Genomic DNA, 116,576 nt, shown 5'->3' with positions numbered 1-116,576 from the left:
TACCTTCTAACCTGTAGGAAATAGTATAACTAATTACAATCTAGATAAGAAATTGTCATCGAATACCAATAAATTAGAACCATGTGCATTTTAGTATTTTTCATTTTAAGAAAAGCATATATGAAAATAAGGTCCATCTGGTGCATAGCAGGCACTACTTCACTGCATTTGTAACACCGAGTTAAAATATTCCCTTGCCTCCGCTGCCATTGTGACATTGCATTGCCCCATAGTGCATCTCAATGTTTTCTCCCACCCGACCTCCCTCCACCTCCCTCTGTTCCTCTACTGTGTTCATTCGCACTTACTCTTGTATTGTCGACACTTCAAAATTTTAGCAAATATATGAAATGCTAGTGCACCTTTTCAAACAGTTAGCAGCATCGCCATGTGTAAGTTTGTTGTCCCGAGGCAACGCCCTTCACACCCACTTACAATTGCTTGTGCACCTTTTCCAAAATTAGCAAATATATGAAATGGTCATCACATACCATGAGAGAAGATGATGTATTGTACATCTGATTTACAAATGAAAAACTCTTTCCAACCACAAGAGGTAACTGCATGTTAAGTCCTTATTTACACACAATGGAAGTTGCATGTAGGGCAATGTTGGTGTTTGTCTCTCCTTATTATTCGACCGCAACAAGATTCTTTTGTGTGTCTCCAATAAATGAAAATAACAAAAACCCGGTTTATAGCTAAGACATACTAACTAAAAATAACAGCCCAATAACTGAAATGCTCCCTTTGATAAACTTTACCCATCTAATTGCGAAATGCATTTCGTTAAAGTTGTTTCAAAGGGAAGATACACCCTCCTTTGTCCTAAAGTGTGTAACATGAATCAATAGAAGATCAAAATTCTGACCAATTGCTTAGGGGGGTGTACTTGTGCGTGAAATATTATATCTGGATTAAGCATCAAGTAAGTTTGCAACATACCACCATGAAAATAAAAATTACTCCCTCCATTCCAAATTACTCGTCGTGGTTTTAGTTCAAATTTGAACTAAAACCACGACGAGTAATTTGGAACGGAGGGAGTAGGTTACAACAAGGGTTATGGTCAGAATACCTACCATTAAAAGATACCTTGACATTAAATTCGCTTTGGTATAATCTCCAACGTCATAATTACCGAAGTCCACAAATGTGCGACTTATTCTACATTTTAACGAAAAAACAAGAACGTACTTTAAATCACAAAGATTTGTCGCATTCCTGCTACAACATCATGGGTTAGAATTTGAACATTCTTATCTCATCAAGTCCTGCATAAAATTCCGAAGAGGTTGTGTGCGACTGCTTAGGAGGCAATGAAACCTCCCAGCCTGCTCAAGTTCGGGTGCCCGTTGTCCAGTGCTCGGGCTAAAAAAGTCTTGCATAAAACTGTAAATATTATTTGTTTTGCAAGATAAAGAGAAATGAACAAAAATCTTCATTGTGAAGGAGTGAGCCTAGCTCATCTTGGTTCTTATTCTTTCAAAAAATAAAACATCGATGTAGGGGGTTCCATTCCTTTCAAAAAGAACATAAGAGCAGATGTTACATGTCACATAAACAAATGCATTAAAGGTGGACAAACTGAATATAGCAAAGGTTGCACTAAATAGCATGAAGCTAAAAAAATATAGATTCTGGAAAAATATGCTAAGACATAGTTGCTCTGTTCATTCATTCAAAAAGACTTGCCATTGGGTTCCAATTCGGAGTTACAAAGAACATAAGAGCAGATGTTACATCAATTTCTTCTCAAATTTAGATTAAGGGTCAGGTGGTGGATGCATACCAGCAGCAAGATTTTTAAGCTGGTGGATTTCTTCGAGAAATGTGGCGAGCGCTCACCTATAGTATTGCACTTCATGGTTGAAAGAGAAAAACTTAGCAAGAATAATTGGTTCGTACATTCAAGCATGTGCCAACCAGGTAATGGCAGATTGAGTATGTGTCTTCACCTGTATGAAGCCGCTGTAGGTGGATGGGAACACTCGAGGTAGGGGTCTTGCGATCGCCACCAAGCTCGCGCACATGCAATTCACGTCTGGCTCGCTTCCAAGCTCCCATTTTCGTGGCTGCAGTGCAACTCCAAATTAGAACATACCAAGCCTTACCTATACCTTTTAATTAATGATAAAAATCAAAGTCCAATCCTTTCCATGCCTCACAATGTCTAAGAATTTTCAGTCATCGTTTAAATGCCGCACACATTGTCAATACAAAAGGAGGTGGAAACAAAATTAAAATCTGAATTGAACTTGACAGAATCCAAAATCAGAACCTTTGGACAGCTGGCAAAAAATCATCATATGCAGTAAAATATACTTAGTAAGTAATGTAGGCATACGTGTACAGTAGAGTCAACAAGCCTGATTGTACTTCACTTTACCATCAAATGGCCCAGTTTTTCCAACCGGGCTCTCACCCCTTTCCATTAATTTCTCAATCAACGGAAATATATCAGTCTGAATCCAAGTTTTGTCAACTAGCCACTATCCAACCAAAGGAAACTATAGACCGAACTGAGAAATGCAAAAGGAGACTGAAAGGGGAAGAGCGAGCTGGTGCACCACCAGGAAACCCACTGCATGATAATCCTAGAGCGGACCACCCGCTGTGAGGCGAAAACCTGATGGCACTCACAAGCAACTGCCCAACTACTAAGAGATTCTACGATAAGACTACTGGATAACAGGATTTGCCGCAGCAAAATACTACCCAAAGACACCATAACCAGCGGGCATCAGACCCCAGTGGTAGGCCAACTCAGAGAAACACCACCGGAGTTCAACTAGCCAATCTGGATCCCATCATTGTCGCCGAGGAGGAGTCTGCCACGGGGAAAGGATCTATCCGCCAAAGCAGCAGCCGCGTGAGCCAATCTCTTCACACCAGCTTGGAACTTCACCTTGTCATCTTCTTTAAGTAGACCTGCCCAATATAGCATAAAAGAACATGCAGTGAAAACAGCCTCCAGTGGAGTGCGAGCAATATGTTTATCAAAAGTGATATTTCGAAGGTTCCATATCCCCCAACAAACAGCAGCAATAATCATCATATAAAAGTGTTCCCCTCCTGGAAAAAACCTATACAGCCACGCCCAACTTTGCCAAAGCGAACGGGGGCAGCAAGATGCTCCACCCGTCATTCCCAGCACGCCCCAAACCGTGCGGGCAGGTGGGCAATTAAAGAATAGATGGTTCGCTGTTTCAATATTTGTACAAAAGGAACAAGTAGGATCCCCAGGCCACTTCCTAGCCCGCATACTGTCTCTTGTAAGCACATCATTTTGAAAAAGTTGCCACAAAAAAACTTAATTTTTAGAGGGGTAGGGGCCTTCCACACCCATTTATAATTGGGGCCAGATAGGTTCCTTTCCAGCCACTCATAAACTGACTTAGTAGTAAATTTTCCATTACTATTATGTTTCCAAGAGATAGTGTCTGACGAGCTGTTCAGGGGCAGTTGCCTGGCTTTCTCAACCATCCAAGCCCATTGGTCATTCAGCTCTCCAAACAATCTGCGTCTAAAGCCCAGATTACACTCGTTTGCAACCCAGGAGGCAACAGTGCTCTCTTGATCATGGCAAATATTAAAAAGATCTGGGAAGCGCTCACATAGAGCTGTATCATCCACCCAAGGATCGTGCCAGACTCTTGCCAAGTTACCACTATTGATATTAACTTTTCTTCCAGCCATGTAAGTGTCTTTAACTTTCATGATAGCTTTCCAGCACGGAGAATCCGAGAAACGGGTCCGTATATCAGCTACTGTTTTGTTTCTGAAATATCTGGCCCTCACAATACGCTGCCACAGGCCATCACCTGTTTCAAGCTTCCACCACCATTTAACAAGCAGACTAATGTTCTGCTTATGAAGATCCTTGATCCCCAAACCCCCAATTTTCTTAGAGCGACATACTCTATCCCACCTCACCATATGGTATCCATGTTTCTTATTCTTTTTTCTCCAGAAAAATCGTCTGCGATGTTTATTCATTTTTTCAATAAAGGTTTTATTGAAAAGAAACATCGACATCAGATAAGATGGAATCCCATCCAGGCTGGATCCCAACAAAGTAAGTCTGGCTCCTGATGATGCTGCATACGCAATCCAGGCATCCAATTTTTTAATCATTTTCCCTTCCAGAAAATCCAAATCTATGTTCTTAAGAGTAGAATATGTAACAGGAACACCCAAATATCTCATGGGCAGGGTGCCCACTTGACAATTAAACATGTCCGCATAAACTGAGTCAGTCTCGTTATCCCCTCCAATAGTAAAAATCTCACTTTTGTCAAAATTGATTTTTAATCCTGACATGAGCTCAAATAGATACAGCAAAAGTTTGACATTGATAGCTTTATCAATATCATGTTCAAAACAAACCACCGTATCATCCGCATATTGGAGGATACCAACACCTCCCTCAATAAGGTCAGCCGCTAAACCCTTAATGAGGCCGTTTTTTTGTGCTGAGAGCACCATTTTGGTCAGGCATTCAGCTGCCATGTTGAATAGAAAGGGGGAATGAGGGTCACCCTGCCGTACCCCCTTAGCACTTTGTATATATGGGCCGATCTCATCGTTAATCTTGACACTCACCGTGCCGTTCTTAAGGATTTGAGAAACCCACCCGCACCACTTAGAATTAAACCCACGCTTCTTATGACAGTCAAGCAAAAAATCCCAATTTACTTTGTCGTAGGCCTTTTCAAAGTCAAGTTTAAGGACCACACCCACTTGCTTTTTGATATGAGTATAATGCAATACTTCTTGTAAGGAGAGAATACCATCAACAATGTGTCTCCCTTTAATAAACGCATTTTGCTGGACACTAAACAGCTTATAGGCATATTTGCTTACTCTAATATCCATAGCTTTAGTGATAAGTTTATAGGGGCAACGAAGTAAGCAAATTGGCCTATATTGCTGGATTCTTGTAGCATCTGCCGATTTGGGTAAAAGAGTTATAATGCCATAGTTTAGGCGTTGTACGTCCAACTTGCCTTCATAGAACCATTCGAAAAGACAGAAAAGGTCGTGGGCAACCACCTCCAAGCAATGTTGATAGAACTCAACAGGGATATCATCTGGACCAGGGGCACGATTGGACCTCATATCAAAAAGGGATTTTTTAATCTCCTCAAGAGAAAAAGGTCGAGTTAAGTCTTCATTATCAGCATACGTCATCTTTTCTTCCTGAGACCATAAGTCTGCATCAATTTGGCAAAGGTTACCCGGAGCCGGCCCAAAAAGTGTTTTGTAATACTCTGTGGCATGGGACAGCAGGTTTTTGGTCCCTTCTATAGTCATAGATCCGTACTCAAGGGATTTCATGGAATTTTTCCTGCGACGTCCATTAGCTACTTTATGAAAGAAGTCAGTGTTATTATCTCCTTTCAACAACCATCTCTCATTAGAAAGTTGATGCCAATGAAGCTCTTCTTCTACATACATCTCATTGAGATCTACTAGGATATCGAGCTTCCTAGTGTAAGCCTCCCCGCACAGCCCAGTGGACTCCTCAATCGCTTCCAACTCTTGCAATTCAAGTTTGATAAGTCTCTTCTTAATCTTATTGTGCCCAAACACATTGGACCCCCAACCTTTGAAGAATTTCTTACACCTCTTCAGTTTAATGTTTAGTACATCAATGGGATTAATAGTATACATTGGCCTAGCCCAAATATCAGCCACTAATGGAAGGAACTCTGAATTGTTAATCCAAGCATTATCAAATTTAAAGCACCTATTCCCTAGTGCTCTAGATGAGGCGACCCCACCATCCAATAGTAGAGGATTGTGGTCAGATAATTCCTTAACTTGCTTGCTCACCAAAGCGAGAGGAAATAAATCTTCCCACTCTGGAGACATTAGTACTCTATCCAATTTTTCAAGGGTTGGGTTTTCCTGCTTATTGGACCACGTATAGCATCCCCCAGCCATGTGAATTTCTCTTAACCCCAGCAGGTGGATAACAGAGTTAAAAACATCTGAAAAATGAGATAGGGGTGTTTTTTTGTTTTTCTCACCACTGTGGCGAATAATATTGAAGTCCCCCCCCCACCACCAAATATGGCCTATTGATATTGTGACACAAGGAGGATAATTCTGCGATGAATTCAGGTTTATGCTCATCGTGAGCAGCACCATATACTACTAAGAGAGACCAACTACATTTCTTGTTTTTATCAAACAAGTCCATTTGCAGGATGTATTGTCCTTGTTTAGAACCAAGAACATCAAATTTATCTTTACTGAGGCCACACAGAATACCTCCCGACTTCCCCCTCGAGGGAACCCATTCCCAATGAAATTTCTGATATGGGTCTATTTTCCTAAAAAAGGAAAGTTTATAGGATTCCTTCATGGTCTCTTGTAATCCAATAAAATCTGCCTCATTGGCACATATCATATCTGAGAGGAAAGTAGACATGCCCTTCTTACTTGTCCCCCTGCAATTCCAAAAGATGCCTTTCATTTATATCGCTCAGGCTTATTCTTCACTCTGGGGGGTCTGCCAGGATCCACGGCAGTCGTACCCTCCTCTTTTTTCTTTTGACTTCTTGTCATAGGCCTAGCAGATCCAATGGGGGATACAATCACACCCGATCGTCTGCGTTTCTCTCTCCTTTTCTTTTGTTTTGATTGAACAAGAATAAATGGTTCCTCTACATTACTGTTATCATCATCCCAGGTTAAGGATAAAGGGATATCATTACCCAAACCATCATTAATAGTGATACTAGTATTTTTTTCATCATTGTTTTTATCATTTAAAAGATTTCTAGAATGCTCTAGTTCTCGAAGAACATCTATAGTAGAGAAATCATCATCAGAGATTTTAACCCCCATAAGAGTAGCGCGTAGAATAATGGCATTGTCAGATAGAGCAGAAAATTGGTTTCTAGAGTTGGGTATTTTCATACCTTCAGCGTCTCGTTTCTCCCTGTTGATGGCCACTTCCTCCACTCTCCCCAATTTCTGCATTTGCCTGCGTGGAGCTTTTTTCTCACGAAACATAGAATCAAATGGCCCAGTTAGTAAGGTCTAGCAAGCAATCTAGGCAGACACATACAAAGTTAACATCAAGTGGTTGAGTTAGCAAGATCTAGCAACCAATCTAGATACGTGACCTACATGGGAAAGATGAAGACACTGTAGGAAAAGAAAGGCAGTGAGAAAACCTTTACCTAGACAAACCAGTTCGTTTAGCAGGCCGTCGTTGGCTGGACCAACCCTCGTCTTTCTCCTCCGGGCCAGCTCCAAATTGCGCATCTCGTCCTGGTCGAGGAACCGCGACCCCGGCAGTTCGCCACTGCCACCAAAACAGCATCTATCCATCCTGCCAGCGCATGTCCCGACCATGTACGATGCAAGGAGCCTGGCAAATATTTTTTTCCACAAATTCTTGTGTAAACGAACACTGAACAAGGATCCCTACAATAGTGTTCCTAGATACCAAAAATGTTATGCTAAACATGCTACTGATTGTGCAAAACTCAAATACAATGCTTAACAACCAATCAATGTGCCGAAGTAGTATTTTTTGCATTCCTTCAGGCCAACACAAATTCAGCCCATGTTTGAAGCCATATGTGTAGTGTCCGAGTAAACCTTGTTGTAATATAAAAAGTGACTGCATAAATGTGTTTTGCACAGGATGTTGGTGCATCTGTTGCATCGTTGAAGTTGTGGGTGTACTAAGTAGTGCCCAGGTTCTGTAGCTAGCTTTACGATCCTCATGTACATCAGATAACTTTATCAACGGACATATCTAGTCATCATTTAAGGACAGAATGAAGAAAAAAGAGGCAAATGCAAGGAGAGAACAAAACCATTACATCATATTACTGCTCGAATATAAGCAAAGTGTAAATCTATTGTCAGGGATAGCTAGCTCCCAGTAAGCAAACATGATTTCAGTTGAAACAATAACTGCTGCTGAAATAACATGTTTTCGTGACCAATCTAATTTGCTTGTAACAATTTTTTTATAAAGAATGGAAGTTTCGTAGGAGAAATTGTATTTGTCCTTATACTGGCAGGAACAAGCAGAACTATCTCAAACTACGACAAGCAGGGTAGCACATCGAAAACAAAGGGACCACAATAAACATAAAAACAATGAAGACAGAGAAAAATATACCCGCATTCTCCTTTCGAGAGTAAGTCTTACAAAGTAAGATCATCCAACTTCTTCTCAAGTTTATTCTTCGCCTCCCGGAGTGCACCAGCTACATTTGCAGTCTGAAGAAGCAATCATGCATAAGAATACTCCCAATGGACAGCAATAAAACAAAGACGTTACACAAGCTCGGGAATTACGAACAGTAACATTTGTAAAAGAAATCAAAGATAACATTAGATTAGGATGCTTTTCTTTTAGGTGAGATAACATTAGATTAGGATGTTTTTCTTTTGGGTGTAAGGGGATTAGTGTTAGGACCATCTCTAAACCTAAACAACATTAATCAGAAAAGGTGGTGGGCTCTCCCTCTCAACCTCGGCGACATAGTCAGTCTACCTACATTCCTCAGAGTCACCTATCTTCAGCAACAAGGAAACAACATTCAGAAGACCCTAATTTCAAACACTAATCCCCTGCTCATGCTGCTGCCGGTGAGAGGAAGAACCCGGGCTCCAATTTCTGCAAATTGCACTTGTTCGTTAATTTCGAACGCAATTGATCATGTATTCTGCATAAATGTTGCAAAAAAGTTCACTGAATGTGTTCACCTCCAATGTCAAAGAAGTTAACTGAATGTTCTTGGTCTGGATAAACATGTTCTTCAGTTAACTGAATGTTAACAGAAGTTAACTGAATCTTTGTTGAATATTGCAATATGCCATTTAATTTTCTGAATTGAGTTCAGTTGAGTTGTCATGCTGAAATGTTGCAATGTTGATACAAAAAATTCAGTTATCTTTTCAACAGAAGTTTGGAAAATTTCAAACATTGTTTGCTCCAAATTTTGGATGTTCTTGTTGCATTCAGATTATGAGAATGATTAAGAGTTCAGCAATCAGATTAACTGAATGACCAGAATAGAGGAACAAATATCATGGTTAATGTGTAAAAAAATTCAGAAAATGGAGTTACCCACTTGAAGTTATTGTAGTTACTCACTTGAAGTAACCAAAGAATAAATTTACAGAATAAGAATAAGAACAGGGGCCTGAGGATGTTCCCATCTGAATTCAATTATCACCAATACTGTTCATACTAAATTTATATTGTATGTTTATCTACTGTATGTTCACCAATACTGAAAGCATACAAAGTGCAAGGCTAACTGAATCTATATTGTACGTTCACCAATATTGAAAGCATACAAAGTGCAAGTCTAACTGAATTTATACTGTATGTTCATCTCAAATACTCCATGGTTAACTGAATTTTCTCAGTATTGTACTCGTACAAGCAATACTCCATGGCTCACCTGCACCAACAGAAGCAGCATCCAATCCTCTGCAATACTCCATTTCTCCTCCAATCGCTGCACAAAATCAGCTCACCTGCTTGCTTCAACAGACAGACATCACCTGTAAATTCAGAAGACAGACCTGCGCCGTGGGCGAGCGGGGAGCAGAAGCAGAAGCAGCAGCGGCGGCTCCAGTGGAGCGAAGAGTGCAGATCCTCCATCATCAGCCCGCCAATTCAAGGAGCAAGACAAGCACGGGGCAGTGACATGTGTGTGGAGCAAGTCTTCGTCTTCCCCATGCCCTGGTCGTCTTTCCCACGCCGCCGTCGCCGGAGCTCGAGGTCTGGAGGAGGTGCTCGAGGACGAGGAGCGGGTCATCGAGCGCCGCCGCCGAAGTCGGCAAGGCACGGGCTTTGCAGAAAAGGGGATCCCTTCCCTCTTTATCTCCTAGTGCAGACGGAGAGAAGCGAGGAGACGAGGGGGAGAAGGCGGCCGACGCGTGGCAAGGCGACGGAGCAGGCAGCGAGGCGACGGAGCAGACGGCACGCGTGACGAGGCGACAGAGCAGGCGCGATGGGCTGTTGGTCAACCACGGCGGAGATCGGGAGCCCTCTTTCTCGGCGGAGAGGCGGCGGCTTGGCTTGCAGACAAGCGATGGATTGCCTGAGGCTAGCGAGGAGTCCGAAGGCGAGCGACGAGAGGGAAGCGAGGCACGGAGCAGCAGGACGTTGGGCTGGTCGACGAGCTCGCGGCGGCGCAGGAACCCTAGCACGTGCGAGGGTACCGGAAAGAGGATCCGCTCGCGCGAGGAGAGGGAAGGGAGCGGTTCGTGCGTGGGGTGGGGTGGGGTGCGAGAAGGGAACCAAAAAAACCCGGACGAAAGTGGTGGGACGAAAAAAAACCTGAAAGCGAGACTACCAACTGCTCCATTAGGAGTAGAGATTATCTCTGACGATAGCCAGTTGCATGTTCACAATCAAGACACAATTATCTTTTCACAACGGTTAATTGTATGTCTACGCTTGATACACAACTGTCCCAACCGTTAATGAGTGTCATATGTGGCGTTAAGGAAAGAGCCAAACGGCAACGTTTTCTATTTCTCTTACCTATATTCCCACTTTACAAGACAATCCCTCCTAGGCAAAGACCCGACCCAGTTGTATGTTCATCCTTAACATGTGATTCACCCGACCCAGTTGCATGTCCATATTCAACACACAACTTACACCCTGACACCTAGCACCAGTTGCATGTCTGTCCTCGACATGCAGCTTGGCCCTACCCTTCTCGCAAAAAAAAAAAAACTTGGCCCTATCCGACGTAATTGTATGTCCATCTTTCGACATACAACTCATCCTGCCTAGTTTCATGTCTACCCTCGACATGTAACTTGCGAGACCCTGACCCAGTTGCATGTCCGCCTTGCTCGACCAGTTATCGCCCGTCACCAACGCACGAGGGGACTCGATCAAAATCTAAAGTCCTACTGTGTCTGACATAAATTGTTTTTAACAACTTAATTTTTTTTGTTGCAACACACGGTCTCTTTTGCTAGTTCTCTATGAAGGAAGTCATAACTTAAAGGCTCAAACTTTGTTGACCCTCATTTAGAGGCCATGTAGTATACCGAATAAATACTAGCGCTGGCGGCGGCAGCATGCAGCAATGCAGGTGATCAGAACAAAACCAGTTAGTCCTTTAGTGAACATAACATTAACATTAACATTATTATGGGCTGGAGAGGGGGCATTAGCCCCCTCCCCCACACCCCTCCCGCGATCACAATGACTATGAGTGTGAGGAAGACGAAGATGAAACAAAGGGCAACACTGGACTGGAGCTTCAGCCCGTGACGGGGGTGGCGCCACCGCCGTCACTCGACACGTACCACGTCCCCTACTGCTCGACAAGACCTCCTTGGACCATTATATTATTGGTGACCCCATGTGCAGCGTCCCGACCCTCGACACTTATCTTGAGTAGCTGCTCTCAGCGGAGCAGCCAGACGATGACTTACTGTGTACGCCTCGTCTAGGACGTATGACCTGCTGGGTGGTAATACGTCTTCAATGTATCTGCTTGTCCCGACAAGTCCTAGCCTTGACGAGGTTGTAGTAGAGCTTCGAAGAAGGTTGAATTTGGATGTACGAAAGTGATGGAGCTGACTTGATCGGAAGGTATAATGTTTGGTTTGGACAACACATTCATTGGAAGAGAATGCATCTTGTCTCCTAGTTTCATTGGGAAGCCTATAAGGAGAGTGTCTTGGCCTCACAAGATAAATCATTCGAGTTATTTGCCGCAAAGAAGGTTGGTGTTCTGTTGCACATTGACTTGAATCGGCGTGCATCTTCATGTGACGTTAGTAGCCTCATTCGGGATGATCCACATGTCAAACCGGAGGCCGATGTGTACGACACAACAATGATCCAACCTCCATTGAACAAACCTTTGAGCCACGTCTGAATGACCAACATGATAAGGAAGACTTGGACATGAAGGGTGATGAGTTCGATAATGATGAATCAGAGGCTTATCCTCATGACTATTATGTTGGCGATGTGGAGGCAAATTGCATGGAAGAGGACATGGACCATGCCATTCAATATAATATATTCTATGTGGGGGACTCTGAGGACGAAAGCTCGAATGAAGAAACAAATGAGGATGGTTTGACAACCAAATAAGCCAAAGCTTTCAAGAAGGTAATAGGTCGGGATCACGAGACGTCATTTTTCCGTGATCTAAGCCTAGCCGATAAGGCTATTATTTATGGTGGCACAAGTAAAATTCTTGCATCAAGGTGATCTTCAAAGCAAGATAACGGGCCAAGTGTGTATGGTGTTACTGAAGGAACAACCTTTGAAATCTTTGGTAGAACTTCAAATATGGCTCAAGGATTATGCGGTTAACTATCATCGACCATCCATATGGTGAAATAAATAGCGGAACAAGGACTCGAACCATAGTCACGTTGAAGGAGCCCGCATGCACTAGAGAAATAAAGGAAGGTGCCCTTTTATTTGTTAAGCGGGTTTTCTATAAAAAAACTTAGAAACCTACCATCGATCCTGCAAATCCGATACTCGCTATGAGACTCCCATATGAGCCGCACACGTGCTCCTTGGAATATTTAAAGAAGAGAGCGTGCATAGTTGATTGGCTCTAACTTATGCGTGATGTTGAAAAATAATAATTCCAAGAGTAGTGAAGGCAAAGGTGATCTTTAAAGAAGCTAACGTTACCAGTGACGATTTGTGGGGTATTTAATTAAATAATACTTTGATTCGCATGGCAACGCCTACCCATTTAGTATTGGATCGTCGTCCCATGGAGGACGTGTATGAGGTGTGTGTGGGGCGCAACATGGCTTCACATGTTCAATAACAATCATGCCTAGCAGTTGGCACCCGCCACCAACGCGCTCCAATCCTATGTGCCACCTAGCAAATGCCCACCTTGCTCGACCTGTTGCCGCTCATCACCAATGCACGAGGGGACTCGATCGGAATCAAAATCGAAGCCTAAAAGTCCCTATTGTGTCTGACATAAATTATTTTTAAGGACTTATTTTTTTTCGTTGCAACGCACGGACTCTTTTGTTAGTAATATCAATCGCATTAATTCTAATTTAGAAACAACATTAATTGCATTAATGCCAATCAATTAATTTGTTTGGAATCAACATTGATTGCTGTTAACCACAATCTCGCGGGACATACTTTGGACGCATAGGTCTCAAAGTACTATCAAATTGAACATGTGTCCCACATGCACGATTAGCGGTGCACGTCAAGCAAAAGCACAGGTTCGAAGAATCCAAATGATCACAACCATTTAACTACCTGTATGCAATGTCTCAGGCTATTCTGATGATGTATCCATCACAATATTAACTGTATTAATCATAATTTGGAAACAACACTAGTTGCATTAATGGCAATTAATCTTGAAATCAACAATGATTGCAACTTATATTTTAGAAACAACACCCACTATCCAGCTGGATCAAATTGGTGACATCTCTCGCGGAAGCTCAGCCAATCCATGTCTCCTTTCTCCGTTCCTTCCACTTTCCTTTTCATACCTCTACTACTATTATTTCCCAGCCTTCTATCTATCTATCTATGAACAAATATGAGCTGCCAAACGTGAAGTCAAAGTCGTCCTCCACGCACCGCCGATGTGCTTGCCTTTGGCTGTATCCTCTCCACAAGCTCCACTTTTTGTCCTACTAGTGCTGTTCCCAGCTCGCTCACCGCTGACCACCACCCACCGGCACCAGCGCAGCGGCCAACCACCATGCATCACCCCTCGCCCTTCCTCTTCCTCCTCCTCCTCCTCCTCCTCCTCGCCGCCTCGCCTCTGGTCGCCACTGCGGCGACGTTCAACTGCGTCAGCGGGGTATACAAGGCCAACAGCACCTACGAGGCCAACCTCCGCCGCCTGGCCGCCGTGCTCCCGGCCGAGACCGCCGCCTCCCAAGACCTCCAGGCGTCCCGCGGCGTGGGGTACTGGCCCAACCGGCCGCGGGCCTCCTCGCGGTGCTACTGGGGCGTCAGCCCTTCGTCCTGCGCCGCCTGCGTTGCCGGCGCCTTCCGGGAGGCGGAGCGGGCGTGCCCGTACGGCAAGAAGGCGGTCGTCTTCGCCCGCAACTGCACGCTCAGTCTCGCCGATTTTCCTCGAGCTCTCGGCTTCCGTGAGTTCTCTTCCTTCATCTTTTTTCCAGAAGATAATTAGGTTGGATCCACAGATTATTATTTTTCTGCCCACATTAGTCTCTCATCTCATCTCATTAGGCCGTGCTAAATGATCTCATGCATCTTGTGGCGGTCCAACTTTTTTACTTGGTTTGGGATCGATTGCCGCACTGACCTTGTGGCTGTGGCAGACCAACATTACTAGGATTAGAGCCTCTTAGGATTAGGAATTTAGGATTATTGTGAGCTTGTTTAGTTAACAGACCACACTTGCATGCGCTTGTGATTACTCGTGGAAGAAATTAGAAGTTCAAAAACTATTTGCCCATAAAATTGTTGTACACGAGAATGTGTGTCTAGAGTCTAGACGGTGGTAAGACCGTAAGAGCATCTCTCTAGCAATTCCCTACAAACTTGACTCCTCAAAGAATCCCTCAAGACCAATAATCCTAGACCTACGAAGGGTTACGAAAAGGCTACGTAACTTCCCTTAACTAATTCTCTGCCCCCCTGATTTTTAGTGGGGTGGGCCCCGCCTCTCCCCAAATCCCAGTCATACTCTGCCAACTGGCTAATTACGTAAACGTTTGGTAACACCCTACGTAGATGTAGCATTGCTCCCTCGAGACATAGCTCGTCAGATTTGAGGAGCTGGAAATTATGCGCACCATGCCCTTTTCCTAAAAGTCAACTCCTTATAGATCTAGACCCTATGTGGAAGTCTCTCTTTTTTTCTTCTTCCTTCTCCCCCCAAATCCACACTTTTTTTTCTCACATCAAGTTCGCGGCCAACAACAACTTCTGCTCAATAAATGATGTTTAGGAAGTAGTTAGGGCCTAGAGTAGATGCTCTGCAAAAGTAATTTGATAGATGCTCACCGAGTGTGGCGCACGTGTGCGAGAAAGGAGATACGGATCCCTAAAACTCAACTCTTTATAGATCTAGACCACATATGGAAGTCTTTTTTTCCTTCTTCCTTCTCCCCCGAATCCCCACTTTTTTCCTCACATCAAGTTTGCGGCCAGCGACAACTTTTGGTCAATAAATGATGTCTAGGAAGTAGCTAGGGCCTAGAGTAGATGCTCCGCAAAAGTAATTTCATAGATGCTCGCCGAGTGTGACGTACGTGTGCGCGAAAAGAGATGAGAATCACTAAACTCAACTCCTTATAGATCTAGACCACATATGGAAGTTTCTCTTTTTCCTTCTCCCTTCCCCAAATCCCCACTTTTTTCCTCACACCAAGTTTGTGGCCAACGACAACTTCTGGTCTATAAATGATGTCTAGGAAGTAGCTAGGGCCTAGAGTAGATGCTCTGGAAAAGTAATTTGATAGATGCTCACCGAGTGTGACGTATGTGTGCAAGAAAGCAGACGAGGATCCCTAAAGCTCAACTCCTTATAGATCTAGACCCCATATGGAAGTCTTTTTTTCTTCCTTCTCCCCCAAATCCCCACTATTTTCCTCACATCAAGTTCGCAGCCAGCGACAACTTCTGGTCAATAAATGATGTCTAGGAAGTAGCTAGGGCCTAGAGTAGATGCTCTGCAAAAGTAATTTGATAGATGCTCGTCGAGTGTGATGTACGTGTGCGTGAAAGGAGATAAGAATCACTAAAACTCAACTCCTTATAGATCTAGACCCCATATGGAAGTTTCTCTTTTTTCTTCTTCCTTCTCCCCCAAATCCCCACTTTTTTCCTCACACCAAGTTTGTGGCCAACGACAACTTTTGGTCAATAAATGATGTCTAGGAAGTAGTTAGGGCCCAGAGTAGATGCTCTGCAAAAGTAATTTGATCGATGCTCATCGAGTGTGACGTATGTGTGCAAGAAGGGAGATGAGGAAGTTGGCGTAACCTGTCCTCCATGGGCCATGGTTTGGGCACTTCTTCGACTGAATATATTCTCCTCTTCATTGTCCTAGTAGCATGATTGTATGGCCTAGAACACAATGATTTGTCGAAATCGGCGACATCAACCGACAACCGTGTTTTCACCGGAGCCACCATCACAGGGACCAATAGAAGAGAACGAAGAAAAATATTGGCGCATTTTTGCAGGCGGCGTGTAGGGAGTCAATGGGATGTTGGCGGGATCACTGTTGTTGGGGCGATATCGGACTGAGTCACCAGCGAGGTGTTGTGCGTTGTTGGGCATCAGGGAGGAGAGAGAGAGGGTTTAGGGAAACTTGCCCACAGGTACTCAAATTTGAGCAGGTTCGAATGGTTTAAAGAGTTTCTTCGCAAATTGTTGAGGTCTAAAGGGGTTAACTCTTCAAAAGAGGATCGTATGAGAAATTTTTAGAAATTTAGGGGAAGGGCTCGGAAACATCGTTCCAAGGGAGTCAAACAGAACAGAAGTGGAGAGCTTTACCTTGGCATTGAAGGTCATCCCGAGCACTCCGTAGGTCTTCGGCTTGCACATGTCGATCTAGCGGAAGAGGTGCTTGGCGCTCGGGGTCTTGTCTTACATTCCACAGGAAGTCCCTTCGGATTTGTTTTTCCCACACACTTGACCAGCCAAGCAGGAGGGGCAAGCATAATTAGTTATAACTACCATGGCGGAGAGGGAGGAGCAGACAAGCTCAACACAACCAGGAGTGCGATGTGATCTACAATCTTATTCCACAACCTTACATGGTTGTTATTGACATCCATATATATAGCATTCCAAGGTTCTGCTTCTTTTCTTCCCCATATGCTCGAATTATGGGTATGCACATTCTTCCTCAAACATGAACCGAGGAAAGCTAGGTAATGCATTAACGATCAACTATGCTCACATGGAAGCTTTATGCATTTGCATTCCGCAGGCACCATCAGTTGGCTTGACCTCTTGGGTCCGGGACTCATATTTCAAGCAATTGGATTTGCATGGCTTTTCTTCCTGCTTCTGCAAGAATGGCGTGATAAAAGAAGAGCCTCTATGATGTAAGTTTCAAGAGGCACCACATTTGATGTTAAGTTGAGATAGGAAAATAATAGATGAAACGATCTACTTTGTGAATAGGAGCATATGAAAATTAATTTCCTTACCACTTACATGATGCAGGCGTTGTAGCTCTCTTCCATCCGGAGATCAGTAGTTGATCAACTTGGTCAGACTATTGGATATCAGCCTATTCCCAACAAGAGGAAACACTAATCGGGCTCTACAAGAACGCTCACATGATTACCTGAATCGTGATTTGATGTTTTTTTTGGCAAAGAATGGTTTGATATTGTCCTCCAATTTGAATGTTCGCATTGGTTATGAATAATTTCCAAGGTCCACTTCGTTTGTTCCTTTTGTTTTCATCCTATCCTTCGATGCTCCAAATATGTATGTATTTCCAACTTGCCAGAAACAGAGTTCCAGCTTGCGGCAGATATTAACTGAACACTCCTCACTTTCATCATTAAACTCTTAAACCTTGGTTGGATCACTGCTTTGTGTCATGGGCTCATTTCTCAGAAATATGTTGGATATGCAAATCGCAGGAGATAGCACTATGCAAAGTTCAGAGAAAAAGCGGAGGGGGCCGTAAAATAAAGTTCTGAAGAAAAGAAGCAGTAAAGTTGCCATTGACAATTTGACTGGAACTAGTAGGGTTTTGGGGTTTTGAGGATAGTCTCTCCACTAGGTGGAATCGCGCCTCAGCTTGGCGCATATATTATGGCACCGATGAAAGTGCTTCACTGAGCAGGCATATTAAACATAAAAGAACTGAGATCGAAGCAATTACGCCTCAAGCTCCTTCATTCAATAAATGTTCGATTTGCTAAGTGATATTTTCCACGGGCTACAGCAGAAATTTGCATAAGTGGTTAAGCAAAAAACATGTCTGAGCAAAGTGGAAAATTAATTCTGCAATGGAAAATAAATTTGAACATAAATCTCACTGTGACTCATCAAATCTCAACCTCGATCTGGGCTTACATGTTGATCGCATTTATATTTTCCCTGCATATCTCTGCACACAATACACATGAGCCAAAATAAGAAAGGTGAACTTCAAGTGATAGAAAAGGGAAAAACTGGTGTAAAGATTCGGAAGAGGGCACTACCTCCTAGGGGAAGCTATAAAAATTGTTTAACTTGCTTTTCCAACTGAGCTCTCATACAGATTTGTTCAGATAAATTAAAATGATTTGCTCATAATATCATGTTTTTACAGGCCTCTTCACACGTTGTTGCTCGCTTCCATCTTGTTCTTCTCCGTCGAAGTGCAGTTGTGTGGGTGCATAGATAAGAGGATAAGGAGAAGTGTTGCTCCGGCAAAGGATTGGGGTACGTATTTGTAGTAGAACGGTTATAGTAGGAGCGCTCTCGAAATTTGAACGTGTTCAATGCACACACGTAAGAGCAGCTCCACGCCATCGCCGGCGAAGAACATGAGCATACCGAGCAGTCCCACCTGGAAGCTGGCGAGCACGTACAACACGGAGCCGCCAAGGACCAGCCCCATTGCTAGCTTGAGCTCGCCCGGCGCCACCACGCACACATTGCTGTGATTGTGCTGCCCTGCCACGGTGCCGCATGCGTGCGGTGCAGTCAACATTCTGCCCTAATAAGGATTCATGGTTCCCCCACCCGGTTCAAAAAAACTAGGCCTAGAGTCCTAGTCACTGCCCATAGCACATACTTTTCATACGAGTAATGCTACATCTATGAAATATTACTTTTTTGTTACAAATAAGTTGATGTGGAGAATTGTGATTGGTAATAGGGGGATGAAGGGGCCCACCCCAGTTGAATTCAGGGGGGAGAGACATTTGTAAATTTCTGTAGGTCTAGCATTATTGTACTTCATACATGTATTCGACATATACAACTGGTGTGCGAGATGAACTCCACACTTCCACCTTAAGGAAAGCCCACCATGAACTATGGTACTACTACGCTACCAGTTGTGCTTCAATGCCGGTGTCACCATGATGGAAAAAGGGTTCATACTCTGGTGTTGTCTAGGATACAACATATGTAGATACCAAATGGCCAAATCTTAGGCAACATCAATAATGCCAGGGGAGAGTTATTGGAATAGGAGACGACGAACTAAATCTTTTTGTGACAAGGCAAAAAATTTGCCATTTTTATTGATCAAGAAGAGGGGTTTGTAGACACACCTTCAAAGCGTCACAACGATAAAAAATTACTCTCGTGACATTACATTACTCAAGCGCTTGACACCCGCAAAAGCCCAAAGCAAAGCTTCCTTCTTAATAATGCTAACTATCACTGCCACCAGCACTGCTTTGTTTATAAAGATGCGTGTGTTCCTTTCTTTCTAAATCTCCAATCCAACAAGGTGGACCAAGGATGAGAGAGCCTTTCTTTAATGTGCATTGTTGATGACTCCTTCCCACTAAGCCTTGCCCGTGTGGAAGTTATGTCGGTTCATCGCGTCAACTTGAAGATCCGTCCAGGAGAACAACTCCTTCCAAATTTGAGTTGCGAACCGACACTTGAATAGGAGGCGGGCCTCTGGTTCCTGCAATTGGGCGAGTGGCTTACATTTGGGGGGGGGGGGGGACCAAACCTTCTAGACCATTGCGTGTAAGTGTGATCGGGCAAATTGGGCCTTGTAGGCCAAGGAAGTGGTGTAGCTCCCCCATTTGTGAGCTTCCAAATGATAGAATTTTGAACACGAGGTTGTATGTTGACATTGGCCAGCTTTTCCAAAAGAGTAGTGAATTGCTAAATGTGAATGAGCGCCATCCCTGTTGGGTATCGATGTGATTACCCCAAGCATTATCCCTCAAAGCCTTGTCGACCCAGGTCCTTTTTTTGCCGGAAATCTTGATTTTTTTGGTGCAATGTCTCTAGGCCTCAACTCCTACAGCCAAGATGACCCCCAAATTCTCGTAGTTGTACCATCACCAATTGTAAGCTTAGTGTCCGCCGCAAAGAGGTCCCGATCCTTATTGTTGTACAGTGTCCCCAAGCCAAGCCAAGCTCTCGGAGGGTCATCCCATTCAAGCCATAACCATCTCAAGAGCAATGCAGTAGCAAACTTCCCAACTTTATGAATGCCCAAGCCCCCAAACTCCTTACGCTTGCAGACTGGCTCACAACCGATTTTATACTTGCCACCGGACACCTTGACTGAGCCATCCCAAAGATAGGCGTGCTTCAAGGAGTCAATCTTCCTAAACACCTCCGCCGAAAGGTCAAGCGGTGTAAGATGATAAATGGTCACCGACGTGGGCACTACTTTGACAAAAGTCACTTGACTCGCAATAGCCACATGCATCCCCGTCCAAGGTGCAAGCTTCCCAACAGCTTTATCTTCCAAGTGTTGCAAATGGACCTTCCTTAATATTTTGATCGCAAGCAGTAAAACGAGATAACAAATGGGGTAGGAAGAACGGAAGGTCGGGAAGGACTGCATGGTGTCATCAAAATCATTGCCTTCACACGGATAGGCGCGATCAACTCTTAGCGCAATTAGTGACCAAGCATGTGTAGCGGCGAGGAATTGGAAGGGGCACAGAAAATAGCCGCATCGTCGGCGTACAATGAAGCTCGAATGCCAGTGTGTTGACTACCAAGAGGGTGGAGGTGCCCTTGTGCAGTGGCCTTGCTCAAAATATGGTGCAGCGGGTCGATGGTGAGCATGAAGAGCAAAGGAGACAACGGGTCGCCTTGTCAAAGGCCTCGTCCATTCTTAATCAGGTCCCCGACGATCCCGTTGAGGAGAACCTGGGAAAAGGCCAATGAGAGCAAGGCTGAGATCCATCCCCGAAAGCGAAAGGAGAAGCCATGATGAGTGAGCATGTCCATGAGGCAGTCCCAAGTAGGACCGGACACGAGCCGAGCCGAGCCGAGCCGAGCTTTGATCCGATCCTAGCTTTGGCTCGCTCTGGAGCGGCTCGGCTCGGCTCGGCTTGCTCAGCCAACGAGCCGACTTCAGGCGGCTCGGCTCGCTTCAGCTATGGCTCGGCTCAGACCGAGCCAGCTCGAAAGCCATTTGCCCCCAGAAGTACAGAACCTCTGTATATAGTCCAGTCTTGATTTTTTTTGCAGCAATTAAACCCATATTTTGAAAAACAAACAGTTTATATTGCTAAAAGTGGAACATTCAGCAGTCTATTATTTTAACAAAAGGTCATAATAATGAAAAATAAGCTTTCGTCTATGAATTCTTCTACCAAAATTGTAATAATGGAATAGATATGAGAGAAAGAATTCACCAGCATTTCTATTTTTGGACAACACTTGCTTTGAACTTTACACAGCAAAGCATCAAATATTGACAGCCACACGAAGAAATTTTGCATAGCACAAAACTTACCACTTTGACATAAAAACTGAGAAAATGTTGACAGCGAAACAATGACTAGCGAAAACTACATAATACCAAGTTCATAGTTCATCACTAGTTCACAACAACATCGTTAAAAGTGCATGGTTCAACGCAACATCATTCAAGGACCGTAGTTCATCACAACAAACACATAATCCAAACTTCATCACAAGAAACACATAATTCGAAGTTCATGACAACAAAAGAAATGGCTCGAGACGATCACGTTGCCCTCAACAATCCACATGACAAGATCATGTAGACATCCATCTTCAAAGTAGCAAGAGCAACACCAACATGACGATTATCTACATGTAACACAGATTTGGAAACATATTGGGATCATGTAAAGATATGAAAACTGAAACATGTCAAAAGAATAGTTACCAATTGTTGTTATCCCCCACATCAACAATCTTGGGCAACTTGATATTCTCAACATCGTCCTCCTCATCTTCATCTCTCTCCTAATTATTTGGAAGTTAGCCACATACAAGAAATAGACAGAAACCATAGAAGAAAACATAGGAGTCATACCACCACATTGAAGTCCTTGTGAGAACCTTTGATATAACTAGCACCGCACACCAAGGCTTCCACCATTTCTGGTTTCAGAGAACTCCTGTAGTCATCTAAAACCACACAAGTAGACATATCTAAGTTCAAGGATGATGACAAGTTAACATCCAATGTAACAAGTAGACATACCTAAAACTCTTCCACCCGTGCTAAAAGTTGATTCCGAAGACACGGAGGTAGCCGGGACAGTCAAGAACCTCTTTGCCATCATTGCCAATACGGGGTATCTAGGTGCATTTACCCTCCACCAATCAAGAAGATTGAACATAGGATCCATTGCCTCATTCAAGTCATCTAGATAGTTTCTAAGCTCACTTTTTGATGGTGTTGATGAAGTTGCTGATAAGAAGGACTGAAACTCACAATCCATAAGTGGCATCGAGGTACTTGTGTTGCAATTGTTCTTGGCTGATGATCCACTAGCTCTTTCTTCAGCTTTCTTATTTTTCGCAACAAACTTCTCATACAATGTGTCCAACTCTCCGCGCACAATATTCTTCTCAGTATTTGCTTTCCCCACATCATACATTTGGTGATAGCACCACTCAACATACCTCATTTTGTACCTTGGGTCCAAGATGGTAGCAAGCACCATGACATTGTTCGGCTCATCCCAATACTTGTCAAATTTATCCATCATTGCATCACCCATTTTCTTGTAGCATTCATCATCATGAGCCATGGCTTTTCTCAAAGCAATCTTGATGCTGACAATGTGAGGGTAGAATATGTTGGAGGTGGGATATAATTGCCCTGAAAACGCAGTTGTCACACGAGATAAAGAGAGGAGCAATGGCTTAATAACTTCAAACTTGTCCCATTCTTCTTTTTCCGGCTCCCATTGATAGTTGGCATTTGAAGCTGCATAAGAGGACAAGGCTTCCCTATATGGGCAGGCTGTATCAAGCATCTGGTACGTTGAACTCCACCGCGTGACACAATCAAGATGCAAATGGTTGCCAACCTCAACACCCAATATTTTGCAAGTCTCAACAAACTTGTGGAGGCGACTCGGTGACTTCTTGAAATACTTAACCGTCTCTCTCAAATTCTCTATCAAAGGGGCCATGATGGTTGTCCCATCTTGCACCACCAAGTTGATAATGTGTGCACAACAACGAACATGGAAATATTTGGCTTCAAAGTCCGTACCTACAAAAAAACAGCAAGCATATGACAATATATTCAACCAAAACAGCACACATATGAGCATGTGTTAAACCAAAATATCATTATTTGGACAAACAAAGCATATGTACTACAAAAACAACAAGAATATGACCATATATTCAACCAAAACAGCAAGTATATGAACATATGTACAACAAAAACAGCAAGCATATAACCATATATTTGAAGCATTGTCTAGTGTGATGGACAAACAAAGCATATGTACTACAAAAACAGCAAGAATATGACCATATATTCAACCAAAACAGCAAGTATATGAACATATGTACAACAAAAACAGCAAGTATATACTTCTCCGAACAGCAAACTTTGCCTTCAAACCTCTGACCGCAACATCATTGTTTGAAGCATTGTCTAGTGTGATGGATATCATTTTCTTCTCTATCTTCCATTCAGTCACACACTCATAGATAGCATCTGAAATCACATGCCCGGAGTGAGGAGGATCCAAATCTATGAAAGAAAGAACACGTGTTTGCATCTTCCAATCCTTATCTATAAAGTGTGCAACCACACACATATATGATATGGTCTGGTTGCTAGTCCACAAGTCGGTTGTCAGACTAATGAAGTCCACATCCTTTAGTGAAACTTGAAGCAACTCCCTTTCTTTCTTGAAAACCCTCATGCATTCAACTTTTATTGCCTTCCTTCCAATGGGTTGATAGTTTGGATTCAAGCACTTCATGAGAATGTTGAACCATTTATGTTCAACCATTCTAAATGAGTACTCATGGACGCAAATCATCTTTGCCATGACCTCCTTTATGAGGTCCTTATCATACTCAATGAATTGGACAGCTGGACCACTTGTTGTTCCATTGGTTTTTCTAAAAAATAGAGTAGCTTGGATGAGATCCCTATTAACCTTGTCCTTGTAATTCTTACATGTGTCCATATGTCTTCCCATGGATGAGGTGCTTCCACCTTGGACATATGCATATTGATTGTCACAATAATTACATTGTGCCTTCAACTCCATCAAACCTTCTTTCGATGGCACCTCTACCTTATGAAAGAAGGTCCAAACCGCCGACCTCAACCTCGAAGGAGCTTGACCTTTTCGCTTCTTGGCACTCTTTCGTTGCACTTTTCTTGCTTCATCCTCACTCGAACTAAGAAGTACGGTTTCTTGCTCTTGAGGCGTAGGACCAAGGCCTAGACCATCCTCGGACATGTCATCACCTTCGAAGGCTTCTTCTTCACTATCCACAAACCCATCCGAATCTGATTTGTCACCAGCCCCGGGCGGCACCTCAAACAAAGTATCTTGCTCTTCCTTGTCCTCCTCCTCATCCTCTTCCACCTCTTCATGATCCTCCTCCGCTTGCTTATCATGCTCCATTGCCTAGCACACAAAAACAACACACACATGAGCTTGGACACACATATATTTGACTTTTGTATAGCAAAAACAGCACACCCATGAGCTTGCACAAACATATATTTGACTTTTGGATAGCAAAAACAGCACACACATGAGCTTGCACAAACATATATTTGACATTTGGATACCAAAAAGAGCACACACATGAGCTTGCACAAACATATATTTGACATTTGGGTACCAAAAATAGCACATATGAGCATGGGCACACATAAATTTGACTTTCAAAAAGCAAAAACAGCACATACATGAGCTTGCACAAATATATATTTGGCATATACATACCTGGGAAGATGTAGCCTCCCTCTCGTAGTAGTTTGCGGAGCCGCAGGCAGCGGTGATTGCGGCACGCACACCAGCGCCGGTGGGGTCAGGGAGACGTCGAGGCGGAGGTTTCTTTTTTACCCTATACAACAACTCAGCGATTGGGGTATTGCTGCAATCATTTGCGAGCTTCCTCGGCAGCCGCGTAGTAGCTGTTGCATTGCCCTTCCCATTCCCCTTCTGCATCCCCGAGACCGGCACCTTGCTCTTCATAATGGAGTCCAAGGTCCTCTCTATCTCCTTCTCTTTCCCATTCGCCTTCCCCTTTTCCTTGTCCATTGTTGCGACGATAGACATCTGCACACATGAGCAAACAACAAACAGTCAATCATCAACAACAGTAAACTAATTACATATGGAGTCAATGTAATTTTTCAAGCAAGTAGATTTTTTTCAAGCTGCTATGCTACATCAAGTAGATCATCAACAGCAGAAAACTAATTACACATGGAATCAATGAAAATTTTGATCTACCCATCCATTCTACCCTACAACTCCATCCATCCATGATCCATCCATCCGGATCTGCTACATCTAGCTCTACAGGCTATAATACATCCATCCATGATCCAGCCATCTAGCCCTACATCTACATGACTACATCCATCGATCCATCCATGCATCCATCAATAAATCAGATGTGTCATGCATGCTAGTTTAGACACCTATGGCTAGGGTTTGGGAAGGAACAACCACATGAGCACATCCATCGATCCATTCATCCATTGATCCATCACACACGTACTAGTTCAGAGAGCTGCGGCTAGAGATAGGAAAGGAAGGAGGTACCTGCTCGTGCTCGTCACGTTCGGCGAGAAACCAGGGGAGGCGCGTCCGTCTGCGTCTGCTGTGGTGAGGAGAGGTGGCGCCGCCCGTTGCCGTCGAGCCTGTTGCTGTCGGAGTGGTGAGGAAACAGGGCATCCCTCGTCGCCGCCGATCCAGCTTTGCGGCGCAGGGGAGAGAAAGGGGCAAGGGGGAGGCAGAGCAGAGAAAGCGGCGAGGCGGCGCTGTCTCTGCGTCTCTCGTGCCCTAATGCGTGCGAGGCTGCGAGCGATGGAGATTGAGGATGGATTGGGCTGGGCTGCAAGCGAGTCACCGAGCTGGACCGGCCGAAACTCGGCTCGGCTCGCTCGCGAATCGGGCCTGTTTTCAGAACTGGGCCCGCTCATTTAACCTGTCGAGCCGAGCTGTAATGGGCCGAGCTGTAGCGAGTTTCGGGCCGAGCCGGAAAGCTCGCTCGTACGTCCAGTCCTAGTCCCAAGTAATAGAGTCAAGGACATTCTTAATGTCGAGCTTAAAAAGAAGCATTGGGTCTTGGTGGGCTGGAATCGCCGGGCCATACTTTTGGACGCAGAGGTCTCAAAGTACTATCAAATTGAATATGTGTTCCACTTCCACATGCATGATTACTAGTGTACGTCGAGCAAAAGCCCGAGTTCGAAGAATCCAAATGATCACAACCATTTAACTACGTGTATTCAATGTCTCAGGCTATTCTAATGATGTATCCATCACACCACACCCACAATCTGGAAACAATATTAACTGCATTAATTGTAATTAATCTTGAAATCAACAATGATTGCAACTTATATTTTAGAAACAACACCCACTATCCAGCTGGATCAAATTGGTGACATCTCTCGCGAAGCTCAGCCAATCCATGTCTCCTTTCTCCGTCCCTTCCTCTTTCTTTCTCACCCCTCTATTTTTTCTAGAGAAAATCTCCATCCCTCTCCGGCCGCCAAACGCGACCCTCCATGGAGTCAAAGTCGTCGTCCACGCACCGCCACCGCTGACGTGCTCGTATCCTCTCCACATGCTCCACTTTTTGTACAGCAAGTCCTTTTGCCGGCTCACCCACCGCCGGTCACCAGCCAGTCGGCCACCATGCAGCACTCGTCGCCCTTCCTCTTGCTCCTCCTCCTCCTTGCCGCCTCGCCTCTCCTCACCGCCGCAGAAACGTTCTACTGCTTCGGTGGAGTACACGAGACCAACAGCACCTACGGGGCCAACCTCCGCCGCCTGGCCGCCGTCCTGCCGGCCGAGACCGCCTCCTCCCAAGGCCTCCGGGCGTCCGGTGACGTGGGGTACTGGCCTAACCGGGTGCGAGCCTCCGCGCGCTGCGAGCCTCCTAGCGTCAGCTCCTCGTCCTGCGCCGCCTGCGTCGCCGGCGCCTTCCGGGAGGCGGAGAGCGCGTGCCCGTACGGCAGGAAGGTGCTCGTCGTGGCCGGCAACTGCACTCTCCGACTCGGTGGCAAATTTTCTAGATCTCTTGGCTTGGGCGAGGGTGGGTTCTCTGCCATCTCTTCTCAAGAAGGTAAGTTTTGCTTTACAGGACCCACAGATTATTATTTTTCAGCGTACATCAGTCTCATGTGCTAAATGATCTCATGCATCATGTGGCAGCCCAAATTTTTTACTTGGTTTGCGACTGGTTACCACACTGACCTTGTGGTTGTGGCAGCCGAATATTATTAGGATTAGCTGGAGCCTCTTAGGATTATTGGGCGTTTGTGATTACTCATGCAAGAAATTAGAAGCTCAAAAACTAAGTGCTGTACACGAGAACGTGTGTAGGTAAGAGCATCTCTAGCAAGACTATACCTGGCCAAACGGGCCAGCCCGGCCTGTGCTAATCGTGCCTGGCCCGGCACGGCCCGCCATGGCACGTTTAATAGTCGGACCGTGTCGTGCCAGCCCACGGGCGCTGCTCCTTGGCCCAGGCACGGCTTGATTAGTAAACGGGCCGGCCCGATGACCCGTTTAGCATGCTGGGCTGCACATATTCAGCCTGTTGGGCTGTTTTTTTAGGCGTATTCACTACTAGGGAAAACTCTACTAGTAGCGCGGGGTAATTGCTAGCAGTAGCGTGGGGGCTGCGCTACTGCTAGGGTGCTACAGCTAACTTTTAGCAGTAGCGCGGTTGCCATCCGCGCTACTACTACTTAGGGCATCTCCAGCCGTTCGGCCCCCCAGGGCGCCTAAATAGAGCGGCCTGGGGGCGTGCCGGCGCTAGTTCGGCCCCTGGGGGCGACCTAGCTCCCAGTCACGCCCCCAAGCGCCGGCCTCAGGATGCGGGAAATTTGAACTAGGTCGTTCCCGCTCACAAAAGACGCCACAAATCCGGCGATCGGACGTAGTCTGGCGTTACAAAAAATAGAGCGCCGCACGCCGCAAGTTTGCGTGCGCAACGAATCACTCGGCGGGGTCGGCTCCAGGCGTTGGCGGAGTCGGCGTGCGCGGGCTCGACGGTGTCGGAGCTGCTTCGGTGCTGGGCTGTGTCGGCGCGGCTTCGGTACTGCTGGGCGGCGATGTAGAGGCGTCATTCGGGCTTGGCGTCCGTGCGGCCGTGGCGCGGGAGCTGGCGTCGTCGGCGTCGTCGGCGTTGCCGTCTGCATCTGGTTCAGGATGAGGCCGCGCTCCGCCATGTACCACGCCCTGAGCTGCTCGTCGTTGCTCTGGAGCATGTCCGCCCCGCCCATCAGAAAAGCCATGTCGGTGTTTCTCTTCTTCGCGGCGACGTTCGTCCGGAGCAGGTCGACGTTGGTCCGGAGCAGGTCGAGCTTGATGGCGCTGTTCGTCATCAGCGACGACCACCGCGCCTCGGTCTTCTCTTCACGTAGGACGGCCCGGGCCTGGGCGTCGGCGAGGCAATGCTCGATGGACTCCTGCACTCGCGCGGTTGCCGCGTCAGCGTTTTCCCCTTCTTTGCCAACTTGTGGCCATCCGGCCGCCCCTCTGACGCGCCCGGAGTCGTCGCGTCCGGCTTGTATGTCTTCTTGGCCTTGTCGAGGGTACGTCGGACTTCCGCCCACTTCTCGCACTTGTCAATGCGCTTGTAGATGTGGAGGAACTTGAAGTCGGCGTCGAGGTTGTCGCGCCGATACATGGTGAACATGCGTAGCAACTGCGCGGAGGAACAAACAGTTGGCGGGCGGCGGGCGTAGACGACGAAGAGATGCGGGTGAACGGCGTGCGTACCTGATCCTCAACGTTGGCGCTACTCTCCGGGCGAGCCGCGACCTCCTCGACGATTCCATGCCATTTGTTGCACGCCCCCTGGATACGCCCCCAGTGGTTCGCCATCGCCTTGGAGCCGTGCTGCATGTAGACGCCTTTGAAGTAGGGGTCGACGAGCTTCCGCTCGTCGAACTCGGCCTTGATGCGGTCCCAGTACGTCTCGAAGCTCTGGTTCGTGCCGGTGGTCGGATCGAGGCAGACGACTTTCCATGCTTCGGCGAGGCATTCCTCCTCCTTGGACGTCCACTTGATGCGCGCTTCGCCTGTCCTAGCCGCCCGCTTCTTCTTCTGGCGCCCCTTCGTCGGATCAGGAGCTGGCTCCTCCTCCTCCTCGTCCTCGGGTTCCTGCGCTTCGTGCGCGTCCTCACCGTAGACGTAGCCGAGCTCGGCCACCATGTCGCCGCTGAGATCCACTACCTCGTCCTGGGTGGCGAACCCGGGAGACGCGGCGGCCGCGGTCGATCCTGTCGCGATGATGTCGTCCATATTGGCTCCTGTGTCGTCGGTGTCGCCGAGGTGCGAGAAGGGCAGCGGTCCACGGCGGAGATGGGGCGTCAGTGTGGACGCGTAGGCGGGCGGCGAGTAGTTGTATGGAGGGTACTGCACGCCGACGAAGGCGGGCGAGGGTGTGCGCGTCGCGGGGTGGCCGTGGGGGAAGGTCACGTTTGGGTTGAACCCACCGTGCGCGTCGCCGTCGGCGTAGCCGGGCGACGACGATCCCCATGGAGATCCGACGCCTTGCTGTCCCCAGGGCGCGTACTGGGCGTGGCTGACGACGGGTGGATTCATTTGTTGGGGAACGTAGTAATTTCAAAAAATTTCCTACGCACACGCAAGATCATGGTGATGCATAGCAATGAGAGGGGAGAGTGTGATCTACGTACCCTTGTAGATCGACAACGGAAGCGTTTGGTTGATGTAGTCGTACGTCTTCACGGCCCGACCGATCAAGCACCGAAACTACGGCACCTCCGAGTTCTAGCACACATTCAGCTCGATGACGATCCCCGGATTCCGATCCAGCAAAGTGTCGGGGAAGAGTTCCGTCAGCACGACGGCGTGGTGACGATCTTGATATACTACTGTCGCAGGGCTTCGCCTAAGCACCGCTACAATATTATCGAGGACTATGGTGGAAGGGGGCACCGCACACGGCTAAGAATATGATCACGTGGATCAACTTGTGTCTCTAGGGGTGCCCCTGCCTCCGTATATAAAGGTTCAAGAGGGGGAGGCCGGCCGGCCATCATAGGGCGCGCCAGGAGGAGTCCTACCCAATCCTAGTTGGAATAGGATTCGCGAGGTGGGAACAGAGAGAGAGAAGGAGGGGGGCGCCGACCCCCTCTCTCCTTGTCCTATTCGGACTAGGGGGGAGGGGCGCGTGGCCCAGCCCTGGCCGCCTCTCCTCTTCTTTCACTAAGGCCCATATAGCTCCCGGGGGGTTCCGGTAACCTCCTGGTACTCCGGTAAAATCCCGATTTCACCCGGAACACTTCCGATATCCAAACATAGGCTTCCAATATATCAATCTTTATGTCTCGACCATTTCGAGACTCCTCATCATGTCCGTGATCTCATCCGGGACTCCGAACAACCTTCGATACATCAAAACGTATAAACTCATAATATAACTGTCATCGAAACCTTAAGCGTGCGGACCCTACGGGTTCGAGAACAATGTAGACATGACCGAGATACGTCTCCGGTCAATAACCAATAGCGGGACCTGGATGCCCATATTGGTTTCTACATATTCTACGAAGATCTTTTATCGGTCAGACCGCATAACAACAACATACGTTGTTCCCTTTGTCATCGGTATGTTACTAGCCCGAGATTCGATCGTCGGTATCCAATACCTAGTTCAATCTCGTTACCGGCAAGTCTCTTTACTCGTTCCGTAATACATCATCCCGCAACTAACTCATTAGTTGCAATGCTTGCAAGGCTTAAGTGATGTGTATTACCGAGAGGGCCCAGAGATACCTCTCCGACGATCGGAGTGACAAATCCTAATCTCGAAATACGTCAACCCAACATATACCTTTGGAGACACCTGTAGAGCACCTTTATAATCACCCAGTTACGTTGTGACGTTTGGTAGCACACAAAGTGTTCCTCCGGTACATGGGAGTTACATAATCTCGTAGTCATAGGAACATGTATAAGTCATGAAGAAAGTAATAGCAACATACTAAACGATCGGGTGCTAAGCTAATGGAATGGGTCATGTCAATCAGATCATTCAACTAATGATGTGATCCCGTTAATCAAATAACAACTCTTTGTCTATGGTTAGGAAACATAACCATCTTTGATTAACGAGCTCGTCAAGTAGAGGCATACTAGTGACACTCTGTTTGTCTATGTATTCACACATGTATTATGTTTCTGGTTAATACAATTCTAGCATGAATAATAAACTTTTATCATGATATAGGGAAATAAATAATAATTTTATTATTGCCTTTAGGGCATATTTCCTTCAGTGTCCTCATAGAATCCCTTAAAACTTAGCTCGTCAAGTTTGAGGAGTTAAAAATTACGCGCGCATGTAGCGTTTTCCCTAAAACTTACGACGCGTTTGTTTCGGCTCCGGTAACGTATTGATTTTATTGTATCGGGAAGCTCCGTTTCCGATTACTTTTACGGAAAGCGCGCTTCGTTTGGTTGAAGGAGATGCGTTTCGTTTTCCCAATCACCTCCGATAGGGGTGTTTTCAGTTTCGTGAAGTCCTGTATTGGAAACCGCGGCTACGGAAGACAGTGTGGGCATACCAAACACGATGGTATGGTTTCAGGAAGCACTGAAATCGGAAACCGCTGTTTTTCTGTGAACCAAACGCGTCATTAACTTCTGATAGAGCTAGACCCCAGATGTAAGTCTCTTTTTTTTCTTCCTTCTGCCCTCAAATTCCCTCCTTTTTTTTTCTCACATCAAGTTCACGGCCAACAACCACTTCTGGCCAATAGATGATGTCCATGAGATAGCTTGGGCCTAGAGTAGATGATGTGCAAAAATAATTTGATAGATGCTCGTCAAGGAAGGAGACACGTAGCTTTCCTAGTAGTACAATGACATGCTCTGGGATGCAACACTTCATCGTAATTGGCAACAAGGGCCATGCTCTGGGATGCAACACTTCATCGTAATTGGCAACAAGGGCCGACACTCATGTTTTCACCAGAGCCAGCACCACGGGGACCAATAGAAGATGACCAGAAGACGAAGAAAAATATTGCCGGATTTTTGCAGGCGATGTGTGGAGAGTCAATGGGAGGTCGACGGGGGTGCATGGTCGGTGTCACGGTTGTCAGCAGGGCGGTCAGATGGGTCGTGGGGAGGTGTTGCGGGCTGCTGGGCGTGTGGGGGGAGAGAGAGGATGTAGGGAAACTTCCCCACGGGTACTCAAATTTGAGCAGGTTAGAATGTTTTTGGGAGTTTCTCCTTAAATTAAGGATGTGTTCGGCAATCCACCGCTCCATCACCAGGGAGCGGAGCGCGCGCAGCGCCCTGTTTGCCACTCTCCGTATTTTAACTGTATGCCGCTCCGCTCCGCGGTGGAGTTAGGGAGCGGAGTGATTCCGAACGAAGCCTAAAGGGGTTAACTCTTCAAAAGAGGATTGTAGAAATTTAGGGGAGGGCTCGGAAACATCTTTCCAAGGGAGTCAGATTGAACCGAGATCGAGAGCTTTACCTTGGCATTGAAGGCCAGTGATCCCACCCTCTGTAGGTCTTCAATTTACACATGTCGATCCAACGGACAAGGTACTTGGCACCCGGGGCCTTTTCCTAGACATTCCACAGGAAGTCTCTTTGGATTTTTTTTTTCCCCACACACTTGACCAGCTAGGCAGGAGAGGCAAACAGAATTAGTTGAAAAAAAACCATATGGCGGAGAGGATGGAGCGGATAAGCTCAATACAGCTAGACGGTGCGATGTGATCTACATTCTTATTCCACAACATTGCATGATTATTATTGCCATCCATATATTGATATATATAGCATTGCAAGATTCTGTTTTTTCTTCCTCCCCACATGCTCGAATTATTGGTATGCACCTTCTCCTAATGGCAATGTATTAATAATCTAATATGTCCAGATGGAAGCACTATCTATTTATATGCCACAGGCGACAACAGATGGTTTCGCCTCTTGGGTCCGACGACACTGATATTTCAAGCAATTGGATTTGCATGGCTTTTCTTCATGCTTCTGCAAGAATGGCGTGATAAAAGAAGAGCCTCCATGATGTAAGTTTCGAGAAGCACCACATTTGATGTTAAAAGTTGAGATAAAGGAGGGGGAAAATATACGTATGAAACAATGTACTTTGTGAATATGAGCATATGTAAAATTAATTTCCTCACCTCTTTACATGATGCAGGCATTGTAGCTCTCTTCCATCTGGAGATCAGTAGCTGATAGACTTGGTCAGACTATTGGACATCAGCCTATTCCCAACAAGAGGAAACACTAAAATCAGGCTCTACAACAACGCTCACATGATTACCTGAATCATGATTTGATGTTTTTTTGGCGAAGAATGGTTTAATATTGTCCTCCATTTGAATGTTCGCATTGGTTACGAATAAAGGGCCAGTTCGTTCGTTTTGTTGTTTTCAAATTCTTGGACCCACTCCTTCGATGCTCCAAATATGGTCTAACTTAGTTTTCCGATTGAGCTCACATACAGATGTGTTCAGATAAATTGAAAAAGATTTATTCAGAACCTCATGTTTTTACATCTGAATATTAATTTGGAGTCAAGCCATGACAGAGTATATTTCAAAAACAAGGAAGTGATTTAGATGTTGGGTATAAGGTCAGTTTGTGTATAAGCATTTTACATCAAACCACTATTCATTGATGGTTTGGGTTTTACTTAAGTACATAATTTGTGGACAACAGTTGGTCAAACTTAAAAAGCAATTTGTCAAAAACTTGGAGTGCAGAATTGGGTGAAAGAAATCGAAGGACTCAGTTACCTTTAGCCCACCTTGTGGTTTCCGGAGTATTTTGGATTTTTGGTAAATATATTACCTTGTCATTTCCGGGCGCCAGGAATGGTCTGCATGATATAGAAAAAAATACAATGAAGCCAAGTGTACCATCCAAGAAAAGGACTATGTCATATTTAATCCTCTGAATTTAGGTTTACTACATTAACTAATTAACACAAAGCCTCCTGGCTCATTTGTTTTGTTAAGATTCATGGTAAATGAAGCTATCTATTTTTGTAGAAACAAATTGGCATAAGAGCGATGATAGGCTTAAAACTAAGGTTGTTAGTAGTGATAGTATTATAGCTAGTACCATACATGCCAGTTAGGCAATTTTGATGATGTGATATAGAATAAAATGAACAAAATAGAGGATTGGGTATGATACAGTGCGTGATACTAACTTATGATACTATGCAGCCTAAGAGCTCTCACATGTTGGTCCGCATCTTGTCCCGCATACATCTGATGATGCCCTTCCCTTCTGCAAAGTCTAAACTCCGCCTCCACCACTCGATGCACGGTGGTGAGCTCCATTAGCACTACCCAATAGTTGTAGATCCTGTAAGTGGGGTGTCGTCCATGAGGAAGAAGGGAAGAAGGCAGGAGGCTCTGGCGCGGTGGCGGGGAACCGGGGTTAGCACTTCGCTTGAGGGTAGGTGTTTGACGGGAAGTGGGTCTTCGGAAAGGGAGTGGGTTGCTAGAAAGGGAGCCGGCGATGGGTGGTTTCGAGTTGGCAGGCGAATTCGGCACAAAACAGAGGGGACATGCTTTGAATCGGCCGAGGGTGTGCAGTCCATAGACCCCGCACCAACACACATATGTATCCCAACAATCAAACTGATAACAATTAAAAGGAATAAAAAAACCTCTGGGTGAAGAGAAGAAGAGCGAGGCAGACGACGCAAACCCATAGAGCCGAGGCTGATCGTAGCCTCCCTTTGAAGTGAGCAAATCGAAACCACGCCACCACCCCTCTCACCCAAATTCAAAAATTCAAATCGAAGAAGAAAACATATGGCCGCGGCCCCAACGAGAAAAGGCAGAGAGGCACCGACACATACACAACAATGCATAACCAGCCGCCCTGACTACATGTGAGCAGACCGAGGTGTCAAAACAACCACTTTTGACACATACAAACGGGGCTAACCATGTAAGATCCGCTAAAACCTATATTTGAGGAGGTAAAGTGTGTTTTCAAAGAAAAAAAAGGCTAACTAGCATATCCTCTAAAACTAACTTTCCTCAAAATTGTAAGTTTTGGCCCCTGAAACCATCCCCACTTGACTATATTTGGTACAATCAACAACACTGGGGTAAAAGTAGGAAGGCGATCGCGCAGGCCCCATGCACGCCGTCGTCGTCCATCTTATCGTCGGTTGCCCCTAGGCCACCCCACCGCCGATGGAAACTTCCCTAAGCCACCCTACAGCCTTGACAACCTCTCCCCCATCTTCTTCTCCGTCGTCGGTGCCAGATTTGCTGGGATTTGCCGGCATCATCGTCACTGTCAAAAAAGGCAATCAGCCACCGACGAGCTCCAATGTGGCCGAAAATGGAGGCACATGACGATGGGAAAGTAGATATTGCCTACACGCGAGCTTGCGCTGGTCGATGGCGCCTAAACGGTCGTTCCTGACTGCTGCCGTTGCCGTCCTCCTCTACGCTCCCATTTGGCTCGGCTTTGAGCTCGCTGCCTTGTCGAATGCACGCGGTCGAGTCATCGCGATGGAGTAGCGGCCCCGTTGGATCCGTCTGCAAAGTAAACATCACCGACGCTGCCCCAATTCCAGCGCCGATGGTACTTTACCGCTACAAGTATCCGGTTGTTCAAAAAACTTGGAACATACGGAGAAATCCCAAGCAAGACTACTTTGTTTGTGGTGGCCAAGAAAACAATGTATGTATGATATTAATGTCTAGAAGTTGTCGAATTATGCCATCATTAGTTAAAATATCCGTTTGAAATGAATTTGTGTTAAAATGTGTTTTAAATCTTTTTAGGGACTAAAAATTATAAGGGATCCGCTAGTTGTAAAATAGTGATTTCTTTGATTTTTTTAAAGAGTGGGATAAGAAGCTATTTTGCCGCTACATGTGCTCTTAGTCTTAGGAGATGCTAGCAAATATGCCCGTGCGTTGCAACGAGAGAAAAACAATATGATTATGCAGATTATGTCAGGATGAGATAAGGACTTTTCAAATGTCATCTCATAAACTACACCTGAATCATGTAGAGATAAGGGGCTTTTAAAAAGTCATTTTAAAAAGTAAAAAATGTGATGATCTCATCACTGACTTGATTTTCTAAGGCGCCACAACAAAATATTTTATGGCTGAGCAAACTACATTAATGGACCCTACCTGTGCTAGACTGATATGTGTCTCGCCTTGACCTAGCGTCGCGGTGTATTTTATATCAGAAGAAGCATAGCTACATATGAAGGAAAATTAAACATTTAGTCATTTTCATATAGCTTACAAAAACTAACCCATAGGAAGTTGTGTCAATGTTTAGGGGGTTCGGCGTTGTATAGAACACGGGAATGTTTTTTTACCCGACGCATAATGGACTAAATAAAATAAAATAAAAACGACCTCTACATATCCTCTAAAGGAACCTCTATGTAAGCGATAGTTCATTTTGTTTGTTATTTACGGATATGTTTCAATGGATCTGTTTAAATTTTTGTGAACATTTTCTAAAATTTCATGGACATCTTTTTCAAATTCACTAACATGATTTGAATAAAAGATCATTTTCTAAAAGTCATGAACATTTATATTTTGCAAGCATTGTTTTTGAAATCATGATTTTTTTTAATAATATTCAAATAGTTTTCTAAAATCACGAACATTTTATGGTTCCCCGATCATATCTTGAATTGACAAACATTTTATGATTTTATTTATTTAAAAACTCATAAATTTTTAAAATTTCGAATTTTTGGAAACCCCGAATTAATTTAAAGAAGGAGAAATAAAAAAGAAATGAGAAAAGAAAAAGCAGAAAGCAAAATGAAAAAACAGGGCGTCACGCGCACATGGGCCGGCCCATGAACGCGTGCTGTGAGGAGGAGTGCTTGCTACGAGAGAAGTTACTCAAAAAAAATGCTACTAATAAGAGAGAAAAGGAGAGAGAAACAGTAGACCCCTGGGATCGGACCGGGTCTTGCGGATGGAAGGTTGAGTCCTTAACCATTGCGGCAAACACGAGGACATCACCGTATAACGGCGATTTTTTTAAAAATGAATCGTTTTTTTTTCATTTACAAGTGATGTAGTGGGTAATTTATGGCAACTTCCGGGGCAATCTTTAGACGGACGGCAAAAAGCACTAATGACTTTATTATTAGGTATAAATATTGAAAATGTAAGTGAATACTTAAAACCACTAGTAAATATATTATTTGCACATGGATATTCGGTAGGATACTACTTACGTGTTAATTACGTGGTTATCACTGATATATGCTATTAATTGCACGCTAAACATGTTGAGTACTCGCCCGTTGAAGCAATACAAGGCCATTGGATTGACTAGTTTGATGATCAAAATTAGTTGAATCTAACGCTTTGAATTCTTCTTTATATCGGTATATATATAGAGGTATAGATGACATACAAAAATTGCCTGAAAAACAAGTTAAAACAGTGACCATTTAAAGCTAAGAGGTGCAACATACCAAAATTGCATGAAAATCATCGACTAAAATCTTAAGATGATATGCCGGCTCAGTCTTTCGGAGGTGCTCATAAAGGTAGGGTATGCATGCGTGCGTTCATAGGAATGAATGTATGCACGTTTATATGAGCGTTTGCGTCTGTACTGTGTTAAAAAAAATGGACCACATGAGGCACGTGGAACAAGCAAGGCGATAACGATCGGGACCCACACGGCACGCAGCCCAAGGGCACAAGCCATCGCACGCCACCAGTTCTCCTTCCTCACTCGCCACTCGGATAGGACCTCCGAGAAACCCCAAATCACAAACGCGCCCCTCTCCGCCGCAACAAGAGCGCGTCCAGGGTGCGATCTGCAAGAAACCGCAGGCAGACCTCACCATCCCCTCCCCTCCCCAGCAGCCAGCCTCCCCCGCGAACGAACCCTAGCCAGGCACGGCGGCGGATCCCTCGGGCGGCCCGGAGCCACGGCCGCCGCGATGATGGACGGCGGCGGCGACCCCGTCGACGAGTTCCTCATCGGGGGCGCCGGCGACGGCGGGGAGGGCCTCGCCGCCTTCTGCGACGGAGGGTACGGACGCCGGCCCGCCCGCCGCGGCAGAGAGCCAAATCTCCTCTTTTTATTCTGCTGCTTGTTGCGTTAGCTTTCGCGCGCGGAGGATTTTGTAGCACCCTCGAGGTCGCTGTCGCCGTGGGTTTCTTTATTGGCCGCGGGCGGCGCGGTTCTTGCCGCATCTCATCCGCGCGGCCACGCGGCTTGCACCAGAGAAAGCAGGCGCTTGTGCGAGCTTGGAGGAATTCTCTCCTCTGTAATTCTCTGCGGGAAATATGTGGCTCCATGGCTTTAAGAACTGCTGCGATGCAATTTCGGTCATAGGTGATGTTGTGATAATACCTGTAAGAAACTGGTTAACCCGTGGCACAGATCTGTAGATCTCAGGGCATATGAGCGCCGCTTAGTGACTAGTGGTTCTGCCGTGCCCTTCTTCTTTTAGCAATGGACAATTGTGCACTGAATGCTATGCAGCCTTCCAGGGCTCTTCTTGCCCATTATTTACCATGTAGACTGGAGTGATGTGACCTTCCTGGACTCCTTGCCCAGTGTGTACATGGGAGCGATGTGCACAATGCTTTAAGATATGATGATCTCAGCTGTTGGTTTGTTTTGAAGCACGCACCATTTAAAATACGAGTGGCATTTTCTTTTGCTGCATACTTGAGCGGTTGAGACGATACACTGCCCTTGATATTTTTTTTTCTGATTGTATTGTACATGACTGATGTTTATTTGACAGACTTGGGATTGAGGATGTCAGCGGAGGTGACTCTGGTCTTGGGCACTCTAATTTGGGGAAAAGGTGCCAGTCTTGCACTTCTCATATTTCTTTACAAAAAGTAGTAGCATCTTTATTGCTTAACCATGGAAAGATTCCTCTGAATTTTGTTTCTTGGTGGTATTCCATTTCCTTGCTGTTTACTCAGTACTGATAGACGATAGTGCTTTCCATGTTCAGTCATTACTGGCATAACAGAGGATATAGTGGACTTAAGAGCATGTGAATTGTTAATCATTACTGATCATTCTGAGTAGTACCTGGTTGCATAATCCTTCTCTTTTTTTTCTATTATATTCTAAGCATGGTGTGACACATTATGCATGCCACTGGTGCCATTAACACTATTGAAATGATTTTGTAACACACTATGCATTTTCTTTGCTGATTTATTTCCTTAGTTAACACCATATTGGATCTGCAATACTAACATAATAATAATTTGATTTCGTGCAGGGCCAGAGATGAACCATCTTCATCTGGTCCAAAGTCAAAGGCTTGCCGCGAAAAAATGCGGAGGGATAAACTGAATGACAGGTATGGGCATCTGGCAGTAGATACTCCTAAAGCACCTCTTCCATGTAGGGAAAGGAAAAGATGCATATACGTGCAAACATATATTCTTTCATTCCATGTCTGTATCAACTGTGATTTTTTATCCGATTGCAGGTTTCTTGAATTATGTTCCGTTATGAATTCTGGCAAGCACAGTGGTCTTGAAGAATGTTCGGCTAGCAATCCTGGGAAGAACGCTAAGTTGGATAAAGCAAGTATCTTGAGCGATGCAACGCGTATGTTGACACAGCTCAGAGGTGAGACCGAAAAGCTGAAGGAATCAAATTCGAATCTTCGAGAGACAATCAAGGACCTTAAGGTACCTTTGTTCCCGCATCACTTTGCATCTTATTGTTGGACTTTGAAATGCTTGACGCCATCCACACACTTGTTTGTGGCTGTCATGAAAATCCATGAGCCTTTTCTCCCCTCAGTTCTCAGTACCGGAATTAAAATGGCAAACTTGTTCTCATGCATTCTTCGCTGTGCCCAGTTTGAATTATGTGCAACAATTGGCTGACCACCAATTAAGTTACTAGATGTGCCATCTTTCACCAATTCACTGACATTGCCTCCTGCCATCTGAGAATGTTAGATCAGATAAACTTTGTGGGTTTTCTTTACAAGTGGCTTTATTATTTTCCAGGTGGAGAAGAATGAGCTCCGAGATGAGAAGTTGAGCCTGAAGGCAGAAAAGGAAAGGCTGGAACAACAACTCAAAGCAGCAAGTGCTGCTCCTACAGGATTTGCTCCTCATATGCCTTATCCAGCTGCATTCCACCCTGCCGTCTACCCTCCATTTGCACCACCCTATCAAGTCCCAGCCAACAAAGGAGCTCCGATACCCGCTGCATTCCCTGGAATGGCGATGTGGCACTGGTTGCCCCCAACCGCCATGGACACAACTCAAGATCCAAAGCTTTGGCCGCCGAATGCTTAGGCGCGCCGACCCTGGGATGCTCGACTTGCGCTGCCATTCGCCCATTGGCAAGTCAGAACGTTTGTCAGGTCCCTGAGATGAAAGGAAGCTCGCGATTGCAGTTATTGTGTTTAGCCTGTTGTTTTGGGGTCACTTGTCCCATAGAGAGGTGATACCTGTAATTAATCTGGATCTTAACCCTCTTGCTTGGAAAATATATTCAGTGCTACCATACCTCTTGTATGAGTGTTATGTATGGAATTGCACTGGTCTGTTTCTTGAGTTTCTACCTACAAGTACTTGTGTGATGCATTTGGCAGTACCTGTTTTGTTTATATAAAGTTGAACATGTGAGCACTTGCATAGCTGATCTTTGAAGAAAATAAAATATGTCATGTAGAACATTTGTGTTCTTTCATTGAGAAGATTTGTGTTTATCTTGTTACATCATTTCAAGAAGATAAATAAGTTACTGATATAATAAGTGGAAAAGGTTCACTTATAATGCCCAAGCAGTACAGCAATGACAAAAAAAGTGTTTTTTAACTCAAAACTCTACAGCTCTTCTGCCATAAAAGGTACTTCTATTACTCTGAACAAGCACACTTCCAAGTTTGTTGTCCTCCACTTTTTTGGTAAGAACTTAACCAAATGTGCTAAAATACAAAGGTACCCTGACTATGTAAGTACCACCTCCAAACTAGCAAATTAACAGCAAATTGGATCAGCCTGAATGGCTGATCATGATCATGTGTTTTGAGATAGCCTGCCTATTCTCCTTCCTATTCAGCCTTCTGTTGACCATACCGGCACTGAACGGGTTCCCCTTCGATGAGCTTCTCCAGGGCATCTGATGGGAGGCCGATCATCTTGAGGGTCTTCTCCCAAACAAGCTGCGATGTTTCGAGGTTGTGTGCTTCTTCAGAGGCATTCATCGGATTACAGTCGTAGTTGATGCAAGCACAAACAGGCCAGTCTTCAGACTTCAACGTCTCGCAGTATTCCGGAACTTGGGGGTCAGATGCTGCAAACAATGTACTTCTTGAACCTGCATTGGATTGGAAATGAAGTATGTCAGAGGATGTGGAGGTTGTTTAGCTGCGAGCAGGCGATGAGCAAAGATTGAGGAACCTGCCTTCTTGAGGATCAAATATGAAGTATGGAATGAGACGATACCCAGCTACAAGAATCTTAGGGAGGTCCCGTGCCTGTGTCATGCCATGGGTGATTAAGTCAATATCCATGGATAAAGAGACATAACGAGAATGATCAATAACTGTATCGTGAAGGGATCATGATTGATAAGAATTAGCAATAGCAACTGTCCGTTAGGGCAGGGGACATGATACTCGGAATAGATGTGAACCAATCTTCTCACGACATACATTCTGTGATGCACCGTCGGTGTGTTTCTTTTAATCGGTCATTGTATGCAATTGCTAAGCTGGGAATATTATCTAATCATTTCTATGTTTCAACAATGCAGATGTTTTCCCATGTCGGTAAACATCTCATCTTCTTCATATGCAGAGTAAAATACACAACATTAAATAGGTAAACATACTTCTCGGTTTCACCTTCTGAAACAAAATAGATCACATGACAAACTGATATGAATGAAATTGGCGACAAGAGTGGGGGGTGGCACTCACAACATTTGTGTGGACAATCCCAGGAGAGGCACAGACAGTATGGACACCAGCCTCTGCAGGAATTCTCTTATGAAATATGCTGCTAAATTTTACCTGAGTGTGAAATGAGAACAGCTCAGACCAAAGTAACATGAAACAACATGCATAAAAGGCTTAAACAGTGATGTTCCACTTGCAATGAAGCAGGACTAGCATACCTGTGCTAACTTGCTATTTGAGTATCCCAACCAACTTCTGTACTTGTGCTTTCCAGATGTAAGGTTCATATCTTCAGCATCGACGAAACCTATTGTGTGCATCTGAAATCAAACACAGGCCTGTTAGATGCTGGAAGTGTACACACAATGTTGCAAAATAGCTTACTCACAATTGACATTAGGACAGTGACTCGAAAATTGAAATAAGTAGACTTTTTCCTTAATGTTTATATTAGCGTAAATAACAGATTATCTACATTGTAGAAGGTGGTCCTAATAATAGAAAACTGCACTTGGTGACAATCCACCATTAGTTCTTAACAATACGCCTACTAGTAGAAGGGACTGGTAATTATTAAAAACTCACAACTGAATTGACGTTTATAATTCTGCTTGGAGAGCCTCTAATAAGGGAAGGTAGAAGCAACATTGCCAGTAAAGCTGGCGCAAGATGGTTCACTTGCATGTGTTCTTCATATCCATCCTTCGTAAAACGCTGAGGCTCTACAGGGGAGGGAAAGGTGATGAAATACTTCACTGTGCAACACATGGGTCGGATCATTTTAAAAGGCTAAAATCAACAGAATCAGGTTACATACACACCTCCTATGGTGAAAATGCCAGCATTGTTGATCAATACATGTAAGGGCGCCATACGAGCATTCCAAGTATCAGCAAATCTTGCGACCGAGTCAAGGGAGATCAGGTCAAGCTCCATGACCTTCAGAGTAATATTCAAAACAGTGTCAAATAGTCTGCAGTAAAATCATGCAATGTCTTTAATAATTAAGATATGCACTTGCAACATACTCTATTTCCTTTCCAACTGATTAAGGATGCTAAATGCGAAAATATACATAGGTAGTGTACTGCTTGTGGAACTCAACTAGAGCCAACAGAAATCAGAAACTCTAAATTTATGTCCATGTGTCAAATGAGGAATAACAAAGTGGTAAAATGTCATGAAACACAATCAGTGATACAGTATAATAAACTCAACACATTCAGAACTATTAATTCACCAACCAGTAATCCACACCTTCATAATTACCTCAATGTTAAGTGGCATGGAAACTTCTGTTTGTTCATTCTGCCATTTTTGTATCAGCTCACGCGCCACCTTGGGTCTCCTAACTGCCATCACAAGATGGGCCCCTGCTTGTGCGAGTTGCCTGGTTTGATGATGAAGCCAAATATATGCTTAATATTAGTTTCATCAGAAGGCCTCTTATTTGGACCCAGATAATTATTAGACAGGTTCACTAGAGCCAGCTTATGAAGTAATTTGCTCGCATCTCATGTCATGTACACGATGAACTATGAGTCAACCACTTTATTCACTAGCATGTGCATAAAAGAGAAGAACCGTGCCACACTATACTAGCTAAATATTGACGATGTTCACCAAATCAAGCCATGATTGTCCAGTTATCCTCCACATGGCCAAACAATTGGTGAATTTACCAAGTCTACCTTTTTCTTCAGAATTGGCCTAGGATTTCCCCCTTTTTTTTTTAATAAAACCTGCCAGTCTTAGTACCAAGCGAACACCAAGTCATACTCAAGTCAACTTAGTACTGTACTACCAATTATCTAGTTTCTGAAACTAGACGATCCAAAACCAAGTCACCACCTGAGTAGGATGAACAGTTAAAAAAGATCCCATCTAGAGTAGTTGAAAAGCCAAGAATTCCGATCCCTGGACGCCAAATTCAGCCCCATCCATGATTTATTTGTTCGTTTCTGCGAGGGTGGGCGAGAAGAGTGGCAAGTGAGGATGGAAACGAAGGGGTGAAGGAAGGACCTTGCGATCTCGAGGCCGATGCCGCTGGTGGCGCCGGTGACGATTATGGAGACGCCGTCGAGCGGGGGCAGCTCGAGCGGGTTGGCGAGGTGGCTGGCGGCGATCCGCTGGAAGAAGAACTCCCCCACGACGCCCATCCACCCGCGGCTCCACTCCAGCCACCCCAGCGCCTCCTTCCTCCCCGGCCCCGCCCCCTCGCCGCCGGACGGCGGGCCCGCCTTGGCCGCCGCCTCCGCTCCTCCGTCCCCCTCCTCCTCCCCGCCGGCGTCAGCAGCCCCCGCGGGGCGACGGTGGCGCAGGTCGCCGGCCATCTTGGGGCGGGGAATCTTCCTTCGTGGAGGAGAGGAGGAGAGGAAAGCTGCCTGCTTTGCCGCCGCTGGCGATGGAGATCTCAATCTGTATTCTAGTGGACTGGACAGAGTTTACAAACAAGTGTGCTGCTGGCCGCTGTGCCCTCTGTTTCTTTCTCTCGGAGATTCCTTGGTTTTGATAAATGTTTAGAAAAACTTTGCATTTCCTATTTCTCATTTTCCTGATTTCTTAAAAAGATGCCAGTCGAGTCAAAACGGGAAGCAAAACATGGAGGTTGGGATAGGGAACCAGCGAGTTCGAGGGTCGACAATGCGGGTGCGGGAGGTGTCCATCGGCGACGCACAATTGCGAGAGGGGGAGGGGGTTCGGCGGAGAAAACAGCTCAGGGGCCAAGCGGGCTGTAAGGCGAGGTGACGATGGGTTGTGGGGCTGGCAATTCGGCCGGTGGGACTGGGTCGGCCAGGGGGAGGAGAAGAACCCTACGAGAGAGGGACCGAGTGAAACCGAAAACAATCCGGTTAACTGAAGATTAGGTGGTTCCCAAAAACGTTATATTTGAAAAGAAGCGACATACGATAAATAAACTCTGTCAGTGCTAAACTGCCCAGAAATTCTTGTTTGATTGAGGTAGATGGTTTATGTATTTTGTCGAGGGATGTTAGGAAACTCAAGGATGATGGCCCAAACCTTATTTTGATTTTCGGAACTAAACCACTTCGTCTCCCTCGTTTGCCCCCTTGCAATTGACTCCAGGGTGCCCAAACCCTAGCAGTCAATCCCCTACTTTCCACATCTCTTCCTTCGTGCCACCACCCGAGAGAGCCAGTGGTGCATCACTTGGCTTCTAGCGAAGGGGGTGGAAATGCCTCATTGTCTTGCTCCAACGCACGAAGCATCGAAGCCGTGGCAGTGGCCCTGGGTGCAATGACCCGTCGACCTCCTTAGCTTCAGGTATTGGCCTTGCATACTGATCGTGCGGGCGAGCTAGTCGTGTCATGAGTGGCTCTGACTGTCCCGCTAGATTTGGATTTCGGTGCCCCTTCGTAGTTGCCCATGGGATATGAATCCAGTATTTTTCTAGCCAAGGAATCTGGAACGCTTCGATAACGCGGATGTGGGAGCCCTGGGTCCCTGGTCGACTTCACCATGACCTCGACTACGCCACTCCTCCTTCCTTTGGGTATGTTGAGATCCTCCCCTTTTCCCGGGTGAAAAGCTAGACAGCGTTGGCGGGGCAACAACGACACTCTGGTGTCATGGTCCTCCTCGAGGTGTCATTTTGGGTAGGGTGTGGGCTATGGACATGCTTGAGTTGGTTGGTAGCAAAGGTGGTGTGTTGCACTCGGAGGCCACTATCTGTAGTGGAAGGGAGGTGGTGCGTTTCCTCACATTTCTTTTGCAACCTTATGTCATGTCTCTCCATCTCCATGGGTTGTTGGCTGGCGGATGTGTCCTCATACGGTGGTCATCGTGTCGCTCGTGTGTTGAAAGATTGGCCGGAGGTGCTTTTTTGATAACTATATGTGAGAATTAATAAGAATGATCCACAATGAGATAGCTATTAGCTGAATTTGGCTCTCTCATATAGCCGATGGAATAATTGATGTTTGAAATATGGCAGTTAAAATTATAACCATCGACTCCCACAAAGGAAGGAGAAGAATTATAACCATTGAACCCTATAGTTGCTAAAACTATAGCCCCTGCAAATGATAGTTGAAATAGTGTTATATGATACTTTAAATATATGTGAGAGAATATAGAGGGTGGAGTTATGGGAAATGGAAGAATATAGATGGTAAAATCATTTTAATTGATACTGTATATTGATATGTAGATACATGAATTTGTATCACTGATGGAGTTGCTATACGGTGAAAGCAAGTGAGAAGAGATTTTTTTTTTGACTCAACAAGAGAGAAGAGTTTGAAGGTTATGAAATAGAATAATGGATGTAGATTCAACAGATAAAACACAGCATCATGTATAAGTAGTACTACATATTCCTGCCTGCTGAAAAATAACCAGTGAGGAGCCAAAATAATAATAATAATAATTCAAAACTAGGAGTAATAGCTTTGCATGGGCTCACTGCTATCCGTTTGGTCTGTGCATTGGAATCGTTCTTATGTGAGCTTGAAATCGTCAAAGTCTTGCAAAGCTCACACAGTGATCCGGTCCTCGTTGCAAAGTCTTGCGAAATCGTCAAAGTCTTGTGCTCGTCCGCAGCTCACACAGTGATCCGGTCCTCGATCCACTCTGATGTGAGCTTGAAAAGCAACTTCCTAAATTTTTCAAGCTGTTCAGCACTGGAGTATCTCAAGATAAAAAATTGCAACTTAGAGACTAGTAGCATCCTTTCCCAGTCTTTAAAGCATCTGAGCATCAAGCATTGCTATTTCAGAAATGATGGCCGGATTCGTATTTCTGTCCCAAATCTTGTTTCGCTGCAACTCAAATCATGCATAGGTAGAACCCCTTGGCTCGAAAGCATGCTGTCATTAGAAACCGCAGTTGTCAGGCCTCAAATCTGCTTGAAGGATTGCTGTCTTGATGGTATTGTTGCTGGGGAGTGTTGTGGTACTTGTCCAGATTGCTGTGGTAATGATGGCCACAAGGGTGGCTGCATACTTCTTGGAGTTTTGTCTCATGCTAAAAACTTGGAGTTGGTAGCTCATCCAATAATGGTAAACTTACACATACTTCCATCTTGATTTTAAATGCATAACTGTTCTGATCTCTACGGTAGTTTCTATCGGGATATCTATCCATCTTTACGTACCAGTTAATGACGAAAATAGTGTAGCCACACGTATTGCCACCATATGAGCTCTTATGTTTTATTATTGTGCACATGCCAGAAGTTCTATATATGTTTATGTGATTGCACTTTGAGATCTTACCCAATTCTAGTTGAGAAAGTCTTGTGATATTGAAAATATCTATTCGGGCCGTATGTTCATGATGTGAATGTCTAAATGATATATCTATCAACAATTCTTTGTAAATTTAGAGAGAGTTGCTAATTATGACATGCTGACATTGGTTCATCCAAAGGTCCAATGCACTTCAGTACTATTGCATTGCGGACTTTAAAATTAGATCCTTGACTGTAACTGTTTTGCACTTTGTTTAGTTTATTTTCAGAAGGGATTTGAGATGGTGCCCTACATTTAATAAGTTAAAAACATTGTTGCTGAACGAGTGGTGCGTGCAACCTGACCTCCATGCACTAGTTTGTATGCTTGAACATTCACCGGTTCCTGAGAATCTGACATTTCAGTTGAGTAAGGTAAATGTTTTATAAATGGACAGTAGCCGAGTTGATGCAGTGTTAAGTTTTATGGAGAAACCAGCTATTTCAGGATACTTGAAGACTATCAAAGTCACATGTGAAGAGGTTGATGACAGAGTTTGCAAAGTTCTGAAGTTCTTGAGTACATTTGGCATTGCAATTACTATCCAAAGGACTAACGGATAGTCGGAGAAAATGTAAGTTAACTTGTGGCTCTCTTCCTGGTTTCAGTACAATTTAGTTGTATATAAAGTACTAGAACACAGTTTAGTTGTATAGAAGCTAGAACGCCTTCATATAATGGGGTTACAAAACACAATCAAATCTATTTTGTTGGATAGTATTATCTAGTGAGGCATCCAACTAATTAACTCCCATGCGAATCAAATCGTCAAATCCTGAGTGCTTCTTTTCAAGAATCAAACTCGGATGAAGTGAGCAAACATGGGTGGCCTTTCGCGCTGCTATGAAACGTGGGTGGACTTCAGGTTAGCATATATAATAAGTGAAATAGTCATACTAGGTGCATGATGGTGAACTATACCTCCCATTCGCTAAAATTCGGGTCCATGTGCAAGCCTCCTTGTCAAGTAACTGTGCAAAAACTTCTTTCCTCACACGATTCCACTTCTAAAGTATCTTTTTTCTTGCATATACTTACACATGATTCAGTTTCAAGAGTTGACGAGGAGCTTTTGGGCCGCTGATGGATGTACCAGCCAACCATTCAGTTTCTAGAGGCGGCGAGGCAAGGAATTTTGGGCTGTCGATAGATGTACCATCCGGTGAGCCGCATTCAGGAATGCAAGGCTTGAAAAACTCGTAGCTGTTTTTCTTCGGTGTGAACTCTTGTAATTTGCAACTCGAATCCATTTGATGAGATGTCTAAACTGATTACTCTGCTTACTGTAATGTACTCCTACTAATATTGTCGACCGTAGAATCGGGGAAAAAGAAAGTGGAACAGACTGTAACACAAACAGGAGTTATTGGGTTTGCGCCTCTTCAACTGTCCAGCGGCATGTGGAGCATTTGATTGGATAAATTTGGTATTTGTGGCTATGCATATTTAACTGTCTCTCGCCTGAATACCACCGTAAAGTACGAGCCCAGTTAAGGAAAAAAATTCAAAAAAAGGGACTATTTTATTTGGCTTCGCCCGGGTTCGAACCGGAGACCTTCAGTGTGTTAGACTGACGTGATAACCAACTACACCACGAAACCACCATGCTATTTTTTCTATTTAGAACGTATTTGATACGGAGTTCCACTTATTGTTGACACGAGAGCTTTTCTACACATTTGCTTCTTCCTTTCTCGTGAGCATGTATATTTGCTTGTTTAAGTGGTCAACATTTAGAGTGGCTCGTATATTCATATGACATGCTTCTTACGGTTTATAAATTTTCCATGCTTAGGGTCGGCTGAAACATTCAACCGGGATAAACTGCAAAAGCAAAAGAGGTGCAATTCGTAATTGACCTGCAAATAGTAAATTTTGAAGCAAGAGAGAACATTATAATTAACACATACACTATATAAACACAATCTAAAATTCTAGAATCATAATTCCCCTGAACCGAAGCAAAAATGTACTCCCTCCGTTCCTAAATATTTGTCTTTAGAGATTTCAAATGGACTGCCACATACAAATGCATATAGACATATTTTAGAGTGTAGATCCACTCATTTTGCTTCATATGTAGTCACTTGTTGAAATCTCTAGAAAGAAAAATATTTAGAAACGGAGGGAGTAGGAGCCAGCAGCCTTCAGCTACACTCCAAGTGCCGTCTTTACTACTAGTAGCTAGGACCATATTCTTTGAGCGGCTAGCTAATTACTTGTACCAATACTAATTTTTCTTTTATCTTGGATCAAAAGACCAAAAGGCATGCTCTTATAGGTACCTAAAAAAGGGGAATACTTTGCAGCCAGCGGACCAACTGATCAGGGTAAAATGCGCATCACTTGTTACCATTTGGTCACACCAGTATAGATCTGTAGTGTTTTAGAGCAGGTCTTGCAACAGAGCCCTCAGGCAGTTCTGGCTTCCGATTCTACTCAACTTGAGCATACACCCATATTCTCCTACAATGTTTCATGTAAAGAAATAAATGTCGCTGAAGGGTTCGCGTGCCTGACAGTGTGGGAGAATCGTTGTTGGGCTCTGCACCGGGATTTTCTGCGCCATCTGCTCTACGAGCCCTGCTGAATTTCTTCTCTGTGTACACTAGGTAACCCGAATTGTGACCAGAAAAAGACACAAGATCATTTTGCAAGTCACCCCCATGATGAAAAGTAGGAGGAATAATAAGTGCAGGAGGAAACTAATTAGTTTTTGCACAAAGTGGGGCACCCGAATTTTCATGGAGTTCAGAAAACAGAAATATAGACTCATCAAACACAATATCACCAGAGATGTAATCACGTCGAATTGATATGTCAGCGATGTAATATATATACCAATGAACAAACACTGGGTAGAACAGAGCTAAAGTTTGTGTTTGTTGAAAGGACGAAGGTCTGGCCATACCGCGCACCCAAATATACGAAGGAAATAGTAGTCTGCTCTAAGGTTGAAAAGAAGTTCTAATGGCGTTTAGGGTTGAATAACTTTGCTAGGTAGGAAATTGAGTGGTAGACCGACGGGCGCGACGCCGGCAGAGGGGAGGCGAATGGGAGGCGGCGGGTTTCATCTAGGGGGAGGGGAGGAGCCTCGGCAGGGCGGAGCGAGCGGAGGGAGAGGAAGGATATAGGGAAGAGAGCTACCGCGGCGAGGAGGAGGAGCGCGCGCGCGTGGGGGGGGGGGGTTGTGTTAAAAACAATGGTGATAAATGTGGTAAAATTCCAAGATGTTAGTGGAATAGATGCGTTAGCAAGTAAAGCAAGACTAATCTCGACAACGTGTCTATGGCAGTTGGCTCTCTGGAGGGGTGCCTGGAGGCGACCATCACGGTGATGACTACATCCGAGGGGGGGGGGGGAGGATCATGGGCAGGTGGCCCCACGTTTTCCCGCCTCCTTTGTTGTTTCGCCGCAGGTGAGGACTCCGGTGGATGTGACTTTCACTACTAGGGAAAAGCCTAGCAGCAGCGCGTGTTTTAGGCCCATCAGTAGCACGGGATGGTGCGCTACTGGTACGGCGCTACAATTAAAGGTTAGCAGTAGCGTGGGTTAACCCACGCTACTGCTATATTGACTTAGTAGTAGTGTTTTCTCCAAACAGCGCTACTGCTAATTACTAGCAGCGCTTCTCCCTGCACGCGCTACTACTATTATTTCGTATTTTATTTCTTTTTTATTTCATGTTTTATTCATACACCTTTATACAAGTTTTCATACAGCAGCAATTTAGAGATTGTTTTTACATCATAATGAGTTATTACATCACTGGGTGAAAGAACCGTGGACTAGTTTCAACTTTCAAGTGGAGGGACATCCACTTGAAACTAATCCGCGGTTCTTTCACCCAATGATATAATAAATATCATCGTCATCATATCATTAACAACTTATCATCATAATACATCATTGTCATATAACACCTCCTCATGATCATCGTTTTCATCAATGAGACATCACATAGCAAGTTGGTCACTAGTCATAATCACAACTACTCCTCATCATCAACTCTAACACATTGTACCACATAATAAATATTGTACCTCATAGGACCTACTACATTCTCTTAGGACCTACTATATTCTCTTACGTAAAATAGCATAAAACAAGATAGCCCGTGACTCTCTATTATGGAGAATGGAGATTATCCTGTCTCCAATTCTTGCCTTTCGCACAATGTTGCTTCCAAGTAGCTCCTTACGACTGTCCATACATTTTTTTTTCCATTTTGTGATTTTCATGTCTCCATCTCTTTTAGAAATCCGATATGGACATGTGAGATTCGTAGGACGACCTGGCTGTATGTTCAAAACATTAAGGCGACCTTTCTGATACATCGAATGAGGCACACAATCATCCGGGATTTTCTGTTGAAAAACATAGTAATAACTTCGTAGTTAGCAATGCAGTTAAGTTTTAAAAGAATTTATGCAAAAGATGCACGGATGTCGTAGTAGTAAAAAATCTTAGACATAGCGTCTTGCATGGCATGGGATAAGCGCGCTAGTCGAATTGTAAAAGACAAAAATTACACGTTGAAGTAGTACAAGTCAAGCTTAATTACGAAAAGAACACTTTGCGTCGTAGCTTACCGTATCACAATCGTAGGCCTCCTCGAGCTTAACGCTGAAGCGCCGATCTTCGTCCAGGTGAGGTCTGTCGCAGAAACCCCGGTCGTCGTGGCATCAGGAGCACTCCCCCGGGAGACTTACGTCGCCCGAGTACGACATTTCCTATGTTCATAATTCAAATATTAAACTTGTACAATTAAATATATGTACTATAAAAATTAAACTAGATCATTATTATTCATCACGAGTTGACTATCGGTCTGCCGAGTCTATATGGTAGAGACTTTCCCTCACTGATTCCTTCTCTCTGAAATTTGCGATAGTCGGTGATGGTCGTTACTCCTTCTTTTCCCTAGTGCATAACAAAGGTCTAGCACAAGGAAAAGAAGGAGAAACGACCCCACGACAACAGTCGGGATTCTTCATCCTCTCTCATATATGGTGGTGCTACCTCTTGAGCACTTGCGTTGGTTTTCCCTTGAAGAGGAAAGGGTGGTGCAACAAAGTAGCGTAAGTATTTTCCTCAGTTTTTGAGAACCAAGGTATCAATCCAGTAGGAGGCTACGCGCCAGTTCCTCGCACCTACACAAAACAAATAAATCCTCGCAACCAACGCGATAAGGGGTTGTCAATCCCTACACGGTCACTTACGAGAGTGAGATCTGATAGATATGATAAGATAATATTTTTGATATTTTTATGGTAAAGATGCAAAGTAAAATAAAAGGCAATGAAAATAACTAAGTATTGGAATATTAATATGATGAAGATAGACCCGGGGGCCATAGGTTTCACTAGTGGCTTCTCTCAAGAGCATAAGTATTTTACGGTGGGTGAACAAATTACTGTTGAGCAATTGACAGAATTGAGCATAGTTATGAGAATATCTAGGTATGATCATGTATATATGCATCACGTCCAAGACAAGTAGACCGACTCCTACCTGCATCTACTACTATTACTCCACACATCGACCGCTATCCAGCATGCATCTAGAGTATTAAGTTCAAGAGAACAGAGTAACGCTTTAAGCAAGATGACATGATGTAGAGGGATAAACTCATGCAATATGATGAAAACCCCATCTTGTTATCCTCGATGGCAATAATACAATACGTGCCTTGCTGCCCCTACTGTCACTGGGAAAGGACACCGCAAGATTGAACCCAAAGCTAAGCACTTCTCCCGTTGCAAGAAAGATCAATCTAGTAGGCCAAACCAAACTGATAATTCGAAGAGACTTGCAAAGATAACCAATCATACATAAAAGAATTCAGATAAGATTCAAATATTGTTCATAGATAAACTTGATCATAAACCCACAATTCATCGGTCTCAACAAACACACTGCAAAAGAAGATTACATCGAATAGATGTCCACAAGAGAGGGGGAGAACTTTGTATTGAGATCCAAAAAGAGAGAAGAAGCCATCTAGATAATAACTATGGACCCGAAGGTCTAAGGTAAATGCTACCTCTTGAGCACTGCGTTGGATTTACTCGAAGAGGAAGGGATGATGCAGCAAAGTAGCGTAAGTATTTCCCTCAGTTTTTGAGAACCAAGGTATCAATCCAGTAGGAGGCTACACTCGAGTCCCTCATACCTACACAAAAACAATAGCTCAACGCAACCAACGCGCTTAGGGGTTGTCAATCCCTTCACGGTCACTTACGAAAGTGAAATCTGATAGAGATGATAAATAATATTTTTGGTATAGAGATGCAAAGTAAAAAGTAAAAGCAAAGTAAAAGCAAAGCAATAATAAAGTGATGGAGATTGATATGATGAGAAAGAGACCCGGGGGCCAAAGGTTTCACTAGTGGCTTCTCTCAAGAGCATAAGTATTCTACGGTGGGTGAACAAATTACTGTTGACCAATTGACAGAATTGAGTATAGTTATGAGAATATCTAGGTATGATCATGTATATAGGCATCACGTCCAAGAAAAGTAGACCGAAACGATTCTGCATCTACTACTATTACTCCGCTCATCGACCGCTATCCAGCATGCATCTAGAGTATTAAGTTAAAAACAGAGTAACGCCTTAAGCAAGATGACATGATGTAGAGGGATAGTTTCATGCAATATGATAAAAACCCCATCTTGTTATCCTCGATGGCAACAATACAATACGTGCCTTGCTGCCCCTTCTGTCACTGGGAAAGGACACCGCAAGATCGAACCCAAAGCTAAGCACTTCTCCCATGGCAAGAAAAACCAATCTAGTAGGCCAAACCAAACCGATAATTCGAAGAGACTTGCAAAGATAACCAATCATACATAAAATAATTCAGAGAAGATTCAAATATTATTCATAGATAGACTGGATCATAAACCCACAATTCATCGGTCTCAACAAACACACCGCAAAAAGAAGATTACATCGAATAGATCTCCACAAGAGAGGGGGAGAACATTGTATTGAGATCCAAAAAGAGAGAAGAAGCCATCTAGCCACTAGCTATGGACCCGTAGGTCTGAAGTAAACTACTCACACTTCATCGGAGGGGCTTGGATGATGATGTAGAAGCCCTCCGTGATCGATGCCCCCTCCGGCGGAGCTCCGGAACAGGCCCCAAGATGGGATCTCGTGGATACATAAAGTTGCGGCGGTGGAATTAGGTTTTTGGCTCCGTCCCCGATCGTTTGGGGGTACGTGGATATATATAGGAGGAAGAAGTACGTCGGTGGAGCTTCGAGGGGCCCATGAGGCAGGGGGCGCGCCCTAGGGGGGAGGGGCGCCCTCCACCCTCGTGACCACCTCGTGGCTTTCTTGACGGAGGGTCCAAGTCTCCTGGATCTTATCTGATGAGAAAATCATGTTTCCGAAGGTTTCATTCCGTTTGGACTCCGTTTGATATTCCTTTTCTTCGAAACCCTAAAACAGGCAAAACACAACAATTCTGGGCTGGGCCTCCGGTTAATAGGTTAGTCCCAAAAATAATATAAAAGTGGAAAATAAAGCCCAATAATGTCTAAAACAATAGATAATATAGCATGGAGCAATCAAAAATTATAGATACATTGGAGACGTATCAAGCATCCCCAAGCTTAATTCCTGCTCATCCTCGAGTAGGTAAATGATAAAAACAGAATTTTTGATGCGGAGTGCTACTTGGCATAATTTTAATGTAATTCTTCTTAATTGTGGTATGAATATTAAGATCCGAAAGATTCAAGCCAAAAGTTCATATTGACATAAAAATGATAATACTTCAAGCATACTAACTAAGCAATTATGTCTTCTCAAATAACATGGCCAAAGAAAGTTCATCCCTACAAAATCATATAGTTTAGTCATGTTTCATTTTCGTCACACAAGAGTGCTCTCATCATGCACAACCCCGATGACAAGCCAAGCAATTGTTTCATACTTTAGTAATCTCAAACCTATAAACTTTCACGCAATATATGAGCGCGAGCCATGGACATAGCACTATGGGTGAAATAGAATATAATGGGAGTTATGTGGAGAAGACAAAAAAAGGAGAAAGTCTCACATCAACGAGGCTAGTCAATGGGCTATGGAGATGCCCACCGATTGATGTTAATGCAAGGAGTAGGGATTGCCATGCAGCGGATGCACTAGAGCTATAAATGTATGAAAGCTCAACAAAAGAAACTAGTGGGTGTGCATCCAACTTGCTTGCTCACGAAGACCTAGGGCACTTGAGGAGGCCCATTGTTGGAATATACAAGCCAAGTTCTATAATGAAAAATTCCCACTAGTATATGGAAGTGATAATATGAGAGACTCTCTAATATGAAGATCATGGTGCTACTTTGAAGCACAAGTGTGGTAAAAGGATAGTAACATTGTCCCTTCTCTCTTTTTCTCTCATTTTTTGGGCCTTCTCTTTTTTTATGGCCTTTCTTTTTTTATACCTCACTTGGGACAATGCTCTAATAATGATGATCATCACACTTCTATTTATTTACAACTCAATGATTACAACTCGATATTAGGACAAAGATGACTCTATATGAATGCCTCCGGCGGTGTACCGGGATATGCAATGAACCAAGAGTGACATGTATGAAAGAATTATGAACGGTGTCTTTCCACAAATACTATGTCAACTACATGATCATGCTAAGCAATATGACAATGACGAATGTGTCATGATGAACGGAATGATGGAAAGTTGCATGGCAATATATCTCGGAATGGCTATGGAAATGCCATAATAGGTAGGTATGGTGGCTATTTTGAGGAAGATATAAGGAGGTTTATGTGTGAAAGAGCGTATCATATCACGGGGTTTGGATGCATCGGCGAAGTTTGCGCAAACTCTCAATGTGAGAAAGGGCAATGCACGGTACCGAAGAGGCTAGCAAGGATGGAAGGGTGAGAGTGCGTATAATCCATGGACTCAACATTAGTCATAAAGAACTCACATACTTATTGCAAAAATCTACAAGTCATCAAAAACCTCGGCACTACGCGCATGCTCCTAGGGGGATAGATTGGTACGAAAAGACCATCGCTCGTCCCCGACCGCCACTCATAAGGAAGACAATCAAATAACACCTCATGCTTCAAATTTGTTGCATAACGTTTACCATACGTGCATGCTACGGGACTTGCAAACTTCATCACAAGTACTTCTCAATTTCACAACTACTCAACTAGCATGACTTTGATATTATTACCTCCATATCTCAAAACAATCATCAAGCATCAAACTTTTCTTAGTATTCAACACACTCAAACGAAAGTTTTATTATTAATCTTGCATACCAAGCATATTAGGATTTTAAGCAAATTACCATGCTATTAAGACTCTCAAAATAATCTAAGTGAAGCATGAGAGATCAATAGTTTCTATAAAACAAATCCACCACCGTGCTCTAAAAGATATAAGTGAAGTACTAGAGCAAAACTATAAATCTCAAAAGATATAAGTGAAGCACATAGAGTATTCTATCAAATTCCAAATCATGTATGGCTCTCTCAAAAGGTGTGTACATCAAGGATGATTGTGGTAGACTAACAAGCAAAGACTCAAATCATAAAAGACGCTCCAAGCAAAACACATATCATGTGGTGAATAAAAATATAGCTCCAAGTAAAGTTACCGATAGAAGTAGACGAAAGAGGGGATGCCTTCCGGGGCATCCCCAAGCTTTGGCTTTTAGGTGTCCTTACATTATCTTGGGGGTGCCATGGGCATCCCCAAGGTTAGGATCTTGCCACTTCTTGTTCCATAATCCATCAAATCTTTACCCAAAACTTGAAAACTTCACAACACAAAAGAAAATCTCATGAGCTCCGTTAGCGAAAGAAAACAAAAGACCACTTAAAGGTACTGTAATGAACTCATTCTTTATTTATATTGGTGTTATACCTACTGTATTCCAACTTCTCTATGGATTATAAACTATTTTACTAGCCATAGATTCATCAAAATAAGCAAACAGCACACGAAAAACAGAATCTGTCAAAAACAGAACAGTCTGTAGTAATCTGTAGCTAACACAATATCTGGAACCCCAAAAGTTCTAAAATAAATTTCTGGACGTGAGGAATTTATCTATTAATCATCTGCAAAAAGATTTAACTAAATATCACTCTCCAAATAAAAATGACAGCAGTTCTCGTGAGCGCTAAAGTTTCTGTTTTTTGCAGCAAGTTCAACAAGACTTTCCCCAAGTCTTCCCAACGGTTCTACTTGGCACAAACACTAATTAAACACAAAAAACACAACCAAAACAGAGGCTAAATAATTTATTTATTACTAAACAGGAGGAAAAAGCAAGGAATAAAAATAAAATTGGGTTTCCTGCCAACAAGCGCTATCGTTTAACGCCCCTAGCTAGGCATAACAAGCAAGAATAGATCTAGGTATTGCCATCTTTGGTAGGCAATCCATAAGTGGCTCTCATGATAAATTCATATGGTAATTTTATTTTCTTTCTAGGGAAGTGTTCCTTGCCCTTTTTTAATGGAAATTGAAATCTAATATTCCCTTCCTTCATATCAATAATTGCACCAACCGTTCTAAGGAAAGGTCTACCAAGAATAATAGGGCAAGAAGGATTGCAATCTATATCAAGAACGATAAAATCTACGGGCACATAATTCCTATTAGCAACAATAAGAACATCATTAATTCTTCCCATAGGTTTCTTAATAGTGGAATCCACAAGATGCAAGTTTAGAGAGCAATCATCAAAATCACGGAAATCTAGCAAATCACACAAAGTTTTGGGAATAGTAGAGACACTAGCACCCAAATCACACAAAGCATAAAACTCATAATTTTTAGTTTTAATTCTAATAGTAGGTTTCCACTCATCATAAAGTTTTCTAGGGATAGAAACATCCAATTCAAGTTTTTCTTCATAAGATTGCATCAAGGCATCAACGATATGTTTAGTGAACGCTTTATTTTGACTATAAGCGTGAGGAGACTTTAGCACGGATTGCAACAAGGAAATACAATCAATCAAGGAGCAATTTTCATAGTTAAATTCCTTGAAATCCATAATAGTGGGTTTAGCAACATTTAGGGTTTTAATTTCTTCAATCCCACTTTTATCAAATTTAGCATCAAGATCAAAAAATTCCGAATTCTTAGAACGGCTTCTAGGTAAAGGTGGATCATATTCAAACCCATCATTATCGACATCCTTTTTCTTTTGCAGGTCACACAAATTGACGAAGCTATTAAGATGGCTAGCGGCATCTTCACTAGGAAGGCCGGAGACTGGATCTTTCATGACAAGATTCAACAAAGCAGTATTAATTTCACAAGATTCAGCATCGGTAAGAGGAGCAATCGAAGTGCTAAGGAAATCATTGTTGTTGGTATTGGTGAAGTCACACAATTTAGTATTATCTTGAGCCATCACGACAAACAAGCAATCCAACATACGAGCAAACAAAAAGCAAACGGGCAAAAGAGGCAAATAGAGAGAGAGAGAGAGGGCGAATAAAACAGCAAGGGTGAAGTGGGGGAGAGGAAAACGAGAGGCAAATGGCAGATAATGTAATGCGGGAGATAGGGATTGTGATGGGTACTTGGTATGTTGACTTTTGCGCAGACTCCCCGGCAATGGCGCCAGAAATTCTTCTTGCTACCTCTTGAGCACTGCGTTGGATTTCCCCGAAGAGGAAGGGATGATGAAGCAAAGTAGCGTAAGTATTTTCCTCAGTTTTTGAGAACCAAGGTATCAATCCAGTAGGAGGCTACGCTCGAGTCCCTCGTACCTACACAAAAATAATAGCTCAATGCAACCAACGCGCTTAGGGGTTGTCAATCCCTTCACGGTCACTTATGAAAGTGAGATCTGATAGAGATGATAAATAATACTTTTGGTATAGAGATGCAAATTAAAAAGTAAAAGCAAACTAAAAACAAAGCAATAATAAAGTGATGGAGATTGATATGATGAGAAAGAGACCCAGGGGCCAAAGGTTTCACTAGTGGCTTCTCTCAAGAGCATAAGTATTCTACGGTGGGTGAACAAATTACTGTTGAGCAATTGACAGAATTGAGCATAGTTATGAGAATATCTAGGTATGATCATGTATATAGGCATCACGTCCGAGACAAGTAGACCGAAACGATTCTGCATCTACTATGATTACTCCACTCATCGACCGCTATCCAGCATGCATCTAGAGTATTAAGTTAAAAACAGAGTAACGCCTTAAGCAAGATGACATGATGTAGTGGGATAGTTTCATGCAATATGATAAAAACCCATCTTGTTATCCTCGATGGCAACAATACAATACGTGCCTTGTTGCCCCTTCTGTCATTGGGAAAGGACACCGCAAGATCGAACCCAAAGCTAAGCACTTCTCCCATGGCAAGAAAAACCAATCTAGTAGGCCAAGCCAAACTGATAATTCGAAGAGACTTGCAAAGATAACCAATCATACATAAAAGAATTCAGAGAAGATTCAAATATTATTCATAGATAGACTGGATCATAAACCCACAATTCATTGGTCTCAACAAACACACCGCAAAAATAAGATTACATCGAATAGATCTCCACAAGAGAGGGGGAGAACATTGTATTGAGATCCAAAAGGAGAGAAGAAGCCATCTAGCTACTAGCTATGGACCCGTAGGTCTGAAGTAAACTACTCACACTTCATCGGAGGGGCTTGGATGATGATGTCGAAGCCCTCCGTGATCGATGCCCCCTCCGACGGAGCTCCGGAACAGGCCCCAAGATGGGATCTCGTGGATACAGAAAGTTGCGGCGATGGAATTAGGTTTTTGGCTCCATCCCCGATCGTTTGGGGGTACGTGGATATATATAGGAGGAAGAAGTACGTCGGTGGCGCTTTGAGGGGCCCACGAGGCAGGGGGCGCGCCCTAGGGGGGGGGCGCCCTCCACCCTCGTGGCTTTCTTGACGGAGGGTCCAAGTCTCCTGGATCTTATCTGATGAGAAAATCACGTTTCCGAAGGTTTCATTCCGTTTGGACTCCGTTTGATATTCCTTTTCTTCGAAACCCTAAAACAGGCAAAAACAACAATTCTGGGCTGGGTCTCCGGTTAATAGGTTAGTCCCAAAAATAATATAAAAGTGGAAAATAAAGCCCAATAATGTCTAAAACAGTAGATAATATAGCATGGAGCAATCAAAAATTATAGATACGTTGGAGACGTATCAGTAAACTACTCACACTTCATCAGAGAGGCTATGTTGTTGATGTAGAAGCCCTCCATGATCGATGCCCCCTCCCGCGGAGCTCCGGAATAGGCCCCAAGATGGGATCTCGTGGATACAGAAAGTTACGTCGGTGGAATTAGGGTTTTGGCTCTGTATCTGATCGTTTGGGGGTACGTAGGTATATATAGGGGGAAGGAGTACATCGGTGGAGCAACAGGGGGCCCACGAGGGTGGAGGGCGCGCCTGGGTGGGGGGGGGGGGTAGGCGGGCCCCTACCTCGTGGCCTCCTTGTTGGTTGCTTGACGTAGGGTCCAAGTCTCCTGGATCTTGTTCATTCCAAAAATCACGTTCCCGAAGGTTTCATTCCGTTTGGACTCCGTTTGATATTCCTTTTCTTCGAAACCCTAAAATAGGCAAAAATACAGCAATTCTGGGCTGGGCCTCCGGTTAATAGGTTAGTCCTAAAAATAATATAAAAGTGAATAATAAATCCCAATAATGTCCAAAACAGAAGATAATATAGCATGGAGCAATCAAAAATTATAGATACGTTGGAGACGTATCAGTGGATACACTCCCTTGTTGATTTTTCGACCTTCGGTGATGGAGCCTCGGCAGACTTAATGTCAACCAGAAATGTCGTTTAATTATTTTTCTAGAAAATCCAGGCCACTCGATATTTCGTACATATTCTAGCAGAAGTCATGCCAAAATTCATGAAAAATTCCGGCATGACCTTTGCTAAAACAAGACATATCGAGCACCTGAAATTTGCCAGAACAGAAATTAATCAACACTCCAGCAAAACATAGGCCACTCGGAGGTGTAACATGAACATGATCGGCCACTTGGGCAACCACATATCCTATTTGAGCAACACAAGATATATATGTTTTTATCTACATCATATCTTATAGGACTCATATTGACATGGAGATTTGGCTGGTCTCACCTCAAGGCTGGAGGGGGTCGGTGACGGGGACGATGGCGGGGATGATGGAGGGGCTCCTTGATTTCTGCAAAAACAAAAACCCTATAAATAAAACCCTAGCGAACGACATCGATGTGGGAATAATTGATCAAACTAAGAAAATAACAACAAATGTGACATGTTCAACTTGTTCTATTAATTCAAATAGTTCTTACTAAATATAAACTTACTATAAATAGAAATAAACTAAAAAATAAACTAGTTCAACTAGTTATATTAATTTTCTTACTAAAAATACATTAGTTCTATTAATTCAACTAGTTCTTACTAAAACTAAATGGGTTCAACTAGTTTATTAATTTACTTACTAATTATTTTAAACACTTACTAAAAATAGTAAAAAAACACTTACTAAAAGTAGGGAGGAGGGGAAGGGAGGAGGAGGAGAGAGGAGGAGGGGGAGGAGGCCGGTGGGATCGGAGGAGGGAGGGGCGGGGGGAGGAGGGGGAGGGGCGGCCGGAGGAGGAGGGAGGGGGCGGCCGGAGGAGGAGGGAGAGGGGCGGTGGGAGGAGGGCGGCTGGAGGAGGAGGGGGGAGGAGGGAGGAGGGAGTACCTCGGCGAGGAGCAGCGCGACGGCGGCGGCGGACCACGTACGGGTTCGGCGCGGGCGAGAGCGAGTGAGGGAGTGACTGTCCAGGGTGAACCGCTCCAGGATAAGGTAAGTAAGTAGTAGCGCGTTTCAGAGAAACGCGCTACTACTACGGGCCGTAGCGGTAGCGCTGGTCAGTGGTGCGCTCTACTGCTCAGTGGGGCTAGCCATCTGCGCCCAGTACAAATATAGCAGCAGCGCGGTTTGGCGAAACGCGCTGCTGCTAAAGTAGTAGCAGTAGCGCGGTTTATTTAAAAACGCTACTACTAAGTAGCAGTAGCGACCTGTTTTGTTCAGCGCCACTGCTAAGATGCTGTGTATAAGGTTCTCCCTAGTAGTGTTTGTTGCTGATCGGTGACGAGACCGGTTTGGGAAGGGGACCCGGGCAGGTGGCCTCGGTTCCCTCCTCTCCTACAGCGGTCGGGGCGGCCGCGCCTGAGGCATCCACGAGCCCCGACAGCGGGCTATCACCTGCTCAGATGCAGGGGATGATCTGATACGTCTCTGTCGTATCTACTTTTCCAAACACTTTTGCCCTTGTTTTGGACTCTAACTTGCATGATTTGAATGGAACTAACCCGGACTGACGCTGTTTTCAGCAGAATTACCATGATGTTATTTATGTGTAGAAACAAACATTCTTGGAATGACCTGAAACTTCATGGAGCAACTTTTTAGAAAATATAAAAAATACCTGCAAAAGATGAAGGCCAGGGGCCCACCACCTGTCTACAAGGGTGGGGGCGCGCCCCCTACCTCGTGGGCCCCCTGAAGCTCCTCCGACTCCAACTCCAACTCTATATAATGTGTTTCGGGGATAAAAAAAACTAGAGAGAAGAATTTATCGCGTTTTACGATACGGAGCCGCCGCCAAGCCCTAAAACCTCTCGGGAGGGCTGATCTGGAGTCCGTTCGAGGCTCCGGAGAGGGGAATCCGTCGCCATCGTCATCATCAACCATCCTCCATCACCAATTTCATGATGCTCACCGCCGTGCGTGAGTAATTCCATCGTAGGCTTGCTGGACGGTGATGGGTTGGATGAGATCTATCATGTAATCGAGTTAGTTTTGTTAGGGTTTGCTCCCTAGTATCCACTATGTTCTGAGATTGATGTTGCTATGACTTTGCTATGCTTAATGCTTGTCACTAGGGCCCGAGTGCCATGATTTCAGATCTGAACCTATTATGTTTTCATCAATATATGAGTGTTCTTGATCCTATCTTGCAAGTCTATAGTCACCTATTATGTGTTATGATCCGTTAACCCCGAAATGACAATAATCGGGATACTTACCGTAGTTTGAGGAGTTCATGTATTCACTATGTGTTAATGCTTTGTTCCGATACTCTATTAAAAGGAGGCCTTAATATCCCTTAGTTTCCGTAAGGACCCCGCTTCCACGGGAGGGTAGGACAAAAGATGTCATGCAAGTTCTTTTCCATAAGCATGTATGACTATATTCGGAATACATGCCTACATTACATTGATGAACTGGAGCTAGTTCTGTGTCACCCTAGGTTATGACTGTTAGATGATGAACCGCATCCGGCATAATTCTCCATCACCGATCCATTGCCTACGAGCTTTCCATATATTGTTCTTCGCTTTTTTACTTTCCCGTTGCTATTGCTATCATCACTACAAAATACCAAAAACATTACTTTTACTATTGTTACCTTTTGCTACAGTTACCACTAATATCATATTACTTTGCTACTAAATTCTTTGCTGCAGATACTAAGTTTCCAAGTGTGGTTGAATTGACAACTCAGCTGCTAATACTTGAGAATATTCTTTGGCTCCCCTTGTGTCGAATCAATAAATTTGGGTTGAATACTCTACCCTCGAAAACTGTTGCGATCCCCTATACTTGTGGGTTATCAAGACTATTTTCTGGCGCCGTTGCCGGGGAGCATAGCTCTATTCTTTGAGTCACTTGGGATTTATATCTGCTTATCATTATGAAGAACTTGAAAGATCCAAGAACCAAGATTTATCCCTCAACTATGAGGGGAGGTAAGGAACTGCCATCTAGCTCTGCACTTGATTCACCTTCTGTTTTAAGTAAGCTTGCGACACCTAAACCTACTTCTGCTATTCGTTCTGATATGTCACATGTTATTGATGATGCCACTTCTGCTATACATGATACTTATGATGAAACTACTTCTATGCTTGATAGTACTGTGCCACTTGGTGAATTTCTTGATGAACAACTTGCTAGGGCTAGAGAGATTGAAAATATTGAATCTGATAATACTGATGAAATTGATGATGAAGACTTGCCTATTATTCCTGAGGATTATGTTTTTGATAAAGAAGCTTCTTTAGCTATATTAGCTTGCAAGGATAGACACGAACTTAAGAGGATATTAACTAAATGGAATAAGCAATCTCTAAATGCTAGGATGAAACCTGACCCTGTGTTTGCTACTTCACCTATCTGTGTTACCGATAAGGATTATGAATTCTCTGTTGATCCTGATATAATTACTTTGGTTGAATCAGATCCTTTTCATGGCTATGAATCTGAAACTGTTGTGGCACATCTCACTAAATTAAATGATATAGCCACCCTGTTCACTACTGATGAGAGAACTCGTTACTTTTATATCGTTAAAATATTTCCGTTCTCATTAAAGGGTGATGCTAAGATATGGTTTAATTCTCTTGATCCTGGTTGTGTGCGTAGTCCCCAGGATATGATTTATTACTTCTCTGCTAAATATTTCCCTGCTCATAAGAAACAAGCTTGGGGGAGGCTTCTCCAATTACTTAATGCTTTGCCTGATCATCCTCTTAAGAAAAATGAAATACTTGATATCTTTTATAATGGACTAACCGATGCTTCCAGAGATTACCTGGATAGTTGTGCTGGTTTTGTTTTCAGGGAAAGAACACCTAATGAAGCTGAAATTCTATTGAATAATATGTTGACAAATGAAAATAATTGGACACCTCCGGAGCTAATTCCTGAGCCTATTCCTAAACCAACTCCGAAGAAGAGGGGTATTCTATTTCTCAGTCCTGAAGATATGCAAGAGGCAAAGAAATCTATGAAAGAAAAGGTATTAAAGCTAAAGATGTTAAGAATTTACCTCCTATTGAAGAAATACACGGTCTTAATTTACCGCCTGTTGAAGAAACATATGATCTTAATCCTTTACCTATTGAAGAAACTCATGGTCTTGATAATCCGACACAGGTAGTAAAGGTAAATTCTCTCTATAGATATGATAAAGCTGAAATCCCATTTACTAAGTTTGCTAGCGCATGCTTAGATGAGTTTGATAAATTTATGGCTAAGCAAGAAGACTTTAATGCTTATTTTGGTAGACAATTGAAATAAAATACAAATATGTTTGAACGCTTGGATGATTATATGGCTAATGTCAAAAGTGAACTTAAACTTATTAGTAAACATGCTTCTATGGTTACCACTCAAGTAGAACAAGTACTTAAAGCTCAAAATGATTTTCTCAATGAATTGAATAGTAAGAATAATGATAATGCTGTTAGAGTTATGACTAGAGGTGGTAGAATGACTCAGGAACCTTTGTATCCTGAAGGCCATCCTAAGAGAACTGAGCAAGATTCTCACAGAAATAATATAGATGCACCTAGTCCTTCTAAAAGGAAGAAAAAGAAAAATGATAGGACTTTGCATGCCTCTAGTGAACCTATTACTGAAACACCTGAGAATCCAAATGATATTTGTATTTCTGATGCTGAAACTCAATCTGGTAATGAACCTGAAACTAGCGATAATATTAATAATAATGTTCATGATGATACTCAACCTAGTAATGATAATGATATAGAAATTGAACCTACTGTTGATCTTGATAACCCACAATCAAAGAATCAACGATATGATAAGAACGACTTTGTTGCTAGGAAACACGGTAAAGAAAGAGAACCATGGGTTCAGAAACCCATGCCTTTTCCTCCCAAACCATGCAAGAAAAAGGATGATGAGGATTTTGAGCGCTTTGCTGAAATGATTAGACCTATCTTTTTGCGTATGCGATTAACTGATATGCTCAAAATGAATCATTATGCTAAGTATATGAAAGATATTGTTACAAATAAGAGAAAGATACCGGAAGCTAAAATTTCCACCATGCTTGCTAATTATACTTTTGAGGGTGGAATACCTAAGAAATTAGGAGATCCTGGAGTACCCACTATACCATGCTCCATTAAAAGAAACTATGTTAAAACTGCTTTATGTGATCTTGGAGCCGGTGTTAGTGTTATGCCCCTCTCTTTATATCGTAGACTTGATTTGAATAAGTTGACACCTACTGAAATATCTTTGCAAATGGCCGATAAATCAACTGCTATACCTATTGGTATTTGTGAGGATGTGCGTGTTGTAGTTGCAAACGTTACTATTTTAACAGACTTTGTTATTCTTGATATTCCCGAGGACGATAGTATGTCTATTATTCTTGGAAGACCCTTTTTGAATACTGCAGGGGCTGTTATTGATTGCACTAAAGGCAATGTCACTTTTCATGTTAATGGTAATGAGCACACGGTACACTTTCCGAGGAAACAACCTCAAGTTCATAGTATCAACTCTATTGGAAAAATTCCATCGATTATATTTGGAGGTTTTGAATTTCCTCTTCCTACTGTCAAGAAGATATATGATATTCTTATTATTGGGGGTGTGCATATCCCCGTTGAGGTAACATAGTGTTATTCAAAATTTCTCCGGTTCCATGTTATTCGGAATGAGTTCGTTAACAAGACTTGATCAACCTTGTTAGTGGATTCCTTTTGATGATCATGAGATGGATGAAACTAGAAGGCACAACCTTCTGTACCCTCCTTTTACTTTCTGTTATTTATATTAAATAAAATAAAAATAAATATTTTCTGTCTGTTATCTGATTATCCGTGCAATATAAAAATACCCCGAAAATAGAAATTCTCCAAATGCCCTGAAATTTAAATATAATTTTTTTCTGGAATATTTGAAAATATTTGGCAATGAGAACACATCAGGGGGGTCAACCACCTGCCCACAAGGGTGGAGGGCGCGCCCTACCCCCCTGGGCGTGCCCCCTGCCTCGTGGGCCCACGGTGGCCCTCCCCCACTTATCCTTTCACCCACACACTCCTTCCTCCTCAAACATGAATAACCAGCTCAAACCCGAGTCCAAGCTCGTTTTGCTGCCATTTTTGATCTCCTTGCTCAAAGCACCTCTCACAAAATTGCTTGGGGAGATTGTTCCTTGGTATGTGACTCCTCCATTGGTCCAATTAGTTTTTGTTCTAGTGCTTTATTCATTGCAAATTTTCGCTGCCTAGGTGACCATGTTCTTGAGCTTGCATGTCAAATTTATATGGTTTCAAGTAGTTTTGATGCATGATATAGGCTCTAGGCACTTGTAGGAGTAGTTGCTATCAATATTATTGAGTTTGGTTTACTTTCATTTTAAAGTTACTAAAAATTTCAGAATTTTTCAGAAAATGATGAAGAGACCTTTGAGGGGCTCATCGAGCCTAAGCTTGAAGGAAAAGGCACCGAAGCCTAAATATAATATGCCTCGCACCGCGGAGGTTCGTTCGTGTGAATGGCCTTCCGATGATTTCTTGAGAGCAGCCGGGATTTATGAAGATTTTTATGAATTGGCTAAGAATGCCGGCCTCACCGCTTTCCTCCACGACCAACGCGATCAGTATCTCTTACTCACAAATACCTTTGTGCAAAACTTTCATTTCCATTCTAGGAGCTCACCACCTATGGTGGAGTTTCATTTATATGATGAGCATAAGGAGATGTCACTTTATGATTTTTGTCGGGTTTGTTTAGTCCCTTTTGAGGGCAAGACAGAGAAACCACATCTCGAAGATGTGGATGGGTTTACTGATACTATCACTGTAGGGGAAACAAGGGAGGTTTCCGATGCATGAATCACTATCATACATTTTCCTGTTTTACGCTATTTTGCACTATTTGCTAGTCTTTGTTTAATTGGTCGCGGAAACTGTGGAAACCTTAGTATCCCTGATATTATTATTTTGCTCCACGGTTTATTCGGTGATAACTCTGTTAGTATGGGCGGAATTATTGCTAAACGGTTATGTCTGAACCGTACAAAGGGCCCCATCTTTGGAGGCATCTATGCTTCACGCCTAGCTGCACATTTTAACATACCTATTAGGTATTATGAGAAGGAAGAAAAAGTGCTGCCTCGTGTTTATTTAGATTATAAAAGTATGGTGGGACATGATTTCATTGTTAAGAATAGGTGTTTGACGCGAGAAAAATCTTATTAAGCTCTCCGGGAGAAAGGAAGAGGGGGAGTTTGAATTTCTCTCATGCACCGGGGAAAAAGAAAAATGCGGGCGTGCCAGTGTACCGTAGTACACAAAGAAAAGTGATACGGGAAACAAGTATTTCATTTATCTCTTTGGATGAACAAAATTACAAGATCCCATAAAAATTGGTTGCGCTCCGTGGCCTACTAGCGCGGCCTGCCTGACTATGGCGACGTGCGATCTCCTGGTTCCCGGGGCCTCGAAAGGCTCCCGGTTAATTACTCCTGTGGGTTGCTCCACGAGATACCTCCGATTAAGCCGTGTGGTCGTCTTCGTTGTCTTCGCTTCGCGTTCTCCAAGCATGATGATGATGGTGTGTGTGTGGTGTGGGCGGCGGCAAAGCCCGTTTCCTCGTCGGTACACGTGCCGCTCAAAACATGGCTTTGTGCTGGCCATGTTCGCCCTCGCCGTCGCGCCTCGTCGGTCTTGACAGCGTTGATGTTGTCGATGTTGAAGTTGCATGGGTCCCGCTTGGCTCGGACTTCTTGACGATGTAGCGGTTTCGTCGGGGTACACAAGGGGTTCGCCTCGTGGGAGTATTCTTAAGGAGACCGGCGTCGGTGTAAAACCAACACACGCTCATGTTGGCATTGCTGGTGTGGTTGGCGCCTCGTCTTGGTTGGATGCCAAATTTACGACGGTCCCTCAAGACAAGGGCACCACCTCACGAGACCATCGGGAGTTAGTGTTGGTGAAGTCACGTCACCTCCTCGCCACCACGCCTCGTGTTCACGGGCTCCATGTCGTGGCCAACGCCATGTGGTGGTGCCTCGTCTCGACTAGACGCCGAGTTTACGGCGGTCCGCCAAGATAAGGGCATCCCTCACTAGGTCGTGGTAAGATCTTCGTAAAGTCACATCGCCTTCCCACCGTCGCGCATCGTCATCATGGGCTTCAGGTTGTGCATAGCATCATGCGGCACCATCTTCTCCTCTGAGTCACGGACAGCATCGCCTAGCACCATCTTCTTCTCCGTCTTGTGGGCTTCAAGTCATGGGCAACACCGGGGTGTGCGTCATCTTCGTGGTTCCAGGTCGCGGGCTCCGTCTTGACGAGGTAGACATCGGTGCTGTCGTCCCGCGAGCTCCACGCCTCCGTCCTCCATGACACCAGCTTGACGATGTTGATGATGGACGCCGTCCTGGCACCCTTGTGAGCTCCACACATCCATCCTCCATGGCGCCAGCTTGATGAAGAAGACGATGGGCATCATCCTAGCGAGCTCCGTCTCGCTATCCTCTGTGGAACGTGGTGGCATCCCCACGAGCTCCACGCGCTCTGGGCTCCAACTTAATGGAGTTGACGTTGGTGGCGTCCTCCTTGCAAGCTCCATGCCATGATCCTCCGCGGGACCGGGTTGATGATGTTGGCGACGGGTGTCGTCTTGCGAACTCCGTGGCACCATCCACCATGGCACGACGACAGCATCCTCACGAGCCTCCACGCCTTCGTCCTCCATGGCGCCGGCTTGATGAAGTTGACACTGGCGTCATCTTGGTGAACTCCGCGCCGCGGTCCATCGCGGCACGGCGGCGGCAACCTCGCGAGCCTCCACACCTTCGTCCTCCAATGCGCCGGCTTGATGAAGAAAACAAGGGCGTCATCCTAGCGAGCTCCATGTCACCATCCACGGCGGCATCCTCGCGAGCCTCGCGCTTCCGGGGCTCCAGCTTAACGAAGTAGACGTCGGCTTGAAGTAGAGAGTGGCGGCGTTGTCTCCATGGGCGGCCACCATGGAGGAGTCCAACGGGCTGCGCGCCGGTAGCACCACGTCGTCTTCAAGGGAGGTCACCATGGAGTCGCCGAGCTCGAAGGAGCCCACAGCGGCGAGCATCACGAACAATGACCTTCATCTCCATGGTCTCCCGGTGGATGCTTGCTGCTCCATGGAATCGCCTCGGGCTGCGTGGTGCTCCGAGACTTGTGTTGCCATATTTTCTCCGTCGGATCACCTCTCCACGGGCAGTTCTTCGCTCCTAACACTCCTCGAGTGTTCTTGGGTATCCTGCAAAATAAATGATAACACATAGGAAAAGAAGATCATTGCGTGGTTACGTGTGTATCTTTCAGCACGCGTGTTTCCCCGGCCAGCGCATACGCACGTCCGCCGCTCATATTATCTCCACGACGCTGCCGCCTCAGGCGCGTCTCATCCTCGCCACCGCCGCCACGGGCGCGTCTTCTTCTGCGTGTTTTCTTTCTCCCCTCTGCCTCGGTACGTCGGCTCAGCCCCGCTTGATGGACAGATCCTCCATAGGTTCTCCTCTCCTCCCCTCTGCTGCGTACGTGAGGTCTTGGCTCCTCCTCATGGTGTTGTATTTATATACCAGGGCGCCGGGTCAACTTCCCCTCGTCCAAGTTGATGCCCTCGGCCGCCTCCTCGGAAGGAACATATTTATTCCTTGTACATGCTCCGATCAGATTTCTTAATCCCACAACATATGTTCTTGACGCACACGACTGCAAAACAAATATGCCTTGTACACATATCCAGTGGTCAGTCTTTCCAAACGTGCTAGCTTTCCTTCTTTCTGATGTACGTATTCCAATTCTACACCGTGAGCTGGATATTGTGCAGGTATTCGGGGATGTATAATTTCTTTCTTGCCGGCCGGACGAAGATACTCAAATACAGGTATGTACGCGAGCTTGACGGTATACAAATACTTAAATACATAAGTGTGTATATGTATCTAAGCTAGTTATCTCTAGAATAAAAGCGAAAGTGGCCAGGACGATGTGTGTGCATGCACACGTAGTAGTTGCACCATGATTTCATGCATGCATGTGCATATACAAGTACGTGCTCGCATGTGCCATGCAATGGTATTTTGCCTTTGCATCAAAACTTCTCTTTGTATGTATAACCTGTGTGAAAATTCATCAATAAAAAGAAATTATTATTTTATGCAATAGTGCACAAAAACCCCTCGAATAATAGGGAAGGAGAGCTTAAATACAAATTGTTCTTTGATAAACATCATCCTAAGACTATTACCCTATCCGCTCCTTCTTTGTTTAATTTATCTGTAGGCCAGTACCTTGTTCTGTTAGAGGCTATTCACGTCTATCGGAACCCTACATCAGCCATGGAGCCAGAGCCGGAACTACAAGTTGATCCTTCACGACAGTCTAATTATCAGTGGGATCCGGAGATGATTGCCAACCAATGACAATCGGAGTCTTCTTCCTCTTCACAGTACGACCCCAACTACTATTATGGATATCCGCCAGGCCAGCCGTGGCCATAGACCAACTTAGGCCAAAAGCCTAAGCTTGGGGGAGTACGTATTTCCCACCGACATTATATTTATGTTCACACACTCATTGCTAGTTGTCGGTGCTCATACTTTTTCATTTTAATATCCATGCTAGTTTATTTCCCTTTTTATGCTATCTTCTTGTGTGTTTAATAAACCTTAAGAAAAACTAAAAAAATTAGTTGTAGATTTTAATTAGTTTAATTTTCATGCTTGTAGTAGTAATTAAAAAGAAAACCCAAAAAATTTCCTGTTCTTCTTTTGCTTGTTGGAAGTTTTCCCGTGTAAATAGTTTTATTTCTTTTCTTTTCTTTGGGGGTCGATAGGAGAAGACCATAATTAAATTGTTGAAGTGGCTCTTATATACATTATTGTTGATCTGACAAAAGAGACCATATTGCCTTGTCTTCTCCTGTTTATTGAATGCTTGCAGATTCCAGCTTAGTCCAATGCACGTGCATTATTATTATTATTCACATCGTTCGGTCATGCAAGTGAAAGGCAATTATGACGATATATGATGGACTCACTGAGATAAGAAAAGCTGGTATGAACTCGACCTCTTTTGTTTTTGTAAATATGATTAGTTCATCGTTCCTGATTCAGCCTATTATGAATAAACATGTTTGCAATGACAACTAGAGATCGTAGTTTCTTGTGCCATGCTTGATTAGCTATGAGTTATAATGGTTTACCTTGCGTGCCAACACATGCTATTAAAATGGTTGTGATGTGGTATGATAGGGTGGTATCCTCATCTGAATGATTTAAGTGACTTGACTTGACGCATGTTCACGCATGTAGTTGAAACAAAATCAACATAGCCTTCACGATATTTATGTTCATGGTGGATTATATCCTACTCATGCTTGCATTCAGTGTTGATTAATTTCAATGCATGTTCATGACTGTTATCGCTCTCTAGCTGGTCGCTTCCCAGTCTTTTGCTAGCCTTCACCTGTACTAAGTGGGAATACTGCTTGTGCATCCAACCCCTTAAACCCCAAAGTTATTCCACATGAGTCCACTATACCTACCCATATATGGTATCTACCTGCCGTTCCAAGTAAATTTGTATGTGCCAAACTCTAAACCTTCAAACAAATATCCTGTTTTGTATGCTCGAATAGCTCATGTATCAACTAGGGTTGTTCGTATTTTCCATGTTAGGCGGGTTATTCTCAAGAGGAGTGGACTCCGCTCCTCACTCACGAGATAAATGACTGGTCACCGGGATGCCCAGTCCCATGCTTTATGCAAACTAAATCAAAATAATTACAAACAAAACTCCCCGTAGGACTCTTGTTAGTTGGAGGCACTTGTTGTTTCGAGCAAGCCATGGATTGATGCTTGTTGGTGGAAGGGGGAGTATAAACTTTACCATTCTGTTTGGGAACCGCCTATAATATATGTAGCATGGAAGATATCGCCATCTCTTGGTTGTTATGATGACAATGAAAGTATACCGCTCAAAATATTATTCATCTCTATTGCAAAACCGAGCTCTGGCACCTCCACAAATCGCTGCTTCCCTCTGTGAATGGCCTATCTATTTACTTTTATACTGAGTCATCATCCTCTTATTAAAAAGCACCGGTTGGAGAGTACCGCTGTCATTTGCATTCATTACTATTAGTTTGCATTGAGTATGACTCGACTGGATCTCTTTTACCATGAATTACAACGTCTAGTCAGTCCTTGGTCTTTAAAGGTGCTCTACATTTATGTTTTACGGTCTCAGAAAGGGCTAGCGAGATACCATCTTGTTATATCATATTATGATTGTTTTGAGAAAGTGTTGTCATCCGAGATTTATTATTATTGTTCGCTAGTTGATTATGCTATTGATATGAGTAAACTTGAGACCTAAGAGTTATTGCGAATATGGTTAGTTATAATCTTTGCTGAAAACTTGAATGCTGACTTTACATATTTACAACAACAAGAGCAAACAGAGTTTGTAAAAGTTTTTCTTTATTACTTTCAGTTTGTCAACTGAATTGCTTGAGGACAAGCAAAGGTTTAAACTTGGGGAGTTGATACATATCCGTCATATCTACTTTTACAAACACTTTTTCCCTTCTTTTGGACTCTAACTTGCATTATTTGAATGGAACTAACCGGACTGATGTTGTTTTCAGCAGAATCACCATGGTGTTATTTATGTGCAGAAACAAACGTTCTCGGAATGACCTGAAACTTCACGGAGCAACTTTTTGGAAAATATAAAAAATACCTGCAAAAGATAAAGGCTAGGGGGCCCACCACCTGTCCACGAGGTAGGGGGCGCGCCCTACCCCCTAGGGCGCGCCCCCTACCTCGTGGGCCCCCCTGAAGCTCCTCCGACTCCAACTCCAACTCTATATATTGTGTTTCGGGGAGAAAAAAACCAGAGAGAAGAATTTATCACGTTTTACGATACGGAGCCGCCGCCAAGCCCTAAAATCTCTCGGGAGGGCTGATCTGGAGTCCGTTCGGGGCTCCGGAGAGGGGAATCCATCGCCATCGTCATCATGAACCATCCTCCATCACCAATTTCATGATGCTCACCGCCGTGCGTGAGTAATTCCATCATAGGCTTGCTGGACGGTGATGGGTTGGATGAGATCTATCATGTAATCGAGTTAGTTTTGTTAGGGTTTGATCCCTAGTATCCACTATGTTCTGAGATTGATATTGCTATGACTTTGCTATGCTTAATGCTTGTCACTGGGGCCCGAGTGCCATGATTTTAGATCTGAACCTATTATGTTTTCATCAATATATGAGTGTTCTTGATCCTATCTTGCAAGTCTATATTCACCTATTATGTGTTATGATCCGTTAACCCCGAAGTGACAATAATCGGGATACTTACCGGTGATGACCGTAGTTTGAGGAGTTCATGTATTCACTATGTGTTAATGCTTTGTTCCGGTACTCTATTAAAAAGAGGCCTTAATATCCCTTAGTTTCCGTAAGGACCCCGCTGCCATGGGAGGGTAGGACAAAAGATGTCATGCAAGTTCTTTTCCATAAGCACGTATGACTATATTCGGAATACATGCCTACATTACATTGATGAACTGGAGCTAGTTCTGTGTCACCCTAGGTTATGACTGTTACATGATGAACCGCATCCGTCATAATTCTCCATAACCGATCCATTGCCTACGAGCTTTCCATATATTTTTCTTCGCTTATTTACTTTCCCGTTGCTATTGCTATCATCACTACAAAATACCAAAAACATTACTTTTACTATTGTTACCATTTGCTATCGTTACCACTACTATCATATTACTTTGCTACTAAATACTTTGCTGCAGATACTAAGTTTCCAGGTGTGGTTGAATTGACAACTCAGCTGCTAATACTTGAGAATATTCTTTGGCACCCCTTGTGTCGAATCAATAAATTTCGGTTGAATACTCTACCCTCGAAAACTGTTGTGATCCCCTATACTTGTGGGTTATCAAGATCCAGCCGTTGCCGGCCGGGGTGGTTGAGGCATCATCTAGCCAGCGGGCAGGGTCGGGTGGGGAGCGGGGCCAGGCGGCTCCCGCACCCACCTATCCTAGCGCATTTTTGGAGGGGACGCCGACTGTGCGGGCCGCGTTTCCTTCCAGTCTGAGGGACGGGCAAGGTGAGGATCATGGGCAGGTGGCTCAGCACTCACCTCCCCCGCACTCGCCGGGGGCGCTCGGGACCCCGTCGGTGCCTGCGGCGGATCTTGGGGCCTTTTCGGATGCTGCAGCCTGGCCGTGTGTTGGGGGTGGTGCTGGAGGCCTTACCCCACACGGGGCCACGTGAGAGGAGGTCATCGCTTTTGGAGGCATTCTGGATCCTGTTTCTGAGGGGCGACAGATGAGTTGCCGCCTCCAGGACCAGCCGGATGTTGATGACATGCAGTTGAGGTGCGCCATGCGGGCGGCCAAGCTTCGTGACATTGAGGTCACTATTGGTATGTCGGTCAACACTTCATTCCATTCTGCATTTTTTCTAATAATGAGATTATTAATAATGCAAATCAGTTAGGAGTTTCACTAGGTAGTAATGATAGTGAAATTTCTAAATCTGTTAATGATATCCTGGATCTTGAAGCGGAACGCGCTTTAGAACTGATTCACAACTTAGCAGCGGTCAAACCTATAAACGATTCCGACATAGTGGCGTTGGGGGTCAGGGTGCATGATCCTTTTTGTGCGGATCTTGCCCCATCCCTCCCTGGGATTGAGGAGGATGACGGTGTTATTCCCCTTCGGGATATTGCCCCAATCGAGGATAGGGATGTTACATCCACGGAGCCCCGTTGTGAGGACCAGGTGGAGGATCAAAATAAACCTAAACGAAAGTGGAGGCAAAAGATCTATCCAGCCTCGGCGGTGCGTAGAAGTTCTACTACTATAAAATTTCATGATGAATTATGAGAGGAATTTTTTGGAATAGCAGAGGTCTGACAGACTTGGCTAAAAGAAGATTTCTAGTGGATGCTTCTATAGAACATACGGGCGGAGGGGCGGGAGGGGGAAGTACCCCAGTGGCGCCGGCAGGCGTGGGTGGGGCGGGGCGGGCAGCGACGGCCCGCGAGATGTCCTGGTGGCGAGGATGGTGTGATGGACACGGACCTTGACCTTTTTTCTCCGGCGTTCCTCCAAGCGTAAATACGCGGCGATAGACTGGAAGGTCGGGTTCGGCAGCAGGGAGAGGTTCGACGCCATGTTGCCAAAGTCCTCGTTGAGGCCGACGATGAGGATGCTAAGCATGAGCTCGTCTAACACCTTGGCGCCGATGTCACAGAGTTCGTCGGCGAGGCGCGTGAGGCGCATGCAGTAGTCGCCGATGAGGAATCATCTTGGTGGCACCCGAAAAATTCCTGCTGCAAAAACACAATACGTTGAAGCTTATTGTCGGTGAAGAGGTTGTTGATCTTGGTCCACACGGCACACGCGTCGTCATCCTCCGAGACGACCGTGTGGAAGATGTCCGAGGAGACGGTGAGGTAGAAACACCGGATGAGGGAGGCCTCAATGGCCGCCCAGTCCGGATCATCCGCCATGAGTTCGCCATCCACGGTCCCGTCGACGTGCTCGAGAAGGTGGTACTCGCGGAAGACGAGGTTGAAGTAGGTCTTCCATGCGTAGTACGAGGAGGTGGATTGGTAGAGCTTGATGGGAACGCGGGTGTGGATGTCGAGATCACGGACGGCGGTGGCGTCAGGCACAAGTCCGGCGAACGGGTTGGAGTTGCTGGAGTGGGGAGACTCCATGGGAGCAGCGGCAAGGGGAAGGTTGCGGCGGCTCGGGTGGGTGGAGGCTAGTGGCGGCAGCGCGGGTTAGGGTTAGGGTTTTGGGGCGCGACGGCGACTAGGGGAGGGCGGCAGCGCAAGGGAGGCGGCGACAGCAGCTGTAGGGCGCGGCGGCGGGTTGGTGCGGAAGGTTGGAATAGGATCGGCGTGCTAAACTGATACCATGTTAGTTCGGAAGAATGAGATTGCACGAATCGATAATCATTGATCGTGTGCATGGTGCAAATATATAGGTACAGGGTGGACCGGCCTCTACTTGTCTCCCAAGATGTACAAATATACGAGGGGAGAGAGAGAGATACAACGGTATAAATACAGACCCAAGTACTATACATATGCAGTGTACAACGTACGCTCAACAGTAACTTAGACTAGTAGCGTGCATATGTTGCTGGTCTATAGTACTATATTTATAGTGTGTGTATCATGTAAGCCTTTATTCATTTAAAGATAAATTCATTTACTTTGGCGTGCGTTATGTTAGCGTAACATATTATGTTATCACAAACATCACTTTTCTCATTAACTACTTGTCATATGTGCAAATTTATTTTGGAATGTATATGTTACTGGTCTAAATTACTCCACTATGACCAGGCTAAGAGCATCTCCAGCCGTTGGCCTCCCCAGGAGGCATTTTTCTCGCCGCCTGGGGGGCTGCCGGCGAGAATTTTACTCCGGAGCTCAAATCTCTTCCAGTCGTTGCCCCCCTCACCCCCACCCCACCCACAGGCAGACCGCGGAGTCACCAACAACGTCCCCGACCAAGCCCCCCTCGCCGCCGGGATCGCCAGCCAATACAACCACGCCGTCCGCGGCCTCGGCGCTACTGCGAATCGCCGTGCTGTCCATCGCCGCGGTCTCCGAGCTCGACCGCCGACGCCCCGTCCTCGTGTCCCGCGTGCCCAGTGTTCGGCCGAGTCGTGGCGCAGGAGAGGCAACGCTCGCAGGCGCGGTGCGCGGTCGGGTCGAGGCCGGCAGGGGCGGGCACGAGCGTGAGGAGCGGCCGACGAGGGGACGTGCAGCCGCAGGTCAGGGCGATGCGTGAGGTGGGGAGCACGGACGAGGTGGCGAGTGGGCGGAGTCGGCACGCGGGGCAGGTGGAGCTGGTCGCGGCAACTCGGCAAAGGGAGGAGCCGGCGGGGGCGAGGAGGCGAACGGGCGGCGAGCCGGTCAGCGGACGGGGCCGGACCCAGCGCCGCTGCTGGAGTCGAGGACGAGCACTTCAGGGGCCTGGCCGGCTCCGACACCGCCTCCCGCCGCGGACTGGCGTTGTTCCAGCGCGGGACTACTACCTGGATGACGAGAAGAGCAGGGCGGTGGCGCGCGACGAGCATCAGGGGGAGTGCCCGCGGGATCCGGCCGGAGAGGCGGCGAGCTCGATGGCGCGGTGGAGGCTGGCAGGGAGGGGGTCGGAGAGGCGGTTGCCAGCGAGGTTGGGGAGGGCCGCAGCGAGGGAGAGAGGTTGGGGAGGGCTACAGCGAGAGAGAGAGGTTGGGGAGAGCGGGGTGAGTTCACGTGGGTGGGCCCCGGAGAAAAAGGTGAGGAGAGAGGGAGTGTGAGACTGACGGCGGGCCCAACCGCATGCAAAACACTCTCTCTCCTCCCCCAGCTGCCCCTAAGATCCTGGGAATGGGATGAGAGTGCCGGCCATAGTTTTGGCCAAATCCGGCGATATTTGTAGTTCTGGGGGCGTGAGTGGAAACTTTTTTGACCATCGGGGCTGGAAAAGTGCTCTTGGGGGCCTTCCTGGGACGGGTGGAGATGCTCTAAGGGTGATGGAAGCGAACGAGTTAGCGCCGTACTCGCGTGAAAAAAGGATAATGATTTACAACGGCCAACCTACCCAAACGTTCCGCCGGCCACGTGCATGCCATTTGATCGAGCGACATTCAACTCTCCAACGCGTGTCACGTGTCCCCTCTCGACCTGGCCGACAGGACTGCTCGCCTTGCTCCCTTATCCTTTTCTCATGTCATCTCTAACCTCTCATCTGTCAAGCTGGTTCCCTCCTCTCCTCACGGCCTCTTCGTCGCCACACCCGTATTCACGGTGCGGTCTCCAAGGAAGCTGGTGTTGCATCAGACATCGATCGGCGTTGGAAATGACAACTACAGAAACGTGCGTCGCTAAATGTTGCGGTGCTGCTATCGCGACGGACAAACTAGCTACGACGACAGTGACCATGAGCTGCACGTTTTGCTGGAACCGGCGAATATGGGTGCTGCAACTGGCGATGGATGAAGCTACTACCGGCACCATTTTTTGCTGCAACCATTCATGGTCAGCTGCGCCCACGCGATGGCGGCGACGTCGTTTTATTACAACCATCGTTGTTTTTTGGTACCACCAATTTTTTTTGCTACATCCATTTACGACTTAGTTGCAGCCCCTGACAGTGAGATGAATGTTTTTGCTGCAACCATGTGGGATTTTTGCTGCTACTGTTGACCCTTTCATGCTACATCCTTTCTTCACGACTGCCGGTGATCTGCAACTGGTTCTCGGCGAGCTATAATCTCAACCAGCAAGGTGCGACGGCGACCATGCAATGCTACAACCGTACAATCGGGGTGCTACAACCACAATTCATTTTTGCTGGAACCGTTTACTGCAAGGAGCATGACAGTTATCCCGGCGAGGTCATCTGCGCCGGGGGTCGTCGGGTTTTTTTTAAACTGTCACCGGGGGGGGGGGGGAGACTCCCCACATGAATATATTTCAAATAAAAATGTTCAAGACAGACGAGAGGTTAGAAAATCCTGCACAATCCGGCGTGAATTTTTTGATCCGCCTTTTTAAGGCGGTGAGACCAAAGAGTGAGGTCTGAAATGATAGCTCTAATGACATCATCGGGAGAGGGCGACAAATTTCTGAATGTTTTTGTGTTGCGAGCATCCCAAATTTTCCAAAGGAAAAGTAGCAACATAAAGGGCCAAACAGACAGAGGGAGTCCATTTGGACATGGCGATGACCATAGATCCGCAAGGGGGGAGAAAGAGGGCACCACCCCAATAGCGCCCCAAATAGCTGCGGCTACCGGGCATGTGAAGAAAAGATGAGCTCTGTCCTCGGGCGCATTGTGACAACACGGGCATGACGGAGAGTCGATGATGGTCTTGCGGTGAAGATTTGCCCTTGTATTTAGCCTGTCCAAGTAGAACAGCCAACCAAACACTTGCACCCTGCTAGGGACAGAAGGGTCCCAATTGTGAGCAAGGTTATGGTCCGAGGCTGCGAGGCGAGAGCAGCATACGCCCCCTTAGTGGAGAAAGTTGATCCGTTGAGCAAAGTCCGAACGTCAGGGACACCGGAGAGGCACACAACCTGCAACAGAGAACTCAAGGTAGCAAGTTCATTGGTAGCAATTAAGGTTAGCCGGCTACGCAAGCCCAGTTCAACTCCATCCATCAATATCTTGTCAACAAAAGCATAAGGTTTGGTATGGTGTGAAAATAAGGCAGAGAAAGCGATGGAGAGAGGTTCTGGAAGAAGCCAACGGTCTAGCCAGAAATAAGTGGAGGAACCATTACCGACAGTGACCTGCGAAATGTCCCTCAGAGTACGTAAATGCTTGTAAATAGCTTTGCCAAGGAAGGAGGCATTTTTGCCTAGACCTATGTGGAGGGGGGAATGGTTTATAGTCTAGTCCTTCCAAGGCAGGGGGGTGGGGGAGTGAAGGAATTTGAAAGCAAACTTCAACATAAGGCAAAAAATTTGTGCTTGCAAGTTTTGGACCCCTAGACCACCTGCCATCTTGGGCATACACACACGATCCCACGCTACCAGGCATCTGGCTCCAGAGAAAGAATCGTCCTTAGACCAGAAGAAAATACGTCTACGCTTGTCAATGTCCTCGAGAACCCCCTTAGGCAGCAAAAAACACATAATGAAGTAAGTAGGGAGGCTATCTAAGACCGCGGAAAGGAGGATGAGGCCACCACCGCAGGAGAGAAGTAAGGCGCGCCAACCAGCCAGGTAGATATTGCAACGATCAATGACGGGTTGAAAAGCAGATGGTGGTAGTTTATACGGGGAGAGGGGAAGGCCTAGATATTTCTGCGGGAAGGCGGCAACCGTGACCCCAAGGGTATTTGCAAACATACATGCGTCCTCTGGGTCAAGGTTAAGTGGGACAAAGGTGGTTTTTGAGAAGTTAATTAATGGAGAGGCCCGTGGCACTGGAGAAGTCATCGAGGATTCTTTTTAAGGTTTTGGGCAGCAAAAGCGTCAGCTCTTAGGATGATCAGGGTGTCGTCGGCATACGGTTGGACAGGGCATGGGAGGTTTGGTGAGACCGGGTGGGCGAGAAGGTTTTGATTGCAGGCCTCAATGATTAGTCGTTGGAGGACATCCGCAATGATTATAAAGAGGAAGGGGGAGATCGGATCACCCTGTCGGAGACCATTTTTGCACTGGATCCAAGGACCCGACACCCCATTCAGAAGAATAGCTGTCTGAGCTGTGGTTAGGAGTGATTGAATCCATTTAATCCAAGATTGTGAGAAGCCTCTTGCCTGTAGAATTGAGAGAAGAGAGGACCAGAAGACAGAGTCGAACGCTTTTGAGAAATCTAATTTGATGACCATAATAGGCGCTTTGGTCCTAGCGCAGACATGGAGAACATCAGCAGCGTAGAGGAAATTTTCAAAGATTGTACGACCAGACAGAAACCCTGTCTGGTCAGGGTGAACGAGCAGGGGGGTTACTTTTTTGAGCCGGTTCGTCAGGAGTTTAGCAAGGGCTTTGTGGGGGGGGGGGGGGGGAATTTTGTAGAGATATAGGGCGAAACGCGTCAGGGGTGGGAGTACCCGGGGTCTTTGGGAGGAGGACAATGTAGGCTCGATTTAGACAGGAGATGTCAGATGAGTGATCAAAGAAGCTATCGAAAAGTTTTGTGATTTTTGTTTTAAGGATGGGCCAGAACTTGCGGTAGAAACCAGGCCCGAAGCCATCTGGCCCGGGGCTAGCAAAAACGTGCATGTCAGCGAAAGCATCATAAATCTCCTGGCCGGAGAAAGGCGCATCTAAGTGCTGCAGCTGTGGGGTAAGGGTTGGGTATAGCCAGTGGCGGAGACAACACCCGGCGAGCTGGGGCACTTGCCCGGGCTCCCTTGGTACAAGTCCATGAAGCTCTAGTAGAGAAAATTAGGTGAAGTGGAAGTTTGTTTGGGCAAAAACTAAGTAATTTTGCAGCACTTAGATCTTGCCCCGGCTCTAAACTTGAGCTGGCTCCGCCACTGGGTATAGCTGGTCCAGCGAGAAATTCCAGACCGGGACGAAAGGCGTGCCAAGAATGGAGGAGTCGAAAGAGGTGAGAATCTGACTCTTGGCCTCATGAGAAGTGAACACCTGGTCATTGTGGGTCGAGTGAATTTTTTTGTGCCGACGACGCTGAGAGGACGAGGCGTGGAAGAACCGAGAGTTTTCATCGCCATCAATGGCCGTTTTTATCTTAGAACGGAGCCGCCAATAGATCATTTTTTCGCGGACTGTGCGGTGGAGCACCCTAATTACAACTCGCCTAAGCGCTAACTCATGAGGGGAGAGAAAGCGGCCCTCCTCAATGCAGTCGAGGAGATTAATGACAAGTTTACAGTTTGATTCACGCGAGTTGAGCGGGACGGTTTGTCTACGCCAAGATTTTAGGGTGAAGCGGCATTTCTTTAGGGCACGAGCGAGGGAAAGCGGGGCGCTTGAACGCTCGGGGGCCGAGGCCCATGCAGAGGCAATGACCGGCCTGCAACCAGGGTTTTGGGCCCAACCGAGTTCAAACCGAAAAAGGGTGGGACGAGGAATCGTAGTGCCAAGCGAGATGACGAGGGGGACGTGATCAGAGATAAAATAGGTAAGGCTTGAGACATAGGAGTCAGGGAAGAGTTGATCCCACGTGTCGTTAACGAAAACCCGATCGAGGTGTCGGTTTATCGCGTTTGTTGGACCAAGTGAACTGACGGTCAAGAAGGGGTAGTTCGATGAGGGCAAGATTATTGATGAAGAGGTTGAAGAGGTCAGCTTCAGCCTGTCTGAATGCGTCATTGTTCTTGTCATGGGAAAATCTCAAGGTTAAAATCGCCACAGACCAACCATGGGGGTGCGGTGGCGGCGCTACAGCAGCAAGCCCATCGAGGAAACTTTGCTTGAGAGAATGGTCCGTGGGGGCGTATACGTTAGTGATGAGGAGCGGCGAGGGGGAGGCAAGGGAGTGAAGGGTGATAGATTGAAAGAAACGAGATTGAGACTGAGATGCGTTGCTAAATTGGGCAGAGGAAAATCCGGCAAGCAGGGCCCCGGCAGATCCGGTTGCGTCCTTGTGGAAGGAGATGTCCAGTTGTCTTGGGATAAAGGACTTAAGTTTAAGAAAATCAGGGGCTATTAGTTTAGTCTCTTGGAGGAAACACGCATGGGGGCTTGATGGAAATAAGTTCCGCTAGAGTGTCCGAGCATTTTTTAACGTGGCCAAGGCCACGAACGTTCCAACAGCAGAAAGTAAACCTCGTACTATCCATGGTAACAAGCAGACAACACAGGGCGGGAGAAGTAAAGGAAAAGGCCGTCCATATTTGAATTAAACGGAGGAGTGGCGATTACAGAGATTGAAATTAATCGACAAACACAGCGGCTAGCCCAAAATAAGCACGGCCAGTTCACGTGCAAACCCAACTGTTGCCCACGGATGACAACCCAAAAAGTGCTAGCGATGAGGCGGCTGTGGGAGGCGAGAGCTAAGATGCAGCGGAGGCGGGCGGAGGTGGATCGACCTGAGGAAAAGTGCCAGAAGATCATGGAGAACTATCAGGCACCGATGTGATCTCCCGAGCATCATCCGCCGTGGCGCCACACTGCAGAGCAATGTTGGCCAGCGCCTGGCCGTCGACGGAAGGATTCTCAGGAGCCCCGAGCAGCCCCGCGGCGTCAATGGCAGCAGCGAGGCCAGGTGAAGCAGCAGTGAGGTCGAGCTTTTTAGCTTTGACGCGCATGGCATTGGTCGTCATATCGGTGAAGGCAGGGCCCTCCTTGCCGGCGAGGCGGTTGCTGCGGCGCAAGGTATATTTTTATGTGCATGCTGGATTGTTGGTACTGCACTGTGTGGGAGAGAACGAAGGAAGACAAATCAAATGGCTGTCTACAGTTGTATCGGGTGGCTGCGCTGCCACTGGCCAAAATTTCGGCCGGGAGGTCGGCGCCTACCGTCTATGTTTTTATGTAGTCCAGAAATAAATAAGCACCCAACGACGGTACGGTATTGCCCCCCCTTCCGTTGCGCGTCTCGCGCCGGCCGGCCTGTGCCAAAACTCCAGATCGATCCAGAGAAGAAGCCACGTCTCCCTGGGGTTAGGGTTCCACGGCAAGAGCGAGCAAGTCGCGAGACTCGACGCCGAATTGCAGGTGCATCAGGGCCAGCCTTCTTCGCCGCTGTGCTGATCTCCTCTTTCTCCATCCCTGTTCGTTCGTGTGGAAGAAGGGAAGCAAGGGGTGGTGTTCGTCGGATCATCTTATCGCCGCCACCAGCCCACCGGCAGTTCGACAGAATGCTTCACACCAGCACGGCCGGGAAATCGTCGAATTCGAAGTCCAGCGAGGAGGACCGGATCAGCGACCTGCCGGACGACGTCCTGCACCACGTTCTTGGCTTCCTGCGGGCCGATCAGGCGGTGCGCACCTGCCTGCTTGCTCGCCGCTGGCGCCACCTTTGGAAATCGATGCGTTGTCTCCGCATCAACGACATGGGGAGCTGGAGGAAGAGCACCGACGTCTTTCGTAACAGGTTCATCAACTGCCTGCTGCTCTTCCGAGACCCTGGCTCGACTCTAGATGAGGTTGAGATCGTGTATAATTATTCAGAAAAATACCGCCATTTTAACAACGGTGGTCCTCCTTGGGTCGACACTTGGATTCAACATGCTTTGTCAAGCCAAGCTCAGGTGCTCACTGTCAAGCTCCCTGAGAGGGCGTACTTCTTTTTGTGCCCGTATGGCCCTCTCATATCCCGGTGTTTGAGAACATTAGAGATTTCTGATGTGAAATTGAACAGCAACTTCCTAGATTTTTCAAGCTGTTCAGAATTGGTGGATCTAAAAATAAAAGACTGCACCTTAGATGCTAGTAGGATCTTGTCCCTGTCCTTAAAGCATCTGAGCATCAACGGATGTGCTTTCGCACCTTATGATGATGTCCGGATTCGTATTTCTGTACCAAATCTCGTTTCGTTGCAACTCATAAAAATTGCAGGTAGAACCCCATTGCTCGAAAGCATGCCGTCACTAGACTCTGCAGTTATCAGGCCTTGCAACTTCTCTGGGGATAACTGTGATAATGGTGTTGCTGGGGGTTTTGTGGTATTTGTGAAGATTGTTGTGGTACCGATGACCACAATGATGGTTGCATACTTTTTGGAGGTCTGTCTCATGCAAAAAACTTGGAGTTGATTCAAACTTATCCACGAATGGTAAGCTTACACATACTTCCATCTTAATTTTCAATAATCCAGAAGTGTTCTACAATTGTCCCTATCGGGATCTGTAACCATCTTTGTGTATCAGTTAACAACACAAAAGAAGTGTGGGCACAGGTACCACCAGACGACCTCTTATGTATCATTGCACAAATGTTAGAAATTCTTGATACATATGTTTATGCGATTGCACTTTGGGGTCTGACAACATTCTAGTTGAGAAAGTCATGTGATACCGAGAATAACCATTCAGACAACATGTGCATGATGTGAATTCCTAAAGATATATGAACATTTGTATGTAAATGTAGAGGTAGTTGCTAATATGAGATGCTGACATTGTATATACGCTTTCTCTAGGTATGAATTTTAAATAATTATCCAAAGATCCTTAGCTGTAACTGCTTTGCCCTTTGTTCAGTTTATTTTCAGAAGGGATTTGACATGGTGCCCTACATTTAGTAAGTTAAAGACATTGCTGATGAACCAGTGGTGTGTGCGACCTGACCTCAGTGCACTAGTTTGTATGCTAGAGCATTCACCAGTTCTTGAGAATCTGACACTTCAATTGTGTAAGGTATTTTTTTTCAAGTGGACAATTGCAGAGTTACTGTAAAGTTTTTGTGCGTGATTGATGGATATTGGTGAAACATTCTTTTCTACTACAGCAAGGAAAACGTAAACGTGCATTGGAAGTGGAAGAAAATCCTGGTTTATTGGAGAAACCAGCGGCTATTTCAGGGTACCTGAAGATTATCAAAGTCAAATGTGAAGGGATTGATGACAGGGTTTGCAAAGTTTTGAAGTTCTTGAGTACATTTGGCATAGAAATTGCTATTCAAAGGACTAACGGATAGTCAGAGAATATGTAGGTTAACTTGTGACTATCTTTCTGGTTTTGATATACAGTTTAGTTGTATGGAAAGCCTTTATATAAGAGCATCTCCAACAGCCACATAAAAATTTCAAGCCCAATAAAAGTTATAGCGCGTCACTGTAGCACTTTTAATGCGTCGGGACCAACATTGCTTTAGCAGACGCCCAAAAGCGCGCGCCCAGAAAAGCACGCAGTGCAAATTGTGAAGTGCGCGCAATCCGGAGCCTAAAATATGCTGCGCGCGATAGCGTTTTTAAGCGCGTGCCCAAAACTTTGTAGCGCGCAATATTTTACAGCATCTGTTGGAGCTGTTCAGCGCCCAAAAAAAAGAATTTTTAGCGCGTGGAGCTCTTTTTAGGCGCCTGTTGGAGATGCTCTAATGGGTGTACAAAACACAATCAAATCTATTTTGTGTCGTTCACTGTTGCGATGAAACTAATAGTTCATTGGTGTTTTCTTGAAACATCAACTGTATAATAATTAATCGATCTTTGATTTGACTTCATGATAGTACAATAAGTGAAATATTTCATATTAAGTGCATGCATGGTAGTGAACTGAATCCTCCATTTGCAGTAGTTTGGTTTCGTGTTCAAGTCTCCTCAATAGGTGAACAAGCTTTCTTTCTCCGGATAGATAACCCCTCATCTGAAGTTTCTTTGTTTTTTAGATACTTGTACATGATCTAGTTTCAAGAGGTGGCGAGGAACCCTATCGATGGATTACCATTCCGTGAGCATTCAGGAATGAAATGCTGAAAGTGTGTTGCTGCCTTTCTTTTGTGGGCATCTTATAATTTGCAACTCAAATCTATTGAGATGTCTGGACCGATTACTTTCCTTAGTGTAATTTTGTTAAAAAGAAACCAAAGTGCCGATGCATAGTGCATGTCTACAATAGTTTATTGAAGAACTGGAATGCTTTCTATATAGAATAAAGAAGAAAGAACATGCTTCCTTGTACGTTTGACTGCGTAGAGTGTACATGGGTTACTCGTGACCGCTCGCACACCAAGGGCATGTACGTACGCCCCTGATGTTAAGCCAAAAACTCGGCCCAAAGCTCAGCGGTGTGATTGTGTTCGTCGCCCTGTAGATCGCCCAACAACCGTCGCCCCCTGCTTGGGTCTATATATACATGTCCGGTTCTGGGCGGATCGCCGATAGGAGATATGTAAGCCAGTGTGGGAAGATATCCGATGCTCCTACACACTGCCTGCTCCCATGATACAAATTTTCAGAAAACAAATTTAGATGTTTCAAGAAATTCTGGAAAAATTGTGAGTGTTCATAAGACATTTTTTTTCAGAAAAGAAGGATGACGCCGGGCCTCTGCATCTGGGAGATGCATGCACAATCTGGTAAAAGTTCTATGTGAAAATCTGAAATACACACGGAGAAACGATGTGTGTTTTCAATTTTGATTTGAACTTTTTACATATTGTAGACACATGCCTTGTGAACACTCGTAAATGTTTTTGGAATTTATTTTTTTGAAACGTTCAAATATGTCTCTTGAAAGATGGTAGGAGTAGCATGCAATGTGTGGTAGCACGTGATATTTTCCCACACCGAGCGATGAAGAGCAGGCACCGGCCGTGTTCATCCGGTGAGCGATACTATATGCTGCAGGCTGGAGCTTGCCTTGTTCAGCCCTAGCACGTGGAGCCCTCGGACGCAGCCTTCCAGTCGCGGTGTTCGCGCGCGGCACGGCTCAGTCAATGTTTGCGCGTGGTGACCTGCCGTCGAGCGCTGGCAGGCTGTATCCCAGCGCTCCACGGATTAGGATCGAGAGGCACGGTCCAATCGTAGCATCCTGGTCCGCTTGGGGTCCTGCAGTCTCCACGCTCAAGCTATTCAGCGACCGCACGCTCTCCACTTCTCTAGCACCACGTCCGCGTCGCTCATAGGCCTAGTACCCAAGTTTGTTTCTCAAATGAATGTATCTAGCACGAGAGACAAGCTTTTTCAGACGAAGAAAATACGTCCTCTAATGATGAAAACAGCAAGCACGTGTTGGAATAATCCAAACATGTTACTAAAAGATTTAGCTAGGTAAGTCAAATTACGTAGTGTTTGGCTTGCATGCCATCTTGCAGTATGTGCGTGTTGAGTCCGGTTAGGATTAGTAGTGTGATCAGTGTTGTTGGTAATTAGATTAAGATTAGAAAAGAGTCCTTGTATGTACGGCAAGAAAGAAAGTTGCCCGTACGAGCTTAGTTTGTGTTTGAGTCGGATAGTTGATGGTTAGCCGTATATGAATAAGTAGAGTAGGTCGAGTTGGTTTGTCTACGGCAGGTTGATGTATATATATGCGTGTATATGCTGAGTTTTGTAACACAGAAAAGGAGAAAAAGAAATAAAGAGGAAGAAAAGAGGGCACAAGAAGGGCCCTTTGGCTATTAGTTTAGTGTGCGCGCGTGTTCGTGCAATTTTATGTGATCGATCTTGAGAGCGAAATTCCAACAACTGGTATCTAGAGTAAGGTTCGAGTGAAGCTGCGCTTGCCCCGGGGTGGTGACCCTGCTAGAGCCTCGGGGCGGGCAATACAGTCGCCGGTGTAGCGACAAGAAAGAGCGGGCGATATGGTCGCTGGGTGATGCAGCGACGAGGAGGAGTAGGCAACAGTCATTGGTGTAGCGACGTGGAGGATAAGAGATAGTCGTTCGATGGAGCGACGACGAGAAGGCGGCGAGGACGCTGTCGCAAGCGAGGTGACAGGTGATTGTCGTTCGACGAAACGACTCGGAGGAGGTTGACCGGAGTGGTAGTGCCGAGATGCGGTGCTAGAAGATCTCGTCAAGATCGTCTTTCGAAGGGAGCGAGGAAGAGGCGACAAAGTTGCGAGCTGTCGTCTAGGTGTGCACATGAGTTCTTGTAAGGTGCGTCCAAGAGCTCAGGTGTGTGAGTCTTCTGCTGCAATTGAGATGCGTCACTGGCGGAAGAGAATTGCAAGCGAGAGCGGGCGGAAAAAGAAATTCGTGCCTTGCGTTTCCGTTCGTGGTCGTGGAGTTCCGCGAGTTCATATACGGTGAAAATGAGTTGCACGTATATGGCAAGTTGTGTTGCCGCTAGACATGAGGTGTCGTTTGATAAAATGTGGCATCGGTGACACTGAGAAGATGCGAAGATGTGATGGGTGAAGAGATGTGTCTCCCCGTGTGCAACCAACCGATGAGAAGATGAAGATCAATGTGAAGAGGGCGCGCACTAGTTAAGTTGAGTTTCTGCATGAGGCTATGCGTTTAGCCGGCATGTAGCACGCTACGATGTGGCAGCGTAGCTGGTAGTCCGAATGATCGTTGATTCCAGTCTACAAGTAGGCATGAAAAAGAAAAGATGATAAAGTGATGGTCATCGTTGAAGAACAAAGTGTAAGTGCATCTAGTGCCACCCCTAGTTGGTTTTGGAGTATTGACGATAAACCTAGTTGAGGGACTAATGTGTTTGTGAGAATTGCAGGATAACACAGGTAGAAGTCTCTCATTGATTCGGTTTTCCTACCAGAAATGACCCCTAAAAATGTATGAAGAGATTGAAGTCAAAGGTGGTACGTGAAGACATTCACATTGAAGACTATGACAAGAGACGGCATCGCGTGAAGACTACGGAGCGCGAAGACTTAGCAGTTTCGTCGTTCTGTGTTTTTCTTTGTTGAGTCATAGGAACCACCGTACTGTTAAGTGGGGTCCAAGAGAACCAGTCAGAATGACTGAAGTGATGCTTAACCAAAATCCTATGTCTTTGAGTGAAGACTATGAGAGCAAATCTTGTCCAGAGTTGGATAAGTCAGTTTTGCTTGTAGCCCAAGTAAAGTTGCCGTGTGTGTTTGAAATCTGACTGTTGGAACACGTGTCAGTTCCTTAGTGACCCAGGGTCATTTCGGATAAATCAGGTCGGGTTGTCCAGTGGCTATAAATAGCCCACCCCCTACAACCATAAAGGGTTTGCTGCTCAGAGTTAGAGTACGACTTTTGTCGTTTGAGAGCAACCCACCTCGAAGCCTTTGAGAGAGAATTCTTTACGAGGATAAAACCCTAAACACCCAGAGCCAAAGAGTATTAGGCATCACTTAAGTCTTCCTGTCTGTGTGATCTGAAGACTTATTACACTTGAGGACTGTGAATCCTCCAGCCGGTTAGGCATCGCGTTCTGAGCATCCAAGAGTCATTGTGGATCGCCAGTGAACGAAGTCTGTGAAGGTTTGGAAGTCTACCTTGAAGACTTATCAGAGTGATTGGGCGAGGTCTGTGTGACCTTAGCTCAATGGGAATATGGTGAGGACTAAGTGTCCTGAGCTGCGTGTTCAGGACTAAGTGTCCGGGACTGAGTGTCCTCAGCTTTAAATACCTATCCGCCCTAACCAGACGTACAACTGTGACCGTAGTTGGAATTGGTCTACCAAACCTTTGTCTTCATCACGCACACTGGTTCTATCCTTCCTATCTCTTTATTTACAGTTGGCTCTTGTGAAGTCAGTGCCTATTTGCATTATCTATTTTTCTTCACTGTGTACCTGATCCTTACTGCCTAGCTGCTATTAGTCATTGTGGTTTCACTTCATTGAATACTTGACTATGGTCTGCCTAGTGTAGTCTACCTTCCGCTGCATGGTAATAGGTTCATTTCTATCATTTGTCTTCGAAACTTCCATGTATTGAAGACTTTCATAAAAATCGCCTATTCACCCCCCCTCTAGTCGATATAACACACTTTCAATTGGTATCAGAGCAAGGTACTCCCTTGTTCTGTGTGATTTTGGTTTAACCGTCTGGAGTTTTAGTTATGTTGACCACAGATATGAAGACTGTGTCATGCCCCATCTTTGACGGTCACGAGTATCCCAAGTGGAAGGCCATGATGAAGAAGCGCCTCATGGCGACAAACATCGAGCTGTGGACCGTCACTGAGATTGGTCTGACCGATCTGTGCAAGATGGCGGAAGCTGATGACATTCACAAGTACACTCTTCTCAACCTCACGGCGAAGGACGTCATCTGCTCCTGTCTATCTCAAAATCAGTTTAGGAATATCATGCATCTCGATCATGCGAAGCTTATTTGGGACCGTCTCTCTGAGGTCTATGAAGGTCATCGAACTCGTCATGATCCTTGGTTCGAGGACTTTAAGGAGTCTCTCAAAGCGATGACATTCGAACCAGAATCATCATCTTCTGCATCATGCCTTATGACAAATGATGCTAAGGTAATTGAATGCTATCTATCTGAATCCAGTGATGATGAATCTGGTGATGAATTTGGACCCAGCTATGCAAAACTTGCTTCCCTTGTCACTAAACAATAGAAAGCTATGGAACATATTCAAAAACTGTTAGACAAAAGCGATGACCTGTTGGATGCTAAAATGACTCGATCTCAGTCCTTAATTGAAGACATAAAAAATCTTCATGTTAAGTATGAGGAACTTGAAAGTCGTCATGCAACGCTCTCAACAACTCATGAAAAGCTTTCCTATGATTATCTTCAAAGGAAGCAAGAACTTGAGAAATTGAGAACGACTCATGAAGATCTTTAAACGAAAAACGAGTCACCTCGCGCTGAACAATCAGTCCCGCTCAGGAAGGATTTGAACCACCATGTGTTAAATGCCTTGAGCGTGATAACTCTATTTCTGTTGCTAAATGTTCTACTGCTGCTACTATTGCAATATCTTCAATTGTTGATGTGGTAACTAACCCCTCTGCTGAGGATACCACTGCTATTGCTGATGAGAATGCTAGGTTGAAGACACTGCTTGAAACAGGGATGTACATAAGTCTCAAAGGGCATCAGGCACTATGTGATGTCCTCAAAAGGCAGATCCTGAACCGAAACCCTAGGAAAGAGGGTGTTGGGTTCGAAAGGAAAATGAATGCTGATGGCTCTTACTGGAAACCTGAGCAGTACCCCAAAACCACATGGGTTGCTGCAAAGGAACCTTCAGCGGATCCATCCACCCTATCTGGCTTCACTTGTGCTAATCCCATTGTTATTGATGAATCCTTTGATGCAAACTATAGACTGTTTAAGAATCAGAATGGTGAAGTGTTTGCCAGGTATATTGGTACTAACTGTAGGAATGGACCGCCTATGAAGAAGATCTGGGTGCCGAAAAGGTGGTTGGAGAATCCTCCTGTGAATGTCATCATGACACCACAGGTGAAGAAGACAAACCCCAGACCACAGGCTTCATACGGTCCAAAGGCTTCATACAGACAGAGGACTCACCTGAGTCGCACTAATGGAAATGTTTTGTAGGGAAGCCATACTCAGGCCTATGAATATGAGCGCGGTTCATCAAACCGCCATGTTCATAAGACCAAGAACTATTCTGCCTATTCTTATGAGTACTATTGTCCATCTGCAAGACTTTTTGCTAGGGCTCCAAAGCCAAAGTTCTTAGATGTTGCACTTAGACTCATTGCTTCAAAGCCACCTTGAAGATGTGGGTGGCTAAGAAAGCTTAACTCTCTTTTGCAGGGAAAGGTCTCTAGCAGAAAACCAAAATCGTCTGACGCTATTGCTGGGGACCTTAAACATCTTGTAGGGCGCAAGATCAAATGCCCAAATGGTCTTATTATGAACTTTGTTCCTGAATCGCTTGCTACTTGCCCTATCAATCCTAATCTCGATCTAAGCTTTAATAATCCACTGGTTCGTCAAATGTTTTTGCTTCACAATTCTCTTCATGAAGTCTATCCCCCTAACTGCACTGTAGGGTACGGCACCAGCTGCTTCAGAATGGATTATTGATAGTGGGTGTACAAATCACATGACTGGCAAGCGAAGCCTTCTCATGGACTCAACTTTACGTCCATCTGACAAAAGTCACATCATATTTGCTGACACTGGTAAAAGCAAGGTATTGGGTCTAGGTAGAGTTGCAATCTCAAAGGATCAACACATGGATAAAGTCATGCTTGTTGAATCCCTTGGTTTCAACTTAATGTCTGTCTCAATACTTTGCGATTTAAACATGATTGTGATGTTTGGAAAATATCGTTGCCTTGTACTAATGGAATCTGACAAGTCTCTAGTGTTTGAAGGGTATCGGAAAGATGATTTGTACGTGGTAGATTTCTCAGCAGGACCACAACTTGCAGTATGTCTTCTAGCAAAAGCTTCTGAATACTGGCTCTGGCATCGGAGGCTAGGGCATGCTGGCATGAGGAACCTCCACACCCTTGCAAGGAAGAAGCATGTCATAGGCATCAAGGGCGTCAAGTTCAAGAAGGATCACTTATGCCGTGCCTATGAAGCAGGAAAGATGACGAGGGCCAAGCATCCCTTGAAGACAATCATGACAACGACTCAACCCTTCGAACTGCTCCACATGGATCTTTTCGGTCCCACTCATTACTCAACTCTTACTACTACTGCTTGTCTCTATGGCTTTGTCATTGTTGATGATTATTCAAGATATACTTGGGTGCCAAGATAAAGCACATCAGAAGTGACAATGGCATTGAATTCAAGAACACTGGCCTTGATACATATCTTGATACCTTGGGCATCACACATGAATTCTCAGCTCCGTACACGCCATAGCAGAATGGCGTCGTCGAACGTAAGAACATAACACTTATTGAGATGGCCCGGACAATGCTTGATGAATACAAGACTCCAAGAAAGTTCTGGCCTGAAGCCATTGATACTGCATGCCATATCATCAACCGTATTTATCTTCACAAGCTTCTGAACAAGATATCCTATGAGCTCCTTACTGGCAAGAAGCCAAACGTCAGTTACTTCAGAGTATTTGGCGCCAGGTGCTGGATCAAGGATCCACATCACACTTCAAAATTTGCACCAAAAGCACATGAGGGTTTTATGCTTGGATATGGAAAGGATTCGCACTCCTACAAAGTCTTCAACCTTTTTCACTATAAAGTGGTTGAAACATTGGATGTGCGGTTTGATGAGACGAACGGCTCACAAAGAGAGCACCTGCCAAATGTGCTAGATGAAGTTCCATCCAGTGAATCAATCAAACTTATGGGAACTGGAGAAATCATACCGTCTGAAGCTCAGCCTGAAGAGAAACTTATCATCTCCGCATCTGATCAACCTGAAGACAATGCTCAGCCTGAAGACAAGCCCTCTAACGATGACAATGATCAGCAAGAGCAGAATCTTCGCCCTGTACATCCTCGTGTTGCAAATGAAGTACAGATTGAGAGAATAATTGATAGCATCAATGCACCAGGTCCACTCACTCGTTCAAGGGCAACACATCTAGCAAATTTCTGTGGGCACTTCGCATTCGTCTCAATATCTGAACCCAAGAAAGTTGAAGAAGCCTTCATGGAACCTGAATGGATTCAAGCTATGCAAGAAGAGCTTCAACAGTTTGAGCTGAATAATGTATGGGAACTGCTTAAGCGTCCTGATCCTCGCAAGCACAATATAATAGGCACCAAATGGATATATCGCAACAAGCAAGATGAGAATGGTCAAGTTGTTAGAAACAAAGCTCGTCTCGTTGCTCAAGGGTACACTCAAGTTGAAGGGATTGACTTCGATGAAACATTTGCTCCTGTGGCTAGACTTGAAGCCATACGCATACTGCTGGCCTATGCAAATCATCATAACATACTTCTATATCAAATGGATGTGAAGAGCGCTTTTCTCAATGGCAAGATTGAAGAAGAAGTGTATGTTGCACAACCGCCTGGCTTTGAAGATCCAAAACATCCTGACATGGTGTACAAGCTCAACAAGGCACTGTATGGCCTCAAACAAGCCCCTCGGGCTTGGTATGACACACTCAAATACTTCCTGAAGAGCAAAGGCTTCAAACCTGGTTCCCTCGACCCCACTCTCTTCATGAAGACATATGATGGTGAACTGTTTGTGTGCCAAATATATGTGGATGACATTATCTTCGGCTGCACCAATCAGAAATACAGTGAAGAGTTTGGATATATGATGCAAGAGCAATATCAGATGTCCCTGATGGGTGAGCTGAAGTTCTTCCTTGGTCTTCAAATACGTCAGCAATGCAACGGCATCTTTATATCTCAAGAGAAGTACCTCAAAGATTGCCTGAGGAAATTTGGTATGCAAGACTGCAAAGGCTTCACGACGCCAATGCCGGCCAAACATCATCTGGGTCCCGACGACAATGGTAAAGAGTTCGATCGAAAGGTATACCGCTCCATGATTGGTTCTTTACTTTATCTATGTGCATCTACGCCAGATATTATGCTTAGTGTTTGCATGTGTGCTCGATTCCAAGCGGCACCAAAGGAATCACATCACTTAGCTGTGAAGCGAATTCTTCGATATTTGGCTTACACCCCAACACTAGGATTATGGTATCCAAAGGGCTCAGAGTTTGATCTGGTTGGATTCTCAGATGCTGATTATGCTGGTGACAAGGTGGATCGCAAGTCTACATCAGGCACATGTCATTTTCTGGGACGATCACTTGTATGTTGGTCTTCAAAGAAGAAGAACTGTGTATCTCTCTCCACTACTGAATCTGAATACATTGCTGCTGGATCTTGCTGCGCTCAACTTCTATGGATGAAGCAAACAATCAAAGACTATGGCATTCATCTGAAGCAAGTGCCACTCTACTGCGACAACGAAAGCGCCATCAAGATTGCCAACAACCCAGTCAGCACTCAAAGACGAAGCACATTGAAATTCGTCATCACTTTCTCAGAGATCATGTTGTGAAGGAAGATATTGATATCATACACGTCAACACTGAAGAGCAATTGGCAGATATCTTCACCAAGCCCTTGGATGAGAAGAGATTTTGCAAGTTACGGTGCGAGCTAAATATGTTGGAATCCTCAAATGTCCTGTGATCAGGCACACATCCTAACACTTATGCATATTGATGACTTGGATGTGCAACACATGAAATAAAGTATATCTTCAATCAATGAAGACATACATTTTAAGTGTGAATACATTAATGTGGAATTTGACTTCGGAGCGCCACGATAATTGTGCACCGTGTCTGGGTCTAATACTTCCTATACGGTGGGTAACGCAACTACCAAATTCTTCTATTTGAAGTGTTTCACCCATGCATTGCATTTGCTATGTCTTCACATTTGGTTTGGCTTCAATCTCAACCTGGCTTCATGATTATCTTCACTATGTTGATTATATATATATATATATACTAGTGTTCTGTCCTCTACAGCATTCACTTATAGCTATGTCTTCTTGTTGAATCTTTTGAACTAAGTGAATGTGATCGGACCCTAACCTCTCTATGCTTTCTATCTCAAACTCTATCTCTCCAAATCATATGCATTCTCTTGAAACTGTCGAATGTCTTCTCTGCGTCCTTGTCAGCAGAAGATACAGAGACAAACATTAAGTCCGCTTTCAATGCTAATTCCTTCACCTGAAACCCGGAGAAGTGGGAACAATCACCCGACAATCCAGGCGTGTGTGGGAACGTGGAACAACTTCCAATATGTTGCATGATGGCCACGTGTCCTTCAGATGTGAATCGCCAGGGGCACCTGTGTAATAACACAGTGCCGTCCCTGTCCCTATAAATACACGTCTCACCACAGTCATTATCCTTTCTTCCACTCTCGCACAAACCCTAGCGCCACCACTAGCCCTTGACGACGCTGGCGACGAAGCGCTTAGCTACCGCGACCTCTCGGACGCCGTCTTCACGCCGGCCGCGGACATCGTCTTCTCCGCCGTCGCCGTAAGTGTCCTCCGTCGCCAAGTTAGGGCACGAACGATCGAACTGCTCGGCCTCATCTCCCTCTCCGTCTAGCAGTTCTTCGTGTGGTAAATAAAACTTCCTTTTTACGGCCCCTTTGATCCTATAGATTCATCACTTTCTGCCACAAGAAGTTTCTATTCACACAAGTTGGATCTATTTCATACTACATCTCATAATATGCCTAGTATGTTCACTTATGCTTCACAAAGTAGTTAGATTCCTCACTTGTATTGATCCATGGATTCGTACAAATCTGGAACCAACTCTTTATCTATGAGTGAATGTCTTCGCACGATGAGGTCAATGTCTTCTAAACTGATTTATCTTCAAAATCTTCTGAGAATGCATATGACCTCTTCCCCTTCCCTCGCACCTTAATGTTGTCACAGGTACATGTCCGTGGGAGAATCCCTTGGTTCTCATAGTCTGCATTCATTTGCAGAATTCTTACAGCATCATATAAATTCTCCCGAAGCCAGTTCATGTTTATCCAGCAAGCGAAAGCATTTGAAGCCTTTGAACGTGTTGAAGCCATTCAGTTTAAAGTTCATGGCTGTAGAGAAATTAGTAAGGAAGGGTGGCAGAAGGCGTCGAGGTGAAACATCAAGAGATCTTCCCGATGACCTCTCAGAGCTGTACAAGACAGATCCAGAAGAGGATTACAATCAGCGCAAGACACGAATCCAATGGATTCGACGATATTGGGCAGAACAGTGGTTCAAGTACAGGTTTCTGACCAAGGAATATGCTGAGAAGAATGCCATCAAGCGACCATGGGGAGACATCCTATACAGAAATCTTCAACCCAGGTCCAGAGATGAAGCCATTGAACAAGGCTTCTATCCCTGCATGGTCCGTGGATCACAACCTGCGGATGCTGACCCATAGTCATTGCTATGGTCTTGTGACGACAATCTGTTGAAGCGCAACTTCCAGTTTGCCCAGAATTTGGCGAAGCAGAACAAGAAGTCATTGGGACTAAACTTCAACCCTGGTCCTTCTGCTCCCCGTGTCGATGGCACCCGCGAAGCTGAACCCAATCTTGTTGGGCCCTTCTACAACCTGGAAGGTCTCATCACTCATATCATGGTTCAAGGGACATCCGTGGATGAGCCTGCAGATGACGCCGAATCTGATGAAGCGTCTGCACCGCCGAAGCCAAAGAAACTGAAGCAGCCTAAAGCTTCAAAGCCTGCCTCAGCACCAAAAATCTCACGGACGAAGCCCCTGGCTACTGCACCTTCTGAAGACAGTGTGCAGTCTGAAGATTTGTCACGCATCTCCAAGCCCTCGAAAGTAAAGATGCCTTTGTAACACACCAACCAAGAACTGACTGCTGCTGCTATTCTGCGCAACGACGCTATTGATCCGTCCAACGATGAAGATCTTGCAGATGACGCTCTTGAGCAACTGATCAAGAGCAAAGAAGAAGAAGAAATCTTCAATGATTTGCCTCTCTTTGACGTGGCACTCATCCACAACTTCATTGATGAGTGGTTTGGCACGCCCAATCTCTGCTTTGAAGATCTGCAACTTCCAATTGGCCTCAGTGTCGCCTTCCATGGCACCATTGCTTCAGAGCTAGCTCTAGCTCAGCGCATTGTCAAACCGAAGCAAAAGATTGACTTTGAGAAAACTCAGTTCAAGAAGCACATGGCCAAGCTCAGCGTGCAAGAGGTCAAAAACTTCAAGATCATGCTGCACGAGCTCAAAGAAACCTTTCTCAAGAAGCGTGAAGAAGCTCAAGGTTCTCGTGAGCGCATGAAGAGTCTCGCTGACAAGTGTGTGCAAGCCTACAATGAGGCTGAGAAGCGCAAGGCTCTTGGTCGTCCTGGCATCGATCCCAGGATGGCTGCAAAGAAGAAGAAGAAGCCAGCTGTGGCTGAACCCGAAGCCCCAAGACAGGAAGCATATCCCATTGTCCTCCCAGCCAGCATGACTGGCTCGAAGCCAAAGGTCAGGTCAACCGCTTCAGAACTGAAGAAGACGAGGACTGCTGAGGCTGAAGCGAGAAAGAGGAAACATCCTGAAGCCTCTGATGCTGCTCCCTCCAAGAAGAAGCGCAAGACCAAGAAGGATCGGGCTGCTCCCACAGAACCCTTAGTTGTTGAACCTATCTCCATGGTTCGCCCTGCAGCTGAACATCAAGAGCGCCAAATGACTGTCCATGAGCCTGCTTTCACAGAGGCTCATGAAGCTGAAGACATTCCAGCAGCTGATCCCACGCTGCTAAAGACATTGGTCACCATGACAATGTTGAAGATGATGTAGTTCTTCCTCAGACCGAGCACAACTTGGTATCATCGCTTGTGCTTACGCAAAGCGAACTCATCAGCATTGGTCGTCCTCTGACGCCAATTGCTCAGGATGCATCATGGGCTGATCACCCACAACAACAAGTCACACCACCCCGGCAAGAAGAAGAAGATGACTTTGAGGCCCAGCCAACTCCGTCTCTAGAGGCGTCGCCAGCATTACGCAGGCTTCGCAAAGGACCAAGGTCTCAAGTCTCTCTTTCGAGCGTTACAGAAGGAGAAGTGCCCCACCAATCTGTTGCACGTCAAGTGTTTCCAGATGCCACTCCTACTGTGAATGTCTCCGAGTCTGAGGCTAAAGCTGCTGAGGACATTCCGGCTGCATCAGCCGATGACATACAAGAAGAAGAACGTGTCCCTACTCGCCCCATTACTGAAGAAGTTGTTCTCGAGGAGAACGTGTCTGTGCCCGACCCTCCAGCTCATCAAGTGGAGGTTGGGAATCTTGAGGCTGCCACCACCAACACAAATGAAGCCAATGACGTTGTCATGGCTGAAGCAAATGTGGAGTGTGCACCAACCAATGTGCCAGAAGTCAGTGAAGCCAATGATGCTACTGCTCCTGTTCCTGCGCCTGCTACTGGTTCTCAGTTTGACTATCATGTTGAGCACAGGCCTCAGGTAATGAAGCCAATGCCAAGGTTGCCCAGGTTTCCAGGTCTTGCATCAGCACCCGGATCCTTTAATGTCAACGGCTTCAAAGCAGACAACACCTTCTTCAATAGCGCCAAGAACCCCTACTCAAGGGAAAGAATATCTTCTGATCGGTTCTGGAGCTATCCGCAGCGAAGTTATTACTCATGCATTCTGTACAATCAAGGTCGCATTTTCCCTCATATGCGTCTTGACACTGAAGCCATAACTGGTTTGCCTTGCTTGGAAGAAGTTCTGGATTGCTTCAAAGAGTCTGGATTGTTGCCTTTCGTCACCGACCAAGAGCACTGGAACGAAGAGTTGCTGCTTCAATTCTATTCCACTCTTCACATTCGTGGCTACAATAGAGATCCGAAGACTTGGGTCCTTAAATGGATGACCGGCAATGTTCATCACGAAGCCAAAGCCTTTGATATCATTGAGCTCACCGGTCTGCCCACTCCTAGAGATCTTTATGAACCTGGTTGTCAGCTTCACAGTGCAGCTATGGAGAGCATCTTTCAGAAGACTGAACCAAACATGAGTCAGATGCTTAGCATGAGGAAGCCTTTGCCTCCAGATGCTGCATATCCTAAGGAGTTCTTTGTTGAAGACCTTGAGTATCTGCCACGCACTATCTATCACATTATCAGGCGAACTCTCTGGCCCATCAAAGGGCATTCTTCACATGCAAAGCTGGAAGGTGCAATGAAGACTTTGGTCTTTTATATTCTTCACGGCAAATGCTTCAATGCACAAGACTTCTTCATCCGCCAACTTGCTGCATCAGGATCTAATCTTTTTGGCTTGAAGTTTTACGCTCCATGGATAATGCGGCTGATCAAACTACACTCAGCTGTCTCATATCAGCCCTCTGCTCGCAATCATCGGATCTTTCTGCCTGACGTTGATATGTCCATTGAAGCCATCTATCCAGAGCCTGCCAAGGAGCCTCTTAGTCTTCAGAATGCTGAGCATCAAAGTTTCTCTCAAAACATTGAAGGAGTTGAAGCAGTCACTCGTGTTTATCCTCTGGCTGGTACTACACGTGCACCTCATCGTGCCCTCACTAAAGCCACTGAAAGCACTATTGCCCAACGACCCAAGAAGCGATCTCGTGTTCTCAATGACCGAGAGCTTCTGGTTGCCCTTCATCAGAAACAGGATAGGCATCATGACTGGCTGAAGCGCCAAATGCAAAGCCTCTTGATGGATGTCAACCGCATTCGCAACCTTTCCACCAAGAATGCCTTTGTTGCCCATGAAACCTGTCGGCGTACATGGAAAGGGCTGACGCTTATGTGTTCTGAAGATGATATTCAAGAGGATGGCTTCTCTGAACGTTTCAAGTTTGACTCCACACCTCCAAGAAGGACTGTGTTGCGACGAACTCCGTCTCTTGAAGACTCTGAGTTCTCTTCCTCTGCGGCAACTGTGAATGCCAGAGTGATCGAGGACGAAGACGATGACACTTCACCGCTGCCTACTTCTGCACGCATCGACACTGCTCCGAGTTCGTCTGCACCGCCGAACAACACTGACGACCTTGCTGCTTCACCTACTCCTCATGGGAACGAGTAGATGCTCTATGTCTTCAAACCTTTTTGGTCCTTACTGGCAAAAGGGGGAGAAGCATATGAGTTTGATAGTCTTCAAGCGTGTCCATATGGGCGGTTGCTTTATGCTTTGCCTAGTGTTTACAACTCTCGTTTTGATACATTTGGTTCTTTGAGTTGTAACACTTAAACTCGATGGTCGTCTGCTACTTATTTGCAATTCTGTGATGCGATGATAAATTCCGCATGTGCGACGATAAATTCCGCACTTAGATCATTTTGCAGACGTCCATTTTTCATTATGCATATCATTATCTTCACATACTTTTCATGCATGATGAATCGTCATCATAAGATGAAGAGGATCTCCACAAATACAACCTGCCATGTGCATTTGCATTCCAAAAGCAAATTACTTATATGCACATCTTCAGGGGGAGCCCTTGCAACTTATGAAGAGAATTCCCTATCCTTTACAATTTCACATATTATATTCCCCGTTGAAAACTTCAACTAGTTTGTCATCAATCACCAAAAAGGGGGAGATTGTAAGTGCATCTAGTGCCACCCTAGTTGGTTTTGGAGTATTGACGACAAACCTAGTTGAGGGACTAATGTTTTGATATATGTTGATGATATTATAGTTGCAAGCTCTTCGCAAAGTGCCACTAATGCTCTTTTGCATGATCTAAGTTCAGAATTTGCTTTGAAAGATCTTGGTGATCTACACTTCTTCCTAGGCATTGAAGTCAAGAAGATTCAAGATGGCATAATACTTAGTCAAGAGAAATATGCTAATGAACTTTTGGTTCGTATGGGAATGAAGGACTGTAAGCCTTCACCCACACCATTATCTTCTTCAGAAAAACTTTCTGCCTTTGAGGGAGAACCACTTAAGGAAGAAGAAAGTACAAAGTATAGAAGTGCTATTGGAGCCTTACAGTATTTGACATTACAAGACCAAATATATCCTTTGCTGTTAACAAGGTTTGTCAGTATTTACATGCACCTACTACTTTGCATTGGACAGCTGTGAAAAGAATTGTACGGTATATAAAACACACTATGAGCTTAGGTCTTCAGTTCAGACGTTCTAATTCCACTCTAGTTAGTGCTTTCTCTGATGCTGACTGGGCAGGATGTAGTGATGACAGAAAGTCGACTGGAGTATTTGCAATATTCTTTGGCTCTAATCTTATTTCTTGGAGTGCCAGAAAACAAGCTACAGTTTCAAGGTCAAGTACTGAAGCTGAATACAAATCACTAGCAAATGCTACTGCTGAGATCATTTGGGTGGAATCATTGCTTGGTGAATTGGGAATCAAACAGCAGCGTGTGTCATGTCTATGGTGTGATAACTTGGGAGCCACCTATCTCTCAGCAAACCCAGTTTTTCATGGCAGAACCAAACATATCGAAATTGATTTTCATTTTGTACGAGAAAGGGTTGCAGAGAATAAGTTGGACATACGCTTTATTCACTAGTAGAAAAATGGTCAAATGTGAAGCACATTAGTGCCGGTTTGAATTTGAGCCGGCACTAATGTGACCATTAGTGCCGGTTCCAACGGCTAGGTGGGCGGGCATCATTAGTACCGGTTCGTGGGCAACCTTTAGTACCGGTTCATGCCACGAACCGGTACTAATGAGGCCAGTGCGGCTGTGGTCAGGCTGGGGCCCCCACGAAGACCTTTAGTACCAGTTCATGGCATGAACCGGTACTAGAGTTTCTTAGTAAGCTGATTTTTAGTCCCACCTCGCCAAGAGAGAAGCAGTATGATCAGTTTATAAGCCGTGAGTGCAGAGATAATGACGAAGAGGCGCAATGCTCACCTGCACATTCATTAGCTTCAAGCCTTTTGGAATAGCATAGATTGCACTGAGCTATGTGCAGTGCAGTCTACACTATTCTGAAAGGCTTGAAGCAAATTAACCAGCATTGCACCTCTTTTTTATTTTTAATAACTTATTTGAACTACGTACTTCTTCTATTCCGTATGCAGCATTCAAAGCGACGTCATCAATTTCCAACATGTTCTGACATCATTTGTTGTTTTTCAGTCATTTACCTAATTGTTTAGAGAGCTAAATGACCGTGAAATTGAAAATCACTACAAAATAAACTGTGAAAATGTTGAAATTTCGCATGGTATCATTATTTCACTGGCATAGCATGTGCGAAAGAGAAGAGAGGGTCATGGCAAAAACTGGACGCACTTCGTGTACAAACTAGACAATCTCTTTCAGAGTATCAGGGTTTCGGACGAGAACTCATCTATTACACGGGCACTTCAATGTTTTTTAAACTTATTTGAACTCCGGAATTCTTTTGTGTTCAGTATGCAGCATTCAAAGCGAAATCATCAATTTCCAACATGTTCTGACATCATTTGTTGTTTTTCAGTCATTTACCTAATTGTTTAGAGAGCTAAATGACCGTGAAATTGAAAATCACTACAAAATGAACTCTAAAAATGTTGAAACTTGGCATGGTATCATCATTTCACCCGCATAGCATGTGCGAAAGAGTAGAGAGGGTCACGGCAAAAACTGGACGCACTTCGTGTACAAACTGGACAATCTCTTTCGGAGTATCAGGGTTTCGGACGAGAACTCATCGGTTACACGGGCACTTCAATGTTTTTTAAACTTATTTGAACTCCGGACTTCTTTTGTATTCAGTATGCAGCATTCAAAGCGACGTCATCAATTTCCAACATGTTCTGACATCATTTGTTGTTTTTCAGTCATTTATCTAATTGTTAAGAGAGCTAAATGACCGTGAAATTGAAAATCACTACAAAATGAATTCTGAAAATGTTGAAACTTGCAATGGTACTATAATTTCACTCGCATAGCATGTGCGAAAGAGTACAAAGGGTCACGGCAAAAATTGGACGCACTTCATGTACAAACTAGACAATCTCTTTCGGAGTATCAGGGTTTCGGACGAGAACTCATCTGTTACACGGGCACTTCAATATTTTTTAAACTTATTTGAACTCCGGACTTCTTTTGTGTTCAGTATGCAGCATTCAAAGCGACATCATCAATTTCCAACATGTTGTGACATCATTTGTTGTTTTTCGGTCATTTACCTAATTGTTTAGAGAGCTAAATGACCGTGAAATTGAAAATCACTACAAAATGAATTCTGAAAATGTTGAAACTTGGCATGGTATCATCATTTCACCTGCATAGCATGTGCGAAAGAGTAGAGAGGCAAAAACTGGACGCACTTCGTGTATAAACTGGACAAACTCTTTTGGAGTATCAGGGTTTCGGACGAGAACTCATCTGTTACACAGGCACTTCAATGTTTTTTAAACTTATTTGAACTCCGGACTTCTTTTGTGTTCAGTATGCAGCATTCAAAGCGACGTCATCAATTTCCAATATGTTCTGACATCATTTGTTGTTTTTCAGTCATTTACCTAATTGTTTAGAGAGCTAAATGACCGTGAAATTGAAAATCACTACAAAATGAATTCTGAAAATGTTGAAACTTGGCATGGTATCATCATTTCACCTGCATAGCATGTGCGAAAGAGTAGAGAGGGTCACGGCAAAAACTGGATGCACTTCGTGTATAAACTGGACAAACTCTTTTGGAGTATCGGGGTTTCGGACAAGAAATCATCTGTTACACAAGCACTTCAATGTTTTTTAAACTTATTTGAACTCCGGACTTCTTTTGTGTTCAGTATGCAGCATTCAAAGCGACGTCATCAATTTCCAACATGTTCTGACATCATTTGTTGTTTTTCAGTCATTTACCTAATTGTTTAGAGAGCTAAATGACCGTGAAATTGAAAATCACTACAAAATGAACCCTGAAAATGTTGAAACTTGGCATGGTATCATCATTTCACCCGCATAGCATGTGCGAAAGAGTAGAGAGGGTCAGGGCAAAAACTGGATGCACTTCGTGTACAAACTGGACAATCTCTTTCGGAGTATCAGGGTTTCGGACGAGAACTCATCTGTTACACGGGCACTTCAATGTTTTTTAAACTTATTTGAACTCCGGACTTCTTTTGTGTTCAGTATGCAGCATTCAAAGCGACGTCATCAATTTCCAACATGTTCTGACATCATTTATTGTTTTTCAGTCATTTACCTAATTGTTTAGAGAGCTAAATGACCGTGAAATTGAAAATCACTACAAAATGAATTCTGAAAATGTTGAAACTTGTAATGGTATTATCATTTCACTCGCATAGCATGTGCGAAAGAGTACAAAGGGTCACGGCAAAAACTGGTCGCACTTCGTGTACAAACTAGACAATCTCTTTCGGAGTATCAGGGTTTCGGACGAGAACTCATCTGTTACACGGGCAGTTCAATGTTTTTTAAACTTATTTGAACTCCGGACTTCTTTTGTGTTCAGTATGCAGCATTCAAAGCGACATCATCAATTTCCAACATGTTGTGACATCATTTGTTGTTTTTCGGTCATTTACCTAATTGTTTAGAGAGCTAAATGACCGTGAAACTGAAAATCACTACAAACTGAACCCTGAAAATGTTGAAACTTGGCATGGTATCATCATTTCACGCGCATAGCATGTGTGAAAGAGTAGAGAGGGTCACGGCAAAAACTGGACGCACTTCGTGTACAAACTGGACAATCTCTTTCGGAGTATCAGGGTTTCGGACGAGAACTCATCTGTTACACGGGCACTTCAATGTTTTTTAAACTTATTTGAACTCCGGACTTATTTTGTGTTCAATATGCAGCATTCAAAGCGACATCATCAATTTCCAACATGTTGTGACATCATTTGTTGTTTTCGGTCATTTACCTAATTGTTTAGAGAGCTAAATGACCGTGAAATTGAAAATCACTACAAAGTGAACCCTGAAAATGTTGAAACTTGGCATGGTATCATCATTTCACGCACATAGCATGTGCGAAAGAGTAGAGAGGGTCACGGAAAAAACTGGACGCACTTCGTGTACAAACTGGACAATCTCTTTAGGAGTATCAGGGTTTTGGACGAGAACTCATCTGTTACACGGGCACTTCAATGTTTTTTAAACTTATTTGAACTCCGGACTTATTTGTGTTCATTATGCAGCATTCAAAGCGACGTCATCAATTTCCAACATGTTCTGACATCATTTGTTGTTTTTCGGTCATTTACCTAATTGTTTAGAGAGCTAAATGACCGTGAAATTGAAAATCACTACAAAATGAATTCTGAAAATGTTGAAACTTGCAATGGTATTATCATTTCACTCGCATAGCATGTGCGAAAGAGTACAGAGGGTCACGGCAAAAACTGTACGCACTTCATGTACAAACTGGACAAACTCTTTCGGAGTATCAGGGTTTTGGACGAGAACTCATCTGTTACACGGGCACTTCAATGTTTTTTAAACTTATTTGAACTCCGGACTTCTTTTGTGTTCACTATGCAGCATTCAAAGCGACGTCATCAATTTCCAACATGTTCTGACATCATTTGTTGTTTTTCGGTCATTTACCTAATTGTTTAGAGAGCTAAATGACCGTGAAATTGAAAATCACTACAAAATGAATTCTGAAAATGTTGAAACTTGCAATGGTTTTATCATTTCACTCGCATAGCATGTGCGAAAGAGTACAGAGGGTCACGGCAAAAACTGGACGCACTTCGTGTACAAACTGGACAAACTCTTTCGGAGTATCAGGGTTTCGGACGAGAACTCATCTGTTACACGGGCACTTCAATGTTTTTTAAATTTATTTGAACTCCGGACTTCTTTTGTGTTCAATATGCAGCATTCAAAGCGATTTATCAATATCCAACATGTTCTGACATCATTTGTTGTTTTTCAGTCATTTACCTAATTGTTTAGAGAGCTAAATGACCGTGAAATTGAAAATCACTACAAAATGAACTCTGAAAATGTTGATACTTGGCATGGTATCATCATTTCACCCGCATAGCATGTGCGAAAGAGTAGAGAGGGTCACGGCAAAAACTGGACGCACTTCGTGTACAAACTGGACAATCTCTTTCGGAGTATCGGGGTTTCGGACGAGAACTCATCTGTTACACGGGCACTTCAATGTTTTTTAAAATTATTTGAACTCCTGACTTCTTTTGTGTTCAGTATGCAGCATTCAAAGCGACGTCATCAATTTCCAACATGTTCTGACATCATTCATTATTTTTCAGTCATTTACCTAATTGTTTAGAGAGCTAAATGACCGTGAAATTGAAAATCACTACAAAATGAACTCTGAAAATGTTGATACTTCGCATGGTATCATCATTTCACTGGCATAGCATGTGCGAAAGAGTAGAAAGGGTCACGGCAAAAACTGGACGCACTTCGTGTACAAACTAGACAATCTCTTTCGGAGTATCAGGGTTTCGGACGAGAACTCATCTGTTACACGAGCACTTCAATGTTTTTTAAACTTATTTGAACTCCGGACTTCTTTTGTGTTCAGTATGCAGCATTCAAAGCGACGTCATCAATTTCCAACATGTTCTGACATCATTTGTTGTTTTTCGGTTATTTACCTAATAGTTTAGAGAGCTAAATGACCGTGAAATTGAAAATCACTACAAAATGAATTCTGAAAATGTTGAAACTTGGCATGGTATCATCATTTCACCCGCATAGCATGTGCGAAAGAGTAGAGAGGGTCACGGAAAAAACTGGACGCACTTCGTTTATAAACTGGACAAACTCTTTCGGAGTATCAGGGTTTCGGACGAGAACTCATCTGTTACACGGGCACTTCAATGTTTTTTAAACTTATTTGAACTCCGGACTTCTTTTGTGTTCAGTATGCAGCATTCAAAGCGACGTCATCAATTTCCAACATGTTCTGACATCATTTGTTGTTTTTCAGTCATTTACCTAATTGTTTAGAGAGCTAAATGACCGTGAAATTGAAAATCACTACAAAATGAACTCTGAAAATGTTGAAACTTGGCATGGTATCATCATTTCACCCGCATAGCATGTGTGAAAGAGTAGAGAGGGTCACGGCAAAAACTGGACGCACTTCGTGTACAAACTGGACAATCTCTTTCAGAGTATCAGGGTTTCGGACGAGAACTCATCTGTTACACGGGCACTTCAATGTTTTTTAAACTTATTTGAACTCCGGACTTCTTTTGTGTTCAGTATGCAGCATTCAAAGTGACGTCATCAATTTCCAACATGTTCTGACATCATTTGTTGGTTTTCAGTCATTTACCGTGAAATTGAAAATCACTACAAAAAGAATTCTGAAAATGTTGAAACTTGGCATGGTATCATCATTTCACCCGCATAGCATGTGCGAAAGAGTAGAGAGGGTCACAAAAAAACTACTCAGAAATAAATAGAAGAAAATAAATAAAGCAGAAAAGAAAAAACTATATAAAAATTACTCAAAAATAAATAGAAGAAAATAAATAATGCAGAAAAGAAAAAAACTATATAAAAATCACTCAAAAATAAATAGAAGAAAATAAATAATGCAGAAAATAAAAAACTATATAAAAAATTTGTTGGGGCGCTGCCCAGTGGGCCTGCCAGACCTAGGGTGTGCAAATGCAGGCCCAGAAGGGCCAGCAGACTCACAGGGCAACGCGCCCTAGTTAGGCCCAGAAGTCTGCTATATAGAGAAGTTCGAAGGAGCAGCCGCGGCTGGGTTTATAAACTAGTGCGGCTGCCCTTCGCTCGGCGAGGTGGGACTAAACATTGTGCACCGCCGGTGGCAGCGCACAACCATTAGTACCGGTTGGTGGCTCCAACCGGTATTAATGATTGGGCCTTTAGTAAAAACCCCTCCTATATATATGGCACTTACGAGAAATTCAGTTTCATCGACCACCACTTCTTCTCGATCTAACTTCTTCGCCGCGCCCGTTGCCCATCGCGCGCCGCCCTCGCCGCCCCCGCCGCCCGTCGTCACCGTCACCGCCGTGGCCTCCGCCACCCATCGTAGCCGTCACCGCCGTCGCCCCCGCCGCCCGTCGTCGCCGCCTCGCCCGCCACCCGTCCCCGTCGCATCGCCCGCCGCCGCCCGTACGCCGCCGCCCCCCGCTCGTACACACACACACATACACACACACACACATACACACACACATTGTTTTTACTTATTTTCTATTTTCTGTTGTTTAGATTAATGTTAGATAAATTACGTAGATAATAATGTTAGAATGTTAATGTTAGATGAATTATATAGAAAAGATGTTAAATATTAGTGTCAATTTTAGATGAATTAGCTAGATATTAATTAGGTATATATATGAGATTTGAACTAGTTGAATTAATATAACTAGTTTATTTTTAGTATGAAAATTAATAGAACTAGTTTATTTTTAGTAAAATGCTTAGTTGAATTAATAGAACTAGTTTATTTAGTTGAATTAGTAGAACTAGTAAGTGTTTAATGTTTCACCTATATATGAACATATATTAGATATTAATGTCAAATGCTAGATGAATTAGATATAAATTATATGTTAGATATATATTTAATTTAGTTATATGAGATTTCATTATCTAATTAACATTTTATTATATAGAACTAGCTACCTTATTTTTAGTAAGAAAATTAATAGAACTAGTTTAGTTGAATTAGTTGAATTAATTAGTTGAACTAGTTAGTTGAATTAGTTCAATTAATTAGGTATATTTTTCGTAAGTGCTTAGTTGAATTAGTTCAATTAACTAGTTGAACTGGTTGAATTAACAGAATTAGTTGAATTAATAGAACTAATAAATGTTTAATGTTTCACCTATGAACATAGGAATGTCGTCTGACAACGAACACGATTTCATTATGTGCGAATACTGGAAGACCAGCGCGACCTGTGCGGCAGAAATTTTCTAGTTGATGATAGACGCTTCAGCATCAAGCTGGATGAGAACTTCAAAGTGGATACAGTAAGTCACAACGACAAGTCTTTTTTTGTAATTAAGCATGACTTATGCTTCATTTGCTTCAACTTTTAATTTTAATTTTTCACTATTCTACTAGCGTATCCCCTGCCATGCAAGAATTTTTGTCTTGGATAAGATAGGTTTCAGTCCTAACGAAACTATGAAGGTAAAAAGAGTTTACTTGAAGACCGAGCATGGTTATACCTTCAACGTCAAATTATACAATGCAGACACATACACCTATTTTGAATGCAAAACTTGGCAAGCACTATGCAAGGCTTATGCATTTGAGCCTGATATGGTTATCACCTTTGATATTCGTCCGGAAGATGATATTGAAGGTAATAGAGACATCTGGGTCAATGTGCAGTCGCCTCCAGTTCTACCATTATGTGAGTTTCTCAACTATATTTATGTCTTCTATATGAGATTATTTGAACCAGTTGAATAATTAATAGATCTCAATTTATATTGACAGCTTACTTCCAATCAAGCAAACATGTCCGGCGCTTGGTAGACAGGACCGTCCACTGTCCCGAGGTTGAACTAAACTGCGAGGAGACAAGTCATTATGTTTCATGGCTTGAGGATCTTGATGCTGTCAAGACAAATTTCTTTCCTGCACTTAGAAATGTTAGTACTCAAAACGTGCAACCAATAGTGTTCGTACTGAACTACGGTCACATATATTTAGGAAAGATGGTAAGATTTTTACTATTTCTCCTCAGTGCATCTTTTGCATACATTATTTTTTTAAGCTAAACTTCATTGCTAAGTATGTTACTATACGATGTTCTTTAACAGGGACTCCCGATGAATGTTGTGCCTGATTGGATCGAGACTAAAGGTACCATGAATATTGTTAGCTTACGGCCAAGATATCATACAATGCAATTTAGTGCATTCAAGATTTCTAATAGCGAGGAATGCTTAATAGTAAAAGACTGGAGCAAAATTGTGAACAATCACAGAGAAGTACTAGGGGCAGCAATCAGAAGCGCAACCCACGATTAGGAGACAGGTTCATCTGCATGCTCCAATATGATGAATCAGCAAAGCTATACATGTTCTATGCTATTCTACCTGAGAGAGAGTAGCAGGAGTGATTAATTAGCTAGTTCATGCTCTTAGTACTTGTCCTCTCATGTCCGTGGTCTTCGTCCTGAACTTAATCTCAAAGAGTGATTTGCTTTTGTGGTGTTATGAACGCTTATAATATCATTACCATGTTGAACTCGATGATATCTTTGCTATGAAAACTGTTGTTGGTGATGATATATATGATGCAAGAGTTTTTATATTAATATGATGATGATGATGATGAGTTATTATATCATTTATGAAAGAAACTACATATTAGTTTCAACTGGATGGATTCTAGCTAAGTGATCAAGTATATGCCATATTCATATTACCTCGATCACTTAATTAGGTAATCAAGTATATATAATATGGATATGACATATACTTGATGACTTATCTAGGATCCATGCATCCAGTCAAACTAATATGCGGTACATTCACCAAATGATTTAACAACTCATTATAATGTAAAACAATCACTAAATTAAATTGAAAACACAAAATTAAAGTAAAAATAAAAAATAAAACCAAAACACACCCAAACATTTAGTATCGGTTGGTGTTACCAACCGGTACTAATGTCCTACACGCCCACGGAGCTGGCTCGTGCCACGTGGTTGCCCTTTAGCACCGGTTCGTGTTGAACCGGTACTAAAGGGGGGGGGGGGCTTTAGTGCCCATAATTTGCCGGTTACTGAACCGGCACTAAAGGGCCTTACGAACCGGTGCTATTGCCCGGTTCTGCACTAGTGATTCCCTCCAAAGATCAAGTAGCAGATGGATTCACTAAAGCTCTACCCAGCAAACCATTTGAAGAGTTCAAGAGAAATCTTAATGTAGGATAGTTGAGATTAAGGGAGGGTGTTAGAATTAGAGATAGAGGCAGTTCAAACTTCATGTAATCTCAACCTCGTCTCCCTCTCTCTCCCGTATCTGACTTGATCTCTTCTCTCTCGTGTACGCCATCGCATCCTAGCGATAGATGGAAACTTGTACGCCACGACAGGGGCTTCCTGTCATCGATCAATAAAGACCCACGCGGCTCCCTCACGAGGGAGTAGGAACACTTCAATCTTACAACACCGACATCGTGGACATCTTTGACGACGAATCATAGCTAGCATGTCGTTGTACATAGGTTTACTTTGCTTGGTTAGTATGAATCTGGGGGGTGAAATATGCGAGACTCGAACGTAGAGTAGCAAATATGAGGCGTGACCGGTCACTGTCCACGGATGCACCCGGTCGCGTCCGCGGGCATTTGAGGGGTCTGATTTGCCAAGTCCTACTGTAGATGCTCTTACATCTTATAGTCTTAATTACCTACAAATTGCAACATAGGTAGTTATGGGCAAGGAAAATCAGACTAATAGAATGATCGATTTGTTTTTTAATAGGAAAAGAGATGATATAACTATAAATTGAGGAAGATCACCCCTTGCTTACAATTGGAACAACAACATAACCAAAATGAAAAATAAAAATGAAGTTCCCAAGGTATTGAGCTCTCGCAGGAAGATCCTAGATTGCACCCTCAAAATTGAAAATATCTTTGAGAACAAAGAGATAATGTGAGTAGGGCATATTTGATGTTAGGTCTTATGCAATCCTGTATGTAGGATTATAAACTTTCAGGTGCACGAGGGCATTGGCACCGATTCCAGTACAGTTGGTTTGGTCTTTTTCACCTCATGGCTAGAGTACTCCGAGGAAAAAAAAGTGTGTATTGTCTATATGATTAAAAAATTCGAAAAAAATGTCCTCTCTATTAATTTGTATGGCCCGTCCAACTTTTTCTATGAAGCTCCATCACTGGATACGTTCATTTGAGCCACAAGTAATATGAATCGAAGGGAGTACATTGTTCTTAAGTAAAAAAAGAGAAGAGAAGAGAAAGTGCGACTTTCATAGCAGACGAGGAGTTTCAGAGATACTAGTAACATGTTCTGTATAGAGATTCGCACTGGCATTGAAATGTTGCATGTGTGCCTTTAAAAGATGATGTTATATGATCATGCAAAAAAAACTTCCAAATCTGGCTTTCACGAAGGTTTTGAATGTTGGTTCCATGAGTTCTCCCGTATTGTACGGCTCGGAAACCAATTCTATCAATCCGTACTGCTTTGGGATCGAACCTACGTATACGGAGCATATTAACCAACGGATCGATCAGTTTTTTGCGTATACGTACCTACGCCGGCGGCTGCACCTACACCAACTCCCTCGGAGCAGAGGTGCTCACACTCACCGTCGGGGGGACGGACCAGTGCTGGCGCGAGACGGCGGCGCCACCGCCGTGCCCCGTCATACCAGCGCGCACCGCGACATTCTTCAAGGGCTCGCTCCTCTTCACCCCCCACGAGCGGGTCCTCAACGACGGTGAGGCGCCGGACTTCGTGCGCCTCAGCCTGGAGGACAACGACGAGCCGTTCGGCGTCGTCCCGGGGCCTCCCTGCGAGAAGAGGATCGACTACGCGGCGTCGAGCATGGCGGAGCTGCGCGGGGAGTTGTGGCTGTGCGTGGGCAGCCCGAGGCCCGGCATGGGGTCGGTGGAGATGTGGGCATGCGGCGGCGACCTGGCCGGCGCCCGGTGGGACCGGCGTCACGTCGTCGAGGCCTGTGTTTTCCGTGGCAACCGATCTCTTCGTCCGATGACTGCGTCCGCCGGCGCCATACTGCTGCGCGCCGGACCGTCGTATCTCTGGCGCTACCGTCGACATGGTTGTGAGCCGGGCCACGGTGATCTCCTCGACACGCGGTATCTCAAGTATCACCATCCCGACAACGACGCGGGCACGGTGGTCGTCGAGTACCCAATGAAAACAGTCCTTGCCGTCGACGTAGTTCCATATGTTCCTAGCCTAGTTCCAATCTAGCTCGATTCTAATTAATTATCTTTTCTCCTTTCGTAGCTCGGTGTGGGTGTTGTGTTGGTGTGAGGTGTGTGTTTGTATCGACTTGCTCGGTGATGGTTGCCTTATTTATAAAACAGGGAAATGCTTTTTGTCAGTGATGAAGTGGCGAGAGATGAATGTGAAATTTTTTTATCTGCAGCCACTTGCTTCTTACCACATGTTGTCAATATGGACTTAGCATAAGTATTACCATATGGAATGGAATTATATTGGCCGCAATTTTTGGATGCAGCAAATCTAAAGCTTGAATCAGAATGCTCGTATGCTAGTGAAGCTTTCTGAAGCAGCGAATCTTACCTGGGACCGGCAGTGGCTGTTATTGTCGAGCATGGCAACATTCCGTACGCGATGTTATTGTCGAGTACGGCCAGACGTCTAAAATAGATTTGAGTTGCAAATTAGTATAAGAAAATGGGTCAATCGGAATGGGTTCAGAAAGCTTCGCTGCTTCAGAAAGCTTCACTGGTGTCACTAACAGATTGACAGATTTGCCATCCGTACGCAATGGGTCAATCGGAATTTGGAAGACATTTCGGTAGCCTTGCATTATAGCAAAAATAATGTCATTGTGGTTGATGTAAACAGTATTCGGTAAGATTGATTGATATAAATAATAGACCTTCAATGTGTTAGACTGACATGATAACCAACTACTCCCTCCGTCCTTAAAAGAGTGTACTTCCAACTTTGTTGGAAATTCAAACTTTTTTATGTTTGACCATATTTATATAATAATAGACCAACATTTATGCCATCGAATTAGTAGCATTACATTCATGATAAAACATATTTTTATTATATACCTATTTGGTTCCACAAGCATTGATATGTTTTTAAATAAACTCGGTCAAACTTTGAGATAGTTTGACCCTCCAATAAAGTTGGAAGTACACACTTTCAAGGACGGATGAAGTACACCACAAAACCGCTTTTGACATAATTTGACTTAGATATTAATTCTTTATCTAGCTATCATTAGCTGGTCAAGGCACACTGTTTATTTTAGTTGAGAAACTAGCCCTGAATTACATGGCTGTGTTACAATGAATTATGAATACCAACACCTTCTGGCAGATTTATACGAACTAAACATGTCGCGTTTCAAAAATGAACTAATCATACCTTCCTCAGCAGTTCAGCTAATGAAGCCGCAAAACGGCCGAGCCAGGCTATATGCGCTTCACGTTGACGAAAAGTGGTGTATGATTCTTCACATTTTTTTGCGGGGTACGATTCTTCACATTGTGAACACCAATCTTACAAGTCGATGAGTCTGTAGAACAATAGAGAAAGGATGGGAGACAACGGAGAGATGGTGGTTTAACCCAGATTCAAAGCCACCGGATAAGTACTAGTGATATACTGTATGTCCTAGCTATAGATGTACTCCTATATTGGTAAACAAGAAATACAAGGTATAATACATTGATATATCAAGCTAGGTTTTGTGAGAATGGCGATATGAATGACTTGGGTTATTGGTAGAGGGTCTTCAGGTCCTTTAATAGGCTACTCTTCTTCTCCATCGAGTTTCCTATCTTCAGTACTATGCGATACGATTAGATCTCCTACCAGTACTATGAGTATATATCTCTTGCAAATATATTGATCTTATCATCATAGTGATAGCCTGTGGATCCTTATCTCTTTCGAGCACCTACCTTTGCACTTTCCACGATGTATTGCAGGCCCTATCCCTTCGGGCCGGGTTCCCAAAGTACTCTTTGTTGAATTCGGGTTGTCCACGCCTATAGGATTTGTCCAGAAATTCATTGAAACAACCGTTCAGCGGATCTTGGACATGCATTTAGTCGTCCTCTCTTCCAATCATTATTTTGATATACCAATGTTTTCAGTAGAGACTGATTAACTTTAAACATCCACCTAGAATAAGAAGCTACACTTAACCACAACCAACATGAGGAGACCATCCAGCACCTCCTGGTTGGTTGTGTCTTTGCTAAACAGGTCTGGCATTGGATGGGGAACATCACGGGCAGGCCTGACTTCGAGCCCCAAGATGGAGAAGGCCTTGGCGATTGGTGCCTTCGTCAGGATCGTTGCTCAGCCCATCGGAAGTCCACTCGTGCTAAATGCCTACTTGGGATGTGGATTATTTGGAAGCATCGAAACGACATCGTCTTTAATGGTGTTGTCCCGTCTCTCACT

General features: G+C 44.6%; 6 protein-coding genes, 1 non-coding gene and 2 pseudogenes across 8 annotated transcripts; 5 read left to right on the top strand and 4 right to left on the bottom strand.

Annotated features, from left to right (window-relative positions):
- The first annotated feature begins 13,581 nt into the window (after positions 1-13,581).
- Positions 13,582-17,406, top strand: LOC125516731 (cysteine-rich receptor-like protein kinase 10). The gene is made up of 3 exons (XM_048682060.2): positions 13,582-14,130; positions 16,947-17,064; positions 17,186-17,406. The coding sequence occupies exons 1-3, from the start codon at positions 13,734-13,736 to the stop codon at positions 17,217-17,219; spliced, it is 549 nt and encodes a 182-aa protein (XP_048538017.2). The 5' UTR covers positions 13,582-13,733; the 3' UTR covers positions 17,220-17,406.
- Positions 17,407-21,449: 4,043 nt separating this feature from the next.
- LOC125515720 (zinc finger BED domain-containing protein RICESLEEPER 2-like) lies at positions 21,450-26,058 on the bottom strand. 2 transcript variants are annotated; one of them, XM_048681228.2, is made up of 7 exons: positions 25,693-26,057; positions 24,865-25,200; positions 23,484-24,540; positions 22,131-23,153; positions 21,960-22,054; positions 21,810-21,889; positions 21,450-21,730 (listed from the first exon to the last, which is right to left on the bottom strand). In XM_048681228.2, coding segments are annotated over exons 1-7 (2,724 nt in total). In that variant the 5' UTR covers positions 25,825-26,057; the 3' UTR covers positions 21,450-21,729. The 2 variants fall into 2 exon arrangements, with proteins under 2 accessions (XP_048537185.2, XP_087385522.1); XM_087529396.1 differs by lacking the exon at positions 21,450-21,730 and having other exon boundaries at positions 21,806-21,889; positions 25,693-26,058.
- A 713-nt stretch (positions 26,059-26,771) lies between these two features.
- Positions 26,772-33,543, top strand: LOC125514004 (uncharacterized). Its single transcript, XM_048679243.2, has 3 exons — positions 26,772-27,223; positions 33,032-33,182; positions 33,317-33,543. Exons 1-3 carry the CDS (start codon positions 26,794-26,796, stop codon positions 33,348-33,350), a joined length of 615 nt encoding a protein of 204 aa, XP_048535200.1. The 5' UTR covers positions 26,772-26,793; the 3' UTR covers positions 33,351-33,543.
- Positions 33,544-37,643: 4,100 nt separating this feature from the next.
- On the top strand, positions 37,644-40,714 carry LOC125514007 (uncharacterized). The gene is made up of 5 exons (XM_048679245.2): positions 37,644-38,190; positions 38,915-38,977; positions 39,410-39,490; positions 39,623-39,827; positions 40,155-40,714. The coding sequence occupies exons 1-5, from the start codon at positions 37,730-37,732 to the stop codon at positions 40,446-40,448; spliced, it is 1,104 nt and encodes a 367-aa protein (XP_048535202.2). The 5' UTR covers positions 37,644-37,729; the 3' UTR covers positions 40,449-40,714.
- A 194-nt stretch (positions 40,715-40,908) lies between these two features.
- FEY (NAD(P)-binding Rossmann-fold superfamily protein) lies at positions 40,909-44,522 on the bottom strand. Its single transcript, XM_048679244.2, has 8 exons — positions 44,081-44,522; positions 43,328-43,448; positions 42,880-42,997; positions 42,644-42,780; positions 42,277-42,378; positions 42,080-42,172; positions 41,563-41,635; positions 40,909-41,475 (listed from the first exon to the last, which is right to left on the bottom strand). The coding sequence occupies exons 1-8, from the start codon at positions 44,389-44,391 to the stop codon at positions 41,210-41,212; spliced, it is 1,221 nt and encodes a 406-aa protein (XP_048535201.1). The 5' UTR covers positions 44,392-44,522; the 3' UTR covers positions 40,909-41,209.
- Positions 44,523-46,878: 2,356 nt separating this feature from the next.
- Positions 46,879-47,873, top strand: LOC147963546 (uncharacterized; annotated as a pseudogene).
- A 964-nt stretch (positions 47,874-48,837) lies between these two features.
- On the bottom strand, positions 48,838-48,911 carry TRNAV-AAC (transfer RNA valine (anticodon AAC)). The gene has a single exon. It is a non-coding gene; the product is annotated as a tRNA-Val (tRNA).
- Positions 48,912-76,450: 27,539 nt separating this feature from the next.
- Positions 76,451-76,945, bottom strand: LOC147963545 (uncharacterized). Its single transcript, XM_087529613.1, has one exon. The coding sequence runs from the start codon at positions 76,943-76,945 to the stop codon at positions 76,451-76,453; it is 495 nt and encodes a 164-aa protein (XP_087385739.1).
- A 7,321-nt stretch (positions 76,946-84,266) lies between these two features.
- Positions 84,267-86,296, top strand: LOC147963544 (MEIOTIC F-BOX protein MOF-like; annotated as a pseudogene).
- Positions 86,297-116,576: the final 30,280 nt, after the last annotated feature.

This window comes from Triticum urartu, chromosome 6A (genome assembly GCF_056163025.1).
Source record: "Triticum urartu cultivar PI428250 chromosome 6A, HENAU_Tu73, whole genome shotgun sequence".
NCBI lineage: Eukaryota > Viridiplantae > Streptophyta > Magnoliopsida > Poales > Poaceae > Triticum > Triticum urartu.
This window is presented reverse-complemented; position numbering and strand designations above follow the sequence as displayed.

What these genes read in the sequence shown, in the direction of transcription:
- LOC125514004 (XM_048679243.2), top strand. Translation starts at nt 26,794, where the DNA reads ATGCAGCACTCGTCGCCCTTCCTCTTGCTCCTCCTCCTCCTTGCCGCC. An exon ending in TGCCATCTCTTCTCAAGAAG is followed by an intron (nt 27,224 to 33,031) that starts GTAAGTTTTGCT and finishes TAATATGTCCAG; the next exon opens with ATGGAAGCACTATCTATTTA. An exon ending in AAAAGAAGAGCCTCCATGAT is followed by an intron (nt 33,183 to 33,316) that starts GTAAGTTTCGAG and finishes TACATGATGCAG; the next exon opens with GCATTGTAGCTCTCTTCCAT.
- LOC125516731 (XM_048682060.2), top strand. Translation starts at nt 13,734, where the DNA reads ATGCATCACCCCTCGCCCTTCCTCTTCCTCCTCCTCCTCCTCCTCCTC. An exon ending in TCCTCGAGCTCTCGGCTTCC is followed by an intron (nt 14,131 to 16,946) that starts GTGAGTTCTCTT and finishes TGCATTCCGCAG; the next exon opens with GCACCATCAGTTGGCTTGAC. An exon ending in AAAAGAAGAGCCTCTATGAT is followed by an intron (nt 17,065 to 17,185) that starts GTAAGTTTCAAG and finishes TACATGATGCAG; the next exon opens with GCGTTGTAGCTCTCTTCCAT.
- LOC147963545 (XM_087529613.1), bottom strand. Translation starts at nt 76,945, where the DNA reads ATGGAGTCTCCCCACTCCAGCAACTCCAACCCGTTCGCCGGACTTGTG.
- FEY (XM_048679244.2), bottom strand. Translation starts at nt 44,391, where the DNA reads ATGGCCGGCGACCTGCGCCACCGTCGCCCCGCGGGGGCTGCTGACGCC. An exon ending in ATCGGCCTCGAGATCGCAAG is followed by an intron (nt 43,449 to 44,080) that starts GTCCTTCCTTCA and finishes TCATCAAACCAG; the next exon opens with GCAACTCGCACAAGCAGGGG. An exon ending in CAAATAGCAAGTTAGCACAG is followed by an intron (nt 42,173 to 42,276) that starts GTATGCTAGTCC and finishes TTTCACACTCAG; the next exon opens with GTAAAATTTAGCAGCATATT.
- LOC125514007 (XM_048679245.2), top strand. Translation starts at nt 37,730, where the DNA reads ATGTATGCACGTTTATATGAGCGTTTGCGTCTGTACTGTGTTAAAAAA. An exon ending in CACTCTAATTTGGGGAAAAG is followed by an intron (nt 38,978 to 39,409) that starts GTGCCAGTCTTG and finishes GATTTCGTGCAG; the next exon opens with GGCCAGAGATGAACCATCTT. An exon ending in AGGGATAAACTGAATGACAG is followed by an intron (nt 39,491 to 39,622) that starts GTATGGGCATCT and finishes ATCCGATTGCAG; the next exon opens with GTTTCTTGAATTATGTTCCG.
- LOC125515720 (XM_087529396.1), bottom strand. Translation starts at nt 25,824, where the DNA reads ATGCCCTGTTTCCTCACCACTCCGACAGCAACAGGCTCGACGGCAACG. An exon ending in CACGGGTGGAAGAGTTTTAG is followed by an intron (nt 22,055 to 22,130) that starts GTATGTCTACTT and finishes GTGTGGTTTTAG; the next exon opens with ATGACTACAGGAGTTCTCTG. An exon ending in ACAAGGACTTCAATGTGGTG is followed by an intron (nt 21,890 to 21,959) that starts GTATGACTCCTA and finishes CCAAATAATTAG; the next exon opens with GAGAGAGATGAAGATGAGGA.